The following is a 141,250-nucleotide window of genomic DNA, read 5'->3' as shown; positions in this document are numbered from 1 at the left end:
TGAATAATCATAAATTAAAAATTACAAAATAAATTCTAAAATTCAAAATTTTCTTTGCTATTGAAAAAATTATTAAATGAACAATTAGTCAAAAAATTAAAAATTTAAAAATGAAAGATGAAAATATATATAAAGATATATTTAAAAATTTTGAGAGAGTGATAGAGATAGATGAGAGGAGAGAAGATAAGAAGAAGATGATGTGAATCGACAAAGATATAAATAAATAGTTTGTCTATGAGTTGTAAGTTTTAAAAATTCATCCAATCTTTGGATTGAATTTTTAACAATTTATAGTTGTACATTAGGCTTTAGTGTTTGTATATTAATGAATTTCATTAAGTTATTAAAATTCTATTGAAAATTTGAATAGCTCTAGGCTTTTATAGAGTTTTTAAAAGTCAACGTTGAATACCACTTGACTCTTTAAAACTCCATGGAAGTCTATTTTGAATACCACTAGACTTCTATAGACTATGTAAAAGTCTTAATCGAATACATTTAGACTTTTAAAATCTATCAAAATCATTAAAATTCAATTAATTTCTTACATTGAATACACCCTTGGTGTGGATGTTACTAAATATAAATTTTCAAAAATTTAAACTGTCGATTCGGAAAACAAAGATAATGTAAAGAGACATGAGCCGTTTGTGAATGGAAGAGTGAAAAATATGCCTCTATGATTCTTGAAATTATATCGTAGTTGAAGTCTTCAAGATAAACTCGGCAAGTTGCATTCGCTCCAAGCACCATAAAGGGGGATATAATAAATCGGTCCACATTCCATCCTTATTTATACTCCCCGCACTAAGTTGCAAGCCGTGTGGAATAAATTAAGCTCTTGTTATTATTTATTGTAAAAGTATAATTTAATACGAATAAAAAAATTAAAAATAAATAATATATCCATTTTCTTTGAAAAATTAGGAAGCATTAGATTATTAGCCAAATTTTTTTAAAAATTTACTGACGAAATAAATCAATATGACTTGTTCATTCGTGAAGCACTACAGCTAGCTAAATATGTACCAACATGGCCATCACGCCTAAAAATCAGGTTATTGTCCTAGGAGTGGTGGGTATGCCTTATATGGAGTATGAGAAATGTCTCTTTTTTGTTGGTAATAAACATCCTTGGTTCTCAATTAAATCTTTAAATTTTTTAATGTACAATATCCACATGATTTTGTTGCACACCCTATTTAATTTTTTCTCTTGGAAGCAAAGGTATTTGATGCCTATGCTGTATAGTTCGGGTCTCACTTGTTCCTCACTCAAAGGTGTTTCATTCAAGAATATATATATTTAATTACTAAATTCAAATGCATTATCATTTCTACCCAACACTGACGAGCTTCAAACAAGAACGCATACACGATTAATGGTATTCTTTCTTCTATAAACACCGTGACAACAAAATCAATCCAACGAAATGAAATTTGTTGATGCTCCCACTTAAAGAAAAAGAATAATGAATGCATCTATGCGAGCACACGTGTTTCTTTTTTCTTGAAAAGGAGTACACGTGACTTCAATATTATGTAAATTGTTTATGTTAATTTTCTTTTATCGCACGGAATTTCTGCCTTATATTACTTGGCACGACTTAAAACATGTGCTCACACATCGGAACAAGATGGGATAAAATAACAGTAGGCGACTCACAAATGTATGGGCATTTTGTCATGTTTTGAATTTTACTGCGACATAACAACAATTTGGCCCAACTCTTTTGGTGCTTTATGTACTTTTCTTACGAACACACGTTATTTCTGTTGTCTATGGTAGTGATCATGCCAATATGTGAACTATCTACTCCTTTCGGGATTTAGGATGATTAAATTTGAATTTTAATAAAATTATATATATAATTTTTTATCTTTTATTTTGCTAAGAGATCACTCCTCTTGCTATCATCTTTTGGATCCTTTATGTTATTACTTTTCCCCTTTTCTCATGTCATTATTGTTACATCGAGGTATGAGTAAATTTTACTTCGAAATAAATAGGTAGTTTAATAATAATAATAATAATAATAATAATAATATATCACTATAAATAAATATGTCATTTTAATAATAATAAAAATATATCACTATTTTCTTTCAATATAGTAGCAAATTCTATAACAGGTGCTAAATCCTCAATTGAATTCATCAAATATTAATCGCATCTTACAAAGCATTTCCAAGCCACTAACAGTGTAAATAATTAATATAATAACCCAATAAATTAATAACGACACAACAAATAAAATCAAGGAAGATCCTTTTATAGATGACAAAATTTGAAATATTGTTTACATGATAGTGTTGCTAAATTTATTTGTATCCCTTTAAATAAGACAAATTGGATTATTCTGCAAATAAAATAAGCAATTGATTTGTAATGCTCAGATATGCACGTCATCAAGCCTGGCCTGTCCTAGATTCCGACAGTGTACTTAGGTTGTTCACAGGAATAATATTGATTCAAGTAATCCGTGAAACAATAAACTGAATATTATTATTCCATTTTTTTATAATTATAATTATTATTTTTTTAAAAAAGGAGAGGTAAAAATGAACTCACAGCGGTTACCCGTTCGTCACGATCTTTAAACTGACAGAGAAGCATTATCTGGTGCAATGACCATAAAATCCCTATAATCCAGCTACATCCGTAAGGATATTTCGGTAAATGAACACCTGTTTCTTGGACCGAGTTTTCAGAATCATGATAAGATTCGTCTCTCTCTCTCTCCATCCCCTTTGGTCTCGAGTTCCAACTCTCGCCACTAGCCGGAATCTTTAATCTCGGGCGCCGGAGAATCTGGAACTTTCCCAGAATATGAGTTGTCTTCGAAACTCGTGAGATTTAGAAAATGGGTGGTGGAAATAACAGCGCACTCGCTCAACCAGCCGCAGAAAAGCCAAGATTACAGCAGGCTATTCTGCTAATCTCTTCGTTATTTTCCCTTTCGCATTCGATCAAAGTCTTCGCTGTGAAATGGCAGTCCATCAGAAATAAACTCGAAGAGCTTTTGTCCAGCCTCACTGCCATTGAAAATTGTGAATCCGGCGAAAACTTGTCACTCCATGTTACTGTGGAGTCGATTTTGGCAACCCTCAAGGACTGTGATGAGCTTTCAAAGCAGTGTCTGGAGCTTTCTTACAGCGGGAAGCTTCTCATGCAAAGCGATCTTGATATTCTTTCTGCAAGATTGGATACTCATGTGAAGAGTCTATCTGATATTTATGCTGTGGGATTGCTTAGGCAGAGCTACGCGTTGGTTGTTTCGAGGCCAATTAGTGTCTCGGCTTCAAGGGACGATATAAAGTTTTATATCACTAATTTACTCTCACGGTTCAAAATCGGGAGTAGGGAAATGAAGAAAGAAGCCCTCGTTGAGTTCAATGAAGTTATTCAAGAAGATGAGAGATACGTAAAGATAGCTGTTGAGCTTGATGGTTTTACAAGTTTACTCGTGAATTTTCTTGATTTTCAAGAGCTGGAAATCCAAGAAGAGGCTGCTAAAGCTGTGTCCTTGATTTCAGGGTTCGAGTGTCATAAAGGTGTGTTGATTGTCGTTGGGATAGTTGCTCCATTGATCAGAGTTCTTGTCTCCGGGAGTGAATTGAGTAAAGAATTTGCAGCAAGGTGTTTGATGAAGTTGACAGAAAATTCGGATAATGCGTGGTCTGTTTCTGCTCATGGTGGAGTAACTGCGCTGTTAAAGATTTGCGGTAATAATGCAGGAGGTGGAAATGAATTGGTTGGTTTGGCATGTGGGGTGTTGAAAAATCTCGTCGGGGTTGAAGAAATTAAGAGGTTTATGATTGAGGAAGGGGCAGTCTCTGTTTTTGTTAGGCTACCAAAGTGTAAAGATGAGGTGATTCAGATGCGTTCTCTTGATTTATTGCAGACTATGGCCAAAGGAGATGAATCAATTCGGAAATTGATTATTCAAGAAGGCGGAATTCGTACATTTGTGTGCATATTGGATCCCAAGTCATCGTATTTAACAAAAACAAGAGAGATGGCATTTAGAGGGGTTGTGAACATATACTTTTCATCTGAGGATTCATTGAGTTTGTTAATAAATTATGGTTTCGTGGATCATATTCTTTACTTTCTTCGGTATGGAGAGGTTACAGTGCAAGAATTGGCCTTAAAAGCAGCATTTTGGCTGTGCGGGACATCAGAAGAAGCCAAGAAGGTCATGGGGGATGCAGGGTTCATGCCAGTTCTTGTCAAGTTTCTAGATTCGAAATCATACGAACTTCGTGAAATGGCAACCGAGACACTCTCTAACATGGTAATTCTGCCTCAAAACCGGAAGAAATTCGTGCAGAATGAGCAGAATGTTGGAAAACTGCTGCAAATGCTTGATCCTGGGGAGGTCAATTCAGGTAACAAGAAGGTGCTGCTTTCTATATTGATGCTGTTAACAAGTAGCAACACTGCAAGAAAAAAGATTCTCAATTCAGATTACTTAAAGAACATTGAAAAACTTGCTGAAGCTGAAGTATCAGATGCCAAAAGGATTGTAAAAAAGTTGACTAGTAATAGATTCCGCAGCATCTTAAGTGGAATCTGGCATTCTTGAATCCATCCCCCCCCCCCCCCCCCCCCAATGTTTCGTGTTTTGATGGATTTTTTTCTTGTGTAAATTTACTCAACTTCCTTAACAGCAATCGACTGTGTCTGATTATGTCAGCCTTTAGAACATTACCAAAGGACCATCGATTATTTTTTACACTTTTTGACCTTGTAACCATTGGAATTCAATAAAATCACATCCGAGGTGTCACCAATTTTTTTTTACAGAATTTGGGTGAAATCTATTTATTTTGGGGGACTGTTTGGAGCCCATTTGCACATGGGGATGCATGGCGTGAAATAGAGATGGGCATGTGAGGCGTAGCCATCGATATTTGGACGAGTTTGTTTGCATACAAAAGAAGAGGTGTGATAGCTGATCTAACTTCTGTCCTTGGCTTGTCTTTTCTTTTCGGTTCTCTCTTTGTCATGCGATTTTTTTGTTTTACTCTCCCGTTTTTGGCCTCATCTGCTAATTGCTCACTCAAAATTAAAATCTTCCTTCTGTTCATGGAGTGGAATTAAGGATGTTAAAGGCAAATAATATAATGGATTACTGAAGAATGGAATTTATTTTCGAGTTTTATGTGTATATTGTTGTTAAAATTTGGAGAATATAATGTAAGTCTTGAAACAAATAAAAATCGTGAGGGATTGATTATAGGAGTACTAATTCTTGGTTAATTCCTACTGGATTTGGAGAATAATGTGAGTAAATCTTTGAAGTAAAGACTTTGTTTTTACATCAAACCTGCTGTTAATTATTGAAAATGAGTACTCCATCCCATGAAATTTAAATAAGCGTCTTGAATTTTAATAAATATTGCAAGATTTTTTCTTGCTAATGATATTTTTGGAATATACACCTAGGCTGTAGCTAAAAAAACTATTTTTGAATAATATACGTCAAAATGGTCACGTGATTCCCAACATTGTGCTGAGATTTCCTCTGAAACCATGAAATCTTCAAACAAGATTTTATGATCTCTTGCTCGACCTTATTGCGTGGATCTGGAAAATATATAATTGTGTGGATCTGAAAAATATTATATATTAATATAATGATATTTTTGTACAATCGACATAATATTGTTTAAAAATTAGTTTATTAGTCGCAGTCACGAGCGTGTGTTGAAAAAATTACTTCGACAAAGGTAAATTTTGTAATTTTTATAGAAAATTAAGGGTTGTAACACTAGTAAATTATAATGGAACGTATTTCATATTTTTGATATTTCAAAGAAAATTTTGGTTTAAAAAGGCTCTTGAATTAAAGGAAGGGAATCATCATGGACCACAGGCTTTAATTCAGTGACAGCACAATTATCAATCAAACTGTAGAGGAATGTCTAAGAAGAAGACTCGCATATTATATTGGATAATAAAAAACACAATGTAGCTTTCTGATTAATTAGATGTTATCTATTGCGAATATACTTAACACTCAAAGTGTGTGTATATTTATGACACCCACATGTCTACAGGAAAAATAAAAAATAAAAAAGACAATGTCTAAAGGAAATAAATTCCGGTCAGAGAATAGAATAGAGACGAAGTTTCGAATTTTCGTTAAGCTGTCATTTTCTTTCTTTTGAGAAATTGTAAGGATATAATAAATCGTCGTATTTGATCCGTATATGTTAAAAATTGAGTTTCTTGCAGATCCTTGATTTTCGTATTACACTAGTATATTAATTTCTACTAATTGTCAAAAAAATTTAAATGCAAAATCCTTGTAAAACTACAACTTGGTAAAACCTTAACATAAACATGTATATAATTAATTCCAAGGACTGAGGAAAATGCTCTAACAACACTATTAGAATTTTGGCCTTGCACATCGTTCTTTGCCATGCCTCGTACATTATGTATAAGATATATTACAGCTAAGGATACGACCTATAAATATATTCGAAACCTGAGATAAACTATTAGAATGGTTCACAAGTCACGACCTATTCGAAGGGGGAGGCCGTGCAGTCATACTACGATTCTGGTACTCATCAACTTGACGATAAATTTCATGGTCGGGCCCCATCTTACAAAAAAACAAAGGGTTCAATTCCCTATATACCAACAAACATGATATATATATTCATAGACATGATTGTCATTTTTGTTCCCATTGCATTCTGCCCCGACATGTATGTTTGTCGATTGTGTGATTCTCTTCACTGATCAATGGATCTGCATTTTAAAGAACCTCTGAAAAATTCTTATTCCAGATGGTGTTTCACATGGCTAGAAAGAGTGCAATTTTCGGACGTATATTCTCTTCAACACAGTGCAGATTATGGACAAAGTTTTTTGTCCATGACATTTAAATATATACAATATATTGAAGACCTTGTATTATTCTTCAATTTTATAGCCACTTTGCACGCGAAGAGATTACAAGTACGAAAAGCAGTTATTCCCTACTTCGGTTAATAAATAGTACGAATGAATCCCTAAGGTTATCCTCGTACTCATGTAAGCAACTAATGCACCAATGCCATGTTAAAGAAATAATCAAAATTTACCACGTTAATTAAAAAAAACGCGGCGAATTAAGGATATTTTTATCCGTAATCAGAAGACCAGGCCCAGTGGAAGGTTCATGGAACACTTCGTGGGTTCACCTAGTGCATGCCACGCAAACACGACACTCTTAATTGTATTTCATCACAAATGCCAATGCAGTACATTGATATTATATTTATTTTACGCAGAAATGCCATTCTTCACACATGAAATATGAGATCAAACAATAATTGCAAAAGATCTAGACTACAAAACAAACTCGTGATATATATAATGCGCAAGGACAGTGATTTCTCTCATTCAAAGAAACAAACCCACATATCTACATATATTAATAAGCAATAAGCCTCGTACATATTACCTCAAGCTACATGTTTTGACGCCATCAGTGATAAAGTCAGATGAGTCAGATGTCTAATATTTGCCCTTTGGCAACATACCAGCTGTTAAACAACTAAGGACATCAATCAAAAAGCAAAGCACATTAACATCCAGCAAAAAGAAAATGATTTTCGAGGAAAAAAACTCCACTCATGCAGACTCTGTCCCTTCCACTTGTTGTCGAGCTAGGTATCTTTCTCTTCTTTCTTTCTACATATCAGAATCCAGGAAGAAAAGTGTTAAGATAGAAACCAAAACAAACACATATTACAAAAAGGAAAAATAAGAAGGCTAACCCATTCATCAATGACGAGCCCTTCCCCGATAAACTTTGGACCTGTGTCTTCGGAAGGCTTCTTGCGTACCTCAACTTCAGCCTCAGCTTCAGCCAACTGGCGCTTTAATTTTTCTAAAGCCTTTGATTGAATACAAAGCAAATATTGATCAGTATTTCCAGAGTGAAACATTAGATTAAAAGAAATGTGAGCTAACATAATTCAGTCTACACTGAAACAAACGATATGCCCTTGGTTGCATAGGATTGAGGAGCCAAAATAAAATCTTCACTCACAGGGCTGGGGCGTTCCACATCGAGAAACACAACCCTAAGTATTTGTTCCACAGTCAGTTGATCCTTGTGCTCATCAAACTAAACCAAAACGAAATTAAAAGATATCAGAACACAAAGAAATAAACTTCAAAGAGACATACAGCGACAATATAAGCACTCCGGACTGAAAGTTTTCCATCTGTTGGTCCAAATCCAGTAAGGAATACAATAAAACAATAGGGAACAGCCAATTCATATCCAAATTTATAAACCAAATCTGATGCCATAACCAATCAAACATAAATATAAGAGAGGAATTTGACAAACCAGTTCGGGTACATAGTCCATTGGTTCTTTCACTTTTAGGCTCATGATTTTAAACTTCACTTTGCTTTTCTGGTCCATTGGCTTTTCATTGTTTTCTGGGTGTTCAACAAACTTGAACACTAACAAAAACATTGAAGCCAAAGAAAAATATAAATACATCAGTCAATCATCTTTGCCACAAGTCACGCAGATTTAAAATTGAATAGGTGCAAAAATCCGAGGGTTAAAACTCACCAGTTGCTATGATGCTCTCACCAGGAGCAAGAACGGCTCCAGGAGGACGCATGAAACAGCTTTTTGGTGCAGTTGTTTGGAACTATGATAAAACCAAGTATCCAACAATAAACACCGCTCAGAAGAAAAAAAAAATTGATGACATGCAAGTCTGATATGATATTGAATCTCCAAAAAGGGCCATCGTAAACCATAGACGAATCACAAACTCTATATCAATCTTTAATAAACATAGAGAGAGAATAGATGAAAATAAAGAAATGCTCGACATACCTTAAAAGCTATATGAGACTTGCTTGTATTTTTTATTTTGATCGCACTTCGGACTTGCTTACCAGGTTCATCTGCAAGAGTAAAAGAAACAAAACTAAGAGTTCATGCGCACAAACAAAAGGAATTTGTGTTTCAACAAATAATCTGATATAGGCACGTAGATTATAGACACCAGCAATTGCATCATCGGAGTCTGATAAGCTGGGCAGAACAGGTTTTAATCCGTAGACCACCAATATAAAACTAACATAAATGGATTTCATTTCTCAAACATAAGAGTTAAAGAGAACCGATGTCCAGCTAACATCTCAGTAATTTTTTTGGACATAACCTCTACGCATCACATAATCAACTATCTTCCAACGTAACCAGAGGCGGAGGTACATGCAATGATACCCGGGCTGACCCAATTTTTTTAAAAAAATTCATATGTAAATTTTGTATAATTTTGAAATAATACGATAGTTAGGTAAATCAATTTAAAATATTAAAAGATTGTAGAGTCTAAAATTTTAACATATGGGAAGAGGACTTCGCCACCATATAAATCAGATCAACTATTAATTAAACTACTAAGGCAACATCAAATCAGAAGCTTCAAATTACAACAGAAAGAAAAGCAGATCAAGCTTAATATAATTAGATGAAGCAGAATGTTCACCAATAATTTGCAATCCACCAGATAGTAACAAAAACACTACAATATACTACAAAGAGACGCCATCTAAGCTCAACAATTGAAAAAATCATCTCAGGAGTACAAAGAGAGAAAAAAGAGAAACGACCGTACAAGGAAAATATAGCTTATTTGAGGGATCGAGCTTCAAACGACGTCGTGTGAGAAGCATAGATCTGGCCACAGAAGAAACCGAGCTTCCAGAGTTTCCGTGAGAACCAGATGCCTCCACCTGGGGCTGATTAATGCTGTTTCCATGACCGTAATTCTGCTGATATTGAGCAAAATCGGACGAAGATGAAGTCGTTGTCGACGGCGAATTTCGGAACGGAAGCTTGAACAGCCCCCATACTTTCCCGTCCGTCATCGGGGATTTGTCGTCGGCGATCGCCATGTTGGAGGGCGGAGGAGGAGGGGGTTCGGTTGGGTTTCTGCCTTTGGAGTGGGTGGCTTTTCAAGATTTTTGTTGGTGCCTTGTGGGCTAATCGCTGGTTTCGGAAAGTTTACAACGGCCAATTTATTTTTATAATTATTATTTATGAGATTTGTATTTCACATATTAAATTTCAATAAATAAAATATAAATACCATGATACAATAAACATAAAATTCATATTTCTAACAATTACGAGTTTTCAATAATCTGAAAATTCAAGCAAAAAAATAATATGAAAATAATCTTACACCAACCGGTTCCCGTTGACATCATGATTAGAGAAGGTGGAGCCGATTGTAATTTTTTGAAGTTCATTGAAATCAATTTATCAACTAAAATCTAATTTATTCTTACTAATCCACGCACACAAAAATTATAAATAACTAGTATCTAATCCGTGTGATGGATATTATTAAAAATTAGTGAAAAATAAATAGATATTTAAATTGAAAAAAATAATATAATTATAAAAAATAAAAAATAAAAATTATTTTTTCGTTAATTTTAAAAAACTTTCTTAAATACAACGCACGTCGATTAATTTTTTTGGCTAATAATCACCATCATATATGAAAATTTTAGATTGTGTTAGTCTAAGATAATGACACGATACTTATCGTGTTTAGTTTATTGATGTCGACCACCGACCTTAATATATATTTAATTCTTTAATTTTCGAGAAGCTATATATTATTATTTTTTAACATGTGATAAAAAAAATATTTTTAAATCACATTTAATAAAATTAATGAGAAATACTTTTTTAAAAATTCAGCAATTTCGTCTAAATACACATTCACAAACAATTTTGTAACATTGCACGTGTTTGACACATTTGAATGATAACAATAATTGTTTCATCAATATTTTTATCCAAATGAGTTGTGATTTTATCTACAAAATCTTTTCATAATATCCAAAACAATGTCAATAAATTTTATAAGGTGTCTTCTAATAAGATGCGTACTTTCTTTATAATTGGTTTAATCATTTCTATTACGGGACATTTTATACTATCATGTATCCGTGAACTTTGTAATATAGAAGAAAATTATCACATTAGTAATAGTAATAATTAAAATTTTGTTGTTCTCGTTGTTTCCATATGTAGGTAGTTCATAACAACAAACAAATCTAAATTTAAACGAACATTACATCTTGGAAGGATTCAACTCATATATGGTGCTGAAAAGAGAAGTCATTTCAGAATTCAATTTTGGAGTAGATAACTTTAGTAAGATAAATAGAATAAAATTGGTTTCTAATATAATATGCAGTATTGCATTATTTATAATTTAAAATTCAAATAAGACATCCCAATGGACAAAAATTATACATTGGATTCTTTTGACAGAATTATACAATATATTAACTCTTTCAAATTATAAAAATCTCGAATTGAATGCATTGAGTGTCAAAAATTTCTGATTATTGAGGGTAATATACATGCTTATTGATAGTAATTTAATGTCCATTTGAAACTCTTTTAAATCTATCTATTTTAATTTTCTTGTGTTCTCTTATTTGAATTTTAAGATGATAATTCAAGATATATAATATACATATGGTTTTGGAAGAAAACTACAATGTATTAATTCTTTCAAATTAAGGTAATTTCGAAATAATATGCATTTGAGATAAAAAAAATTATGATTATTAAATGGTAATTTAATGTCCATTGAAAAACCTTGTTGTAGTGATAACTTTTAACACTCAACCAATTCTATTTTTAGAAAATTAGATAAACTAATTAAATATTATATTTTTTTAGTAAGTAATTTGGGCAGAAAATTATTAAAATAGCAAAATGTATTTTTGAATGATTTACCTCATGAGTGATACTGAACATTGTAATCATTTGTATTTTAAATTTATTTAAAATATTTTTAATTAAATTGATTTATATAATCAATGCAAAAATTTTAATGTAGTTTATGCTTTCAATAGAGTTTAGTTTCAATTTTAATAAAAAAAAATTAAAAAATATAATACATAAATTATATTTGAATTAATATAAAAATGAATTAAATTCAAATTTGAACTAAATGAATTGATATAATCAATGCAAACAATAATTGAAGTGGTCATTTATTGCAGTACACATATTTCAATATTCATGATATATCTTTCCTTTTTTAGAAATGACATTTTGGCGGAAAATTACTATTTTTAGTAAAAACTATGTTTTTATATATATAGATATATGTTACATCTAAATTTAAATTAAAATTATTAATTACTTCTATATTGAAAAAATAAATATGATAGATGATGGTTATTATTATTATTTTTACTTTAGTTAAAAATTGATATTCCAAGGTCTAATGCTATTCAAATTGAAATTATGGCAATATCTTGTTGCGTGGATCGAGGTGGCTAGCAAAAAGAGAATCAATCTGGCAAAAAAAAGAAAAGAAAAGAAAAGGAAGAAGTATGCCTACTTTTCAAATCAATTAAAAACTGAGAGGAGACATGCAATCTTTAAGATGATGTACAATATTACTGAATATCATATGCATGATTCTATGTAATATTTCATGCTATCCAAATATTCGGTCTATGATATATATGTATAAAATTTCTTTACATTTCAAAACATATTATACAACAAAATATTACCAATCGCACATGATTCCATCTGCCTATGATTGCAAAAGTATCAAGTGCTGATGCGCTCAAAAAATGCGCATTCATAAAAATACCTTGAAACGATTATCACGAACCAATTTCTTCAATAAACCGAATCAGACCGCTTCAGAAAGATAACTGTGTATCAAAAAAAAAGGGTGAGATGACTCCGTCCAGAGGCGAAGCCACTCCGACGCTCAAGTCAGTATAGTATTTGAGAGAAAAATATAAGACTGATGTAAATGAAAGCGTACCTTGATTAGGGTTAAGAGTCCTTTATTTATAAATGTTGAGTCTTAGATGGTAAAGAATTTTGTAATATATGGTAACTAGATTTGTGCATATCCATATAATATTTTGTAATATCTCTAAAATATAATTAATGATATGATAAGATTTTTACCATATCATCAATAGTATCCCCGCAGAAAAGTGGCGAGGAGTGAAATGATGGAGGAATGTTTATATGAATGAAATTATATTTTAGAGTATTCAAGATAATATTCTAATTGCCTGTAATAATGTCCTTTGAGCGTTTGTTGTGTAGTGTGCTTTCTGATGCGAACCAAATTAAGCTGCCAATGTAGTCATCTGATATTGAATAGATAGTCCAATGATTTTTCCTCTCGAGTTGCTAGAGAGTCAAAAGAGCCAAGAGTGGCTATACTCTCAATAAGAAGTCAGGTCAAGATGTCGAGACCAGCATAAATAAGAAGTTCGAGATACCGACTGCTGAAAGTCGAGCTCAGATGAAGAGCCATAAAGAATATCCTGCTAATAACCGAGCTAAGCTATAAATAAGATCCTGTTAAAAACCGAGCTCAAATGAAGAGCTATAGATAAGATCTTCCTGAAAATCGAGCACAGATAAAGAGCTATAGATCATAGTCTGCTGAAAACCGAGCTCAAATAAAGAGCTATAGATCAAAGTCCGGTGAAATAAATGCAAGAAAACGCACAACTTTGAATGTTAAATGCAATACAATGAACTTGTACCGTATAAAATTAAATTCAGACACAACACATTCCATGCATTTATGTGCTGTCGTTCCCCGTGAAATATAAAATGAAGGGCGACAAGTGAATAAAGATTAGTTGTATCTTCTTTTAATTGCTGCTTTTTCATAGGACTCTGTGACCCATGTCTTGTGATGTCCTGCACTCTTCTATTTGGAATACTTGTTCCACTCCATTAATTTTGAATTTAAAAATCATTTAATGGACATATTGACTTTAGAACAGTTGATTTCTTGATCTGAAAATGGCACGTGCAAACCCTATTGCCAATTGTTTATAGTTACATAGATAATCCACTTAGCCAACAACTCGTGTGCACGAGTGGCGTAGAAACCTGGCTCCATCGTGTGTATAATTAGGGAATTTTAAGTATATCAGAGGCTAACAATAATAATTAAAAAAAAAAAAAACTATCCAATTTGACTTCGTTAAAATAAATGCGCAATCACATACGACTAAATTGAATTAACTAAGAACAATTAAATTGAAAGCTGTATGTTATAATTGAGTTTTACACTTATGAGACCGTCACATTCGTCACATTTAAAGTGGCGACGAGTGAAATGATGGAGGAACGTTTATATGAATGAAATTATATTTTACAGTATTCAAGATAATATTCTAATTGCCTTTAATAATGTCCTTTGAGCGTTTGTTGTGGAGTGTGCTTTCTGATGCGAGCCAAATTAAGCGGCCAATGTAGTCATCTGATATTGAATAGATAGTCCAATGATTTTTCCTCTCGAGTTGCTAGAGAGTCAAAAGAGCCAAGAGTGGCTATACTCTCAATAAGAAGTCAGGTCAAGATGTCGAGACCAGCATAAATAAGAAGTTCGAGATACTGACTGCTGAAAGTCGAGCTCAGATGAAGAGCCATAAAGAATATCCTGCTAATAACCGAGCTAAGCTATAAATAAGATCCTGTTGAAAACCGAGCTCAAATGAAGACCTATAGATAAGATCTTCCTGAAAATCGAGCACTGATAAAGAGCTATAGATCATAGTCTGCTGAAAACCGTGCTCAAATAAAGAGTTATATTTTTCTCTCAAATACTATACTGACTTGAGCGTCGGAGTGGCTTCGCCTCTGGACGGAGTCATCTCACCCTTTTTCTTTGATACACAGTTATCTTTCTGAAGCGGTCTGATTCGGTTTATTGAAGAAATTGGTTCGTGATAATCGTTTCAAGGTATTTTTATGAATGCGCATTTTTTGAGCGCATCAAGTGCAAAACAGAACGATCTTTCATTTACAAGACCAGACAAACCAATATATTTGAACTGGTCATACATTATATTGAGTGTGTATTAAATAAAATACAGCTATATGAAGGTCGTCGAGCTATGCTGATTGTGACCCCAACATCTAAAATACATGATCCTGTGGAGTGAGTCTTCTGTCTGTTTTAACTGGGTCGCAGCCTTGAACACCGTCGAATCGACTGAACCAGAAAACTTGCTCCCCTTCCCTGAAGTTGAACCATATGTAGGAGTATCCTTGAAAGATTTCACAGTGGAATCGCACTTTGAGGGCTGCATCACTCGCATCCCATCCATGGTTCGCTGTCGCGGTCGCGGAGATCGGAACGGATGCTACCGTTCCAGTTACAATGAAATTTCGCGGAACGGTCGCGAAACGGGTATTTTAAAAAAATATTATAAATATATAAAAATTAAAAATTTTTAAAAATATTTAGAAATATGAAAATTAAAATAAATATCATTTAAATACATTATTTGATATAAATAAGAAATTAAAATATTTTTAAAATTTTATTAACAATTTATTGAACACAATTTATATCGTCATTATATTTAAAATATTAACAACCATATCAAAAATTAAATATACTATTAAAAATTATTTGTATTTAATTAATTAAAACTTTAAAATATTTTCGATTGAATATATATAAGTTCGCACAAATTTGAATCAATTTAGAGTGATGGACTAATAATAAGGATCAAATCTTATATAAAGTGATGTTACAAATTATTTAACATCAATTAAAATAGAAATATTTTATAATTAACTTAGTTTTTTTGACACTTTGTAATGAAAATTTCTCAATAGAAATAGTTGACTTGCGGTCTCTTCTTTATTAGTCTTTCATTGATGGATGCAGCGGGAAGAAGACTCAAGATTCACCATCTCACATCAACCGATGTGCTTTGTTTTCCAATGTTCATAGTGAAATTAATATTAAGCTTATTAAATTACTCATATCATATGATAATAAAATAACAATGAGAAATGAAATATAAATTGATGAAAACAAACATTTATATTCAAGCCATCAACCTACAAATCCCTTCCGTTCCGTTCCGCGTGTCCCGTTCCGTTCCACCGTTAAATCCTCTTTTTCGGTATATGAAACGCCGATAAAAGCCATTAACCTACACACCCCGGAACCTCGTCAAGGTTGAATCCGTTCCGGCCGTTCCATTCCGTTCCCGTTCCGGCGAACCATGATCCCATCCTGCTGCCCCAACGACCGGCTCATCAACCTCGACGAGGTCTTTGTAAAGAGTAGTATAAAGGTACAACCTTTGAGAGAATGTATACTACAAATATGACCAAAATGTGAAGTTTATCAATTTGGAAGCATTTTTATGGAGAGAGATCGAGAGAGTAAAAAATGGATCATTTTAAATTAGTTCAAATTGGATTTTAGTACTAGGATTTTGTGAAGGTGAAATGCCCATTTGCTGGACTTTGAAGTCAGATTTTCCAGATTGAAAACTTCTCGCTTATTTCATTCGTTAGTTAATGCATCCAAATCATGCCAACGTGGAGAACAGTACTCCTATAATATTTTAGATATGATACTCCGTGAATTGACCCATCATGATCAAGTTCAAACCAGATTTTGGACCCTCGACCCATCCTTAGCTAAGGTAGTAGGCTCATAATGGAACCCAAATACTCTATTATAAATAACAGGTTTGAGAGTCTAACTATTGATTTCACTATATTGATCTGTAGCAGTACCCTTAATTGCTCTCTCACTCTATTCGCAATATATCTAATTTGAGCGTCGGAGAGGTTATGTCGACACACCCTCTCAGCCCCCCTTCTAACAGTCTCCTTTGTGATTTCAGGCCTAGCCCGAATTCAAACCTCAAATCTGCTCTAAGCTTGAAATCACAAAGGAAACCGTTAGAAGGGGGCTGAGAAGGTGTCCCGGCGAAGCCCTTTCGACGCTCAAGTCAGATACTGCGAATAGAGTGAAAGAGCAACTAAGGGTGCTGCTATAGATTAATATAGTGAAATCAATAGTTAGACTCGGGCCGGGGGTCCAAAATTTGGTTTGGGCCTGATCATGATAGGCCTTAGCCCATCCCTAACCAAGATATGTGTCCGATAACAAACTCAAGTATTCTCCTATAAATACTAAGTTTGAGCGTCAAATTCATTCACTATATTGACTTTTAGCAGCACCCTTAGCTGCTCTCTCATTTCACTCGCAGTATCTGACTTGAGCGTCGGAGGGACTACGCCGGGACATCCTCCCGGCCCCCTTGTAACAGTCTCTTTCGTGATTTCAGACCCAAAGTAAATTCGAGGTCTGCAGTCGGACTAATGTCACCTGCTGGAACAAAATCCTAATTTTTCGGTGAGTATCAAGATATATAATTTACGTCATTAATAAGTCATCGTACGTTCTTTCACCAAAATTTTCAGATCGTTCCCTCCGTCCCATTTTGTGATGCCTACACATAATGGGAAGTTCTTGATTCATAGTACTGTCCAGCAGATGGATATTCCTCCATCTATATATGTATGTACGTATGTGTATATTAGCTCCTCAATTCAATGTGAGTTATATTTGCATATGTATCTAGTGTCGAAGACTCGAAGGCTCATCTTTAAACATAGTTACACACACACACACACACACACTCGTAAGTTATCCTATTAATTATTTCTTTATTCTGGCTCCTCTGCTAATGTGGTAATTTGTGTAACGAAATTAAACTGCCTAAAATCTGCCTTTTTTCCTGGCCTCCATTAACTTACATCATGAGCAAAGTCCAGATGTACTGATCACAGGAAATCGACGGATTAAAACAGATGAACGATACTGTACAGTTGATGGGCTAATAACTAGTACTGGAAGTTCATCCATATATCTTAGTAAAACATGTATAACCTAAACCTACAGATATATTTAAACGCTCCGATGATGTCAAATCGGTATGAGTTTTGAAATTTTGATTAACGTTTGTTAAAAGGCAAGAGGGTTATTTCTTGAATTGAAGGAATAACCGGATTTAGTGCATGCAGTTTAACATATATCATTGATTACGTTAATTTTGACAGTCTACTTACTATTTTTTCCTTATATTATTCAATTGCTGAGGTTGGAGGAACTATATATATTTCCCTGGAAGTATCTTGAATTTCTGTCACCATGCAAATATATTGGATCTTGAATATCTGTCACCATGCAAGTGTCTAATATTTTTTTTAGCAAATCTATACCAAATCTCTGTTATCAAATTAAATATCAATTTGTTGTTCTTTGTGTTGTATGCATATCTGCAAAATATACGTTAGTCATTTTTTTCTGAATAAATAATATGTTCCTTTCTTCAGGTAAGGGCCGCGTAGAGGCGATTCCGACGGTAGTTGATCTTCTTCTTAAATAAGTTTCGCTCGCTAAAATTCTTAACTCCACCAGTCAAAGATCTAGCTAGCTAGGATTTTGAGTCTCTAAAAAATGGATAACAGTCCTGGAAATTAATAAATATTTACACCCTCAAATATTCAAGGTTGGTTGGAGAATACGAACAACAGAACTAACAATAATTTAACGAATATCTACCTAAATTAGATGCTTTCTCTGTGTCAAACTGTTTGTATTTTTCGTAACAAAAGCAAACTTCTGATTTTGGACAAGTAATGTATCTATTCGAGTGTTAGACGTATCCATATTTATTAAATTAATAGTCAACCTACTCAATAGTACTGCTTCACCACAAATACACTACAAGCATGTACGCAGACAGCCAACGAGCGCGAAAAGAAGAATCAACCAAGCTACATGTTAGTTAATCGATTTTGAGATAATTAAATTATCAAAACAATTTAACTTCATTCCGCACATTTCGATGGGTAATTTTATTTTGCGAATTGCGTCGCATGGGACATATGTAGTCTATATTAAGCCGTTTGATCGATCATTCTTCTTTACGGATTCGTTTTCTAGGTTCCGAAATCAGGCATGACGCATATGAACCTAATTCATTAGGTATGATTAATTTTAGTTTTTGAATTTAGATGTGCCGCGAGGAGACTTAATGAACCTAATTCATTAGGTATGATTAATCTTAGTGTATATCTAGAAGTACTAATTAAGTTTTGTCTAAATTACCAAGCATCTAACAAGTTGCCATGTACGAGAATCCTTTTTTATGTGCACAAAAACTTCTATCAGACCATCTGTCGGGTAAATTTTGTGAAACTGATCTCCTATCCGACTCAATAATGAAAAAAATAATATGGTGACGGGTACAAACCCGTCGCCTAATATGGCGACGGACTTCAATATATACGTCGCCAAAGACGACGGTTAAAAAACCCGTCGCACAAAATTGCGACGGTTTAGTCAAACCGTCGCAATATTAGCGACAGTTTAATAAAAGCTGTCGCTACAGTAGCGACGGTTGACGACAAACCGTTGCTAAAATAGCAACGGTTTGGCTTATTTTGTTTAGCGACGGTTTTTTTGTTTAGCGACGGTTTTTAAGGGAAACCGTTGCTATTATAGCGGCGGATTTAGTAAAACCGTCGCTAATCCATCAGTTTTTTTGTAGTTCAGATATTGTTTTTCACTGCATATATGAATTGTGTCAACCCATCAACGAATATAAACACGTGAGAGTGTTTCATAAGAAACCTACTTTTTATGTTATTGACATTGTTACTTGTTAGTACTGTATATTCAAAACAACAAATATAATAATGTTTGACCAAATCTCAACACCCTAACTTGGTGAAAAGGAGAGGCACTTTTACACATTATCATCTCAACCTCCAATATGAATATGTATATATACGTTCACATGCACCAATAATATACAAATAGTGTCAAATTTAATGATAGTACATTTAGATATTCACATATTAACATTGTCTAAAAAACTAAAAGGTCATTGGTGTTTTTATTTAATTTGTATCGAGGAATAACTAAATAACGAATGTTCCCAAATATACTTTATATATAATTTTTTTCTCATAAATTCATGAGGTTAAGGGTATGCATTTTGAGTGATATGTATACATTTATTGTCCCAGTGTAGTTTCTAGTATCATCTCCTACGAGAAAGTTTAACGTTTAATTGACGCTAATTAATGTGTAATTTGCGTAATTTACAATAAAACTTAGGTTATATAACTATCTCTCACTTTAATGATGTTTATGTTTATACTACAATTTAATATAATATTATATATTACGCTTCATTTGAAGCATAATGACATTGAATTGATTTATTTTCTGTCAAACTAAATTCGAAATGAATTTTGATGAAAAAGAATATTTGAGGGAAAAATAATTTTATAATTAATAAATAAAAATAAACTAATTATTATAGAAGTTCCTTATTTATTTGGATTTGGATTTGATCAACAAATTTTTTAAGGAAAACAAAAGGTTATATCTATTGTCAATGCGTAATCGTGTTGGCTAATCTATTTACCTACTGAAATAGGCATGTAGAGTTATATATATATGTCAGAAAAATAATGGACAGTGCTTATCTTCAGTCATTATCTTTGTTAATCAAATATTTGACCAAATCAATATGTTGTAAATTTGCTGGCCCTTTTTTTTGTTCTTTTCCTTTTATCAAAAGCTGCGATTTTGACAATGATATTGGAGGCATTGTCAAAAATAGTTCGGTCACGTTACAAAGTATGATATGATGCATACATTTTGTTTTAAATTTTACATCTCACACGCGTTTTAAATTGTGATGATAATTTAAATTGAAGTTAAAAATAAAAATTCTATTAATTAAAATAAAAAAGGATATATATAATTTTTGTTTGTATATTTAAAAACACCAAAGCTAGTTATATATTTAACTAGGTCGATGCTTAATAATACAAGTTATAACTATTAATTATGTGGTAATTATGAATTAGTATTTTTACAATTACAAAATGAGAAAAGTGTGCTACAACCCTTTTCGTCCCGCCTTTTGTTTCCCAATTTCTAAGAATTGTGAACCACAAGGACTTAAATTTCTTTTAGGCAGTTTACTTTGTGCTCGCCCCAAAAATTCAAAGTAGATACATGTAGAGTAGACTGGACTTGGCTCCACGACTCTGCCTAAGTTGTGTTGAGGAATTTACTTACTCATGGAGAGATTATATATATATCTTTTCGATTCATCTCAACATTCTATATAAATAGAGATTTTATTTTATGTACTTATTAGTATATTTAAAATATCTCATCAATAATTATCCACATTTATTTGGCAAACACCTTAAACTCTATTTAATCATCATTTAAATACATAAAATTATATTTAGAACAAATATTTGAAAAGTAAACATATATTATACATAAACAAATGATCATATTTTACATATATGTAGCGTGTGTGTCCAACATATGATTTGTAGCTCTCTCTATTATAGACATATACTTATAAACCATTTACCATCCAATTAACGATTTTTTTTTTTTTTTGCATATATCTTATATTTACCTAAAGTTGAAGGGTAAATTAGTTGTAGGAGATTAGTTAATGGTACACGAAAGTGAATAATTATTGGTACTACGAGAGATTTGAGTGAAGGAGGAAAAAGATACAGCGAATTGACAATTTATACAGCCTACAAATAGAAGAGAAGGGACACGTTGCATAAGTTTGTAACAAGGACGGTAACGATTCACTTGGACGAAAATTTTATATGACCTTAAGCCTCAATTCTTCCCCCACTATATATACTACATCACAAATCCAATGACTTACTATATTAATATACGGATCCTACGTACTTTATTTTCCCTCCACAATCATTGGAGCTTATTAATCTTAATTATTACAACTCTAAATTTAGGATACAGAGACATCTATTGGAATGGGGAGAAGTCCTTGTTGTGACAAAAATGGACTCAAGAAAGGGCCGTGGACGCCGGAAGAAGATCAGAAGCTCGTTGATTATATCAACATGAACGGCTGTGGAAACTGGAGAACTCTTCCGAAGAATGCTGGTTTGTTTCTTGATGTTTTTTTTTTTGTTTCTTGATGTGTCAGCCAAACTCAGAAGTTTAATTGATTTTGTTTGATACATGTATAGGATTGCAAAGGTGTGGAAAGAGTTGCCGGTTGAGGTGGACGAATTACCTCCGGCCCGATATCAAGAGGGGACGATTTTCATTTGAAGAAGAAGAGACAATCATTCAACTTCACAGCATCTTGGGAAACAAGTATGTAAACATTTTCAATTTCCCCACCTTTTCCAAATATTTGGTGGGCTCAAAAAGTTACAAGTGTTGTTCTTTTGACTTGATAGGTGGTCCGCAATTGCTGCTCGACTCCCGGGACGAACTGATAATGAGATCAAGAATTACTGGAACACGCATATTCGAAAAAGGCTTCTCCGGATGGGAATAGACCCCGTGACCCACAGTCCTCGACTTGATCTTCTGGACCTTTCCACAATCCTGCGCTCATCTTTCTACGACAATTCGACACCCCCCCAAATGAATTTTTCGAGGTTATTAGGATTGCAACCTTTTATCAATCCTCAGTTGATAAGATTAGCCACTTCCCTTTTATCCACTCAGCGCCAAAACCATGAGTTTCTAATACCCACAGCTTCACCAATCAATTATTCTTCCCAAATGCAAAACCCGATTCAAGATTTGCAAAACTCTGATCCTTGTTTGGATTCTACACCTTCTGCTGCTCTGTTCGAGCATGATCAGGCTTACCAGTTCACTCAATACGGCGGCCACGTTGAAAAACTCCCACATATTCATTCCGGGTTCAGGCCAACCGAAGAAGTCCAAGAGTTTATTAATGAATGGCAGGATAACAATGGAATGTCCACAAATTTGACAGAAGATTATGCACCATTAATGAACTATGGCTGTAACGGGTCCGACCAACACGTCCTGGATCCGATAAATTCATCCTCAGAGACTCCTACCTTTCACTCTAATAGCAGCCATGATTTTGGTTTCCAGTCCGTTCTGTCGAATATATCGACCCCTTCCTCGAGTCCGGCCCCGTTGCATTCTAATTCGAACTATATCTACAGTATAAGCAGCACTGATCAAGATGAACCAAAGGAAAGCTGCAGCGACATTTTGCAGTTTGAAATTTCAGATATTTTTAATGATTTCATGTAGTTTATGAATTTCTTGAGCACGTAATATATATGTTATTATAAGTTCATTTTTTAAATAATTATGTTCCTATTAATGAACTCAATCCGATCTTCTAGCACTTGCTACGTACATTGCGAGACGTCACAGTAATTTGTTATTGTTCATTCAACGATATTTCATTGATAAAGAATATATTACCATGATCTTGATTTGATTCTTCTTTGGATCTCTTCTAATTATTTATGAATTTTTATTGCTGACTAAAATAGTGACCACCATTTAAAAACAATCAGATGAAAACGGTAACAGGCAGAGTCCTACTTCCTATTTCATTTATTTGATCATAAAATATAACACGGCTTGGTTCGGAAAATAAGACAGCTAGTAATTATATATTTTTATTTTATTCAATCTTTGACTTAAATTATATAAAAAATATATCAATCTCTAAATATATTAATTAATAATTATCATTCTTTTAGATTATGCGTCATGATAAATCATCACATCAACGAATCAACCGGTGTTATAATCATCATATCTGTGTGTGATATCTTCGGTAAACCAGCTACCTGTCTCCTTTCTGCAGTTATTATTTAAAAATATTTAATGAAAATATTTAATTCAATAACATTAAGTTATAAACTGAAACTAAAACCGAAAAGGGTTTCAACTAAACTTGGTTTCCTCGATCCCAACAGTTCTATGCTGGCGGAGACAGTCATCGGATGGTGGCCGGAGACGTGAAGGAAGGCAGCGGGTCGTTGCGTAGCAAGTGTCAATTCACGTAATTATTATATGTATTTCCGTATTGACTTTGGAGGAGGAACGTGTCCAAGTAATAGAAGGCGAATAAATAGGTAGGGACCACTTTCGAAATTTTTTTATTAATAAAAAGGGAAATAATGGCATGAGTCTTGTGTTGTTTATTTTGGTTTTGGTAAGAATTAATGAGGCGTTCGTCAAAGAAGGAGACACGTATACACAGTGGTCCCACCTGAGTTGTCAAAACACCAGATCTTATCCTATTGTCACTGTGCGGCCACGGTCAGTTCCTCTCATGCATGCATAATCAAAACTTGTACTGTTTTTTATTTAATGCTTGAAATTCTGACCAAAGGTCAAACTAAATCCAGTGGAGGTGAGAATTAATCTTAATTAATTTTTTTTACAATCTCAATTCTCAATTCATATCTGATATGCTCTCTCTATATTAATTCAAAATGCGTAGAAATATGCACATTTTGATTTTCGTAACATTGATGCTGGATCACTATCATTTTCCCATGCCGTGATTTGTTGAATATTTGCTCTTGGCCAAATAGGGAGTGGCTCGAATCTCTTTCAAAAACAAAGAAAAATTTGTATTTTTGTCTTTTTAAGTCCCTCTGCCAGTTTACTCCTTTATGTTTTTTTTTTTCAATTTTATTATTTTATATGACATGACATTGATATACATAATTGACGCGATACTAATATATGTACCTCTATTAGAAAAAATGGCTTAAATTATCAAATAAGAATATATATATATATGATTAATATTGAAATATGATAAATATAGATTACTAAAATCGTAAAAATACAAGACTAAAACAAATTTTCCAAAAAAAAAAAAACACCGGAATTTGTATTGATGAGCCATAGAATGTCAAGAAAATATAAAAATTAAAGACAAAAATTTGTGTGAAACGATCTCACGGATCGTATTTCGTGAGACATATCTCTTATTTGGGTCATCCATGAAAAAATATTACTTTTTCTGCTAAGAGTATTATTTTTTATTGTGAATATTGGTAGGGTTAACTCATCTATAAAGATTCGTGAGACCGTCTTACCAGATACCTACTCAAAATTAAAACACCAACGAATTATTAGGGATTTGCGAAAATGTTTTAGTTTCAACTATCAAATCATCTTCATTTACTAATAATTAACCTCATCGTATGCTTGAAATAATAATAATAAGTCAGTACTAAAGTGAATTTGATCTGGAAAGGAGTGGTCAATAAATGACATAGCGAAGTTCCATATAAAGCAGTAATCTAATCCAATAGCAAGGCGGCATATTTTTTCTATAAGGGGACAATACGGAGCTACAGTCTCATACGTACCAAAGACTTTTCAAAAAAAAAAAAAAAAAAAAGACATGATTGATTGGCTGGCTCCAATTATTAGTGCATAATTTGAAAAACAACAGGGCATAATCGTCATTTTCACTTGATTTTCGAGGCCTCCTAATCAATAATGCTAATTAATTTAACTATTTTATAATAAATTATTTGAAAAAAACGAGGTCAAATTTCCATGTATAGCTGGCTTACACAGATGCCTCATTAATTAAATAATAATAAAATTTAAATACGCATGTCTTTCAGACATTCCTACGTAACAATTACGTCATAAAAATCTGACGAGTTTTGGTTAGAATATTTTTTGGAAAAAGGTTAAAAAATAGCTATAATAAATTTATTTTAAAAAAAATGTAGGACGGAGGCTATAATATGAACAGATAAACAGTAATGTGAAAAAAATAGGATTAATAGATATATAGAATTACGTGTCGAATAACACCACTGTATTTATTTGGTTACGGTAATAAAATAATAACAAAGGTCTCTTTCATTCGAATCCCTTTCTATCTCGACCGCCCAAAGAAAAACGCTCCTCGTTTAAAATTTTTGACCAGTAAAATAATAATTTTTTTCCCTAAAAAAATCCTATCATATGTTTGACCCTAAAATCGTTATATGCTTCATTTCGTGCTGTAATTTGCCATTAATAACACACACACACACACACACACACACACTATATATATATATATATATATATCACCAAAAATCAAATGAACTTCGTTCAGCTGAAATCGGATTTCAGATGCATCTCTTCTTGCTTTCATGCATTAGATTATGGTATGATTTTTGAAGAATAAGATGTGTTAACTTTTACTAATTTGTGTAGGAAGATATAATACCAATTTGAGCACAGGATTTCGTCCCTCGGGTTTATGTGTTTTGGTTGTGTTTCACATTGTCTTATGCCGTTCTATTTTTTTAAAAAAAAATTGCTTAATTTTCGTTTGATTGGGTTCTCGATCTTGTCATTGAAGAAAAAGGAAGCTTGAAGCTATTTGAAACTTTTGGAATAAAAGGAAACAAGACTTGGAAAATGTAATTTGCATAATTATTCGATTCACACGACGTAATCAATTTTTTTTAGTGATCGTAAAGATTCATTCAACTATATCATGCTTTATCGATCACAAATATATTTAATAATACTCTCGATCTTACAAATTACCAAATACAACAAACTGATGAAAGAACACAACATATACATAATCGGCTTAAAGAGTCATGATAATAAATAGGGATAAACTGAAAAACTCAAATGGTGCTGATTAAAGCTTTTATATTTCGGGATTGCATTTTTAAGGGGAAAAATCAGTTATTAAATTATTTTTAATTTTAAAACATAAACTTGAGTGGGTATCTTATGTTCTTAGTGGGGCCTAACATATAATATTTATTATTCCTGATCTCTGTTTTTTGGTCCAATCACGTTGATAATTTGTATGTGGCTAGATTGACTTGTATTGTGTCGCACGTGAAGATGTTGATTCCCATACATACGACCGATTCATTTATATTAATTAATTATTTTAATATTTATGGAGTACTGGTCTTACAAGTTAAAATAAAGTATGACATTTTTGGTCTCGTAATTTATTTATTTTTTATTTTTGGTTTTATTATCACTCAATTTTCAATCTTAATGAAATTACTTGAATTTTTTTCACTTTTAGTCAGTTTTCACTTGAATGCTAACATAGAGCCGAGAAATATTTATAACACACAGAAAAATATGAATATTACGTATATGATCTTACATCAATACTTCAATATAAAAAAATGAAAAAAGCGATGGATTTTTTTGATGGGAATGACACAAAATACTTTATAATTTTGCTAGGTTAGTTTAAATTAAAACGTGTAAATAATTCATGTGTTTTCTTTGGAATTAATCCTTTTCACTGGCTAGATATAATAACTTTTAAAATAGATGAATAAATTTTAAAATAGCTTAGACATATAGGTAATTGATATCCCCGTAAGTGTACGAGTCAACTTAGAGCTCTGACTCTAGTGAAATTGGAAGGCTAAGGAAGCATCAGCCAAGTACATCCCCGCATTCACGAGAACAAGGAAAATAGATCAAACCACCACATGTCTAGATGAGCCCAGGCTCTTAGCTGAGCCCGAGCAGTATTGTGAGATTTAGAGTACAGAGATTCACACCATGATCATCTACCAGAGTACATTGGTACAAATGTAATTCCCAGATCCATATATATTCGAGGCCGTGATTCGATATCATTGGCATGTCTTTGAGTGCATATAAAGATGAGTGATTAAACCAAAAATAGTATGAGTTGCCAGATTTGGTAGTATCAGAGAAGATTACATGAGCAACCATCTTGTAATGATTAACAACCAAGCACTGAAAACAAGGTCATCATTGACTTCTTTTTTATAAATACTAGGTTTTTTTATATTAATTGTAAGAATATATTGTTCGACAGTTATGGGTATATATAATCAGCAATAAAAATAGTAAATTTTTGTTTTATCAGAATTAAATGTTGTGCCAGATGTTACAATATCTCGGACAACATGCAGCAGAATATTATATTTTGTAACACAAATTGACTTTAAATGAATAGATGCACAAGATTAAATTTGCACAAGTATTTATACTTGTGCGATGCCTTATGGCAAAATTAATCACTAGAAAATCAAATCGTTTACACAAAAAACCTATCACTAATGATTATAACAAAAATCAATTTCTCAACAAGTTGAGAAAATAAATGCTTTCGTTAAACAAATGACCAGAATAAAACTTTAAAAAGAAAGCAAAAAACGTGATGCCAAAAGGGAATCCACGAAAACGATCTTCAGTCAACTTTTTCACGAATGTTGGCTGCAGATGTTCCCAACATTCAAGGCAACACGCGATCACCACTCCTCAAAAACAGCAACATCTTATTGAATTTGTTTCTCTGAAAAACTTCACACCGTGCGCAAGTGCGTGTATGTATATATTATCGAGAGAGAAGAGAGAAGAGGTCGCGATGAAGTCCTTGGACTCTTATTTATAGATGTAGACTTTTATCTCCACAAGGAAACCTATTTCACAAGAAAAATAGAGTTTTATTAGGAATAAACTCTTTTTAAACACTACTACCATATCTCACCAATTCATTAATTATCACAAATAACATATCTTCGAATATATTTGAATGATTATCTCATTATCTAAGAAAGGCAAAATAATATTAAATATGAAACTCAATTAGATCAACAAGGAAACATAATATTAGAGAAATAATTTAAATCAATAAGATATATTAATTAAAAACAGAAATAATATTTCCCTTCATTAATACATGTGGATATTTTTTAACTATAAAGCATATTCTATATTTATTTTTATTTGCATAAACACTTGGCTTATTTAAGAGTAGGAATGACCACGCCGACGTTTTTGCTCTTTTAAGTGTACAGATTTTTTAGCTCTCCAGTTAAGCTCAATCTGATTTAATCAGTCGATATCAATAACTTTTCGAGTTAATTATATCTATGCTATTTTATTATAGTAGAGTACCAATAAAAATTGTTTTAAATTAATTTGGGTGAATCCTTCATTAAATTTACAAATGTGCCATCTATGAAAAAAAAAAAAAAATTAAAACTTTATAGCCCTCCTTAACAGAATATTTTCCAGTTCTTGTTTCTTGCCCAAAATATCATATCATCATCAGCTTGCCAATTTAATGGAATATGAAGAATTGGTTGATCAGCTCCATAAGATGAAAAGAACTTCTTTACTGTTGCCTCATCCCATCCCCTAGCATCCGAAATCACTCACTTTAGTGCTATCATTAATGGTCAGATCGTTAACACGACTTTTAAAAGCAGAAAATACTCCTCTGAATCCACATACCAGATGTGGCCAAAATATTCTGACCATTATCTGCTCTCGATCGAGCATAATACTTTCTTGATAAGCTTCCTACTCCCAATATAAAGATCGCCAAACATACGATGGATTGTTCCTCAATCTAGCCTGCATGATATCTACATATTTGAAATAACTGGATTTAAGGGTTATCGCCATCATTTTTCAATCTGAAGTTCACAACTAAATTACTATTTTTATATGTTAAATTAAAATGAAAATTAAGGATCATCCAAGGACCAAGAATAGTTCATGCGTGGGAACAAAACATGATTACTTTTTAAGACGATTCATTACTTCTTTTTTAGGGAGATTATTGATCTTACTATATCGATTACTACTATTAAATCTCAAAACATTATCCGGACACTATGTTTCGTTTAGTATGGGCCGTATGGCCTCCCACCAAATTACTGCTCGTCCCTCATCAAATCTATTACTACAAGGCTGAAGGCCTTGGACCAACATTATGGTCCGTTTGGTAGGACCACACACCAAATTGGGGGTTGGCTCCCCCATCAAATTATAGTATAATCTTTGTACATTTTTATATGATATTATTCATATTTTAATATAAATAAAATTAATTAAAAAATTATTAAGCTCCAAATTATTTTTTCAAAGAACACAAGATTGTTGGAGCACGTAGTGTATGGGACGAGCACTAATTTATACATATATTTGTTGCTATTTATTAAAAATGAGATAAAAATGATGTCATATTCAGATATTTTGTCTTTCCTTTTTTATTTCATTATTTTTAATTATACCTTAGTTTTTCTGTCTTTTTTTGTTTTTAAATTTCACTGTTTTAAATTAATTTAATCACTCGTTAATTTTTAGAATTAATATAAATTGAACTAATTATAAAAAAAATTTATTTATATAAATCAAATTAATTATAAAAATGATGAGATAAATATGAACACGCACACTGGCTGGAAAACGCAAGTCCTAACCAAGTGACACATTTCAACCAGCTGAGTTTTAGTTTAGTTAGCGATTCCCACGCGTCCATGCATTATCAAACCTTTTCTCTCTACGTGTCTTCTTCTTTGTCTTGATCCCATATATATGTATATGTAAAGATGTTCTCCGATCACTTCATCGATAGCTAGCTGGTTCAGTACATTGACGAATACCAAGTGTCTAGATTTCTTGGATTTGTAGTTTATTTAAAAATCAGTTGGGCATAATTAAAATGGCTCAAATGCCTAGGTCAGCCGTTGATTCCCTGGTGCTCGGAAGAGTAATCGGAGACGTGGTAGACATGTTCGTCCCGTTGGCAGAACTGGTGGTACGATACGGAGCAACACAGATAAGTAACGGGTGTGAAATCAAGCCACCCATGGGGGATGAGAGGCCTACGGTTCATATCAGGGGATCCTCCAATTATTACTCACTTGTTAGTAATCATACTAATCAAATCTCTAATTAAATTGATGAATTAATTAGGGGTTAATTCTTATCATGGGTTTTGTTTTATTTAGGTCATGGTTGATCCTGATGCTCCAAATCCAAGTGAACCAACTTTCAGAGAGTGGTTGCATTGGCAAGCCCTTTTACTTTTGATTGTGATCTAATTTATACTAAATTTTATGGATAGTGGGTATACGAGTAAGATTTTGACTTAGGCGTTTCTGGCTGTTTGGAACCTTTTAATGCATTTCTATGTTTTTTATTTAGAATCTACGCTAGGTAGGAAACACATCTCGGGGATGAGAATCCAGGAGTGTTTGTAACGGCTTTAAATTTATATAGATAATGGATAAATATAAAAAATTGATTTTTAACTAAAACCAATAATCACTTTTATTTCAGCGATAACGAAGACTTAAATCACTTCAAAATGTTTTATGAAGGCCAACAATAATTAGTTGAAGTGGTAGCTAGCCAAGAATAAGTTCTTCCTATATGTTGTATTGATCAAGTTAGATGATCTGTGCTTTTTTTCTTTAGTGCAGGCTAGTAGTAGATATACCGGGAGGATCAGATGCCAGTAAAGGTGTATCCCATTTTTTTACAATTGACAAATAGCAAGAATTAGTGGGAATGCAATTTCACTTTCAAGAGTGCAGTAACGAATAAGTTTTTTTTTTTATATATTATATATAAATGGTTGAAATGGTTGACAATATTTAAATGTGGAGTTGGAATATGCAGGGAAGGAGGTGATGCCATACATGGGACCTCAGCCACCAGTGGGGACTCACCGTTACGTCTTTGCTGCGTTTCAGCAGCATGGGCAGATGGAAGCCGTGACGGCAAAGCCGGTGGAGCGGCCCCATTTTAGCACACGGCGGTTTTTGGCTGAGAATGAACTCGGGCTTCCTGCAGCTGCCTTGTATTTCGAGTCATCAAAGATATGACGGCAAGGATGGAAGTTATATAACACCACGTTTAGCTGGCTAACCAGCTGTATTATAAATAAATAAATATATATATATATATATATGATCATCGTTGTGTATATTGTGTATGTGCTTTAGAGTGTGCCAAGCTGCAGTATATATAATATTGGGTTATTTATTTTTGTATTTATTATTGCTTCAAGCAGTGTGATATTTTTGATTGTATCACAAAAACATATATCTTTGTTAATTAAGTAAATGTTTTAAAGTAATATATACCTTTACATTTTACTGCATAATTAGATTACTGTATGACCATTTATTAGTTTTTTTAGGTATTTGAGTAAGGCGGTTTCGATTACTAAGATATATCATCTTATATGTCATATGAAGTCAATCACTCGAAAAATTTAATAGCTTCTTGAATATCCATAAAGGTAGAAAAAACATAATAGTAAAATTATAATTTACACAGTTGTTATCTTTATTTCATATTAATCTATATTTATATCATTTGTTTTTTAAAATTCAAGTAATATTTTGTTTTCTTTCACCTTTATTGTCGGCGCCTATTCTTATATTTTTTAAAATCATTAAAATATTTTAAAATATATATATTCGAACGATAACAACATTATAATTTTGAAATAATGTTATTAATCTTTTTTTTTTGCTAGATTCATGGTTGGCTGTTTTATAAAAATAAAACCTAAAAATCTTCATGAATATGGAAAAAAAAGAGATGCACAAATTAATTTTGATATTAGTATATTTGCATAAAGTGGCTAGAGTTCAAAAGAATTTTAGTTTTGAACAAAGTTATCAGTAATGCCTGTTTATCTTTTTTAATCATTATTTATTTATTTATTAATATGTGGTAAGGTTATGGGTGCTTGTTGTCTCCATCTCGTCCTCTAACGTAACTACGTGCATAGTCACATTTAAATATCAAATCAAAGATGAAAAGGGTAAACAACTGCAAATAAATATATATATAAAAAAAAGAAGGAAATTGAATCGGCTATTGGCTCTTTGGATCCGAACCTTGGGTGTTCTTCTTTTTGCTCGTCGTCCATTAATCGCTTGCTGTTGAGTTGAATCTGTGAAAAGTGAGGTACTTATGGTTGAATCTTCATCATTCTTTAAGCAATGTTTGTCGGAGAGATACTCACGTTAGCCTCTACCCTTTTGTGTCGACCCCAGTTTCATCATGTCAAGGTCTGCTTTCTCTGTTTTCCACTTTTCCTTGATATCCCTGTGATCTACTTGGTTGCCTTTTTAGCTCTTTTGTATTTAGAATCATTTTGTGATTAGAATTATTCGATCTTTCTTGTGTACTGAATGGAATCATGTGTTTGTTTTATTCATTTAACCAACGGATCATGCATGATCTAGCCCTTGCATTCTTTTTTTAAGTGCAAAAAATACATGGAAATTGGTCACTTTTAGTATGTGTACGGAGTCGATGTTTTTCGAATGCATGAAAGGCAGTTTTGTTTGTACAAATGTTTTTTGTTTTTTGATCAAACAGTCTTAGTAGCGGTGGGGTTTTGACCTTCAGAACTGTTGCAGATTCTTGACTGATAGAAACATCTTGAGAGTGTCACGGTCTTCACTGATAAACCGAGTTAGCATTTATTCGGAAAGTTCAAAACATGCTTCTTTTAATAGAGCAGGTTTCAACTGTTCTGGCCGATATAGGCTCTACCTGCAGTATTCTTTTCCCAGCAGAAGACATGCTTGGAATGCGACACCCGATATCGGAAAAGGTTTCTGTAACGGTTATTTTCGGCAGTATTCAGTTTTTCCATTGAGTAGTACTATAGCTCATCATGCCGGAGTTGCTTGGAAGAGGTTGGCACAAATGTGTGCGCATAATGGCTGGACTTGTCTCCCCTTTCACAGGATGGCTCAGGCTGTCATCTTGGCATTGAGCAATTCTTACATGGTTGTTCCTGGCATATTTGCTTTAGTCTGTGGAACACACGTGGCATGGGCTCAATCGGTTGAAGACAAAATTGTCTTTCAGCCAAGAAATACTTTATACATGAGTTCAGAAGACAGCCATCTCTTCTTGACTAGATTGATCCTATACATATTCGATGGCTTTTTGTTGTTATTAAGAGGAATATTTTTGGTTGTTCTTTTTACACCAAGCATTGGCATGGCTCCATTTGCAGATACTTTTGGATCTCAATTCAGGGAATTGTGGCTTCAGGTTGTTCGTCAAACTCTAGAAAGAGCAGGACCTGCATTCATAAAATGGGGCCAGTGGGCTGCCACACGACCCGATCTCTTTCCTAAAGATTTGTGCAGCGAATTGTCAAAGCTTCACACAAAAGCCCCGGAACATAGTTTTGCCTACACGAAGAAGGCTATTGAGAAAGCTTTTGGCCGTAAGATTTCTGAAATTTTCAATGACTTTGAGGTAGAACCTGTGGCATCTGGAAGTATTGCTCAAATACATAGGGCTTCTCTGCGGTCTCGATATCCTGGTCGTCAGATGAAACCATTGCTGGTTGCAGTAAAGGTGAGACATCCAGGAGTTGGCGAATCTATAAAACGGGATTTTGAGATAATTAATCTTGTGGCAAAAATCTCAAACTTAATTCCTGCTTTGAATTGGTTGAGATTGGGTGAAAGTGTACAGCAGTTCGCAGTTTTTATGATGTCTCAAGTTGATCTTTCTCGAGAAGCTGCTCACTTGAGCCGCTTCATATATAATTTTCGGAGATGGACGGATGTTTCCTTCCCCAAACCTGTATATCCTTTAGTACATCCAGCTGTTTTGGTGGAAACTTTTGAGCACGGAGAAAGTGTTTCTTACTTTGTTGATGAGCTCGAAGGGAATGAGCGGCTAAAAAGTTCTCTTGCCCATATTGGAACGCATGCTTTGCTTAAGATGCTTCTGGTAACAAATATGTCTTATTTTCCTTCTTTCAAGTAACATCCTCATACATTATATGCTGGTATTTCAAATTGAAGAACTTTTCCCTTCTGTTTCCAACTCCCTTGGCTATGAAAATAATTATATTCTTATTGTTCGCAATTATGGTCAGCTACTTGTACTTTTATTATCCGAGATTTTTTTCCTTGGTCTTTGTCAGGTAGACAACTTTGTTCATGCTGACATGCATCCTGGAAACATCCTGGTTCGTGTAGGTAGAAACAAATCTTCCCGGAAAAAGCTGTTCAAAACCAAGCCTCATGTCATATTCATCGATGTGGGAATGACTGCAGAACTTTCTAATTATGATCGCTCAAATTTAGTTGAGTTCTTTACTGCTGTTGCTCGTAGAGATGGCCGAACTGCAGCACAGTGCACTCTGAGATTTTCAAAAAAACAGAACTGCCCAAGCCCTGAGGCCTTCACTCAGGTGAATCTTGAACACTGAATGATATTAAATGCAGAATCTTAGACATTGCCTTTATGGATTTGGACACCACATTGCAATGCAGTACCTTGCCCTTTTGGTACTTAGTTTTTAGCTTGGTAGATACTGGACAAAAGGAGCTAAAGAAACAATGATGGTCATTAGAATAATTACACTAGTTTTTAGCTTGGTAGATACTGGACAAAAGGAGCTAAAGAAACAATGATGGTCATTAGAATAATTACACTAGTTTTTAGCTTGGTAGATACTGGACAAAAGGAGCTAAAGAAACAATGATGGTCATTAGAATAATTACACTTAAAATATGGGTGAGAAAATGTTAGAGATGTGATCCTTCTAGGGCAGTTTTGCCTTGCCGAGAAACCACATAAAAGAGCATCTTCTCTATTTTATTAATTTTTTTCCTCGAGCACCACTGTTTCTCAATAAAGTTTTTTGTTGCCATATCGTGTGTGATTTGTAGAAAATTTTATTTTTATTTTATCTTGTAAGCTCTTCAATTACGTTGCTTGACAGGAAGTGAAAGAATCATTTGATTTTTGGGGTACCCCAGAAGGAGATCTGATTCATCCCGCTGAATGCATGCTACAAGTTCTTGAGCAAGTCCGGCGTCATAAAGTCAATGTTGATGGCAGTGTTTGCGCTGTGATGGTCACAATTTTGGTCCTTGAGGTACTCTTGCTTAATTTTTCTTTTTCATAGTTATAGTTTGAAGGAGGCAAAATTATTCTTGATCCAGGAAAATGCAACCTTTGATGTTTATCAACTTTCATCGAGAATTCTTGGTATCCTTTGGTCAGTCTGTTCTATAATAGTTGGTAACTCTCATTTTTATTTACAGGGCTGGCAGCGGAAGCTCGATCCAGATTATGATGTGATGCATACATTACAAACACTGCTTCTTAAAGTCGACTGGGCGAAATCACTTTCTTACACAATTGAAGGACTCATGGCCCCATGAATGTAGACCAATTCATTTAAATAGTATGTTCTGCATCTACATCATGCAAAATTTCATCAAGTTTGGTTCCTAAAAGGTTTATCCCTATATTTATTTTGGCAGAGAGAAAATGTGAAGAATAACATTAAAAACAACATAGCAGGGTCTACACAAATGTTCTGATTCTTGTTGATAGCTACGCATTTTGATGGTTATTAGAATATTTAGTACATTATATTCACAACATCAGTCACAAGTTCCGCAAGATTGGAAAACTTGTACAAAATACATGAAAGCTGATATCAATATTCAATAGGTTCATTTGAGGGGTCATTAAAATATATAGAATTCCCCACCAATTCATTTCAATTGGAGGAAATTTGATTTTTTAAATTTGGTCAAATTGTGTGACTTAAAGAACAATATAATCTTACATATTTATGTCAAGATAAAATAAAAAAATATCACATTTAAAGAGTGTAGTGTGTAGAAGGCAGTTTGCATAAATATACAAAATCAGACGTCAAATGCCTTCAACAAAATATATGAACACTTCGTAGACTTGAGCTACTCGAATTCGAGTTTTAACCGAACTTGAGTCGAGCCTGTCAGCTCTTGTTTGCACCTTCATGTCAACCAAGGAATGCAATGGATTGAGTATGGGTCTAAATCACTAGATCTGCCCGGTTAAAATCTAAACTTAAATAGACCGAGTCATGTCCAATCAATTCAAATTTTTTTATATCTCTATTTTTAACAAACAAAAGTTATGCATAAATTAAACAAAATAGTTCAAATATGGGAAGGGGGATACAATTTAGAGATTAGAGAAATGCAATATCCGTTGAGCTAGACTCTCACCGAAAAAATCTATTTCAAATTTATCTGTAACACTTTCAATTAATGAGTTGTAACTTTTCAAAGAAGGTTGACCAAAGTGATACAAAATCTTTAACCGACGACGAGAAATGATCAATCTCATCAAAACCATGTCATAAAATGCAATAATCAGATGACAACTAAAGAGATGATTGGTCTAGATGATCTACAAAACCTTGCATTGTATTTTGTAAATCTTAAAGTTGTAGATCTAAAATGAACATAACTAGGGGTGGTGAACAACCCTTAGTTAGTATAATACAAGAAACACCAAGGGAAAGTGTGGAACCCTATGACACAAATATAGAAGGACCCCGAAATGATTTCCAGGTTGGTTGAGAAGCATACCCAGCGGGAACCAGGTTAAGGAGAAGTCAAACTCCCTTCCACCGAACATCATATAATAAATCTGTTTTGGAACCATTACATCTTTATGAGATTATATTTAACCTTGATGTAGTGGAATTCAAAAACATAGATCTCATAGAGAAATGAGTTTATGAGATCAATTAAAATTTTTTGTGAATGACTTCGTTAGAACCCAAAGAGTTAATCCTGACTAGAAAATCTCTTAGCTAGATAGAAGGAAAGATGACTATCCTATTGAAAACACAATTTATAGGAGTATATTAATTCAACATTAAAGATACAAAGAATAAAAATAAATATACTCAAGCTCTATATAGTCTTGAATTACATAATATATGTTTAATGGATGAATACCTTATGTTATTCAATAAATATAAATGAAATTCAAATGTCAAAGAAAATATAGCATTGCAACTTTATTCGCTAAAATACCAAATCTCTGGAGAGAAATGCTAATAAGGAAATATGTTCATAGCAATCCATATACTCTTGCTAGATGAGTCTCTTTTCTTAAAGAAAAATTGACAGAATGATGTCATATGACACTATTACAAAAAAATACATAATATTAAAATGTATTAATAAACGTGCTTTTTTATGTTGTAAATAAATGATCTTCCAACGATCAATTGAAGTAATCCACAAAGACAAAAAAGAAAAAACTTTAGATCTCATCTTTGTGTAGAGATGGCAATGAGATGTGGTTGGGGCAGGTTTTCCATCCCCATCCCGAGTTTCTGAATTCCATCTCTACCCATACCAATCCCGAGCCCCGTTTTTTCGGTTTCAGTGATTCCCCAAACCTGAATCGCGGGGATCAAGTCCCCATATCTGCCCAATCATCGTTTCAAAAATATTAATGGGACAAGATGGAAGCAATATTTAAATCAAAACTTATTATTATCTATTATTAAAGATAAAATTAATATTAATATCAATATATATAATAATATTATTATTTTTATTATTAATGTTATTTTCGGACGTATTCGGGAATTTGGGTTCAGGGATTTTAAAAAATCTCCGAACACAAACCCAAAAAAATCGAAGATCCCCATCTTTGTTTCGAGCTTCTCTTGTGGGGACCCGAATCCATGAAGAAAATTTTCATCCCTATCTTTATGTCATAAGTGAAAGACGTAGAGGCAGTTCTTGGAAACGAATGACAATATGGTCTAGAAAATAAGATATCGTCCCAAGCTTCGAACTCATCTCGATTCACGTGACGTACACCTACAAAAAAAATTTAAGAACATCTCACACCCTAGCTAATGAAATTTTTAAAGATTGTAATTACTGACATGTGGAGCAAGAGTTCACATTTCAACCTACTGTTCAGAAACTGATAGGAATGGAATAACACTTTGAACCAACTCTGGCAATTGAAAAAACAGTTTATTACCAAGATTTTGTTCAAGTATACTAATTTGAGATATCACCTGAGGTGGAATTATGTACGTAGAAGAAGAAATCCAGAGTCAGGGAAGAATCTTATGGAACATAAACAAAACCAGAATATGATACAAGACAAGGTGTTTCAACACAAAAATATGAAGATTTTTCTGGTTTATTTGGCCAGACAACTATATCTGATAACATGGTCCAAAAGATAATGGGAGAAAATTCCAGTCTTTAGAAATATCAAAGATTTTCCGTAGGACATGTAGGAAAGTTATTTGGAAATGTTGGCCTAAGAAACATAAAACATAGTCTAATATATAATGTTTCCAGAAGGGAAATGTCAATCCTAATGGAACTTATGGGAAGCCGAATGGAGATGCAATTAATTTCTTCCGAAAAAATAATGGAAGAATTACAAAAACTCAAGATAGAAGTAACACAAACTATGTCTTGATTTCACATAGGTGCAATTCAGATTATGATACTAACTACTTTTAAAGAAGGGATAGATTCACTCATCGACATTGCCATATGCGATAAACAAATGTGTAATTTTCAAAATTTAACGCTGGGTGCAGGAAAAATTGTGGAAATAATTTATTCAAGAATTGCCTATAACCTACCAGGTCGAGATTTTATTGAGCTTTGACGTTGCATCAAAAATTCAAAGAAAAAAGCTAATGAAAGAAGATAATAGATCATCTTTATTACTTATAAAATCTCACACTGTCTAATAGACACCATTTAGAATTATTTATCATAAATGAGCTTACTGAAATACCAAAAATTAAACTTATTTGTTGTACACCCTGATTTTATAAATGATACAGGGTTGTGCTAAGTGATGTTGAAGGGATCTACTTTAGGAACTATCTGTTGCAATTGCGTGGTTAGACTGTGAGGATCAATATGTAAAACAAGGTAGATACAACCCGACGACACTCCGATCAAAAAGGTAAAATGTTTAATTTATTATACGGAAGCATGATGAGTCATAAAAAGATCTATGATATATAGACTGAAAATCTTTGTAGTGTTATGCTTTTTGGCAGGTTCGATAAGTATAACAATATCACATACTCATATTATATATTAAAAAAAGGAAAAGTAAATAATAAAATAGAAAACATGGGTAAAATGAGAATAAAGACTGAATAAGGAAAATTTTGTAAACAAAGGAGATTAAATAACGACACTGAAAAGAAAAGGAACTAAATTGAGAATTATTTAAACGTAATGGACCAAGAGGGAATTATTCCAGTGGAAACTACTTGCCCACAATGAGCTTAGCCCTATCATTGCCCTCGTTGATTTGAAACTGATCTCCCAAACCAAAATGAATCATCAAAAACCAAACAATGGTGATGAGCTCTCCACCTTTGCTCAGCTGCTGCGCATGTGTGTGTGCGCTGCAATTTATAGCAGCATAAGACATCATCTCAACCCAAACTTTGCTCATTATTAACCATTTACTTCTCCCCGGATTCTTCTCCTCCCAAGCTTTCAGTTCTTTGGCCAGAATGCATCCATCAAACAACACTGACTTGCTCCTATCTCCCTTTATTGCAACGGGCTTAACTTCTGTGTAAACACCAAGAATTGCATCGCAAGCATTTCTTTGATTTTCATCGTTAACATCCACGCGGCGGCCTTTTCCATTTTTTGAAGCTTGACTACTATCCCCGACGACGACGTTTTCATTTCTTGGAGCTTGACTACTATCCCCGACGACCATTTCATTTCTTGAAGTTTGATTATTGCCGACTTTCCAGAAAGAGAAGTGCGTCTTACAATCTAAAAAACACTTGGAGGCTTGTGTCGTTATCTTCCTACACGCTTCTTTCAGGTCGCAGCCATTCATCACAAGGGATATTATAAAAGTCAATGGTAGAATGAACAAGGCAACCAAACCTGCGATAAGAATAACGATGGACGCCACAAACTTTTTTCAAGAAACCAGCTCCCATTGTTTCTTTCTTTTTCCTGTACACAGATCGACTGGCAAAAAAGTTTTTGGCCTCTGCACATGTGTCTCGGAATCTGATTTGTCCGATGCCTGCGACTTCAGACATCATTTGAGGTTGCATAATCAAGAGATATAACATGTAGTCAGAAAGCAGCTTAGAGAACTTCTTGTAATTCTCGCCATCTTCGCCTGATGAAGCCTTCTCCCCATCTTTGCCAAATGAAGTCTTCTCTCCAGCTTTGCCTGATGAAGATTTAGCTTCATCGTTGTAGCAGAGTTCGGTGGCAATATGCCATACCAGAAGGCTCTGGTCATAATCCACGTCAACAATATGAGGAAGGAACTCGGTGCAGCTCTCAACTCGCAGGGTCCAATCACCTTTTGCTGCACTTATCTCCTTGGCAGTGTATAAATCATCCGCCATCTTAGATTTCATATGCAGCTCATCGAATATGTGTTGTCTCAGTTCTTCGGTAAATCGTCCGTGTTTCCTATATTTGCGGCTGTCTAAAAATGTTGTTAGATTAAAAAGGTTGGTAATCTTCTCCTTCAAGAGTGGACGAGGATTCAGACAATAAAATATCAAGTTGTAACATGACACAGACTCGGACCAATGGCGGATCAGAGGATGCAAAAACTGCCGAAGAAGTTGCAAATAGCGCCGAAAGTAGCCATCAGAGCTTTTCCCACCACCAGGTCCGTACTCTGTTGGGTCCTTGAGGTCTACATCTGGCAGCTTTTTTATGGTAACAGTAAGCCAATCAGAGGTAATGAGCTTGATGAAAGCTATTACATCTAAAGCCATGGCTCCGATAAGCAAGGTATAACTGAGGGCAACATCACGAGAATCTGTAAAGTCGGTTTTGTCCACACAATAGAAGAGACCAAGTGAAGTTACAACTAAAGCAAAAGAGAAGAATCGGAACCAGTATCCGTATGAAGAGTACACAACCACCACCTTGCTAAAGAGGGACTCGTATATGAAACTAAGTTCCACCTCTATCACTCTAAAAGCATCTTCCGCATTTCTCTCGAGGAAAAATTCTCTACTTTGATTACGTTCACGGGAGCTGAAAATGAGGTCGACTATTAAGCCCTTGAAAGTCTCAAAGAAGCGATATGCATAAAGCACCACTTCTGTATCGTTCAACTTCCCTTTTTTCACCCTATCCACAGATTTTTTTCCTCGTTCAGGTTCGCGAATCATTTCAATACGTGTTGGTAGATTTGCGTCTTTCATCGAACGGTACTCATCCATGAGCTGGGCATAGTTGGCGCCAGGATCAGGAGCCTTAAGCATGGACTCCTTGAAGCGATTGAAGCTGGCACGATAGAGTGACATTGTCCTTTCTGCATACTTTATGAGTCCATCAATAAAAATGAAAACTGTTGGCATCCATACCCGGTTCTGGGGCAGGGACTGAAGGAATACATATACTGCAGCCATGGATTGGAATACGAGCCCTGCTAAATGCCTGAGCCATAGCTCATTATCCTCCAGAGAAAATGCAGATATCGTATCGGGGCCACCGAGATGTACCAGAAGGAACGGAGCCCAGAATGCCAGAAGATCAGAATCAAAGTCGCCCTTCTTGTTACTGCAGTCTTTTATATTGCCTTGGCTGTTGGATATTATTCCAACTGCAAAATTAGCTGCCCAATCAGCCAGCAAGTATGCAGACCATAGAATAACGAATACAAAATCATTCTTGGTTCGCTTCCTCAAAGGGGAAATTAAAATTAGAACAGCTTGCAGGGATAGGCTTAGGATGAGGAAGGATCGAAGTTCCCATAACTCCCATAGCTTCTTTAAGTTCTTCGGTACAGGAATCTCCATATTGGCCTTACTCAAACCTGTGGAAAACATCACGTTATACACGCAGAAAGACAGCAAGTAAACAGATTCTCGACAAATGCCAGACGAGAAACAAAAAAACAGAAAATATGTAAGTACATTGAAGAATGTTTAGAAGACAAATGAGACTGAAGCAGCGACCATGTTACCAAATGAACTGAAGTGGGAACTCACACAGTGCAGGAGATTCGGAGTCTGTGCTGGTGTACGAGAGAATAATTGATATTTATAGCTAGAAATTTGACGCTCTGCATGCGTTACACGTGAATCTAACACTTGGACTTGAAGCAATTCCAAGAATATTGGAGTCTTTAGACATTCCAAAAAGAAAAAGAAGCTGTAACATGACACACTGTAAAGAAATGCTGAGTGAACCTAGTTCAGAAGAAGAATATACAGCCTTCTTTGTCCCATAATTATATTATTACTCTATTTTTACACTCCAAGAATAAACGACTAGCTCCATCAAAGAATATCTTTACTTTAATTTTATTTTCCTCTTTAAGAAAGCGATAAGAATAACAATTAAAGTAAAATTCTTTTGGGGGCCGTTTGAATGGAAATGAGAATACATGGTTAAACAACGTTAATTCTTTTGAAGTTCATCTTAAGAAAAGAATATGCATGCATGTTTCACGCGACTCTCTAAACATGATTAAGTGTTTAATTTAATATGTAGACTAATGTTTTGTTTATTTTAAAATTGATTACATAAGATTAGATAAAGACTGAAATAAAAAAGATCAGTAATCTTCCAAAATATGGACAACAATGTTATTTCAAACTTTAATAAATATACTGCCAATTACATTCATATTTTTTTAACTACTTCTCATAATATTTTTTAGTACCCTAATTCTATAATTAATAGTTAATTACTAATACTTATTTATGATTTGTAATAGTAGAAGTGACCAATGAATAACTAATTATGCTATGAAATGAGAGAACAATTCGAATTGTTTTGTAAATAAAATCTATTTGGCAACATTTTTAAAGTATTCTCAGTGTTGCATGCTTATTTTAGGGCATCCCCAACTTTGGCATTAGGGTTGGCACTCCAACCCTGCTATGTTGGGGGATGGTGAACAGCGCCATTCCTGGCATAGCAGTATTAAATATTTTTTTGTTTGTTTTAATTTTCTTTCTTTTATATATTTTTTAAACTTATATATTCTACAATTATCTATTAAATTAAATAGGTTAAGCATATTTATTATTTAATATTAATAAAATTATGATATGAATTAATATTTTAATAAAATATATAATTTAATAATATTTTTTTAGAGTTAATGGATCAGAAAACAACTTTATATTTGATACAGAAATTGTTTTAAAATTATAACGGCACTGAAATAATAAAATAGGTCGATGTCTTATCGGAAATAACTTTTCGATTTATGGAAGAAGGTGAGTAGCAATGGGTTAAGGCCCAGTCCCACAACAAATATGTATAACATGAATATAGTGCATTCTCAACTTAGCCAGTTTTTTCCCCTTAAAAACTGTATTTTTTGTTATATATAATTGTTTGTTTGCGATTTTGATAATCTTTATTATCAAATTTTAGTCTTATCATCTATTTTCGTTAATTTTAGTTTTGGTCATCGGGATTGTTGATGTACGTACAACAGTGTCATACATGTAACACATCAGTGTCATATAGGAAAAAAATAAAATTGCCAAAAAAAAATTATTGCAATACTAAAATTTGACAACACAGAAAACTAAATTTACAAGGAGGTAAATATATAGGACCAAAAATATATATATTTTTTCTTTTGTTTGATCTTGTCCGTCTATTGTTGGTATTTGTTCGTTGTTAAAAATTTTGTTCATAATCACTTTTATGAAGAATTTCGAACGTTTATCAAATTCCCAATACGTAGTAATCTTAAAAATAATTTCGAATTTATCGAATTTTGACGTTATAAATTTTATGGAAAAATTCAAAATTTTATTAACCTTGTCCAAGAATTAATCTAAAAAAAAAAAAATCAATAGTAGCATATTATTATAGAATCATTGTAAGTTTAATGGAATCCCTCCATACCTAATAAAGTGTAAAAATACAAAATGAACTTCAGATTTCAGCTTAAGAAAATAAACCCATTACGAGAAGGTGTATGAGCATGAGCCCATATATCTGTGTATATGAGTTCAAAGGGTTCCGAATATACTATTTGATACAGGGAAAACGAGAGTTTACCACATTTACCAAGTTCACAAGCGGAGCAAAAAGACGTAATTTCATAGCAAGGAATAGACATTACATCGCACTAAGATATTCTTGACAATTGCAAGGGAGGGATGTCCTAATCTAGAGTGCCATTGAGTTAACACTTGGGAGGAAGCTGTGTGTGAGTTGGCTTGAGGAGAGGACTTAGCAGAAATGCTTTCTAGAAAACTAGATGAACTTAGATAGGTAGCTGAAATAGTTGAATTTAAGCAGGGATAGGCGACCCAAGGCTGAATCGATACAGCACATCATGCAAAGCCCTTTTGAGAAGAATGGCTTGGGTAGGAGGTCATTCACAAGACAAATGCTAGGATGAAATTCAAAGAAAACATTATTGTCTTGTGCAAATTTACCCATGCTAAGAAGGTTTTTGAGGATTTGAGGAAGCCGTAGTAAGTTATTCAAAACAAATGTTTGTGAGGAAGAACTGAAATGAAATTTAGAGTGACCGATGTGAGAAATAGGCAGACCTGCACCGTCGCCCAAGTGAACCTTACCACTTCCAGAATATTCGGAGCCAAGGCTAAGGTTGCTAAGATCACTTGTAACATGATCGATGAGGAGCCCCAGAATCAGGAAACCACCAATCATCTCCTGTGGATGGAGCAAGGGTGGTTGTATGTAGCGTAGCTGGATGATAGGAGGCTGAACTTTGATTAGGGCCTTGGTTTTGAGGAACGTGCTGGTTCTTTTGAATAAACTCTTTAACGATATAAACATATATTCGCAACATGACTCTGAATACCACAAATTTGACACATTGGTCTATTGAGCTTTTGTTGACAGCCTTTTCGACCACCTCCTCGAAAATATCTGCCACGGCCACACCCTTTTGGAGGGAACATAGATAATTGTTAGGAGTTTTTATTTTGAGTCTTTTGTTGTGGTGCTGTGGTGACCATAGGTGTTTTAGTTTCAGTAGGAGAATTGAAGGGCTCCAGCCGGCCTTCATGGGACAAGAGAAGGGCCCCAACCTCAGGAAAGCACAGTGTGTCCACTCGGGAGGTAACATGGACAACCACCGAGTCATATTCGAGACCCACACCTCCAAGAAGATATAGAACTGTGTACCAGGGTGACCACATGCCTCAAGCACATCCATGTAGCTTTTCATTTTGCTGAATGAACCATGGAATCACAGTTCCAACACAAGCTAGCTTGATCGGAACAACAATACAATCTTGCGGCGGACTCACACAACTCGCATTTCTTCATTGTCCTGTATGCTTATGTACAGTAAATATATGATTTCAGTCAATGTTTTATAGGGGCGTTTCGACTCCTGATGTCCAGGGTGAAAATTGAATATTTTAATGATAGAGAAACATTGGAGCAAATGGCCTAGAGGTTCCTTCATTCTTGATCCGTATGAAAATTAGAATCAAGTATTAACACTTAGTCAGACAAGTCTGTAGCTCAGATTTTGCTCTAGAGTGATTTACAAGCCAGTGCATTAGACATTTAGCGCACGCTTATGGGTAGGAGCTGACTTCCACACCATAAAAAAATAATAATAATTAACTTCAATTAAGTCTTTGGAAAGCACTGATGAAACTGGTTCTTTGCGTGAGCTTCTGGTCCTTTTGATGCAACCCATGTTTGCATTTAAAATTAATAATCAAACTTCGTATAATTTTCTTGAAAACATAATTTATCCCTCAAATGATATTAATTTGTTTGACCCTACCACCCCAACCCTCTTGACCCAAATTAATTACAGGTATGTTCCTTCCTCTTATGCAACAAGTGCAGCGTTATCTTTTGAATTATGAACTAAAATAATTATGGTATACCAAGTTTAGAACTTTAGAGTATTAACATTTAAAACTCTTGCTTATTTATTTTTGGATCATTTTTATTTTATTTAATAATGGGCCAATGTTCTAGTTACGTTTACATCCAAAGTTAATATTTTACTGAATCTTGGGCCTCCATTCTGTTGGGCGAGACAATATTGATATGTTATATTATTTTTATTATAAAAAGGATGGGTTTCTTTATAGGCCCTGTGCAACTAATGGATATATATGCGTAGAAGGTATATTCATATATACGATAGAGGTACAAAAAGGAACAATATATTTTTGGTTGATATACGTGTCAAAATTAAAAGGGTATCTTTGGCATCCATTGGAAAAAAAAAAATTATAAAATTGAGGGCAAAGAAAGAAAAAGAAAGAGAAAGGAATCAATCAATTAATAAATTAATTGAATGATTTTTTTATTTTTTTTTTAAAAAAAAAAGAGAAGAGAAAGGTAATTAAAGAGAAAATATGAAGAAAAGGTGTGGATTGGAGTCTTGTACGAGAAGGCTTAATTTAGAAAACGATCAACCTTCTATCATTGCATTCTCACACCCAAAGAATTCGATTCCTTTCTCTTTTCATGTAAATTAAACCCCTTTCTTCTTGCTCCATCCAACCGGGTTTAGAACCGGACCTTGATTGATTAATTCAAACTAGATTAATTCAATTTACAGAGGCATACTGGATATATATAGCTGTCTCAATTTTGTTCAAGTTTTAAGATAATGCAAATTTAGTATCTCATGCAATATATTTACGCATATTTTGACTTATAAATTTTTTGGATTAAATTGGATAAAAAATTTCGAGTTGTATACGTAGGAAATCTCGACCGAGTCGGGGGCGCACATGAGAGTCAAGTTGCATGAGTTTGTATGGATATCACCATGACGACTCGAACTCTCAAAACAAATCGCTTGAATTGTCTTTTAAGATATATAAACATAACTAAGTTCTTAAAATTGGAGATTATTAAGTATAAAAACAAGTTTATGTGCCCATATTAGTTGAAGAAACATTACCAATCTAACATCATACCATATATTAACATATTGATGCAATGCAATATGAATAGATTTGTGAGCGCGTGTGACAGATTTTAGAAGCAATTCATATTAATTTTGTTTGCGGAGATCCTAACCCACAGTGGGTGATCGAGCTACAATCTACGCACTCGATCACGAGGTGGCTATAGGTACCCAAGGCAAGGCCAAGGGACTTGGTTCACCCCCTGTGGCCGTACGTACTAATTAATCTTTGGTTCCTTCCTGCCCACTTGAGTAAAGCTAGCTGGTAGCAAAAGAAGATTCCCATACCTTGATCCGCTCCTTTAATTTGGTATTCTTTTACGAGAACATGTTTTGGTCCTTTAAACTAGATTCGTCATTCTTGGATTTGTGTGCTCTTAATTTAATTAGAATCGTGGAATTTGCGCTAAGATATTCCCTTTTTATATTTTATTCTTTCGCACTTGAACAAATATTCCCTTTTTCTCTCTTAATCCACTTTAGTGTAGAGGAATTATGCAACTTTTTAAAGTTGCATAATTTAAAAAGAAGGTTTGGATTGATGCTTAACTCCATCTTGAATATCTCCTTGCTCATTTATGGCATTTAACGGATTTATTTATTTTTCACTGTCGGTGAAAAAATTATATATATTAATGAAATATATACTTATTTTTAAAATAAAAAATAAAAGAACCGAATTTAAGATTTGAATTTGCTTCCGTATCCCATTCCATTTGTCTGAAATCCCGCTGAGCTGTGACAAAGTTTGAACCATTTCTAATCGCTTAAAGAATGTACGCGCATATGCTCCATACATATGAACTCCTAGCTAATGAATTTGAGTATTTCTAAGTAACTTTTTTAAAAAAGTTCAGTCTTGCTAAATGATATTATTAATTTTATCTTATATATTGCTTTACGTACAAAAAAATATTTCGCAAAAATAACGAGATCGACACAATTACCATACATATATATATATATATATATATCAGAAGGCTTAATCAATAAAGTAGCAGTGAAATGTAAAGAGTCAAAAAATTTGAAAAGAAGAAGAAGGCAAAAAAAGAAGGAAGTTTAAGAGTTTAAAATTGAGGTGCTAAAGCAATGAAATAAGAGAGTTAAGGTTCTTTTCCGGACCCCTGAGATTCTCTTAGTCTTTTGCCTTTGCTCTTTGCAACAGGTTTTCTCTTTTATGCTTTTTTTTTCTCTTTTTTCTAATTTCATTCTGTTGTTTCCAAAACTCTGCTTTATTCTCCCTCCAACTCAAACCCTATATTTTTAAAAGCACCATTCCCATTTGCTCTGATATCCTTCTTTCTCCAATTCACTTCCTTCCTTTCCCATATTCGTTTCTGTTGAATTTTCACAAGCAAAAGATTTTCATGTTACATGCAGCACCAGAAATGATGACACCATCTTCAGAACTAAGCTTTGACTACAAACCCTACATGCAGCCAACTCAAAAACTTGAAGAGTTTTTGGCTCGTCTAGAAGAAGAAAGGCTCAAGATCGATGCTTTCAAGCGGGAGCTTCCTCTTTGCATGCAACTACTCAACAATGGTATATGGTTTTTTTTTTTAATCACGAATCTGTGTTTTTAATATAATTCAAGTTCTATATTTGATTTGTTTTGGAGTAAAATGGGTTTATATAAAATGATTCAGCTATGGAGGCGTCGAGGCAACAGTTACAGTTGCAGAGATCAATGAATGAAGGAGGAAGACCGGTGTTGGAAGAATTCATTCCACTGAAGAATACAAGTTCGGAAATTACAACTGATCAGAATAATAATTCCGCGGATAAGGCAAACTGGATGACATCTGCACAGCTTTGGAATCAAGAAAGTGAAACCAGGACTCCGTCTCCCAAAGAAAATAATGATCATATGAAGATAGCTTTGAATGGGAAGCAAAGGGTCATTAATGGAGGAGCTTTTGTTCCTTTTTCAACCAAAGATAGAAATTTCACGCCATTTCCAGAATTAGCCCTTGCTTCCTCCGTATCACAGAAAGAAGAGATGGAGTTAGATGCTACAAAGAATTCATTAGAATCAAATTCCAGGAGAGAGAACGTAAATAATATTTCAGGTGCGGAGAAAGATCAAGTTCATGAGGCAGCAAATTCAACGAGCCAAGCTCAGAGAAAGGCTAGGAGATGCTGGTCGCCAGACTTGCACAGGCGTTTTGTCAATGCACTTCAGATGTTGGGTGGTTCACAATGTACTGTTCAATTGTTTTTCATGCTTTCATCCACTTCAAATGAAACTTACTCAAAATTTCAGATGAATAACAACGAAGATGAAACGTGTGTATGGCTTAAAATATGTTGATCATAATTTCACTGTCAAATATTATACAGCAATCATTACACCGCATTTGCATGCGTCAGCTTTAAATCTCTTATATATATTGTCATTATTCACCTTTCTAATTTATTGTCTTCTCTGTTGTCACAGTGGCTACTCCTAAACAAATAAGAGAACTGATGAAGGTTGATGGTTTGACCAATGATGAAGTTAAAAGTCATTTGCAGGCAAATCTTTGTCTCCTTAATCTCTCTCTATCACTCACGCACACAAAAACATGAAAAACCTCATTTAGGAATTTCTCAATCACCCAAGCACGAATGTCACTTGATTATGCCATGGAAAGTAACATAATATATTTAATCTTTATGGTCTCTGCTTATCCTTATCGATCTATTTGAAATCAGAAATATAGACTACACACAAGAAGACCGAGTCCTAACTCGCACTCCACCCCGGCGACACCGCAAGTGGTGGTCCTAGGCGGCATATGGGTCCCACCGGAATACGCAGCAGCGGCAGCAGCACACGGGGCCCAACAAGCCAACGCCTTGTATGGGACACACACGAACACTGCACATCACGTATCTCCTGTTTTCTGTTCCGCCGCACCACAAGTGGCGCATGAAATCTACCCCGCGATAGCAGCACCCCCTCAGCCGCCTAACCACCAGATCCACCATCACCACCAGTTACACCTCTACAACAAGCCTCCAGGAAACAACTCCCCAGATTCAGACGTCCAGGGTGGCGCCGGAGACCAATCCGAGAGCATAGAAGATGGTAAGTCAGAGAGCGGCAGCTGGAAGGCTGACAGCGGCGGGGAAAACGGTGGAGATATCAGGAAAAGGCCGGAAGTTGAAGAAAGCAACGCGAGTGTTGTGATGAGTCTGAAATTCTGAAATTTTTATTGATGTTATAATAGACAGAAGGGATTGAAATTTAGCGTAGGTTTGTATTTGTATTTGTTGAGGTTCATAAAATTGGAGTACGTGAATTGTGTCTCTTTGAAACATGCACACGCGTGCAACCCTGCTTTTAATTCATAAAAAAGAAGTTGTTTGTCTCAGTCTTACTCTCCAACTCAAAATTTTCTAGTAATCTCTACTACTAATAATTTGTTGCGAAATTCCATTCTAATTTGTTCGTTTTTGTGTTTTGATACATTAATTAAGTTGTCATTGTTTTGTAACACTTATTTTTTATTTGCTGTTATTTTGGTTAAATTGTTGATATGACATCAATTATCACATTGAAGATGGGACCAAAAAAGTCGAAAAAAATCAGTGTACCAAAAATAAAATTTGAAAAATCAATTAACCAAATCCAAAATTGAGAAAATTAGCAAGAAGGAAAAATTATTTTCCGTTATTGGTTTGACCATTAATCTGTTGAAAAATATATTTAAAATGTGTGTATTGAATATTTGAATGTTGAATATTTGAATGTTGAAAATAAGAGTTGTAAATATTGAAAATTAGTGTGTGATGATGTAGGTAATGATGTATTTTATTTTTGGATTATTTGTAAAGATTTTCTATAAATAGATCTCTCATTTGTGAAGAAAATCACAATTGAGTAGAGAGAAAAATATTATAAAGTGTGTAGTTTGGTAAATTTTGAGAGTTTGAGATTTTTACTTTTTACCATAAATTTTTACTTTTTCACAACACGTTATCAGCACGAAGCTCTAAAAGTCCTCCATCCTTTTCCAAGCTCCAAACAGAAGAAAAATGTAACAAAAGTAATAATATTTATTTTACTGTTATTTATTTATTGTGTATATATTTAATATATAATATAATGTTATTATTAATAATAAAAATAAATTTTTCAAAAACTTGTTATAAATCCTGGGAGGATGTTAAGACGACATCCCACACTCCCGGTAAGGGATACGACAAGTATAAAAGCATATAAGATTTTTAAATAAAATATCTTATGACACATCATTATAATAATATGATATGATATACATAATTATTTAAATATGTCTAATATTATATACACCATATTATTACCATAAAATTATACAAATACATACCTTTATTTTTTATACACCAACGGTCATAAACGGTAACAAAACGACTAGTTTTTGCCCTATAAATATGATCTCATAAACACATTCAATCACTCCAACTTTCTCTTCTTCTCTAAAAATTATTCTTCACTAAATTTTCGAAGAAAAAAGAAGATGGCTTTTTCAAGGTTATTTTTAATTATTTTGGTTATCATACTCACGAGTCTTTTATTTATCGGATAATATCCTCCTCGTGTGTTTTCTTTATTTTTACAAATGCTTGTACTTGTTGTTTATCCATTACTTTGTATTGCAATATTCATTAACTAATAAAATGCATCGTAATTTTTTTTAGTACCACCATGTCAAATTTGAAAAAGCTCGAATTTGTTGCGCTCGACATCACGGGAAAAAATTATATGCCATGGACTCTCGATGTAGAAATGCATCTTGAGTCATTGGGTCTAAGTGAGACAGTAAAAGAAAATGGCATATCGACATCACAAGAAAAGGCAATAGCCATTATATTTTTGTGTCGACATCTCGACGAGGGATTGAAATGTGAATATTTAATTGAAAAAGATCTCATGGCTTTGTGGAAAGGATTGAAAGAAAGATTTGAACATATAAGGGAAGTTATACTTCCGATCGCCCGTGATGAATGGAATATGTTAAGATTCCAAGATTTTAAGAAAGTCAGCGATTATAATTCAGCGATGTATCGAATAATCTCGCAGCTAAAATTTTGTGGACATGAGGTCACAGAATCGGAAATGCTTGAAAAAAAAATTTTCAGGTTTCATGCATCAAATATTACTCTACAGCAACAATATATAGTACGTGGATTTGCGAGATATTCTGAACTCATCGCCTGTCTTCTTGTGGCGGAAAAAAACAACGAGCTATTAATGAGAAATCATCAGTCTCGACCCACTGGATCAACAGCATTTCCAGAAGTAAATACTGTAAGTAAAAATGAATTTAAACCTGGAAACCAAAATCAAATTCAAAGACAAGGTTTTGGTCGAGGTCGAGGTCGAGGTCGTGGACGTGGACGTGGACGTGGAATTGGCCGTGGTCGTGGTCGAGGCCGTGGTTTTGAAAATAATAGAGATAGTTATTTTTATAATTCATCTCAAAAGAGCGTCCCAAACCATCCACAGAAAAGGCATCATGAGAATACAAGTGTTAATGAGAATCACTCAAAAAGATATGAAAGTTCTTGTTTCAGATGTGGTACTCCAGGACATTGGTCCAAAATTTGTCGAGCCCCTGAACACCTTTGTAAACTTTATAAAGAATCATTAAAGGGGAAAGAAAAGGAGACCAACTTCACTGAACGCAGTGACCATTTGAGTGATTCAACTCATTTTGATGCTGGTGATTTTATGAATGATTTCTCTGGAAATGATCATTATGTTGGTGGGATAAAAATGAACAATATTGATGCTGCAGATTTTCTCAATGATTTCTCTGAAAATGAACAATATAATGGTAGAATATAAATGTACAATAATTTATTTTTCATGTATCCATATAATGTTTTATTGTATAATTATGATATGTGTTATATTTAAATATATATTGCCAGTAATTTTATTTCATTGCATATTTTTTTGAAGTTCAAAAAATGGAAAAATGCTATGAGCAAAGCTGAAGTTTGCATACCCGATAGTGGTACAACGCACACTATCCTCCGAGATAAAAGATATTTCTTGGAACTAAAACCAACAAAAACAACGGTGAATACAATATCAGGTCTTGTAGACTTGATTAAAGGATGTGGTAAAGCACAATTTTTGTTACCTAATGGTACAAAATTTTTGATCAATGATGCTTTAGATTCACCACAATCGAAAAGAAATTTGTTGAGTTTTAATGATATATATTCTCATGGGTATGATACTCAAACAATGAATGAACGGAATGAGAAGTATATGTGTCTTATCACATATAAATCAGGAAAGAAATATGTTGAAAAACTACCAATGCTCCCTACTGGATTGCATTATACACATATAAGTCCGATTGAATCAAACATGGTAGTTGATAATTCTTCAATATTAACCAATTGGCATGATCGATTGGGACATCCTGGTTCAACAATGATGCGAAGAATTATAGAAAATACACATGGTCATCCGCTGAAAGACCAGAAGATCTTTCAGAATAATAAGTTTCAATGTAAATCATGTTCTCTTGGAAAACTTATTATAAGACCATCACCAGCCAAAATCCAAACTGAATCACCAATGTTTCTTGAACGTATTCAAGGTGATATTTGTGGACCAATTCATCCACTATGTGGACCATTTAGATACTTTATGGTATTGATTGATGTCTCCAGCAGATGGTCACATGTATGTTTATTGTCAACTCGAAATGTTGCATTTGCAAGATTACTTGCTCAAATAATAAAATTGAGGAATCAATTTCTCGATTATACAATCAAGAAAATTAGACTTGATAATGCTGGTGAATTTACTTCCCAAACTTTCAATGATTATTGTATGTCTATGGGAATCATTGTTGAGCATCCTGTTGCTCATGTACATACACAGAATGGATTGGCTGAATCATTGATTAAACGTCTGCAAATGATTGCTAGACCAATGATTATGAAAACAAAGCTCCCTATTTCTATATGGGGACATGCAATTTTACATGCTGCTTCATTAATTCGCATCAGACCAAGTGCATATCACAAATACTCCCCATTGCAGCTTGCATTTGGTAAAGAACCTGACATTTCTCATCTGAGAATTTTTGGATGTATGGTGTATGTGCCTATTGCACCACCGCAACGAAAGAAAATGGAACCTCAAAGAAAGGTTGGAATTTATATCGGTTATGATAATCCATCAATCATTCGATATCTTGAACCTCAGACAGGCGACGTGTTCACAGCACGTTTGGCTGATTGTCATTTTAATGAAGAAATCTTCCCAATGTTAGGGGGAGAACAGAAACATACCGAAAAAAAAATTACATGATATGTATCATCATTGTTACATCTGGATCCAAGAACAAAACAATGTGAAAAAGATGTACAGCAAATTGTGCACTTGCAAAGAATAGCAAATCAAATACCAGATGCATTTGCAGACACAAAAGGGGTAACTAAATCATATATACATGCTGCAAATGCCCCTGCTCGAATTGAAATTCCGAAGAAACAAATTGAAGATACTCATGATTTCATTAAACCCCTGAAGCGTGGAAGGCCAGTCGGTTCCAAAGATAAAAATCCTTAAAAAAGAAAATTCATAGAGAAACACGATGATCACAAAATAAAGAATGATGTTCCTGAAGAAACACATGATGATCACAAAATAAAGAATGGTGTTCCTGAAAAAACACTTGATTATGAAAATGTTCTGTCAGAACCACAAACTGACGAGAATTATGAAATCTCTATCAATTATATTAATACTGGAAAAATATGGAACCGAAAAGATATAGAAGAAATTGATGATATATTTTCTTATAATGTGGCAATCGACATCATAAATAATAATGAAGATCATGAACCAAAATCTTTTGGTGAATGTAAAAATCGGCAGGATTGGATAAAATGGAAATAAACCATCCAGGTTGAATTGGATTCGCTAAATAAACGTAATATTTTTGGACCTATAGTCCTTACACTTGAAGGTGTAAAACCTGTTGGATACAAATGGGTTTTTATTCGAAAGCGAAATGAGAAAAATGAAATAGTGAGATATAAAGCTCGACTTGTTGCACAAGGTTTTTCTCAAAGGCCTGGAATTGATTATGAAGAAACGTATTCTCCCGTGATGGATGCAATTACGTTTCGATATTTGATTAGCTTGGCGGTATCTGAAAATTTAGAAATGCGTCTTATGGATGTTGTTACAGCTTACTTATATGGATCACTTGATAGTAATATATATATGAAAATCCCTGAAGGATTTAAGATGCCTGAAGCACAAAGTTCAAAACCCAGAGAATGTTATTCTGTGAAATTACAAAGATCATTATATGGGTTAAAGCAATCTGGTCGAATGTGGTATAATCGACTAAGTGATCACTTGATGAAAAAGGGATATGTAAATAATTCAATATGCCCTTGTGTTTTCATTAAGAAAACAACATCCGGATGCGTAATTATTGCTGTATATGTTGATGATTTAAACATCATTGGAACGAATAAGGAAATTCAAGAAGTTGTGTCATACTTGAAAGAAGAATTTGAAATGAAGGATCTTGGAAAAACCAAGTATTGTCTGAGTTTACAAATTGAACAAAAAGAATGTGGAATGTTTGTTCACCAGACAAATTATACAGAAAAGATCCTTAAACTTTTTAATATGGATAAATCAAATCCTTTAAGTACTCCAATGGTTGTTAGATCATTAAACATAGAAAAGGATCCATTCCGACCATGTGAAGAAGATGAAGATATTCTTGGTCCAGAAGTACCATATCTAAGTGCTATCGGTGCCCTTATGTATCTTACAAATTGTACAAGGCCTGATATATCTTTTGCCGTAAATTTGTTGGCAAGATTTAGCACATATCCAACAAAGAGACACTGGAACGGAATTAAACATATATTCTGTTATCTACGAGGAACGACAGACTTGGGACTTTTGTATTCAAAAGATGCTAATCCAAGTATAATTGGTTATGCCGATGCTGGATACTTATCTGATCCACACAAGGCACGTTCCCAAACTGGATATGTTTTTACTCGTGGAGGCACTGCAATTTCTTGGCGTTCACAGAAACAAACGCTCGTAACAACTTCATCAAATCATGCCGAGATTATTGCACTACATGAAGCAAGTCGTGAATGTGTGTGGTTAAAATCAATGACCCAACATATCCAAATCTCATGCGGATTATCATTTGACGAGAAGCCTGTGATACTATATGAAGATAATGCTGCATGTGTTGCTCAAATGAAAGAAGGATACATAAAAAGCGACAGAACTAAACATATTCCTCCTAAGTTCTTCGCATTCACCAAAGAGCTTGAAGCTATATGAAGATAATACTGCATGTGTTGCTCAAATGAAAGAAGGATACATAAAAAGCGACAGAACTAAACATATTCCTCCTAAGTTCTTCGCATTCACCAAGGAGCTTGAGAAGAATAAATGTATTGATGTTCGTCACATTCAATCAAGTGAAAATTCATCAGATCTCTTCACAAAGGCGCTTCCTACGTCAATATTCAGAAAGCATATATATAATATTGGGATGCGCAATCTACGAAATTTGTGAAGAATTGTTCGTGTCAACATGAGGGGGAGTTTACGTGACTGCACTCTTTTTCCCTTACTATGGTTTTTATTCCACTGGGTTTTTCCTAGTAAGGTTTTTAACGAGGCAGTATAAAAACACGTAATGAAGACAATCATTATGATCATCATCATAAGGGGGAGTGTTGAAAAATATATTTAAAATGTGTGTATTGAATATTTGAATGTTGAAAATAAGAGTTGTAAATATTGAAAATTAATGTGTGATGATGTAGATAACGATGTATTTTATTTTTGGATTATTTGTAAAGATTTCCTATAAATAGATCTCTCATTTGTGAAGAAAATCACAATTGAGTAGAGGGAAAAATATTATAAAGTGTGTAGTTTGGTAAATTTTGAGAGTTTGAGATTTTTACTTTTTACCATAAATTTTTACTTTTTCGCAACATAATCATGATTTTTGGTTTCAATCTTAAATTCTTGAAAGCATAATTAACTACTTATTATGAGTCCACCCATTAGCCTATACAATACAATAAGGCCTCAAAGCCCAAACTTATCCATTTTTGAATGGAAAAACCCGTTTAGTTTCATGAATCATACATATATATATTCTTGTATTGGGTACAATCACTTGGCTAGAAAAGAAGATGTTGCCATAGATCAAGCATTAATGCAACATGACATATTCACTTGTGAATAGTAACAAAATCTTCATCATCTCGTAAAATTTGGGACCAACTGGATCAATAGATCACATCAAATTTATGAACAAAGGTCACATGATTCATAGAATCCTTTAATTCTGAACTGGGTTTCTTCTTTCAACCATACAATATTAATGTACCTAGTCTGCCCGACTTAGATGCATCCGCATTTTCCAAAGTCAGATTAAAAATAGTCAATAACTGAGCACATACATATATAGTGGGCACTACTTACTATGATAAGTACTTCGATTTTGCACCTCCTTGAAGCTAAGACATGTCGCAAACTTCGAATACACATATACGTACGTGTCGTGAGCATAATATTAAATGTGAAAATATCCAACAAATATGTTAAATATTAGATAATTTGTATAGAAGAAAATTTTTGAATAGAGAAAATCAGAGATAATGAAAGTGATGAGGATATTTATAGAAGGTTTCATCAATACACCACTGTGGAGTTTAATTTTAATATAATACAAGATTTTATGGCGCACACATTGCCTCTGTTTAAATTAATAGTATGTGTTGAGTTTATGTAATGTATTTTTATTCAAAAGTATTTTTTTAGTGATGGTATTGTCAACATTTATTTAATTACTTATAATTCTAATATCACAAAAATTCTTGTGAGACGGTCGCACAGATCAATTTTGTGGGTCGAATACCTTATTTGAGTCATCCATGAAAAATTATTACTTTTTATGCTAAGAGTATTACTTTTTATTATGGATATCGGTAGGTTTGACTCGTCTCACAGATAAAGATTCGTGAGACCGTCTCACAAGAGACTTACGCTTAAGATAGATATATTAAAAAATTTGAGAAAGATGATAATTTTTTTTTAAAAAAATTGATCAAGATACCGATTAAATAATTATTATCTTTGTATCCTAGATCGATTAGGCGCAAATTTTATATAATCGAATTCATTACTTATCTACGACTCATTTACTACGAAAATAAATCTCTATTTTTAAATTATTACATTTATTTTTAATTAAATGATATCGTTGACGATGCAAATGGAATTCAAAAATAAAAAATGATTATTATGTTAAAACTTTTCCCAAATCAGAAATTTTATAAATATTACAAGAATTCATCCACTTTTGATATTGAGATATAGAACTTGTGGATCGAATTCAGGTCAAGCTCCCAACAACTGATTTCATTATGCTTGGAGCCTTCTCACTTGTTTCTTGCCTAAAAACGTTCTTTAATTGAATCGATAGATAAATTTTTTTTTTTAAATAAATCGATAGATAATTGAGACTAAGACATCCAACCAATTAATATTTGTCCATTATAAGTCAAAAGAAATTTAAAAGAGACTGAGAGTGGACCAGCCCCGTCACCCTCCTCAGTCTTCTTCGAGTTATCTCTTGTAAAAGCTAGGGTGATGCTCTTCTTCTATTGATAAAGAATTTCGATTTTCTGGGAAGTTTCATCGTCTATTATCTCAATTTTTAGGTAAATATATTTTTTAAACTTATTGATTAATATATCTATAAATTTTTATATTAAATATTTTTTCCAAAATAAAATTTAAGAGTGAAAATCCTAAGTTATAAAATTCATTTCAAGTTCAAGTCCATTACACATTTTTTGTCACTCAACCGTTATTATTTACCCTAGTTTCGAGTATTGATTGCCACTGTCTGGAATAGGGTGTGATCAAAGGGATTGGAAGAAAAGAAAAAAATGATAAATCATTTTGATGCTAAAAATAATTTCTACTGTAATTTAATTTAAATTTACTATGAACTCAATCCACTCGAATATAAATAAAATATATAAAAAAAAGACACTAAAATTTCAACCTTCCATACCTAACCCCGATAAAAACAATCGTACGACCATTTATGTATTTATTACAAACCCTTTAACGAAACAGTTATCCTATTTGATTTATTATTTTATCATATCTCTTGTAAATAAAATTTGATAAATATGTAATATTTTAAATTTATTTTGATAAATGCTTAATTTTGAGTCCACTTGACACCATATGTGGGACCCATAATTTGAAAATCCAGCGAATGTGACCCATTTTGTACGTATGTACTCATCAGTTGCCGACGACTTCAGTTGACTGATCATCTTCTCCCACTTGCCTTAAATGTGGCTTTCCCACAAGCTTCCTCCATTCCAACATAAATTTAAATTTAAATCTTATAATATATATAACTCCCGGGCCAATTCATCAAGAAACTATCAGTAAAATACCATGATGAACACCACAACTTTGAATCTATTGCTTCCGTGTGTTTTCTTGATTCTATGCCTTCCTTTTCAAGGATTTTGCTTGGAAACAGATACAATACCAGCTGGTGTTTCCATCAAAGATCCTGGTACCATTGTATCTGCTGGCAAGGTCTTCAAATTGGGATTCTTCACCCCTCCCAACTCCAATAATCGATACCTGGCAGTTTTCTACACTGTCTCTGAAGAAACCACGATATGGATCGCCAACAGAGATAATCCTCTCAAAGATTCTTCCGGCTCTGTATCCATGGCCAAAGATGGGAATCTTCTACTCACCAATGGCGCCAATGAGACAATCTGGTCAACCAATGTCACGACTCCTATGAATACCAGTGCTCAAATTCAGGACACTGGGAATCTTGTTCTAAAAGAAATTCTTACTGGAAACATAATATGGGAATCTTTTTCGTATCCTTCAGACGTTTTCCTGCCGACGTTGAAGATAATTGACAACACGATTACTGGAAATAAGGTGGTCGTATCGTCCTGGAAAAGTGGGTCCGACCCTCAGGTGGGGAACTTCACGGCGGGGCTGGAAGCTTTAAACATCCCACAGATTTTCACCTGGAATAACGGCCGCCCCCACTGGAGGAGTGGCCCCTGGAACGGGCAAATTCTTATAGGAGTGCAGGATATGTATTCTCCGTACCTCGACGGATTCAGTGTGGTGGATAATCATTCAGGGCTCTTCTACTTCACGGCGCCTCTTCAGGCAAATATATTGATGAAAATCGACCTGAATTCTTCTGGGAGTCTGGTGCAGAGACTGTGGGATGATCAGAAGAAGAGCTGGGATATAACATGGTTGGCTCCACAAAATGTATGTGATGTTTATGGAACATGTGGTCCTTTTGGTAGCTGCAACGTTAAAAAATCTCCTATCTGTTCTTGTTTGAGAGGGTTTGAGCCCAAGATCAAGGACGAATGGGCGAGAGGGAATTGGACGAATGGTTGTGTAAGAATCAGTCAATTACAGTGTGATCAAAGCAATAATTCCACTGTCAAGGGAGGAAATGCAGACGGGTTTTTGATGCTTCAGTTTATGAAGGTACCAGATTTTGCTGTAAAATTTTCATCGAGCCAGGTGGATGAATGTCGGGTTAGATGCTTGAGTGAGTGTTCATGCATCGCATATGCGCACGATCCGAGTCCGACTATCGGTTGCATGTTTTGGAGTGAGAATTTGGTCGATATTCAGGAGTTTGCTGGTGTTGGTGTTGATCTTTACATTCGTCTAGCGAAATCAGAATTAGGTATACTCGGAACCAATTTGCCTCTCATTTTTCACATGAAGTTGTTCTAGTTTCACCAGCATGTTTCGAATTGTTAGTTTCACTTGATTGAGCAGTTTTTCCTTATTTCCTGCAGATCACAAGAAAAAGAAGAATATGTTGATAATAATTCCGATAGTTGTGGCAGTAGTAATCATATCCATTATGATTTTCATCGCTTGGTTCTGTATATTCAAGAAAAAAGGTAGCAAAGAAACAAGTATACACGTGTATTGATATTTTTGCGTTCACTTGCATAATGCGCTTGTGCATAAACATCATCAGGAGAGAAGACGAAAGACCCAAAGATATTTGAGGCGGTGCAAGCATTTCCATCAGATCCTGCATCAATCGTGCTCAAAGATGAATCAGAAAAAGTCAATATCGAAGAGCTGCCACTTTTCACATTTGAGACACTGGCCAACGCAACAGATCAATTCCAAGAGGACAATGCGCTAGGAAAGGGTGGTTTTGGTACCGTTTACAAGGTAGAAGCTTTCTTACTTCTCGCTACTGTTGTTGCTTGCTTGAATTACATAAAGTAACAAGCGCTGAAATTGTGATTTTTTCTCAGGGAAAACTGGAAAATGGGAAAGAAATAGCAGTTAAGAGACTTTCTGCAGCCTCGGGACAGGGAATGGAAGAATTCATGAATGAAGTAGTCGTGATTTCTAAACTACAACATAGAAATCTTGTGAGGTTGGTGGGATGTTGTGTGGAGAAAGAAGAGAAGATGTTGATATACGAATACATGCCTAATAAAAGCTTGGATGTGTGTCTCTTTGGTCTGTTTCAAGTTCAAAAGCAAACTGGTTTTTATTTTCTTCATTTGAAAAGAATTTTCATTTTAGCATGAAGTTGATTTTTATGTCATGTTTTTTGTATAGATCCTAAGCATCCATCGCAACAGATTCTAAATTGGAAGAAGCGTTTTGATATCATCGAAGGTATTGGTCGAGGTATCCTGTATCTTCACAGGGACTCTAGACTCAGGATTATCCACCGAGATCTTAAGCCCAGTAACGTGTTGCTTGATGAGGATTGGAATCCGAAAATTTCAGACTTTGGCATGGCAAGAATTTTCGGAGGCAACCAGGATCAAGCCAACACAGCAAGAGTTGTAGGGACATAGTGAGTGAATTTTCCAATCAACTCGTTTTTATTCACTTATATAGTGTCTTTACGCGATACAATATGATATATTATAATTATTTTGCAGTGGATACATGGCACCTGAGTATGCAATGGAAGGCAGATTTTCTGAGAAATCTGATGTCTACAGCTTTGGTGTGCTGATGTTAGAGATTATAAGCGGAAAAAAGAACACACACTATTACAATGAAGAATGGTCTTTGAGCCTTTTGGGATGCGTAAGCCATTTCTCAATTTATCAAGAAATATGTGTAAAAACAGGATCGATCGCATTTTTAATCTGTCCATCATGACATTTCAGGCCTGGAAATTGTGGAGTGAAGATAATGGTCTGGCATTTGCGGAACAAACTATAGTGAGTTCAAATTTCCAGGGAGATATCGTTAGATCCATTCACATCGCCCTATTGTGTGTTCAAGAATTTCCTACAGACAGGCCTACAATTCAAACTGTTCTGGCAATGCTCAGCCGGGAAATCGTGGACCTGCCGGCGCCGGAGCAGCCAGTTTTTGCAGAGAAATGGAACCGTTTCCATGTCGGTACAACTCAACCGACGATTCAAACCGGATACTCGGGCAACGAGGTCACACTCACAGTGCTGGACGGTCGATGAATTACGTGAAAATATTTTGACTAGTCTTCCACATGGTTATGGTATACTACGCTTTTCTCATAAATAGTGTGATGTGTTGGCGAAAATGTATTGTTGCAAATTATTATTATTAATATATAAATGAGTTTATGTTTTCTGAAATTTCACAAAATCTAGACCTCTATTCCTACTAATTTGTTAAATGAAACATGAAACCATGCTTGATTTTTATTATTTATTTTTTTGGATCAAAACCATGTTGATTTTGACCTGATATATTAGCATGGAACGATTTCACGATCCAATTATATGAGATATATATTCTATATGATTTAGTTATAAATAAAAATTAAAAAAACTTTGGCCTTGTTACCCAACTAGCAAGACTTCTCCAAGTCCCTGTCTGCTCACAGAGCCTACCCCACCAATGATTGCAAAAATAGAAAAAAGAGAGAAATTGACTATAAACAATAGAATTCAACAACTTTAAAAAAGTATTATTTGAGTTTAATCACACAAGATTGAATTTAGTTCAATACAATCAAAATCATATTTGAAATATCCAGATCATCCTGAAGAACACTGACATGTTAAACGTTTTGATCGATTTTCCAACAAAATTTACTATTTTCAATAGTTGGGGTATATCTATAATTCAACAGCTTAATCAAAATATCAGCCTTTATTTACCGTTGGTTACGAAACTATTTTTAATGCACGTGTTTGGTAAGATGTATGATTAATGGTGTTTTTTTTATTCAAAATGTTATTTACTTCGTCTGAATAAAATGAATAGAAGTACGAGTTTAATGGAAAATAAATAAATAATTCGTCCAAAAATTAATATAATAATATAATTCAATTAAACTTAAGGGGCAATTAGTGACTTTTCGAAACTAAAAGGGTGGAATTTAGATTTTCCCATAAACTCAAGTGGCCGATCGTTTTCTCTTGAAAATTATGGGAGTCCAACCTGATGGCTGGTGGCTCAAACTTGTTACTTTTTTGCGTCATCGTTTGTTCTCATTAACATTTTACAACTACTCGCATACTATTTTGTCTTTTTAAAAAAAAAAAATTCCTTCAGGTTTTCAATTATTTTCCCCTGAGAAAATTGCTGCAAATGTACGTGAAATTCAATCCAACTACGGCTAATGAACGGCGATTTTCTAAGCAACTGACAACTGATTTATTGAGGCAAACAGACAATCGAATTCTTACTGGCAATAGCCATTTTTCATCACTCGATTATGATCTGGGCAAAAAGTTTTAAACCTTTTATTCTATTATGTACGGCTACAGTTCTTTGTTCCATCTTTCCAAGATTTTGCGCTGGGCAACGAAGCAATTCATCCACCACTAGTTGCTCAACTTTTGGCAGTTGTGGATCGTTTGGGTTCTGTAATTCACAAAGCTCGCCTATCTGCAGTTGCTTGCAAGGTTTTGTGCCGAGTAATACCGAAGAATGGGATGCTGGGAATTGGACAAATGGGTGCATGAGACGGATCCATCTCAAATGTGAAGAGAGTAATAGCACAAGTAATGGGATGAGAGAAGATGGGTTTTTGAAGCTTCAAAGGCTGAAAATTCCGGGATATTCAGACCGATGGTTTGGCCCAGAAAATGAGTGTGGAGGTCGATGCTTGAGCAATTGTTCTTGTATAGCCTATGGGTTTGATGCTGGTATTGGCTGTATGTTCTGGAGAGGAACCTTGATGGATATCCAGAAATTCCCAACTGGGTCAGCCTCCTCGGGTTCGGATCTTTATATCCGCCTGGCAATTTCAGAACTAGGTAAACATTTATGGGTTTCTTTGATAATGTCCTTTTTGTGTCTCGCGTGTATTTTATCTGCTAATATGAAAGTTTTTATTGACGCTTCTTTATGTCCTATTATGAGTCTTGTTCTTGCCCCCTGGTTTCTATCTCAAAATAAGTTGGTTCTTCTCTACGGGAATGCGTATTTCTAGATTAAGCTTGAAAGTTCTGTTTCCACAGTGTATGTGTGAGTTGAGAGTGAGTGTTGTGTGTATCAGAATGTAGGTGTTGTGCGTAGTTGTTGTAACACCCACGACAACATGCAGCGGAAATTATGATTTTAACACACCTACACGTAGCTGGAATAATGATAATAATACGAGATACGAGATGTAAATTATGCACAAGTATAAAATACTTGTGCGGTGCCTCAGGGCAAAATAATTCACTAGAAAAACTTGTAAGTTTACAAAAACCAATAATAGTGAAAGAATAAAACAACTCCCTTATTAAGGCAGAGTAACAAATTGCATCCTAAACCTCTAACAAACCGTATAACCAAAATACATAGGATGCATCAACTGAGAAGGAAAAAAAATCTTCAAAACTCCACACACTAATCAACACGGTGATTAGGTGTTGTCTTCGGATGTTGGCAGCACTTCACAGCAACAAGTTATCAATCACGAGATGGCTTCAATCAGAAAACCTTTTCTTCGTACAAATGCATCTCTGTCTCTCCGAAAGTTTTTGCTCTGTATCGTCACTCTCTCACCCTTTCGTTTCTTCTCCTTTGAGTCCTATTTAACATAGAAAAACCAATTTCATTAGGAAACAAACTCTTTTTAAAACAAGGATAATATCTTAAAGATATTGTGATATCATATCTTAAAGATATTACGAGTCATATCAAAATATAGTCTTATATCACATATTGAATTTATAAGAGATCATATCATCAATTTCGAGATTATCCTCATGTCTAGAAAGGCAAAATATTAAAGATAAAAAAGGAAAATATATCAAGGAATAAAATTCCTTTCAATCTCCCCTTTTTTGCCTTTCTGGACAAAACAACCCAAAAATGGTTGTACATCTCAGCTCCCCCTGAGTTAGCAAATCAGTGACTCAGCCAACTTTAGTTGACTCCCCCTGAATTCTACCGTTAAGCCTTCCCCTGATGAAAAATACAGTTCACACAGGTGTTGTATGTTAGATGTTGCAACATTCAGATCATAACACCGAAATAGTTCATTAATCAGGAGGGACAAAGATCAGAGAGAATAAAAGGACAACTAAAATACTAAAACCATCAAGAGAGAAAAAAAACTCAAAATCTCATTATCCTTCATTACTGCCATCATCATCAGCCATTTTTGCTCCACTGGTTCCAGCTATATCTGTATCTACTCCCCTTTTTTGTCCACAATGGGCACTTTCACATAGCAGAAGCTCATAGTCAGCCACTTGATTTTCATAATGTTCAATGGTTTTCTTGGCATTTTCAATCTGTTGTCGACCATAGGCAATCTGAGCTTGAATGTAGGAGATAGACAGTGTGACATAACCAGTAGGAGGAACATCTGTAGGTGGCTGTTCAGCTGTCTCAGGCACATGTTCAGATGTTGTATCATCAGTGTTGCCAACATCCGGAGCAACACTGGAAGTCACCCACGGCAGATCAATCTGTCTGTTGTCTTTAAAATACACAGGAGAAATCTTCAGGGAGTCTCTAACAAGACAGAGATCTTCATCAATGTCCCTAATGAACCCTTGAGACTCCAAGATCCCATAGATCAGTGAGGGATATGGTAGCTTAGTCTTCTTGAAGTCCCCTTCAGCATATTGTAATGCTGTCCTGAACACCAACCTCCCAAAATTAAAGGCCCTTCCAGTGCCAATATTAAACAAAACCAGGGCTTGAGATCTGGTCACAGTGGTGGAATTTGTTGACGGGGTCCAATTCCAAATGGAGGTCTTATGTAGGACAGAGTAGAAGGACGTGAGATTAGCAGCGCTCAGCTTCTTGGGATAGTCGGGGAATACTTGGATCACATCTCCAGTGAGCACAGAGGTGACAGCATGTATGTCAAGATCCTCGTCAGCTTCCTCAAGATCCGGAGTGTTGTAGAATTCATTGATCACCGACGGGAAGAACTTGTTGATATGATCCCGAACAAATACTCTCCCATACTTCACCGATTCCTCATGTCCAACACTGCGCAGAAGATTACAGTAGAATGCTAACACCATACTGCGACAGTAGGGCATAACAGTGGTGACTGTGGATAGCAACTTTCTGTTTTTGAGAAACTCAACCAGGTTGTATTTCCCATAGGCAGTGACATCAATATTTTTCTCCTGAACCAACTCTCTCTGAACAAACAGCGGCCATGATGCCAAGGCATCATCAGAATAAAATTTGGGGGAAAAAGACTTACTCACATCATAGTCAGCAGAGTCAATGTTGTGCTCGGTGTTGTCAACATCCACCTCAACACCGGCAGCAACATCAGTAGCATCATCTTCAGAAGACTCGCTAGATTCAGAGTCAATGTCCTCAGATGCATCATCACCTTGTTCCTCAGATTCAAAGTCAGATACAGACGATGAGGAGGAGTCATCAGAGGCACCAGGCAGGTTTTGCTCGAATTCCTTCATCATTTCTGAGTCAGGTTCATTCTCCTTAGCCATTTGTTTTCGGGCGGCCTTATCTTCTTTGAGCTGAGCAAGAAACTCTGCCAAAGATTGTTCATTAGCTTCAGGTTCACCAGGAGATTGTTCTTCTGCAGCTTCATGAGAATCCGTGAATGGGTTTGGCTTTTGACTACCAGAAGTAGAACCAGATTCCTTAGCAGCAACAGTTGGTTTGGGGCGAGCCACCAACTCAAAATCATCATCATTGGAGTCGTCTCCAGATGAGAAATCAGGGTCCAGAATAAATGGGACGGTGGATGCCCTTGGTTTCTTGGTAGGGACAAAGTCAGGATCGAACCCTGCTTGTCTCTTTGACTTACGGCGCATAGGAGCAGGGGGAAAAGCTCTATTCACGGCCTCAAAATTTGGGGGATTCTCGACAGTGATTTCGTTCCCAGGTTCACCAGGAGCGATCATTTCCAGCGGGATTGATTCTTCTGGTACACCCACAATTTCCATGCCCACAACATCGGTTGCGGCTGTGGGTGTTGTGTCAGGTGATTTGTCGCCCATGCTCGCAGCCATTTCACTCCTAATGTCTTGAGGATCAAAGCCAGCCATCTGCGAAATAGAGAATAGCAAAGTAGGGAAGTTCGAAGAAGACAGAAATTTACGAAGAACACAGATACTTTTGCGCGAAAAAGAAAACAAATAGTTAGGGTAGGAGAGATTTTAGAATATGAGGGAAAATAGTAAGCCGTAAAGTTGTTCCTTATTTATCCCTAAATATTTAAGCACACCCCTCCAACGGTAACATTCTGATGAGCCGCAACTCCGGCATTTTTCCAAATCCGTTTTTACTCCAACGGTAACTTTCTGAACCAGTGTACTTATTATTTCAAGTAACCAGTCAGCAATAGATCGAATTAACCCCACAAACAATTAGCAATCAAGATATTTCAAAATTACGTTGGTTAGGGTGTTCTTCGAATTTCATGAATCAAAAACTGGTAGCCCATTGGACATGATGAATTCACAAAACAACAGTATGAATGACTTAAATTTATGCCTAAAGTATGATCAAAAATGAAATGCACACGCATGTGATCAAACTGTGATCAGTCTGTACCACTCACAAGTTGGACTCAAACTTTCTTGAACATTTTTAATTCAGACATGGTAGCTCCCACTCTAGAAGAACGGTCTTCATAGGACTCCTCTAGATAGCTTTTTCCATCTGTATTTTGACTTAGAAGTGGTAGCTCCCACACTAGAAGAACGGTCTTCATTGGACTCCTCTAGGTAGCTTTTTCCATTTTCTTCTAAACATTTTTTTGTTCTATTTTATTCTCTTTTCTATTTTTCACCATATTGCTCAAGAATTTTCTAAGTCATTATCTACATTGGACAAGATCATGTGGTACACGATCATCCTCAACAGCTTTATGACTTAGATTGAGCACACACCATTCTTTGGAGAATATTGATGGAAAGTTTGATTCACAACTGAGAGCACGCCATTCAGTATCCTACACTTGTACAGGCTTCACACAAAGCAGGATGTATGCAATATGTCTAGCATCCTAAAAATAAAATGCACATGCATGCTGGGTGTTGTCCACAGGTGTGGTAACACCGAGGACAACATCCGTGAGTGATCATTGTGCACACAAGCTGAGAGACTTCCTGAGATTGGAAAATCTCTCAAAATCCAATGGTTTTGTAAAAATATCAGCCAGTTGGTTCTCAGTTCTAACAAATTCCATTCGAATTGTACCCTTATCAACCAAATCTCGAATAAAATGATGTCTAATGTCTATGTGTTTCGTTCGAGAGTGTTGTACTGGATTTTTTGAAATATCAATTGCACTTGAATTGTCACAGTATACAATTAAGGTGTCACTGTTGAAACCATAGTCTTTAATCATTTGATTCATCCACAAAAGTTGTGAACAACAGCTAGCAGCTGCAACATATTCAGATTCAGCAGTGGACAGAGATACACAATTTTGCTTTTTATTGTACCATGACACCAAATTGTTACCAAGATAAAAACACCCACCCGTGGTACTTTTCCTATCATCTAAGTTTTCAGCCCAGTCAGCATCACTAAAGCCCACTAAATTGGTGTTTGTTTCTTTGGTGTACCATAAACCTAAGTCAACTGTTCCAGATATATATCGCAAAATTCTTTTGACAGCCTTTATATGAGTGACTTTAGGATCAGCCTGGTACCTAGCACACAAACAAACACTAAACATGATGTCGGGACGACTTGCACTTAAGTAAAGAAGACTGCCTATGATGCTGCGATACTGGGTGTTGTCAACACCTGCCGCAACATCGTCTTTGGACAATTTTTCAGTCGACCCCATTGGTGTTTTCATGTGCTTAGTGTTCTCAGTAGAGAATTTCTTCACCAAATTCTTGGCATACTTGGATTGACATGGAAAGATACCATCATGCATTTGTTTAATTTGCAATCCAAGAAAGAAACTTAATTCTCCTACCATGCTCATTTCAAATGTGGTAGACATGCATTTAACAAATTCATCAACATGCTTTTGAGAAGAAGCACCAAAAATGATGTCATCCACATAAATTTGACACACAAGAATATCATGCTTCGATTTTTGAATAAAAAGGGTTTTATCAACCTCACCTCTTTTGAAGCCTAAGTCAAGCAGATATTCAGTAAGCCTTCCATACCATGCTCTTGGAGCTTGTTTAAGTCCATAGAGTGCTTTCTTCAACTTGTAGACATGGTTCGGGTGGTGTGGATCTTCAAATCCTTTAGGTTGGCTTACATAAGCTTCTTCTTTCAAGATGCCATTCAAAAAGGCACTTTTCACATCCATTTGATATAATTTTATGTCCATATAACATGCAATAGCAAGTAAAAGTCTAACCGATTCAATCCGGGCAACAGGGGCAAACGTTTCATCAAAATCAATTCCTTCAATTTGAGTATACCCTTGAGCCACTAGCCTAGCTTTATTTCTCACAACAATTCCAGATTCATCAGTTTTGTTTTTAAAGATCCATTTGGTTCCAATAACATTCACATTATCGGGTCTGAGAACCAAATCCCACACATCATTCCTAACAAATTGTTCAAGTTCCTCATGCATTGCATCAACCCAAAATTCATCTTTTAAGGCTTCATTTATATTTTTGGGTTCCATGAGTGAAACAAAACAAGAGTGACTTACTTGAGAGTATACGGAAGTCATGCATACTAGTCCCATCATTTTGCGATAGTCTACCTTATCCTTTCTTCTCGTTTGCATTTCTCCAAATGTTTCTCCAATGATCTGAGATGATGGATGATTTTTCTGAACCTTGCTGGGAATATCAATCTCTTCATTGGTTACACTGTCATCATTCTCAGTATACTTTCCTAGTTCATCATTTGATTCTGCCAGTGCAGGTGTTGTCTCCGGTGTTACAACACCGGGTGCAACATCTGTGTTAGGCAGTGTCTCACTTTCGTTCAGCAGCCCATCAATATCATCCTCGATTGTTTTTCCCGTTAGATCTGCAAGATCATCAAAAACAACGTTAATAGACTCCATAGTCGTTCTTGTTCTCAGATTATACACGCGATAGGCACGACTATTAGATGAATAACCAACGAATAAACATTTGTCACTTTTAGAGTCAAACTTTGCAAGATGGTCTCGGTCATTCAAAACATAACATACACACCCAAAGACATGAAAATACTTAAGGTTCGGCCTCTTTCCCATGATGATTTCATAGGATGTCATAGTAGAACCACTCCTTAAGTACACACGATTTGAAATATGACATGCTGTGTTCAAGACCTCGGCCCAAAATCTCTTTGAAATATTCTTTGAACTTAACATGACCCTAGCCATTTCGTGCAGTGTCCTATTCTTCCTTTCGGCTATTCCATTTTGTTGAGGAGTCTTAGGGGCCGAAAATTCATGAGTTATCCCTCTCTTTTCACAAAATGATATAAAGTGTGAGTTTTCAAATTCTTTACCATGGTCAGTCCTTATCTTACCAACCCTCAGATTATGTAGATTAGTAATCTTAGCATGTAATTTCTTGAAAACATCAAATGTATCGGATTTTTCTCTAAGAAATCTTACCCAAGTAAAGCGAGAGAAATCATCCACACAAACGCATGAATACTTCTTACCTCCAAGACTTTCCACTTCCATTGGACCCATAAGATCCATGTGCAAGAGTTCAAGACAGCGTGTTGTCCCAAAGTGTTGCAACACTTGATGGGGAACACGTGTTTGCTTACCCTTTTGACATGCACCACAAACATACGGAATTCCAGAGGATAAATTAGGCATACCTCTCACAGCATCGTACTTACCAAGGTTCTTTAATGTCTTGAAGTTTGCATGACCCAATTTTTGATGCCACAAGTTTAGTTCACTTACTTTTGAATGATTGCATACTAAGTCTTCTCCAAGTTGATAGCAATTATCAGCAGACCTTGTACCTGTCAAAATACGAGTATTAGAATTATCAAACACTTCACAATTGTCTTTATCAAACTTAACGTTGCAAACCGTCATCACAAAGTTGACTTATGCTTATTAAGTTTGAGTTAAGTCCTTCGACATAAAGCACATTGTGTAGATTAGGCAGTTCATCAACATTCAAGGTTCCTTTGCCAGCAATTCTTCCTTTAGCCTCACCACCATATGTCACATGACCACTCCTCAGTTCAACATAGTCAATCAAATGGTCTTTAGAACCTGTCATGTGGCGCGAACAGCCACTGTCAAAGTACCATATTCCTGCAATGTTAGTCTTTAATGTAGTATAAATAACGGAACATTGAATCTTAGCCTTTGGTACCCAAACCCTTTTTACCGTCGGTTTTCTGTTGGCAGTGTTGCGTCGGGTGTTATACAACACCTGTGGCAACACCTGTTCTGATTCCCATCTCTTGTAATCATCTTTCAGTTTAAAGCAGTAGGGTTTGATATGACCAGGTCTAAAACAATAGTGGCAGATAAAGTGGCGTTTTCTGGATTTGGACTTCTTGGTAGATATTTGCCTTTTAGATTGAGCACCTTTTTCAGTTTGTGTAACATTTGAGGTTTCAACACTTCCTTTGACAAAAACAGTTGGTTTTTTCTCAGTATTGGAAGATTCTCCAATTTCGAACAGACTGTTCGGATAACCAAGTCCAGCTTTGTCATTTTGTCCAATCATCAAAAGTGAATCAAGTTTGGATGAACTTGAATTCATCTTGGCAAGAATCTGAGTTGCTTCTCCAAGTTCCTCTTTGACTTTGCATAATTCCAAATCTTTCTTGCTTAAGATTACTTCAAGTCGTGAAATTTGTGACTTTAACTCAGCATTCTCTTTGGAGAGAATTGCATTTCCTTTAGTTCTTTTGATCCAGTCTTCATATAATTCTTCGTACATCGTCTGCACACTTTCTAGAGTGACTTCATCATCATCTACCTCTTGAGTTTCAGACTGACTTGCCTCCGCAAGAGTTGTAGATTTAAGACATACTGAATTCGAAGAGGTGTTGCGGCCAGGTATTGCAACACCTGTGGCAACACCCGAAGGATTGATTTGCATTGAGCGTTTTTCCTTGATCACAGAAGATAACGATGTGTGATTTTCATATTCACTTGATCCTTGATCATCATCAGACTCTTCATCACTCAAAGTGACAGCCATGCCTTTGTTTCTTCGAAGTCGATTGGCACACTCATTGGCATAGTGTCCAAATCCAGAACACTCTCTGCATTGTACTGAGTCCAAATTTCTGACATTTGATTGGATTTGCAATTCAGTTTTTGGTCGAAATTGTCCTTTCATAGGAGTAAACTTTTGAGCTTTTGCAGAAGTGGTGATATTGGGCAACACAGATTTTTGTCCAATTTTCTTCTTCTCTCTCATTTTCTTCAAGTAATCACCGAATTTTTTAGTAATTAGAGAGATAGAATCTTCACCTAAATCAGATTCATTCACTTCTTTAGATATTTGAAGGATTTCATCATAAGAGTCAGTTGAAACTTCAAGGGCTATTGTCTTCCCTTTATCCTTCTTTTGTAAATCAAGATTCATCTCAAAAGTTCTGAGGGAACTCATTAATTCATCCAAGTTGATCGTTGAAGTGTCTTTAGATTCTTCAATAGCGCAAACTTTGACATTGAATCTCTCAGGAAGAGATTTTAGAACCTTGTTCACCAATCTTTCATTTGGTATGGGATCTCCTAGGCCATGTGATTCATTTGAGAGTTGTCTCAACCGGCAGTCATACTCAAGAATAGACTCCTTGTCCTCCATTCTCAAACTTTCGAACTTTGATGTCACCATCCTTAGCCTAGTTTTACGCACACTTGCGGATCCTTCACAGTGCTTCTGGAGTATCTCCCAAGCATCTTTGGCGCATACACAAGTGGTGATTAAATTAAACATCCTTGTGTCAACAGATGAAAATATAGCATTGAGAGCTTTGGAATTAAAGTTTGAAGTTTGCACTTCATCGACAGTCCATGTACTTTCAGGTTTGAGCCGTGTGTCTCCATCAAAATCCTCGAGTTTTGGTGGACTCCAACCATCAAGTACACGTTGCCAAGCTCTTTCTTCAATGGATTTAATAAAAACCCTCATCTTTACTTTCCACAATGCATAGTTTGATCCATCCAACACGGGAGGCCTAAAAACAGTATTTGTTGATCCTTCCATAATTCCTTTTCACTCTGAAAACGAAACAAAACAGGATCTCACTTAGTAGCGTCAAGTGGAAGCTCTGATACCAATTGAAAGTTCTGTTTCCACAGTGTATGTGTGAGTTGAGAGTGAGTGTTGTGTGTATCAGAATGTAGGCGTTGTGCGTAGGTGTTGTAACACCAACGACAACATGCAGCGGAAATTATGATTTTAACACACCTACACGTAGCTAGAATAATGATAATAATACGAGATACGAGATGTAAATTATGCACAAGTATAAAATACTTGTGCGGTGCCTCAGGGCAAAATAATTCACTAGAAAAACTTGTAAGTTTACAAAAATCAATACTATTGAAAGAATAAAACAACTCCCTTATTAAGGCGAGTAACAAATTGCATCCTAAACCTCTAACAAACCGTATAACCAAAATACATCGGATGCATCAACTGAGAAGGAAAAAAAATCTTCAAAACCCCACACACTAATCAACACGGTGATTGGGTGTTGTCTTCGGATGTTGGTAGCACTTCACAGCAACAAGTTATCAATCACGAGATGGCTTCAATCAGAAAACCTTTTCTTCGTACAAATGCATCTCTGTCTCTCCGAATTTTTTTGCTCTGTATCGTCACTCTCTCACCCTTTCGTTTCTTCTCCTTTGAGTCCTATTTAACATAGAAAAACCAATTTCATTAGGAAACAAACTCTTTTTAAAACAAGGATAATATCTTAAAGATATTGTGATATCATATCTTAAAGATATTATGATATCATATCTTAAAGATATTACGAGTCATATCAAAATATAGTCTTATATCACATATTGAATTTATAAGAGATCATATCATCAATTTCGAGATTATCTTCATGTCTAGAAAGACAAAATATTAAAGATAAAAAAGGAAAATATATCAAGGAATAAAATTCCTTTCAAAGCTCTTATCTGTACTTTGTTAAAGCTCGCCCCTTATTCATTTGTTGGCCTATCGCGTTTGTGATTTCATGGATTTTGTGTTGCAGATCAGAAGAAAGACAATAAAAAAAATTTCAAAATCATAATAGTTTTCGTTGTGGTTGGCTCGATAATCATGGCCATTTGCGCATACTTCTCTTGGAAATGGATGGCTAAGAAAAAAGGTAATTTTAGGACTACTGACCCGTGAATTAGGCATTATATTCCGCTTTCACTTGATTTTTTCCTTGTGAAATAGGCAAGAAAACAAAACTTGAACTTGGGGAATCAAGCACATCGAATACAATTCAGTCTTCTATTAAAGACTACAGTGGATAAAGTTAATCTTGAAGAGTTACCATTGCTTAAGTTTGAGGTGCTTGTAATTGCCACCGACAATTTCTCAGAGGCTAACAAGCTTGGGAAGGGTGGTTTTGGCCCTGTTTACAAGGTAACATTGTGGGCTTATCCATGTTATTTATCACATTTGTTGAATACCGCATTCTGAAACTTGTTGCAACTCTAGGGAAATTTGAATGATGGACGAGAAATCGCAGTTAAGAGACTATCAAAAACATCTGGACAGGGAATGCAAGAATTTATGAATGAAGTGGTCTTGATTTCTAGACTTCAACATAGGAATCTTGTTCGACTGCTGGGATGCTGTGTGGAGAATAAAGAAACCATGCTTGTATATGAATACATGCCTAATAAAAGCTTGGACTTTTTCCTATTTGGTCAGTTGAATTTCTACCTTGTTTTCTGGTAGAGTTGTTGTCCTTCAAATTGTGATCTGATAATGAGAACTGGATTTGTGGAAGTTGAGATTTTAGTTCGAAGGGGTGTTTTGAAATTGAAATAATTATTCTCTCTGAAAATTATTTGTATAGATGCATCACTTGATATCCTAGATTGGAGAAAACGTTTCAACATAATTGAAGGTATCGGTCGAGGTCTCCTTTATCTTCACAGGGATTCTAGATTGAAAATAATCCATAGAGACCTCAAGCCAAGTAACATATTGCTTGACCATGATTGGAATCCAAAGATTTCAGACTTCGGTATGGCCAGAATATTCGGCACTGCACAAGATCATGTCAGCACCATAAGAGTTGTGGGAACTTAGTGAGTACATATTTATTCGACCCCTCCACAATTGAAGCATAAGCATCATGTAATTTTCTCTTAAGTAGTAATCCAATGCTACAAATAACCAAAAATGTCCAACCGACGTCATTTTCTTGCAGTGGCTATATGGCTCCCGAGTACGCATTGGAGGGAAGATTTTCTGAAAAATCTGATGTTTTCAGCTTAGGAGTTCTGATACTAGAGATTGCTACTGGGAGGAGGAACTCAAGTTTCTACCATAACGAAGGCTCTTCGAACCTTTTGGGACATGTATGCCTTCTTAAAATTCTCCTATTCTATTAATTTGCTTGATATGGCGCTCCAAATGATCATTCTAATTATCAAATTTCCAGGTTTGGAAACATTGGAATGAAGATAATGCAGTGACTCTTATAGATCCAAGAATATCAAATCCAAGCTACCAGTCTGAGGTCATGAGATGTGTTCATATTGGATTGTTGTGTGTCCAAGAGCTTCCTAAAGATAGGCCATCTGTTTCATCTGTACTCTCATTTCTTAGCAGTGAAATTGTAAAGCTTCCTGAACCAAAGCAAATCGCATTTGCGATTAAGTGGAAGCCTTCTTATGCGGGTACGAGTTCTTCTCAACAAAGCCAAAGGAGTAGTTGCTCCTTGAATAATGTTACTCTTACCATGGTTGATGGTAGATAACAGATCATCATGACGTTGATGAGGCTTGCTCATCAATGTAACATGGTGAATGCAATGTGAAATTTTTTGTCATAATTTAATTGTAAAAGTGATTTGTTTTTTGTGTAAGACCACATATATGGTAGTTATTCCCAAGTTTTGGAGAGTATTGGAGAGTAAACGTGACGTTATTTATCATTGAATAATAAAAATTAAATGTGCAAATCCAATGTTAACTGATAAAGAGTTTGGCACATGCATACCATCAACATCAAGAAACTTGTACCAGTCAATACACACATACACATATATGAACTAGCTAGATTCAAAGTAAAGAGCCAAGATCAGGTGCACGAGTAAATGTAGTCAGAACTGAGGGGGATAAATACATGAGCTGCATTAGTTTCTATCATCTTCAACTGCTCTTCCAACAGGTGCATGTAAATAATCCAGTCCCCATTCCCTTTTGGACTCGGCATCGGCATGACATATCCTGATTTCCCTCCCCAAGGAAAATGGTACGAACCAAACAAGGGTGTTCCCCACCCAAAGTCTATCTTTCTCACAGGAAAATGCAGCCCCGATGAAACCACAACAGCCGGCTCTTCCTCTGTGGCCCTAGCAGCGTATATCCTGGACAATGCTGGGTGAGGGCGGCGCTCCTCCACCCAATCTATCAGCCCCAAGAAATGTTCTTTACTCAGAGCACTTTTCAGAAAGCTGTGCACTTCATCGGCCACCCAGCTCAATGATTTTTCCTGCAACTCTTTAATTTTCTTCTCCCCGTATGGGATGGATAAAACGTTGCCAAAATACGAAGCAATCAATTTTTCTTGACTTTCTTCACCGTCGATCAATCGTTTCCTCCCGTCCACCACAATTCCCAGCTTGCAGTAGCCATCACCGGCAGAAACTTTACTGGAAACAATCATTTTCCAGAGGAAGGCGCTGAATCCCTCCAGCTTAGTCCTCCTGTTCCTTTTTCCAAAACATTTTTCATCATTTGCCAATGCCTGAATCTTGTCAATTTGATCAGCTTTGACGTAATAGATTCGGCTCAAAGCTGTTCGCTTGTCATCCTCTGCAGCCGGTTCCTGATTCTCCGGCGATGTAAAAGCTGAAATTGTGGCGTACATGCTGTCAACTGAGAGGTGGTAGGCAGTTGGGCGCCGGGGTAGAAGGAGTGAGCGGCGGAAGGATGGTGGCTGCGAGATTGGCCTCGACTGTGTTATCTCCGCCCATGAAACGACAAACATGTTGGCGGAGTAGGCGTCCGCCACCTGGTGGGCGAATGTGCATGAAACGACCATTCCTCCGCATTTTAGTTGAGTCGCCTGTTATCAAAAGCATATAATATTCTTCCGGACATTTTATTTAAGATAGATTAAAGATGCACTCTTCTGCTTTTGGTAGTATTAAATTAAATGTAATGCAAATTCAAGGAAAATTTATCGCTTTTTTGAAAATAAAATAAAATAATTAGATCATGACCGCTAGAGTGAGGCAGAATTCATTTGCTGACTAAATGCCAATGTAAGAGCTAGTCAATGTTACGTAGAATCCTACCAGGTTTTAGCTATTTTCAACATCCACATGCAAAAAACATCAATTTCCGAACAATCGATAATCTCCAGAAAGAGTCTCCGACAATCACCTGTACAGCAAGAACGCCATGCTTTCTCTCCGGCACCAGCTTCCTTTCAACAGTTTCGTCAGGATTGTACAGATCAAGATCCATCAGTTCAGCGTCCGCAAAAGCTTCCACGAAATCCACTCCACGGTTGTTACATAGAAGCTCTGGCTCCCCGGCTGTGTTCGTCACCAGCTGGCCGGAAAAAGCATAGTATGCGATCAAACACTGGGCTAATGACTTCTTGAGAGCACCGACCATAGTTTCAAAAGATAGTTCCTTGGTTTTTCGGTAGCAAAAGAAAATGCCGACGTCCACCGGCGGCAACAGCAGGTCGAGGTTGGAGAGTGGCAGCCAGTGCTCTTGAATCGGCAGAGCCGCTGCGACAACCTCTGTTTTGCTTACCTTCACCTCAAGTTCTCTTTTCAGCGGCATTTTTCTCTTACCTTTTTTTATTTTTGTAATTGAGAGTAGAAGTACAAGAACGAAATATTCGGTGGAAAGAGTAAGGTGAAAGATGGAGTATGGTTTCCTTTCGAAAATATAACTTTGTTTTATAAGATGTAGCTGGTATGTTGGGACTAATTGGGCTTTCAGCAATTAAATTAAGTAAATGTTATAAATAAAAGTCTCAATAGCAATGAAGGTTGTATTTTTCTAATGTCTATGTATAATATAGGTAAAAATTTGTGTGAGACGGTTTCACGGTTCGTAATTTGTGAGACGGATCCCTTATTTGCGTTATCCATGAAAATATATTACTTTTTATGCTAAAATTATTACTTTTTATTGTGAATATTGGTAGGTTGACCCGTCTCACCAGAGACCTACTCCTATATATATCATCTTAATTTCTTTATAACATGAAATATTATAAATGAATGATTTTTCGATTAATACAGGCCATAAAAAACTCGAACCCTCTCATTTATTTCAAAGAACTTCATCATTATTGAACTAAGATTGTATATATACCACTGATATCTATTTTGTGTGTCCATTTGGTTTATATTTTAAATGGATCCGTAGTGGCTCTGGTCAAAACATGCATGATTTAATTCTTGTGTGTGTATGTGTGTGTGTGATTCCACACTCATTTTTTTAATCACTGGCTAAATTAAGTAACAAATTTCCTATTTTTATTATACATGCAATACGACATTAATGGCTTGTAGGTATGAATCTTGTGTGTTTTAAAATTTTAGCAAATGAAAAACAAAGTCAAACCTAACATTGCCTAACTCGTAAAAACTATTTAAAATCAAAATAAAGTTAAATTGTCTGGCAAGAGTTGGGATTTCTCAACAGTAGGCATGCACCTTTACATATGACACATCAAATTCATATAAAAATTATTTGTTAGTTGAATAATGTGAATTCTGAAGTTGAAGAGTGGTTACAGTCAGTAACAGACGCTCATCTCTAAATTGGTTGAACCAATCCTCTTGTTTCAAGAAACTTTCACAAACTGCTACGTACGAAACTTGAAAAATAATTAAGCAAGTACTGTGTTAAACTGCTATGACAAATAATAAACATTCCTAATACATATGATGTGATAGAACTGGGCTAGTGTTATTCAGGAATGTGTATTGGATCGGAAAACAATTTCCATTCTTGTGGAAAACTTTTCAGTTGGATTGAGAGGGTGGTTAAAGCAAATTTGGAAAAAAGAATTCTTTAGTCTTTAATTTTCGCGGTGGGTTTTAGTGGCCAGACGAAATTTTTGCAGTTCTCAGGTCTAATACTTATATTTTTTTTAGCTAGTCTAATTTTTATATTGCAAAATATTAAATATTTATTTGGGTCTCTCTCGAAAATTGGGTCTGAGTCAGTTTCTTTTGAGCCACAACTCCCTCGAGCCCTCGACTGATCAGATCGAGTTATCATGATGGTTCACCATCCACATGAAATGGCTTAAAATCAGTCTTTTTGGTTGGAGAAGCCAAAAAACTAAAAACATTATTATTATTATTATTATTTAAAAAAAAAAGTGTATTTCTGAAGAAGTATATTGTTTTGTTGCAAAAGATGTTTTAAACACAAACTTAAAAAAGTGTCTTTTTAAAATCGAATTTCTGGTTTTTGGACTTCTGCTTCTACTTTTATTTAAAAACTAAAACGAAGACATTTTTTTCAACATTTATCCAAACCAATTTTTCTTTTTTAAAAATAAAAACACTTTAAAAAGCTAGACTTATTTAAGCGTTTTTTTAAGATACAACTTCTGTATCCAAACTCGTCTTAAACGAAAGGAGATTTCTAATGATAAAATAGTTTTTTTGGTCTATTGGCTTTTTCAATTTCAACTTTTACTCCAATAAATTTTCAGAGTTTGGTTTTGGTTCACTAACTTTTAAATTTCAACTATTTTGATCTAATTGCTGACGTGACATCGGAAAATATTGACATTGCATAAAAATGCTAACATGACATCGGAAATTGATACTCGTCAGATGTAACGTTATCAAATAGACCAAAAATTAAAAGTTAATGTACTAAAATCAATCCTTTAAAAAACCAAATTCAAAAAATTGAATAACTTAATAGGCTAAAAAAATCATTTTCCCATTACATATAAGAAGACTTGTATCTCGAGGGTGATTTTGTGAATTCCGATTAACCGGTTTTGGGCCTCGTGATATCTTTTATTTGTTGCCTCTAATCAGAGTAAAACAAAAAAAAAAAAAAAAACCTTAGACTTAATCAAGAAAAGTGAGCAAAAGTTACCACGGATACAGGGCATTCCATAATAGAAAAATCAAATAAATTTATATGTTCACATATACGCATCGCATTTATTAATTATGGTAATATTGCAAAATCAAATAAAATTGAAATGATAACTAGCTAGCTTCCACATTCTCGATTTTAATCTTCTCCACAAATCTGTTTCTTGATAGCTTGCTCTCGCCTCTCTCGTCGCGTCAATATTCCGGCCACTAATAAATTACAATCGCATTTGATGTTGTGAATATGGGCTGAGAATTATTTATAATTTCAATATTTTTTATCGAGTGTATTGATATGTTAAATACAACGTACTAAAATTGAAATTTAATAAAAAGACGAATAAATAATTATTAAAACGATAAATATGTGGGTTATTATTATTAATATATATATTAAAAGTACGAAATTTCTGGAGAAGAAATCAAATCCTGCATGTTCTTGCTTGATCCATGAGATCAGGACTCAACCTGAACATCAAAACGCAAAACTCCATCTGATTGAGGCTCCCATCTCCATCCAGATCTCCTTCCTTCAACATACTCCTCAATTCATCGTCGCTCATATTCTGCAGACCTAAAGCTGCCGAATTATTCTTCAAGCTTTCCAATGTGATGACTCCCTTTTCATTGTCCATCAGCAGGCGGAACCCATTGCAGAGCTCATTCAAGAACCCGTCCGCTCCCAGCTTCTCCACCATCGACGGGAAGAAATCCTCGAAAACGACGTGTTTATTGATGTTATTCATCTGACCCATTATTTTTGCTGGAATACGATGAATGCGGGCCGAAGGTGGAACGTATATATGACAAGTATTAATAGATATAGAGTGGGAAGAGGGAAATTTCTGCGTGGAAGGAGTCGACAAAGAAGGACAGCGAGGGTACAGTTCAGATTTGCGGCCTAATAAATATGATCGTTGGGGTTTCTGTATTCCAGGAAGTTGCATGGAAATTTACTTCTCAAACTGCCGCGGATATTTATTTATCATCACAATTCACAAAGAATATGTCTTTATGTGTGAGACGATCACACGAATCTTTATCTGTGAGAGAAGTCAACCCTATCGATATTTTTCACAATAAAAAGTAATACTCTTAGCATAAAAAGTAATATTTTTTTATGGAATAAGAGATCTGTCTCACAAAATACGACACGTAAGACCGTCTAATACAAGTTTTTGACATTCACAAGCAATAATGCATGGGAATGGATCTCTATTTTCCTAGCAATTCAATTATATATATATATATATATATATATATATTGATTTCTCATTTAAAGATAAAATAAATTGAGTAAGTGTTTTGTGACGATCTCAGATATCATTATTCGTGAGACATATCAACTATATTCATATTTATAATAAAAAATAATATATATTTTTATTGGTAACTCATAAAAAATATCCGTCTTTCCAAATTAACTGGTGAGATTAGATGTCACTTCAGTTTGGGGGAAGATAACGAGTTTACTTTCCATACTTTTTTTAAAAAAACTTGTGAATGTGGTGAAACGTGGACAATTCATGAGATTGCAAATATATGGTACGTATTATAGAAGCCATGATCGCAAGTTTTTACCATTATTTTGATGTATTATAAAGAAACAAGGAAAACGGTGATAGCATATTTTCCAAAAATATTTGTTATATTTGCTAGGAAAAAAAAAGCTAAAAAAAGAGGTCGAACTCTTATTCTTATTATTATTTAATTAAAAAAATGACTACATAGTATGAATTACTTTTTCATTTAAAATTATTTAATATATATTTGGTTATCATAGTGAGACGTCAAAATATACTATCTCATAACTATTTTTTCAATACATTTTTCGCTAAAATCATCTTCAAATCACTCCTAAAAAAAACTTTTTATACAAAACTTATCTTCAACTCTATTAAATTAAAAAATAAATCGTGTTAATTGCTTAGTATCATTTAATCCACATATAAAAATAATAACATAGAAAACACATATAATATATATAATGCAAGAGCATTTATTGGTAATTTAAGGACACCAAATTTTTTCCCCTTAAATACCCATTTCCCGTAATATCATTGTTTTTCGAATGAAACAAAATACGATACAATAAAATAAAACATCAAATATTAAGTTTTAAAATTACTTTAACATCATAATATTTTACACAAAAATTGATTATATATAAATAAATATTTATATTAACATTTAATTATATGCACGTAATTACGTGCAAAAGTTTGCTAGTGATTCATAATGTCTTAGACTAACCAATTTTGGTATGTCCGACACATCAAATTTTTGTTCTCAATTTTGTCTCAACCTCTTATTTAACACTTAGATTTCATTCCATTTATATATTAGTAATTTCAAATTTTCATTAATTTTCAACCACTCCATTTTTTTATATACAACAAATTTTAACTAAGTCAATTAAAATTATTTATTTTAAAAAAAAAACTAGAGAAATTATTTGAAAATTAAATATTATATATATATTCACATGTAAACTTATGCTAATATTATATTACATCACCGTCCTACTTGTTATTTATACGTTATTTTGTTAGAAAATTTTATGATTTATAATGCGTGGGTCGAGGCATATCCCCGACTCTTTAAATCCCCTCCACCTATAAATGACAAGAAAATAAATTTCCAAATCTCGTGATAATCAAGAAATATCCATCCCAAGGATTTCAATGGCAATCGCTGGTTTGTTCCAGAATCCGTATTCGGCTAACTATATATAATTTTTTCAAAAGATCGATTTCATAAAAATATTTGTACGTTGGGTTTGTTTCCATGAACGTGTAGTTTGAATCGAATCAAATTACTATTACGATGGATAAAAGGGTTGCACATAAATCCATACCGAATATCATATAATTCTTTAATTTGGTACAACAAAATAGTTTATTCAAAAAAAAAATATCTCGGTTTTTAAGATTTCCATGGATGTTGTCTGGTCTACGAACAAGACGGTCGGCAGGAAAAACAGCCCCCTTCAGCGTATTCTTGACACTGGAAATCTTGTGTTAAGAAATCAAGAAGATGATGAAAGCGACTATGCTTGGCAGAGCTTTGATTACATATCGGATACTTTGTTGCCAGGCATGAAACTTGGTTGGAAGCTGAGAACTCGAACAAAATATGTTTATGCGATCGTGGAGAAGCAGTGAGGATCCATCGGACTGAGGTTATACTCACAGCTTGGGTCCTCCTGAATTATACATACAAATGATCCCTTTTGCCGGTGTTTAGAAGTTTTTACTCCCTGATCACCTCATGATTGGCAATTGATTGATTGGTCAGGTGGTTGGGGAAGGAAACACGAGCTGAATTGCAGCGAAGGAGGTTTCATTAAGTATGATCGGTTAAAGTTTCCAGACAATGCAGTTGTGTGGGAAAGTATCAAAAGAGTTGAGAAATGTGGAGAAGAATGCTCGAAGAAATGTGATTGTATGGCTTATTGATGTGATTCCGGTTAATCGGGTGAGTTGGGTCGGGACAATCCACCGAATCAGGGTAAGAGTTTTGTGTCAAAGAAAAAATGAGCAAGAAGGTATATCTTGAGATAAGGATATATCACCGTGGTATAGCTGCAATCGTGTCGTGCAAATGTCTATGGGAACGGCCGCCGATGTTTAGTCTGGCAAACTGATTTGGTTGATCTAAGAAATTTTCCCATGGGCGGTGAAGTGATTTACATACGTATGGCTCGCGCAGAATTAGGAATGATACAACTCTTGATAATGATTTAGACTTCTGGACCTTTCAGTTTGTATCAGGCTGCGCACTCACTTTGATCATATTGCAACTGCTAGAATCATTAGCTGCTGCAAAGAGGAAAAGACGTGTGATTCGATGTATAATTATCATATCATCATTTCTGGCTGTTCTTCTCACGGCTCTGGTATTCAGGTATCTGTGTCAACTAAATAGGCAGAGTGGAGAAGCTAAAGCCAGTAAGCAAAGTTTACCCATAATTATTTTTGCAGACAAAAAATAGAAAATATTATTGTTGTCAGCTGTTATTTATACGACACACGGTATGCAGATAGCATAGAAGAAGACCAAGAACTACATCTATTTCCATTTAAATGTATTCTTGCCGCCACAAACAATTTCTCTTTGCATAAAAAAATAGGACAAGGAGGATTTGAACCTTTGTACTAGGTAAGACTGTTGCCAGTGCTTCTTTTGTGTTGGTCGTTCAACCACATTCAGAGAATTTAAGATTGAAGTCATTTTGATTGCCAAGCTACAACATCGTAACCATGTAAGGATCTTGGGATGCTGCATTCATGGAGATGAGAGAATGCTAGTCTACGAGTAAAAATAAGCTATTGCCATGGAGTAAACGTTTTACCATCATTCTCGGGATAGCGAGAGGATTTCTTCACCTCCATCGAGATTCCAGGCTAAGAATTATCCACCGTGATCTGAAAACAAGTAGCGTACTTCTAGACAAAGAAATGAATCCCAAAATTGAAACTCAGCGGTTGCATGTCTCCTGAATATGCAACGAGTGGTCAGTTCTCTGTTAAATCCGATGTATTCAACTACGGAGTTATAGTGCTGGAGACGATCACTGGCAAGAAAAACTGGGGATTTTATCACCCTGATCATGACTACAACCTCATAGGGCATGTGAACAAATCATTCCAAAGATTTACTCTCCAGTTTTTGTGTTCAAGATTCTTGTTGTTTCATCATTCTGATATATATAATTGGCAAACACTCTCAGAACTGGAAATTGTGGAACGAAATGAATTATTCTGAACTACTTGATACAATACACCTTGAGGACTCTGTTTCAGTGGAAAGATGCATCCAAGTGGCTCTTCTATGTGTCCAGCAGCAGCATGAAGATCGGCCCACCACGAGTTCTGTGGTGTTTATGCCGAATAATGAAAGTGCAGAGGTGCCACAACCAAAACATCCCGGGTTTCTTTATCGAGGTTTCTCAAAATACACCTGGTTTGGCTTCCTTCGGGTTCGGGTTTGGGTTCGGATTCGGGTTCTTATTCTATGAACGATATGAGTGGAAGATGGGCGATAAATAGTCTCCCACGGAGTTGGAGTTGCCAAGATTCTGAAACTCGCAACATGGTGATATTTAGCTCGAAAAAAAACAGAGGATGTTCATTGGCTCAACCCAAATTAGCTTTCGATAATTTTGCTATAATAATGATTTATCATGTTTAATTAATATTTTTAACACGTGATAATCATAGATTTGGTTATTCGAACTGAACATCAATAAATAAAAGATCACGTCACAAACTAGTGGCCCAACAACACAATATATGATGTGTCTTGAAAAAAGACAAGATCTAGAATTCAAAACTTTTAAACCTCTAGGCTAAACAAACAAGAGATCGCATATATAGCATGAAGGACGTTGCAGGGTGAATCAAATAAATACTGGTACCAATTATTGAGCAAGATAAGTTTGGTGCAGAAAGACGACAACCTGTTACATCAATTTTTTCAAATATATTTATTAATAAGATTGACATTTTGAGTTTGAGTTGTCTGTGCCACTGCCCACTAGTCATGGACAACGACTTCCGAGGGGGAAATTTTGAGGCATTGCGTCGCGTGCGCAAATTTTCTCGTGGGTTAGGTTCATTTGTCAATGGGAATAACAATTAATTAATTCAATTAAAAGAAAAATATCCTACAAATTCCAAGCCTTGCTTGCTTTGAGTTGTGCCACGTCAGCTTGTTTGAATTTCCTCGTGGTCCTGATCGATTGATAGCCCCTGAATAAATTATCATATGAAAAAAAAAAAAATTATATGAGATGGTGTCACAGATCATATTTTATAAAATAGATCTCTTATTTGGTTCATCCATGAAAAAATATTACTTTTTATTGCGAATATGGTAGGATTGACTCGTCTCACATATAAAGATTTGTGAGACCGTCTCACAAGAGACATACTCACGAAAGAAAAAAAAAATTTATTTGACAAAGACTTGGGGATTAAGTTAAAATTTTAACATTATAACTAATCTTACTCGTAATCGTAATATTTGTCGCAAAACTATGATTAACTTGGAGTCAAAGATAGCAAACTGTGTCTGGTCATTTCGGAAAATATTTTTAGAAAAATTTCCCCAAAATTAATTATTATTCTTATAAAAATATATGGGTAGATAGAAGGCGCGTCGAGAGACCAGAGACTTATAAAGTCAATAAATAAACAGTAGGAAATAGATTATATTAAAATAAAATGGAAAAATGAACAAAGGACAAGATTGTCATTTCACGGTACCTTGGTCCTTTCAGTTCCACCGCACTCATTAATCCTCCTCCCTCCTCCGGAGTAACAGACGCCGCACTCCAAACTCCTTACACACCTAAAACTGAAACTTCTGCCAAAACCAGGAACAAAGAAAGTATGGCCACCCATTTTCCTGACGATTTCAAATGCCCTATTTCTCTTGAGATAATGTCCGACCCGGTTATACTCTCGTCCGGCCACACCTTCGATCGTGCTTCAATTCAACGGTGGTTGGACGCTGGCCACCGAACATGTCCGATTTCCAAGCTGCCCTTGGCTGAACCGCCTTCCCTCATCCCAAACCACGCTCTCCGCAGCCTCATTTCCAACTATTCCAGCGTTACCTTTCCTAAACCACAAGCCCACCCTTCGAGCCCGCAAACTCTTTCTCATGTTTTGATTTCCCCTTCGTCAACGTGGGAGGATAAGCTTCGCTCCCTCGAACAGCTTACCCGGATTTTTAAAACTGACTCGTCGATTCGGCGGAGATTTTCCGAGTCGGGTTTGGTGTCGGCTGTCTTAAGCTGCGTCGATTCGGGGGAGTCGAGGCTCCAGGAGAAGGCTCTTCATGTGTTGCTTAACTTGAGTTTGGATGACGACAGTAAGGTGGGCCTGGTAGCGGAGGGGATTGTGGGAAAGGTTGTGCCTGCGCTTCGCGATGGAGCTGGTGACTCGCGCGCGGTGGCGGCTACGGTGTTGACCAGCCTCGCGATGCTTGAAGTCAACAAGGTCACGATCGGGTCTTACCCGGATGCAATTCCGGGTTTGGTAGCGCTCCTTCAGTTTGGGAATTCGAGGGAGAGGAAAGAAGCAGCCACCGCGTTATTCACCCTTTGTTCTTTCCCTGATAACCGGGTGCGGATAAGTCAAAATCGGGCCGTCCCCGTGCTAATCCAAAACGCTAATTCGGGCCTGGAACGGGCCATTGAGGTTTTGGGCCTTCTGGCAAAATGCAGGGTCGCCCGGGATGAAATGATGAGGTGTACTGAGTTGTTTGATATTTTGATTGCAGTGTTGACAAATGGGAGCTCAAGAGGCGTGCAGTATGCACTCTTAACTCTGAGTTCTTTGTGTTGTTATAGTGAGAAGATGGGTTTGCAGGCTTTAAAAGTAGGGCTACCCGAGATTTGTGTTGGACTATTGGAGGATGACAATGAGAAAGTGAGACGAAATGCGAAAACTTTAATGCAGGTTTTACAAGGGAAGAGGAAAAATGTTTAATTTTGTCCATGATTGAATGTGATTTTGAATCGTTCGAGCTTAAAAGAGAGATTAGAGCTTTGAAGAAAATTGCATCTGTTATCGAGGTGAGTAAGTCCATTCAACAAAAAACCGTAGTTTTTGCAATTTATGCTGTTGTTGCATATCTTTTTGTACAAAAGAATGTAAACATTTCTTGAATTCTTATTCCTTTCATTGTACATACATTCATACTATACATACGAGTTCCTGTCCTAGTGGTTCTTTTCCTATCCTATCAGATACTGAACTTCTGATGTATTGTTTATGTACCTTGTTTGGTATTTTTTACTGTAAAGTGCATGTGAACTCATGTAATGTGAGTGCCAATAATCTAAAGTTAGGAGAACAATCAGGAAGACCTTTTTGTTTTAATTTTGTTCCAGTGCCCTCCTTATTTTGATGGCTTGGGCTTAGGAACGGAACCAAGCAAGGGACAGGTGGAGACGATCAGCTTATGTTCAATATGTACCATTCTGAAAAATTCGATATTTCGACTCCTAATCCTATGTACATTATGTCTCCCCCCTATGAAATGTTATTTTTCCTGTAACTCTTTATCTAACTCCTGAATCGCAGGAGTCCATTTTATTTATGTCTTAGATTCTCACAAATTGCTTCCCCTTTTTGTTCTACATGGAATAGATTTTTTCGAGACTTGGGAATATTACATGTAACTGAATATAATATATTGAGATTATGTGGTCTGTGCTTTTTCTTCTTGTATTAATATTGGAGTTTGTGTTTTTTATATGCTTGACAATGTTAATCTTGAGCATTTTAAATAATCCCCATTTGCCACGGACTGAGATTTGTGTAATTGGACGGAGGAATAGAAAATCCTTCGCCGCAAAAACATTTTAACTTATAGAGAGAGTACAATTTAAGTCTAGGAAAGTTTAAAAATCATTCTATTAGATGATATGCAGATTCAGGAACGTTTTGTTCTTTGTTTTTGTTCTTTTTAAGGTTTGCAAGTCCCACCGCAGCGATAGCTCAATTTCTTGTGATATCGATGTTAGGCTCGTATCACATCGTAAATGAGAACACTGATTTAATTTTCTTTTGATCTCAATCTCTCAACTAAGTTCATCCCCGGGTTGCACCTGATTACCTAAATCCTAATATTTAGTTAGCTCGCCATACACTTTGATGGAGTTGGGTATGATAATGGTATATCCACATCCATTTAAGAATGTAAGGTAAGTTGATTTGATATATTGGGGCAACGGAGGAATATTTCCTGTGGTTGACTTCGGATTCCTGTTCTGTCTTTTAAAATTATATTTAAGTTTACCAGTAGTAGGCCGGCTATACGATTTTGGTGTGCCTTTCGAGGACAACTTATAATATATCAAATACTTGTAACTTAATTATCTAAGATTATGGCCTTTTTCATCTGTGGAAAATTTGTCCATCAGGCAGCTTCATGGAAATAGCCTGGATAAAGTTCGTTGGCTTGACTGTGTTGTATATATTCCTAACGGGAGCCGCGACTTTTAATTTATTTATTTACTCTTTTTAGTCTTTTTTTTTTTAAAAAAAAAAAAAAGTGGTAAGAAACCCAATATGTAGATTGTGTCTTGATGTATGAGTGAGTTGGGCCTGGAGTTTGTATACTGAGACCTTGTTGGATTTTTTCTGACCCAAAAGTTGAATCAGAGTCCAAACTAGGTTCATGTCTTCATTGCATGGGACTAGATTTCAACTTGTTGGAAAAGGGTGTAGAAATGAACCAATGAATGAAGAAGGCAAGAATGAGAAAGCGTACGTTTAAAGATTAAATTCTTGAATTAATTATTCTATGCTCTTTAAAAGCGAATAAAGCAAAAGGCCTTTTGATTTTGTACTACTTCACCGACCATACAAATAAAAGAAATTCACCATAAGTAGGACAAGCGTGCATAAAGCCAAAATTGGATGTTTTCTTGCTTTCGCTAACAGAAATTATTTGTAACGAATCACGCCCTTGTTTTGTTTATTTTTCCTGTACATTTGATATTGCCCTTACTTTTTCGCATTCTTTGATTTTTAGTTGCTACTGATTAAATGGTTAGACAGGGAATGGGTGCAATCAAAAACTAAAAGGGGAAATAATTATGGGGAGGCTACATCATATAATAAAAAATATATATATTAAAATTTTATATAAAGAGATTTGTGTAATTTAACCATATATATCAGATTGAAATTCAAATTGTATCCACCTCGAAATTCTTGGACGATCCAGCTCCACGATTTCAACTCATTAGACGTAAGTGTGTGGCTGTAGATACCATCAGCTAAAAAAGTTTGAAAAATAGTCAAAAGTGGTACCTTTTTCTTTTTCTTTAGTGAATTGTCCCCTTGTCACAACAATTCTTCTCGTTTAAGCTTCAACGATAATCATTGAGGTTGTATTGAAAACATTCAGGGACGTTTGAGTTTGGACTTTTTTTTTTAAATTATTTCAATAATTAAAGAATTTTAAATGATTTATTTCGGTTAAAAAGATTATATAGAAATTAATAGATTGAAATCTATAGATTTTACACAAAAGCTATCTATAATGATGAAGGGATTGTTTGATAGAGATTTTGCTTATTTTAAAGTGATTTTTCTAGAAATTTTTTTAAAGTAGGTGGTATTCAAAATTAGGGAATTTATGAAAATAAAATTCTAAAGTTAATAGAAACTAAAATCTGAGTGTTTGGAAAAAGATTGCTTTCACCTTCTTTTTTTTTAAAAAAAAATAAAAATTGCAAGAATATCCTTATTCTACGTACATTTGTCTTTTTAATTATCTAAATTTTGGTACTTACGTCATCAACAATATATTTATAATAATTATTAAATTTTTAATATTTGTATCAAAATTAATTTATCTTTTTATGACATAAATATTTTACAAATTCATATAAGATTTAATAAATTAAAAAAAATAAAAAAATTGTATAAATACAGAAAATATGTAAAAATAAAAAATAAATAAAAATGTAAAAATGTAAATTATAAAAAAAAATGATTTTTAAATAAAATGCTTGTGATAAAATATGATTTTGAAATTTATCAATTTCATTCTAAATTCTTAAAAATCATATATAAATAAAATTTAATGTTTTAAAAAATCTCCAAAAATATTTATAAAAATTGAGAATAATTGTAAAATACGAAGAATTCAAAATATCAAGTTGTAACTTTAAATCATTAATAAAAAAACAAAAACAGAAACAGAAAAAGCATCAGTCGTTACTTATAGATTAATTTGGCTAAAAGTTATAGAAATTGTAGTAGAAATTGGTTTTCACGATTCATCCGGCTAGAATCCAAGAAGTGCTTTTTAGACACTCTCTCAAACACTCTCGAAACAACTTTTTGATAGAGCTTTTCTGTTAGAAGCTGCTGCACTGTTTATATATGCTTATTTCATTCTTATGTGGGATTGATTCACCAATGGGTTTGAAATTTGACTGAAAGAAGTTAATAGATTGTTTATCGAGACAGTCTTTAGATAAATGTAATCTATGTCAGCTTAATTTATCAAAACGATTAGCTGCTGAATGGAATTTAATACATAAATAGTGATAGTTAAACTAAAAATGCTTACCGGAGTTTACCAGAGCAACTCGCGCGGAGTACAATATAAATCAATATAAGAATGCACCCTAACATGATACTCTAAAGATGAACATTTATCAATACATAGATGATGTTAACGAAAGTCCACACTTTTTGGACACCACGTATAAGAATAAATAATCGTGAAATTCTTAATGGTAGCGTCAAAATGGTAACTTAGACACAGTTCATGCAGTTATATTTTAGGGGGATGAATTAATTGTACGTCAGGTCGATTGTGTCAGAAACATTAGTCGTTATGCCCAGGGCGGAGACACATGCTTGTTTATCTGGGCTGACCCAATTGTTTTTTTTTTTAAAAATGTACATGTAGATTTTGTATAATTTTGGAATAATATGATATTAGCCCGGGTATATCAATTTTAAATATTAAAAGATTCTACAGTTTAAAATTCCAGCTCGGACAGAGCCATATTTCTGGCTTGATCGTTGCTTATACCTTGAAATTAAGTTGAATTGACGAGAATTGCGAATAGTACCGTGTCTATTTGGGCAATATTGTTTAAACAAGTAGTGGGCTAGCTCAAACACATAAATTATATATATGTCATTCTGCCGAAATATGATCGTGATAACTAGTTGAAAGGACATAATAAATTTACCAATTAATCAAATAGTAAAACGTACGTCATCTTTATATCGACCGAATGCAACCTTGTGAAGGGAAATGATCGAAAGATTGAATTTCTTGCAAGGTAGTCGCTTTAGAACTAGAAATGCCAGAAAACTTTTTCGCAGTAGTGTGTGAAATATTATGATTCTGAGGCTTCGCCAGTTACTCTCTATAAAGCGTTCAGCATCATGGAGTAAAATAGGAAATGTTCTTTAAGGATAAGATTCATTCAACAATAGGTCTCAGAGGCTGGGGAATTCATATTGCTACAAAAAAAAAAAAAAAAAAAAAAAAAGTGGCCATTAAATAATAATAATTTCCTTTTTATTAATACTGGAAAATATGTTTTATTAATTTTTTAAAAGAGATGCATGTTTGTTGGTATCATCAATATTATAAAAATATATATATTTTTTCAGGTGGAATTTTATTTTGTCCTAGAAATATTTTAGATAAAAATTTATATAAATATATTAAAAAATTATATGTGAAATTAACCCTGCGAATTGCCGAGAATATCTAATTGTTAATTGGTAAATGGACCCATGCACATACACAACCTACCCTACGTACCCACATGAAGAATAAGAAACCCTAAAACTAAGTATGCTCGAACTAGAGAAACGATGTCTGATTTGCAAACTAAATCCATTACATAAAATATATAGAAACAGGAACAATTCTGCTATTCATGTATTCTGCTAAATTCAGCTGATCAAACCGATAATGCACATCGATCGCATCATCAAAACTAATCAAAATAAAGCTAAATTTAGCACTTGTTCCTGTTCCTTAGCCACCCCTTCAGTTTAAACACATAATTTGCAACATATTTATCAGAATTATTGGTTTAATATATAATCTGTTCCTTAATCGTTCGTTATATGGGCCAGGACTGGCTGTCTTTATTAGTTCCCTTCGATCTCTTTTTATCTGTCTACCTTTCCTGAATTCTTGCAACCCCAACAACTTGGCTTCTATTTTCGCAATATCTTATCTCTATCCAGCTTTCTTTCGGATAGATAAAATTTTGCTAGTGGTAGTTATCAGTTGTTCCCCCACCCAATTATTTCGAGTACTTTTTATTAATTAAAGCCTAAGTGTAATTAGCTACCTGAAGCTTCTTCCAAAACTTGGAGTCCAGAAATCTGAAGTATTCTCAGCAGCAACAGGGAAGGTGCTTGAAATCGGCACAAGGGAAAGACCTCTGCTGCTTAAATCTTTTTTTAGGTCTTCTTGGTCCTGCATATAATATTATATCTACAAATTATGAGCAATATATATCAATGTTATAAATTATTTAGCAATGCATTACTATCCAAGATGCATGAGTGCAAATTCTTTCGTTCTCCAGCTCTGATACCATGTTAAAATCGCTTGTTCCAAAAACTCACAAATTTAATGCATCCTCCTAAAATGAACAAAAAAAGTTGCTCGTTTTGCGGTGAAAAATGGCAGTCTCACCACTGGGCAGATTCCTTGTTAAGCCTCATAGCGCTAGCTTAGGGATTAATCATGGTTACATGTATCGACTTATTTTGAGAATTTAAACGAGATGGGATATTCAAAAGTCGGAGAAGTCAACTATTTCAAGCATTTTGTTGTTTTTGTACATGATGCCGAGAAGCTGAGTGGAAACGTAAGAGGAAATCAAATATTCTTGTTTAGGTTAATCTACCAGCGACTTCTACCTGTTGGCGTTGCAATGGGGGAGACCCATTTTGCAAATATGGAGTACTTAATACCTGAAACCAAAAAAAACATATAATAAAACATTACAAGTACGCAACAGTTATGATAATAATATAGTATAGTTACTATGGACATATATACATTGACTTGATCGTGGAGAAACTTGATATATTCAATTGCTTCATGTAGAACAGATGCAGTATCAGTCTGAAAGAACAATAAAATTCTCAGTTAAACACAGATTAAGAGTACTGATTTCTAAAAACTGAGAGGAAAGATCCAATTTTTTTTACCTTTCCGAAAGGTGAAACCAACTGTTGGAGGGCAGTTATTCGATCCCCAAGTTTCTCTTTTCGGACCTGGGAAAAAAATTACATATGAAAGCTGTAAGATTCCATTTTCTTGAAAAAAACATGATCTTTACTTACAAAAGAGAACGGGCCAAAGTTCGCTTTAAAACTTTGTCAAAAAGCTGAATTCGATTAAAATCAAGTACTCTATTTATTGTACCTTAAAGGTTGGTAATGGTGATGGAGTTTCTAATCGAGGATGCTTGAGTGCATGTTCGTTGCTGCTTGATTTCTTTGCCACTGAGGCAACGTTCTCGGGTTCTTCCTTACGACGCTGAAATTTTTCAAATATTTCTCTAAGTTCAAGACAAATCTCAAGAAACCTACATGCAATATAAGCAAACATGAAGTTCGAATATTCTTTATACATACCACCTTTTGATCACTTGCGGTGGGCAAATTGTTAAGACCTGATGTAAGGTACTGGGAAGGTGTTGATGGGATAAAATCTGGCCGAGCCGTGGCGTCCCAAAATAGTGTGTTATTGCTGAACTGCAAACGATTAGCAGGATGTTGCTTTGCTACAGAGGGCTTAATTTCCATGGGTGTAGCTTTAGGAAAACCAGACATTAATTCATTTGAAAAATTTGTGGCCGATAAATAACCCATTTCTTGATGATCAAACAAAGCTTGATGGGAATTATCAGAATCAGTGTCGAACAACGTTCGCAACAAGGACGAAGTGTAGCCATATGAAGATGAATTCAGTGGAAAATTGGTCGATAGCCCTTGACAAGTTTCATTGCATTCGGTAATGGAAGCTAATGACTGTTGCTGTAAAGAAAAACTGATCTGGTTGTCTCGTTTGAATGCGTTGACAGAAAAATCTCCGCAGAAATTAATCTTGGAATTCCAGTTGTCGATTTCATTGCAGTCGACCCCCCTTGTTTGGTGCCGATAATTCATGCTTGAATTCAGGGCTCCAGATGCTTGTACGATTTGAGAATAATTTTCTTCTGATCTTCCAGTATCATGGCTGCAAGATGACAAGAAGAAAAAATAAGCATCGTAGATGATTGATATACTTTTTCATATTATTACAACGAAAACAAGACCAAAAAACTCAGCTTTTTTGTGGGGATATTACTTCGGTTTTGGACCAGAAGTAAGCTGGTCAATGGGACAAAAGAAGTTCAATAATCACAACCAACTCGACTCGATCTTGATCAAACAAAAAAATGAAAAAAAAATTCGAAGAACTGAATACGGATATCATATTACAAGAAATCTTACTGAAAATCCTGATTCCAATTACCAGCAGTGGGCTGCTGCTGAAATTTTTGTACATGACGAAGTATTGTAGGACTTCCATCGGAAACTGAACCGGCCGAGTTCTCGCTTGACCTTGTTGTGTTCACGTCCATATTCAGTTCATGGCTACTCCGCCACCCGAAGCTTCCTGTTTCGTTGGTTGCGGATGAACAAGGAGAGGAACTGAAGAGATTTCTCGACGAATTCCACCAGTTTCCGCCACAATCTCCTCCGTGATCAAATAATTCTTCTGCCATTTCTTGAAAACTTGTGTCTGCGATTTCCTTTGTCGATGAATTAAATGTATTTAGCTAGTAATAAACCTGAAATCTGACGTCTGGTGAGATGGGTTCATATTAAAGTGGATTCATTTGGCAGATGATGTACTTATACTGGTGTACATGATTGGGGTACCGAGCCACCGGAAATTTGCTAACATTTGGAGGATATATATTAACTTAGATTAGACAAATATAACGAGTACAAAGAATCTGTCATCTAAAAATTACATATATTTTTGTTTCCAAAATTGTCTTTATTCAAATATTTTTTAATGATAACTTATTTTCAATATTACTTCTTCAAATTGCACTTTGACCTCTAACTAATTTACGTCAATTATTATTAAATTAAATATAAAATTAAGTATTTAATAAAATTTAAAAAATCTTATATAAATTTAGATTATAATTTTACACTAGTAACATGTGTGCATAATTTACTACTGTATATTAACATTCGGAACGAATTATTGAGTAGGTCTTTTGTGAAACGGTCTCACGAATCTTTATCTGTGAGACGGGTCAACCCTACCGATATTCACAATAAAAAGTAATACTCTTAACATAAAAAAGTAATATTTTTTCATTGATGACCCAAATAAGAGATATGACTCACAAAATACGACTCGTGAAACCGTCTCACACAAGTTTTTGCCCGAATTATTTACTATATTATTTATTAAAGGTAAATTTAAAGAATAACAAATTTTGTCATGGTGTGATTTTTTTTTTTTTTTTTATCTCTCCAACAGTATCATATCTTCATCCAATTTCATATTTTCATGTTTCTCTTTTCATCTTCATTCTAAATTTTTTTCCTGACCACACACATCACTTTTGACACATCCTGCTAGTTATTATAAAAGATATATAGTAGACAAAACGTGAGAAAGGGGTAGGTGAAAATTGAATAATCGCTACATTTTTTTATCCTTGCCTATAATGAATTTAGATATTCAATTCCATGGTCTAAAATTTGAGCAAATAATTTATTTTTTTGATAAGCCACGCTTAAGTGTTATTCTCATTTAGTTTATAATTTTTAAAAATTATAATTTATTTTTTTATATATAAACTAAATTAGATAATTATATCAGAACTAAAATTTAATTCATTAAATACTTAAATATCTCAGATGGAAAAAATTAAATTCAATATTTCGTGAATCGGTAATGTTATTGGATCATGCGCGTATTACGCACATATCATACATATATTTATCTTATATTATACTTTGATTCTTCTTGACCAATATATATAATCGAAAAAAAGAAAGAAGAAGATTGATTATGTAGAAAGCAGATTGATCTCTAACCCAAAAGCCTCATTTTTGTGTCGGATTCGTAATAGCCAATGTGATTATGTAACTTGTTAAATCATATTTAATACTCCATGACTTTCTTATTAACCAAATCATTAATTAAATAATAGCTAAATTGACCCTTTGGAGAGTCAGATATTCCATCCTAATATATGTGTTAAAAAACAAAAAGACATGGTCAATTTGGATTGTTGCGAGGAGGAGTTAGGTCACAGTCATCCACTCCCTGGATTTTCTTTTTGTCCTAGAATGTTTTAGTCTTTTATTGTCAAAATAGAAATTTATTGACCACCACATTCATACAACAAAAATTAATAATTTCTTCAAGATTTTTAACTTTTTAACTCCTCTAATTAACGTAGACATAAAATACATTAATTTTACGTAGTTCATACAAATTTCTTTGTAATATGATTTAAGCTGTAAGGTCAACATAATAACATGAATGTACCAGGTTGCATTCGTAGTATGTGATATGATGTCACTGGTTCAGGTTGGTTATGAGATAAATCGTTGTTCGTCCACACTCAAAAATAAATATTAACTATTTTGGATAATAAGATAGGTGAATTTAGTGGACAACGTAACAAAATCGATATATAATTTTGTTATGTTGCCCAACAATCATGTCCACCGATAAAGTGATATTCATCTATTGAAAGTGATAAAACATATCAACTGTATATCCAATAGGTTAGAATCAAGACAATGGTGGAAATCCAGACCAACATTTGTTAACTTCAGGTTGTTTGTTATTGTTTATTCATAAGTATTAATGGAAACCACCATTAATTGAGATTTAAAAAATGTAGAATTATACAAGAGGGAGAGAAACAGTTAATCTTTTCGGTTGATGAAAAATAAGTAAAATCCCACATCAACTTAAAATTTTTCAAAGACATCATACCAAATTTTATTCATTAACAATTATTTAAATTAAGCTATCTCATGTTTACAAGGGGTTTTTTTTATAATTAATGTAAAAATAAAAAAAAAAATTGCAAAACTACTTTAATTCGTGCTTACAAAGCGCGGACGCTCCACGTGGACAAGTTAATTTAATTCGAATATATTATTATTATTATTATTATTATTATTATTATTATTATTATTATTATTATTATTAATAATTAATTTAATTCGAATGAAAAATAAAAAATATAAATATTTATAATATATGTTAATTATTAAATATTTTGTATTATATGGTTGAGTGATTGAAAAATTAGAGATATTAGATTTATTGAATTTAATTAATAAATAATAGGACGTTGCCACTCGTCCATTTAGGAAGGTATCACTAGAATACTTTGATTTATACAAATCTTGCACACTCATTTCAAGGGTTTTTTTTATTATTAATTTAAAAATTAAAAAAAATTCAAAAATAATTCAAAATTTTTTTTTTCCAAAAATACCTCAATCCGGGCCTACAAGGCGCGGACAAAGCACGGACGCTCGTCCACGTAATATTATATTATTATTATTATTATATTATTATTATTATTTATTATAATTTTTAATAATTAATTTAATTTGAAACAATATATAATATTTAAGTTATATTATTATTATTATTTATAATTTTGAATAATTAATTTAATTTAATAATATTACTATAATTTTGAATAATTAATTTAATTTGAATAAAAAATATAATATTTAAGTTTTATTATTATTATTATTATTTATAATTTGGAATAATTAATTTAATTCGAATGAAAAATATAAAATATAAATATTTATAATATATGTTAATTATTAAATATTTTGTATTATTTGGTTGGGTGATTGAAAAATTAGAGATATGAGAGAATTGAAAGAAAACGTACATAAAATCAACATTTTAAAAATATGAGATGATTGAAAAAATATTTATTTTTCTATTTTAAATTATTGTTCTATTTTAAAAATATGAGAGGATTGAAAAAATATTTATTGTTCCATTTTAAAAATACAAGAGGATTAAAAATATGAAAGATGTGATAGGATTGAAAAATATTTTTTATTTTTAAATTATTGTTCAAAGAAAACATAAATAAAATCAACTGTCAAAAGGATATTTTAGGAAGACTCATTTCGAATTCTCTCAAAATTATATAAACACATATTTCATTAAAAAAATTAATTGTAAAACATATAATTATATATAATGAGTTTATTATTATTATAATCCTCTCATATTTTTAATTGAAAAAATATTTTTTCAATCCTCTCATATTTTTAAAATAGAACAATAATTTAAAATAGAACAATAAATATTTTTTCAATCATATCATATTATAAAAGATTTTATGTACGTTTTCCCTTCAATCTTCTCAGTATCTCTAATTTTTCAATCACTCAATCAAATAATACAAAATATTTAATAATTAACATATATTATAAATATTTATATTTTATATTTTTCATTCGAATTAAATTAATTATTCAAAATTATAAATAATAATAATAATAATAATAATAACTTAAATATTATATTTTTTATTCAAATTAAATTAATTATTCAAAATTATAGGTAATATTATTAAATTAAATTAATTATTCATAATTATAAATAATAATAATAATAAAAATAAAACTTAAATATTATATTTTTTTCGAATTAAATTAATTATTAAAAATTATAATAATAATAATAATAATAATAATAATACTACTACTAATAATAATAATATTATTATTATTATTACGTGGACGATCGTCCGCGCTTTGTAAGCACGGACGCTCGTCCACGTAGACGAGCGTCCGCGCTGAGTGTCCGCGCCTTTTAGTCGTGGATTGAAGTATTTTTGCAAAAAAAAAAAAATTGAATTATTTTTGAATTTTTTTTAATTTTTAAATTAATAATAAAAAAACCCTTCATTTCAACTTAAAACTTATCTCTTGCCTAATAGAAATTTCTAACACGTTCGATTGTATGTCGCAACCTCACAATCCGTATAATGTTTAACTTCTATTATTCCAAGACCACAATCACAATCTTTAATGTATTTGTTTGAAGACTCACTTATATAAATTTTGAAGCTCAATGCTCATATATATGTTTGGGTGATTGTTTAATACTTTATAGTGTATATATATCTCAAATGTATCCCACGCTTGGCTTACTCTCTTTGTAGCTAATTTGTTAATGTAGGCTGCTCATGCTTTGATTCATCTTCAAAAGCTTGTATTTAATCTTCAAGTTGTTGTATTTATAGTTTCCAAAAATTATATGAATGTTTGAAACAATAATATGATCAGTTTGGAAAATTTATGTACTATTTCTGATATTGAAACGGTCATATTCGCGTTGCTGGCTATTTGCTGAATTTGACAACTATTAAATTTTTATGTGTTGAATTCAATCTACTAATTTTGGGCTCTACTGGATGCAACAGCTACAGGTTGTCTACTGATTGCAGCAGCTACTGGTTTTCACTAGGCCATCTTTACTGGTTTGGGATTTGCTGCATTCCAAGGACATCTGCTTTTCAACACTCATGATTTCAGTAGTCATTTTTATTTCTTATAACTCTTGATTTATTTCTTTCTGGGCAAAATGTTGAAATGAAAGTTATAACCTTTTTTCTTATATTTCTATATAATTAAGAATCACTCAATTTAGAGATCGGATAAGAGAGTTATGCTCAAAAACTAACTTGCACCAGAGATTCGGCTCTACTTAATTTGAGTGCAGAACCAGTAAATTCAATGTCATTTTTGTCCTCGTAGGACTCTGATTCAAACATTGACTTCTAGATATGATTTGCAGCTTTTGAGTTGGCTGTTTAATATTTTTGGCGGCTTTTCATTCGAATCATCGAACTATAAGATATCATTAAAAAAACATTTTCTCGCTGGATTTCAACTTTGTTGATTTTGGAATTCTGCCTCCAAAACTTCCAGCTTGAACAAACAATTATACAGTTAAGTAAATTTGTTAAAACATAATAACAAATTTTGTTACCATCAAAATCAAAGCTCTTAATATTCCAAAACCCAACAAAGTTTGTCAAAATCTCTCCCTATATTGAATTTAAAATATCATGATATAATTATTATAAATATCTATCGTAGCAATATATTTATTGTACTTTTAACATTATTTTTATAATATACAACACGTTAATTCCTGCATGATTTTTATTCAAAAGGTGATATTAACATGACGTCACGCTAAGGTGTACAAATAAAATTTGCCAATTGGGATGCCAAAATGTCACGTGGAAATCACGTGAGGAATGACAATAGGACCCCCAATTTCCAAAGAATGATTGCGATAGTAAAATAATATGGTACTAATTATTATCGAAGAAGAAGAAAGATAAAAAAAAAGCTTTGCATAAAAATATGAAAAAGCAACTCTCGAAATTAAATTAAAGTAATGGACACAGCCCGCAGCTGCCCCATCTCCTTCTCCAAAATCAATCCACCAATTATTTTTCAAGATACTGGCGACCACATATATATTTTGTTGTACGTTAATAGTTCTAAAATGAATAAAAAATATTAGATTATTGTAGTTGTATTTCTTTCCTTCATAAAAAAATTCAAGTCATAATGTCTATTTTTTAGATGATTTCCAACAAAACATCAAGAATATTAATCCATAATATTCACAATAATTTTTCATGCAATTATCAGAAAAATTACACATCCTCTTCCTTTTCTTTTGGGTTTGTTTTATTAAAAAAAAAAAAGGAGCAATATAATGTATTTAAACTAATGAAATGGCGTTTTCGTGTAATAAATTAAGATAGGACATGTGTAAGGTTTAATATTTTGTGAAATATCACCCAATATCGTGTTTCTGCCATCGATATCTATTTTCATTGACTTCAACGACCAGACCTATATTTCCACCTAAAAAGAAACTCTTTTTGTACACTAATATTAAATCATTTACTAATGAGACTTCGTTGACGTGTGCACTTGATGTGTTTATACCAATTAAGTTGACCTTCAAAGTTGACTCCAAATAAATTGTTTTTTCATATAAAAATATATATAGTCATACATACATACGTTTATGTAGTATCTATATTTGTGTTTGCGAATGATATAATATCTACAAGAGTATTTTTATATAAATTTTTATATGAGAAAAAAGGTAAAATAGGATTTTGGAGTTGAATTTTAATTTGTTTTTGTGTTTTAGGTTCGAGTGTGGAATATGATGGAGTTGAGAGATGAGTTGGACCTACTCTTTTATTCATTTTCGCGTCCTTTCATCATTGCTAACGGAATATTTGTCCAATTACTCAATTTTCTTGCACCTTCGTATCACATTTCCATACATTTAGGGTAGAAACTTACCAGTTACCTAGGTCTACGCACAACTCTAATTATTATTTTATTACTACAATTTTGAAAAAATATCCGATACTCATTACACTACACTTTACTCGATTTTGCTGCCTTTTTTTCTAATTCATGACATGATTTTTCCGCCAACGATAGATACATGCCCCTTTTATTATTTTTGTCATCTATTTTTTTTATATATATGTATATATGTATGTATACGATAGATGAAATGATAATTATGATGAATTTGAAAGACCATATTAGATATCATTTTAAATTCATCATTACACTCCTCCTAAAATCAAATCCTCTAATCCAAACGAGACATAGAATCGACTGTATTTTTGCTCAAACCATTTTTTTTGTGGGCAACAGTTCTGTTGAACTACTGATGATCTCGTGTCTAAATTTTTTTTTTTTTAAAAAAAGGAAAATTATTCATGACTTTTAGAAAGAGTAGTTTACGCGTTTGGTGCAAGTTAAATAACATCTCATGTATGTTAATTATCCTTCTCTTAATTTTCACCTAATCTCTATTATTTTCTTAGTTAATTAAAAAAGGCCCTCAAATCTTTTATTAAGGAAGCTTTTGTGTCGAGCTTCTAATGAGCTGAATTGGGCCCTACTGTTCAAATTGTAGTCTTTTTCTAATTCTGAGATTAATACCAAGTAATGGGCCTTTAATCTCAAACAACTGGGCCATTTCAAGCCCCTTTTTGGTAAGCCCAACATTCGTACGCAGATTTTTCCGCTTTATCTGCTCACCTCCTTCACTACAGTCACCGTAGAAATGGCGAGTGTAAACCTCTGCCTCCCTCATAAAACCCTAGCTCCAAATCCGAGAACCCAGATCCATTTTTTTTCGATTCCATCCACTCCCAACCTGTCATTTGTTCCTCGCTATCCGGCCCGAATTCAGTCGAGAAGTGCCGCTTTACCGGCGGTGAGAGCCTTGAAGGATGGGGAATACTCTACCAGAAGAAGCAGTGGCGGTGAGGAGAGGGAGACGATAATGTTACCGGGCTGTGACTACAATCACTGGCTTATTGTCATGGAGTTTCCAAAAGACCCCGCCCCCACCAGAGAGCAGATGATTGACACGTATCTCGACACTCTTGCCACCGTCCTTGGCAGGTTTTTCGATTCTTTATGACTTTGTTTCGTTTATTTTAAGATTATTGATGTCATCCTGCTGAAATGGGTGAGCCGTCTAGGTAGCTCCAACGGATCAAATCAACGATATGTAATGTTTTGGAATTTCGAGGGAAGATAATAGCTTAGATTAGCACCTGCAAACAAAAAAATAACTCGTGAATGTGCGTCAAGTAATATTTTAGAGAAAAGATGTATGGATATTTAAGTGACATTAATACCTGTTATTTATAGTAGAGGAATGGGTATTTATCTCGATTTCCGTGACATCTACTAAGTTGGTTTGCCAAACTAGCTTCTGATGACTTCTCGGACACTCCACACCCAAGTTGCTCTGACAGATTGGATGACATGTATCAATCATACTTGAGTATGATTCATTTCTCGAGGTTGCCCAAGTGGTGATGTATGCGGGAACTCTGCCCGAGAAGGCGAGAAGCGTCCAGATGGCTTTGTGAGGGCCCGGGATGCTTTGCGAAGAGCTCGGGTAAAACAAAATGCCCGGGAAGAGAAAACTTGCCCGGGTCTTTAGGAAATCTATCACGTATATGGGTCATAATCTCGGCTATCCAAGTAACAAATCGGGTTAATGCTTACCCGGATTCTAATGGGTGTATCAATTATTATTGGATTATCGTCTTTCGTTTTTTCTGTATATCCTCTGTTTAGCCGCTGGCTTAAAATTTTCACTAGGTGAATTGGGGCTGAAAGTCTAAATCTTTCTACATTATACACGCTGGCTCAGTTTATCTTTCCGTAGTTATTACCATGCACAGTTGTTCATTTTCATTTTGTTACATGTACTCCTAATAGATTACTAGATCAAAATTTTTCCAGCACTGTTTGATAAAGAGGATACTGTAATGGTTTCTACGCGATCTGGTGAAATTTTGGTCGTGCAATTTTTTTTCTTTTTTTGCCTCCTTTAGTTTTATTGATACTTATTTAGGTATGTTTGTTAAAGGCATATTTTTTGGTAATTGTTACTTTTATTGTTTGTGCATTCAGTGCTGATCACTGTGTTTTATAGAAGCTAGTAGCTTTGAATAGAATAATATTCTTGCAAGGTCGAGTGAATACTTGATATCTGTGTATGGTAGAGTAAACTTTTTCGGAGAGAACATTATATAAGAATTCGCTATCTTACATCTGATTTGCTATAAAATATATGGACCAGCATGGAAGAAGCAAAGAAGAACATGTATGCATTTAGTACCACTACATACACTGGGTTTCAGTGCACCATATCAGAAGAAATCTCAGAAAAATTTAAGGGTATGTGCACTCCGTCGAAAGCTTAAATCTTTCTTTTCCAATTATTGCCGTATTTCATGTGATTCCTTTGGTTAGTTGTCATATATCAAGTCTCGATAAAAAAATTTCCCTCTTGCTTGCAGGTCTCCCTGGTGTTTTGTGGGTCCTTCCAGATTCATACATAGATGTTAAGAACAAGGATTATGGAGGTGATAGATCATAATATAAGTTGTGAATCCTGAGTTTGAAAGTGGATTTCATTCAGTTCCGTAAATTCATTTGTTGTTTCTCTTAATTTTGTCTTCCTGCAGGAGATAAGTATATTAACGGAGAAATTATTCCATGTCAGTACCCTACTTATCAACCAAAGCAGTCTAGAACCTCAAAATACAAGAGCAAAGCCTACGTAAGACAGAGAGACGGCCCTCCTACTGAGCGGAGAAAGCCAAGACAGGAATCTGACTCCTGAATCCGGCTCTTCAAGAACAGCGACAAGGGTTTTAAATTTGTTACATCTGATAATGTGGCACACTTTATTCTTGCAGGTTTTGATATTATTGATGCACTTTATGGATTTACTCATAACAATTTTAAAGTCAGAAGGTGTGTTATATGTAAAGCGAGGTCTAGAGAATGAGATGTTTTAGTTATCAGTTGTATGGCCTGGTCTGCTGTTGTACGAGGAACAAGAATCAGTGCTCTACTTACTTTCTATCACAATTCTGGCATGTTATTAGTTGAATCTATGGATTCAACGAAGTTTAAGGTAAGGCGCGTTGTCTGGAAAATAATATGCATGATCGAATGCCTCTATATCATCAAAATGCCTATAAATTATCAACTTCAAGCGGCCAAGCACATGTGTTGTGTCTAACATTATATATATGTGCGTGTGTATATTTTGTTTTGAAAGTTTCAGTTGTATTTGTGATATGTTCAACTAAATTAAATATGACATGATATTTGATAAGAAGATGTTTTTCACAGTGTAGATATATTGTTGTTTCTCCGTTCTTGCATACATATGTCTAAACAGAGGCAATACCTGCTTCCGTTTTTTTTTAAATTATTTTAAATTACAATTAGAGGAGGTCGGAACCCTGGCCTCTCTCCCGACCAGTACTAAATTGAGCTCAAATTTGTGTGATAAGTTTTTTTTAATATTTCCATCAGACTTCAACTTGATTCGTAGATGGAAATGAACAGTAAGAGGTCAAACATAGAACAGGCAAAAAAACATTTACAAACAAAGCAACGTACGAAAATGTCAAAAAACAAAAAAAAAACAAAACAAAAAGCTCCAAAAGTCGTAAAGTGAAAGTAAGTGCTTCTACGAAATATAAATATGCTGACTAATATCCCTTAATCAAAGTGATTTGCTTGCCCATACTTTTAAAATTGGTCTAAAAACCGCATTTTTTTGTCCGAGTTCCCACAATTTACAACTAACGTATGCCTCTGTCTGAAATGTTGGTATGCAATTTTTTACCTTAAGAATCTCTTGCAAAGCACAAAAGGTATCCTATTCCATGGTTTTAATATTTTGGATTCTAACTAACAAGCAATTACTTAGCTATTTTATGAAATTTAATAATCCTAAACAAGTGAGTCGATCTGTTCATTATCATTTGAATATTAATTTTGTTAGAGAACGACTATAAAAGGGACAAAGGTCAGTGTTATAGTTTACTATATAAATCCATATCGAACTTTTTCGATTAATACGGTGGACTATGTTGCTGTTTAGATTTATGTTTAAGAATTTTAGAAAGATCCAACCGCATTTTCTTGAAATTATACACATTCAATGGGACTCTAATGTGAATTATAAAATAAGATGATATATCTCTTATGACACATATCTAATATATTTGTAATATTGATTGACCTAATACGTATTTATAATGGAAATTGTTATTTTGACTTATAAATTAATTTTTTTTAATAAATTCACAGAGTTGAAAATCACTTTCACAAAATTAATGGGTGAGACGATTTCGTATAAGTTTATGTGACATATATATAAATATAAAAAGAGAGGTGAAAGTTAATGAAATGGAAAAGAAATGAGATAGGTGAAGGAGAACGATGAAAAGGTGGTTGAACCTCGTATTTTCCGTCGTCGTATTGGATGAAAAGAAATGTGAAGTTTGTTCAAATCAATGATTCTTTTTAGCATGATTTCATTTGTCGCCCAAACCTTTAGCCTTAAGCCAATTGTCTACCGTTTAGTTCACTTACAAGATTTTACCAACACTATCCCTTTACTTCTCAATCTTTTTTTTTTTTTATCGAACACAAATATATTTTATTTCGTTTATTTCTTAATCTTAGAATTTGCTTTTAACTTTTTCTTAATTTAATCTAAATCTCAAAAATAGTTTCATGTTGATTTTGTTTTTTTTAAAAGTGATATACTAATTTTGAAGAGAAATCTAATACCTTATTAAAAATTTAATATTAAAATCACTTATTTATCTATCATAAAAATAAATAACTTATTTATCAAATAATCTTATAATTCTCAAATTTATTTTTAATATATTTAATTACTTATCTAAAAATATAATATTTTGCAAACGCTGGAAATGGCTACAACAAAAACATCAAATACGGGTCAATTTAAATTTTAGGTGAGTTTAGTAAATAAATAGATTAAATTAAGAGTATGTCTCAGATGAGATAGATGGTCTCACGAATCTTTATTTGTGAGACGGGTCAATCCTACCGATATTCACAATAAATAATTGTACTCTTAGCCATAAAAAATATTACTTTCATGGATGATTCAAATAAGAGATATGTCTTACAAAATACGACTTATAAAATCGTCTCATGTAAATTTTTATCTTAAATTAAATAGATCCCTTGCCAGCCAACTAATGAATGACCTTCACCGTAACATCAGGAAAAAAGGTTTAAATAATATGTAATTAAAATGAGGCTAATTTGGGAAATAAGGATATGATAATTAATACGTAGCCCCCACAGTTCACACCAGAACACTTCCTTTTTAATCCACTCTTCTTCTCTGCCCAATACCAACAAGCAAGCTCGGTTATCAATGGCTGCCCCGCACATTGCTATTCTCGTTTACTTCTTTCTCTTCTCGTTAGCATCAGCTTCAAGCAGCATCCACGACTTGCTCAAAAGCAAAGGTTTGCCCGCAGGGCTTTTCCCCAAGAACGGCGTGAAATCCTACGAGCTCGGTGAAGACGGGCTTCTGCAAGTGTATTTTGACAGGCCCTGCGTTGCCAAATTTGAGACCAGGGTTTCGTTCGAAAGTGTTGTCAGAGCTAATCTCAGCTACGGCGGGCTCATCGGAGTGGAGGGTCTCTCTCAAGAAGAGCTGTTTCTATGGTTGCCGGTGAAGGATATCATTGTTTATGATCCTTCATCTGGGATTATTTTGTTTGACATTGGAGTTGCGCATAAACAGATGTCTCTTTCTCTGTTTGAAGATCCTCCAGTCTGCGATCCTCAAGGTTTGTGAGAATCTTTTCTGCTGATGATTGGGGAATGAACTCTGAACTTTAAATTTTTTTTTTTTTGGAAATGCAGGTGAGTTGGTGGAGAAGATTCCGAGGAAGGACTTTGGGGTTAAAATGCAAAAATGAAAATGCTGTTTTCTTGATTTCTAATGCGACATGGCTCATTTAATGTTGTTTGATTCGATTCTCCTAATCTAATTAATGTAGAAACTTGTAGGAGACTAACTACAAAATTTGGGGAGAACAAAGAATTTGTTCTTAGATTTTTGTTGTGTTCTTGGTTTATAATTTTGCAGCTTTGTCTGTGATTATAATTTTTGAACCATGTGGAATTGTGGGTCGAAGTCAATCTTGAAGTTGCTGGCGTGGGAAGATTTTTCAACGAAGTCAGTCAAAAATATGGAATATATAATAAATTAACAAAAAGCTATCATGCCTAATTTTAGTATAAACTATATATTAATCGAATGCTAATATCTTAAAAACACTCAAACTAAATAGTTTATTCAGAAGGTTGAGCAGTAGTCTAACTGACTCAATACATATGATAATTGATTTTATCTTTTTTTCTTTTTTGATTTTAAAAAATCATTCAACTGAGTACCTGAACTAGAAAAGAAGTTTGTTGAGGTAGAGGAGTCAATTTACCATCTCGAAGTACGTGAAAATGGAAAAAAAAAATAAAAAAGGAATCAATGTACCAAAATCTACACACTTTGTTTTTGACAACCTTGAAATTTGAAGAAAATTTTAAGCATACAATTTGACAAGGCATAGGACAAAAACATTGATAAGATGGATGGCAGAATCACAAGCTACTAAATATTGAAATCTAACTATTTGGATGTTATTAAAAAAAAAAACACCCTGTATGCAAAGGAAACAGCTTTAATGTTTAGGCTGGCAGACTCAGATTCAATTAGTCTTGAGACATATCTTATTTTTTTTGTTTTATACTAAAAGTTACCACCCTTGGTTTTTTTTTTTTAATGCACGACCGAGCTAACTCGGTTCAAAATATGCAAAAATTAGTAGCTTCAGCGTTCAGCGGAGCCATAGGTTTTTGGATAGATGATCGGGCTTGTCGTTGGTTCTACAAAATAATTAAGCCATTCAAACATATAAGTCGATGAGATGGAGACTTTACAAAATTGAACCAATTTTCAAGTAGATGATATCTTTATCTACAAATTGGGAACATGTTCAGAAAACATCTTCAAAACGTAATATTCAAGGATATCAAATTGTCACGTTGTACACTATGACATAGTTTGGTACACATGATAGGATAAACATGTGATATATAATATAGGGATAAGTTAAGGATAAATAAGATATAGGATATTATATTTAATGTATGGTATGATTTTAATAAGAGTGATTAAATTTATATATTAGATTTTAATGACAAAATTAACCTTAACATAATAAATTTTATAATTTCAAAATTGTTGCTTGAGTTCATATTTCTTATCTGTTCATGTGCCGACAATGCTTGCATGATTTATTTATTTTTACCTGATTTTATATATTATATAATATAATAATTGAGCCCTTGATTTTGCGAGTCAAGTTAAATATCAATTTTTAATGTTAATCGAGTAATACTAATAATTTTATTGAAATTTATAAAAATCATTTATATAATTATTTCGAGTTCATTTATGTAATTATCATATTATATAATTTATAAAAATAAATAAAAATATTTATTTGATTTTAATTTCTACCTACTAACAGAGATTTATAAAAATCATTTATATAATTATCATCTAATGATACTAATTTAGAACTTAATCATATATATGGTTTAAAATTTTTATATATGGAGGACAATTAATTCATTTGTGGTGTTTTTATAATTAAGTTAAAATTATCACATCTCATAAAAGAGATACTTTATTCTTGTATAAAATTATTTATCACGGGCTCATGATATTATCATGGGGTTTTTAAAAAGATATCAAACGTAAATAAATAAAGAATATTATTTATCAATCTCTTTTATACAATGTACCAAACTATACCTACAGATGTTCAACACGGACTAAGTAGTGAGTTCGTTGAAGTAAATATTCTCGAAGTCAAACTGTAATTCCATATTATTCAGTTACAGAAGATTAATATGGTAACTCCAATTGGACTATTCTTCTAAGTTATATAAATGACTGCAAAACAAGGAGAAGCAGCCCTGGAATTGGGTAGATACAGCTCTTTCATAGAAGTCCACTTTTCTATGAAATCAAACCAGACTGATCAACTTCTAGTGCATTCTCTGGTGGTCTATGAATCAAATCCTCATATTTATTAAGACCTTCTTGGTATGGATTATCATCAAATGGATTTTGATGTTGCTGAATTCGGGATAGTAGTTGAGAGGTCGGATCTCACTCGGGAAGATCGAATCGAACTTTCGAAATCTAGAAACAAAAACATTAGAAAGAGGCAGGAAAATTGTTCCAGCATAGCCCTCCGATGCTCAAGTCAGATAATAATGTGTGTAGAGTGAATGAGTATATGTTATTTATAGGAGAAGTTAGACGAGATTAAATTAAATCTTCGCGAGTTTTATCTTTTCGGGCCTTATTTCTTTGAGCTACTCGTTAATGTTCGAGTAAGAGCTCTCCTAATTAGGAGCCCTTCTATAACTGGATCCTGTAAGAGCTCGACTAGATAGCTCGGCCGAACCATTACGAATCAACTCGATACCATAAGCGTGGAGGTCGGCAAGGGAGGTAGGCCACATCGAGATTACGGACATATGGGAGGTCGGCCGAGATGACCTCCCACCAGCTTCGTGTGAATGAGGTGATCTCCTGCCGGACTCTATCACGAAGGTGAACTTCCGGATTTTTCTGAATACTTGGCCCAAATCTACCTGGGTTACCGAGAGAGAGCCGAACCCATCTCCCAAGGTATCACATTTGTATCAGTTTTTGCCAGTATGAATCAGTAAATACTCCAATTCCATACCAAAAGTCCATTTTAATCTGAAACCAGCGTTGTCGAATTCAACATACTTGGGATTCATTTCAACCTGATGCATTTCAGATGCATCCCAGCGCACAGAAAGAAGCCTCTCAACTAAGGTAGCATGACGAGAACAACCTAGAATTATGACTCCTTTGTCACATTAATTTTTCTTTTTATTTCCTTTATCTTTTTCAAGCCATGCACCCTCTACAATAAAACAATAATTATGACCCTGCACTCGTACATCTCCAGTGCGTAAGGTAGGTGAGAAGTTACTACGATTTCAAGCATCATCATCTCTATAACCCCAACTCAAATTGAGATACTGATATATTCCCAACAGAATTTATCATCAAGATTCAAGTACAAAGGGTGGAAATTTTTCCGAACACAGCTGGTCTCTAATACTCGTGAACAACTATCAGGGTAAGAAAAATATCAGTCATACATCCATCTTTTCAGTTGTACACAAATGCACCCCAATCAAGGGAAAAAGTCGGACTTCACCCACAACATACATTTATTGCAAAATAATTATCCAACGAGACATAATTAATTCATACTAAACTTTATTTTCCAACTCAGAAGAAGACTTTCCTAAAACACGGACTAGAACAGAAAGTATGAGGAACCAAGAACAGATGTGTGATCTTTACCCAGGTTACGACCGCGAAGGCACTCCAGATCCATTACTTGAGAATGATCCACAAAAAGATTTACCTGGAACCACCGTAACAAAAGGAGAGGTTAATTCCTGATTAAAAAAACAGACATCACTGAAAATTGATGATTTTTACAGAAAATCGGAGAAGTACCCTTGGACCATATTGCTTAATGAACCACTCTGATGTCTTGAAATCCGATGTTTCAAACATTGTCTTCTCAAGCCCTAACCGGACCGATGATTTTTGCTATGATGTCAGCCCTCAATGAATCAGCTTGTCTACAGACATCATCTGCATCTATCATTATCATGTCTGCTCCAGCTTCAAGGCATCTCTCTGCCCTTCTAATTAAAAGATTAACATCCTCCACAAGTTCTGAAGGGCATGGAAACAAAGTTAGCAAAGAAGAGGAGATATACGTTTTCGCAGCATGCTTTTGCATTGTATAATAAATACGAGCTACCATGGCTCACAATGCCCTTGCATATATACTTTTCCAGCGATTGAAGATTCGAAGAGAGTGGCAGAACACTCGTTAACAGGGACACCGAATAAAAAATTATTTCAACTTTTGGCTCCAAAATGGTGAAAACGATTTTTGTTTTTTTGAGAAAACAAATTTTAAGTGCAAAAGGATGATGATGAGACTTTTTTCTCATCAGAGTTTAAATGAGGATGCAAGGAATTGGTGGATTCCTCGATAAGGTAGAATATATCTTCCTTCCTTCCTTCAAGCTTTTAGAAGCTGAATATACAATATTTTTCCTTTCTTCCCATCTAAAAAGGTCTTTTCTGCGAACTAAATCTACAAATTCAGATAAATATGCAAAGGACTAAAATTGGATCCCAGCAACAAAAGTATAGCCTAAGAACTCAACAAAAATAAGCCCTCCACCTTTGCAGCATTAAATTAAGCGAGTAATTAATTATAAATCCTGTTGAATTGATTCCCTACCTGATGTTCGAGGTGCTGGGATCACATAAGAACCAAATGCTCTATCGGTGTTCGTCGGGATATCAGACTTAATAAACTTCACAGAAAACAAAGGCTTAGCTCTAAGTCCACCACTCTTAACCAACCTCACATATCTCAAGAGAGTCTCTTCAGGTACTCCGAGTGATCCAGAATCAATTTCAATGGTATCAAAGCCCAATTGCTTGCATTCCTAACAAAAACCTCAAGAATAATATTACTCCCTAGGACAATAGCAGAATTTAAAATTAGAAAAATGAATTGCACAAGGAGAAATCAATCATTTAGCTTACATCAATATATTCTTTAAAAGCAGATGGACCTTTCCGCCGTAGATGGTCTGCCCAGTCACCAGTGCTTACATATATGTTGTGTTCACGTGCCATGTTCGTTACTTCTTTAATGTAACTTCTTGACATCAAACTATGAGATCCTCCTGCAAACTTCAAACCATCGACAAATTGTCCGGAAGACTCGAAAATATCCTGCAAACAAAAAATTTGTGTTACCAGAATTCATATCAACAATGCTTCCAGTAAACCAACTGGGGGCACCATCAAGATATTACGATCATCAAAAACAATTTTGGAAGCAGACTGTTATATATTTGTAGCATGTAATTTAACCACGCGACTTACAATTGCATACTAAGGGAACGACAACTTAAACGACCGAATAAGTCTACCAAAAAAACACAGAGTAAATCCAAACAAGCTACGGATTCAACATTTCAGATATTATTGGCACATCAAATCAGCTTAATGCCCATCATGAAGGATTTTATTTATTAGTTTCCTTGAAACGAATTTCATACATGACTCGGTGAAATAAACCAAAGAACACGCCGATCTGTATTTTCCTTCTCTGAAGCCTGAAGAAAAAGAACCGGGACGGACGAAATTTTTTTAATCCTTTAATTACTGTCGTCTTCCCTTCCAAGTCCAAATTTACTCGATTTATAATTATAATAAATTATAAAAAACACTAGCACGATTCAATTACACGGGGATCGGAAAAAGAGTACCTGGAGCAAGTTTTGAGAAAAGAGGGAGAAATAGGGTCCTCTCATTTCGGTGACACCATATCTCCGTGGCTTCTCCGGACGGTCCTCCTCCTCAAAGAAGGTCTTCCACCGGCACCCCGCCATTTCTTCCTTTCTTCACGTCCGCAGACAGAGAATCAAGGATGATAACGGAAATTACATCAAATCTATAAAATGCGAGATCGATCTCCAGATGAGCAAAGGCAGCTGAATTATTGGTATATATAAAGTGAAATCAACTTCACTTTTTTAGGATTCTACTCTCGGTGGGAAGAAGTTTGAAGCGGTTTCTAGAATTCTACTCTGTTCTGGAATTTCGACAAATAATTGCAAGTAATATCCTATTATTATTATTATTATTGAAGTAAGTGTTATTTTTTCTTGAGAAAATTTAAAAATAACTATAAAGATTGATATTATGAAATTAAAGTAAGTGACGTATTAAAAACAAAAATTGAAATTAGATATTTCAATTTCTACAGTTAGACTTATAAGAAATTGTTTTGAAATAAAAAAAAAATGTCCGAAAAAAATGATTTCCGTTGCAAAAAATACATGGTATAATTTTTTAAAAACATAACCCAAAAAAGAAGCAAATTAAATAATTTAACCCAAACTTTTCAAATATCTTACAGGGGAAAAAAAGAAGATAAGGTTCAAACATCTTATTTTCTAGACCTCTTTTTCAGTAAAACCAATGCTTAAATACTTATAATTTTCAGATTCATCTATTGAATTAAATATCTGACCTAAACTTTTTTTACTTTTTAAATAGTGATTTAATAAAATGAAATTATTAAATAATTAACGATTTTAAAAAAAAAACATAACATATCTTAGTCATATAAAATATAAAATTTTGAATTTTGGAAATTTTGATCGTTTAACTGGTGTAAATAGATATATCAATTTTAAAAATATTAAATATTATATAATATTTTATTTTATTTTATTAATATAATATTTTAATTTATTTTATTTTATTAATATAATATTTTATTTTATTAATATAATATGATATTTTTTTTTAAAAAAAAAAGATAAAGTTGAAACTTCTAACGATGAATTGTGTAAGCTTAGATACAGACAGAGTTTTGATTTTTTTTCCTCATCTTGAGATTTATCAGTGTTTTAATCGGAGAACCAATTTCAATTCTAGGATCTTTGATATGAGATATTCAATTTGAGATATAAATTTTGTATTTTCGATGATATTTGAAATTCATCGATTTTCGGAATAAATTCGATAAATTGTTAAATTATACAGAAATTGAAGATTTTTGGATAATGTCTGATTTTAACGAAGAAGAGAGTACTATAGTGTTGTTATTTTGAATTATTGTCAATTTATTATAATTAAGGATTTTAATCGTTAAATTGAATATGAGAAGTTGTGTATCAGTTGTTATTAATTTTGATTATATATTCGAAGTCTACGAAGTATATGCTACCTATTGATATGAAATTTTTGTAATTTAGCAAGTGTTTTTATATAGCTTATTAATTGAATTTAATTTATTAGGGTGTATTTTAATATTATTATCGAATATTGATTGTTGAACGATGAAGATGTATAATCGAGTTTTATATTTTTGTTGAATTAATTGTTGTTGGGTATTTAATGTTATATGTTGATGCTACTATAAATGTGTTGTTACGGTAACAATGATCTGATAATTGTTGAATTATTTAGATACATAACAAGCCCCGAGATCAAATAAATAGCCATTTTATATATACTCGATTAGCAAGTACGTGTTGACGTACGAGCATATGTTGCTATTATTTAGTATTGATAAATATTATTGTGTTGGACGATTACAAATCACCGGAAATGAATTATTTGATATTATATTTGATGTTGTTATTATTATTGATATTGTTGGTTGCAGATGACTGAACAACGATTTGATGTCGTTGTCGCGGTAGTTGGGGAGCGACGTCTTGACGATATTGCTGTCGCCTGAGTTGGGGTGCGACGTATCGATCATGTTGTTTGTCGCAGTAGTAGGGGGAGTGACGTATTGACAATATTGTTATCGCCGGAGTCGGGGTGTGACCTATCGTTGATGATGTAGTGATGATATTGTTGTCGCCAGATTAGGGGTGTGACATATCGTTGCTGTTGGTTTTTGCGTGGAATGGGAGTGGTGTTTGTTAATATTATTGTTGGATTGGTTGTCCAGAAACATCGAATGAAGTATTCCTGTTATGATATCAATTATATCTTATGTTGTTGTTAATATAATTGTTATGGATTACGATGATAATTGTTGTACATGCTAATCTTTCGGGGTCTGTTTCTGTTGGACATATTACAAGACTATATAGTGAGATACAATAGAGGTGAAAGACTATATATGTCTAGTCAAAGAAGTTATGTAGTTGATAAGAGATAGATAAAGTATATCTCATTTGTCTTATTTGAGTTATATGTGTATACTTATTATACTGTTTCTGCTACACTGATGTAAGTAGTGTGATGATTGCACTATTTTGTCGTATATGCATTATATTATTTTGTCGTCGAAAATAAATTTTTTTATGCATATGACGTTACATATTATATGATTACGTGACGAGGTTTGGGGAGCCACACAAAATAAACATATTTTTATATTATTATTTTCAAATGATAAAAATAGATATTATTTATCAACATAAGCATATCAACTCAAAAAAAATCGTGAATGCAATCACATTATTTACATAAGCATATAAAACATGCGACAACTCATTACAAAATATTAACGTCATCCAACATCATTATAGACGTCATAATAAAACAGTACATGCGTACCTCCACTTATACTTAATTTACCAATGAAATTTTCTAAGGATTTTCTTGAAGAATCCAATCATGTGGCAAATAATTTATTTCAAATCAAATTTTATTTATTTTTCAATATTCAACAATTTAGTCTAAAATTATAAAATTCCATAACTTAAGTTTTAATATTTCTAAAATTAATATACAACAATTCTATAGTATCTAAATATCTAATTATCGAATACTAAAATTCGAAAATCCAATTAAATAAATCTGAATTTTCGAAATTATACTCAATTAAATTCTGAAATTTTATTAATACCTCCAATCAGATTAGATATAACACATACAAGCAACAAATATAGCATATATTAATTGTTGGATTTCAAATGAATAAAAATATCTAAAATTCGAAACTCTAAAATTTAAAATATACATATGAAAGTTTTGAATCCTGTTCTAAGCTTCGAATTCAATTTTCAAACAACCTAAACCAAGATTTTCTCCCAATTTTTCGACGAAAGCAGGTGTGGGGGCCCGTGCTCCTGATTAATATTTAATGACCAAACAACCAGGATTTATTAATGTAAACAGCGAAAGCGATTAAAAATTTTCTTTTTGGGCCAATAGAAATTTCGGCATGACCTATTCGTAAATAGGACATCCCAAAAAAAATCAAAACAACACAAACAACATTTATATACTCGAAATAAAGTCATAACATCAATTCACAACCTTTAGCCCCACCTGGCCAGGACTAACCACATATAGAGCCGGCAAGGCTCGATCACACAACTATCAATTCAAAATATTGTAAAAATAACAGTACAGCTACACGGGGCATCTCCCCGGTAAATGTATGACTCCATAATATAGTATATATATGGGAACTCTCAATCACGATCCAACTACTGGGCACCGCTACCTGACGCTCCAGCAGACGCGTCAAATTCTCCTGGATAACCTGCTATGGCATCAAAAACAACCACAGCATAAAAAGAAACGAGGGGTCGGGCCCCAGTACGACGAACGAGTAATATTACGACAAATATAACTGACATGAAATAAAATCAAGTAAAATGCAATGCAATGCGTGTCGGTAACAACAAAATAATGGATACTAAAGCGGAGTCCAAATGAAACGCATCAGCAACAGTAACAGTGGCCACCCGTGCCAGGACTGCAGCAACGTAATATCATGCCGCCGCTCATCCATGCACGTAGCATCGAGGGTACGGGAGCGATCCGCTCAGTCCTCATGCAAGTCATCAGGAGTGCTAATCCTATCCACCCGCTCCATCGATGACGCAACAACTCGATAAATCAATATCAATAGCAATCAAAGGAGTCAAGTCTCGAAATGCTATGCACTAATAGTATCAACTCAAATAAATGCATGAATGCAATCACGTATTCACAGAAGCACATAAGACACGCCACAACTCATTACAAAGTACTTAACGTCATTTCATATCATATAGACATCATAATAAAACAGTTCATGCGTACCTCAACTGACTTTAATTTACCACAAAATATCTTAAATATTTCTCGAAACTCCAATCCTGTGGCAAAATTATTTTTTGCACATCAATTCCTATCTTAGTTAAATAATCAAGGAATTTATCGAAAGTAATTCCAAAATTCACATTAAATTTCCAGAACTTATAATTTCAATTTACAACATCTTAACGGTGTCCGACTAGCGCATGTACAGCTCAAAAGTCGAAACATCCCAATTTATAAATCTGAAAATTCAAAACTCAGCAAACTAAATTCTGAAAAAGTCGATAAATACCTCGAATCGACTCAATAATTCACCTACAATCAATAATACAACAAATATCAATATTGGTACCAAATTTAACCCAAAAATACAACAACCTTGCTAGAATCATGATTTGTACCTCAATATATATACCAAAATGAAACCTACGACATAGGGAACAAAACCTCTCAATCAATTTCCGAATTCCGGCGACGTACGAGCGGCAATTTGACGGAGAAATGGAAGAGGGGTTTTCGAAAAGTGTCGAGAAACACTTCAATATGGGTACCAAAACGTAGCTCTCGTCGAAAGGATTCCAAAACTATGCTTACTTTCGAAAATCGCTGACCGACGGTGGAGTTACGAGCGGTCAAAGGCAGAAGAAATCGTTTGACTTTTATTACGGGAGAGAGAGAACGAGATTCTCATTTCTTCTTTTCTTTTTTTTTTAAAAATTATTTAATTAATTAATAAAAGAAGTGGGCTGGGCTTTAGGGAAAATTTGGGTTGGGCTCTCACAGCAGGCGACGGTCTCTGATTGGTTTTCCGAAAATCGTGAGTTTTCCTAGAAAAAAAGAGTATCAATAGAAAGCTGATATCGATGATTTCTCACATATATATTTAATTAAATTTTTGAGCAATCAGAGTGGCCATAATCGAAGACGAAGCTTCGAAGTTTGTTGAAGTTTTTTTTAAGAGAATTATAGTAAGATACGGATGAGGAAGAGAAAATTACTACTATTATTATTATTATTGTTATTATTTACTAAAATGGGCTGGGCTTGGAACATGGGTTGGGCGCTCACACAAAATGTCTATAAATTGTTCTCACCCTCGCGGCCGTTCAACCGACATCATCGAACCCTACTTTCAGACAACTCCTTTGTACGTGTTCATCTAGATTCTTTTTCCGAAACTTAGTTCGAGTGTTTGATTTAATTACGTTTTTGTTTGTGTTTCCTACTTAAAAAATTATATGTTTTTGTTGGGATATTAACTTGTGATATTCTGTACTTTATTTTAGCTGGTCTATCTCGTTTATGCTTGAGAATTATTGCAGACGAATGAAATCAAAGAGGCAAAGAGTGGCGACAAACGCAGCAAATTCAAAGAGGAGAAGAACGGCAGACTCTGAAGAAGACAGGAAAAAAATATGCCTACCACATGAATTAATCTTCGAAATCTTGAGCAATTTACCTGTTATATCGTTGCTGAGATTCAAAGCCGTGTGCAAATTGTGGCGCGATATGATTCGAGATCCAATATTCATAGAGAAACACAGGAAGATGCAGACTTGCCTTGCTATCGCCTGTCACGGTGATGAAACACCTACTTCAGATACGGATGCAGCTGCAGAATCATCCACCACTTTATGTTTCCTCCATGGATTACAGTTGGAAAAATGCAACTCGACTCATACATACAGCATAAAGAACCCATCAACGAAACAGGTTCTTATTCTACCTAGTCCGAAGGATTTTGTCTTAATCATGACAATGTGTTTCATATCAACCAGCCAAGAATACAAGTTGGTGTATCTGTATCTTGATAAACTCACCCAGGACCGGTTAGGCTGCGAAGTTCTAACGATTGGGGCCGATTCTTCATGGCGATCCATTGACATCCCTGATATATCGTATGACCCAAATATTTACAAACTGAGAGACTGCATACTCATCGATGGGGTCTTCTACATAATGAAGGATTCTGAATACGGTGACTCCACGTTAATTTGCATAGAAATGGAGACAGAACAATTTGTACAAGTCAACATCCCACCCAACTTGTTATCGGATTGGAACACAATCTGGCCTATAAGGTGGGACCGCACAACGTTATCGGTTGTTAACATCGTGAAACAAAGACTTCATGTCTTGAAATTGGAAGACTACAGTAAGAATAGATGGAGTAAGAACAAAATAGATATACCATTAAATTTCTTGAAAGAATTTCCAGATTTGGACGAGGATCCTTACATTCGTGCAATTACAGATGATATATTGCTTTTCATTCTAAAAGCAGAACATGCTATATTTTACAGTATAAAATCTGCTAGCGTCAGATATAAAGCATCGGCCCCTCCGGGGCAAAAATTGTTCTTCGTTAGTAGGTCTACGCTGGTATCTTTGAGAGGGATGCAGCCAGTTTCGTATATTAATTGAAGAGTAATGCTAGATCAACACTTTAGTTTATATTTTTTTTTATCAATCAAAAACTATTTTCATTAAAAATATATTGATTTTTTTTTCACGGGTAGTTTATATAGCATTTTTTGTTAATTGAAAGCGGTGTGCCATGCAATCTGTATTTATTTTTTCTTTTTTCCTTTTTTAATGCAAACTATAAGTGAATCATTAAATAATTCATACGTACATACAAAATTATATAGAAATTGCTTCCAAATTGCGAGTTTGTGTACATAAATGGGAACTTAAATAAGTCAAGATTTTAAAGTTTTATTAAAGAAAAAATAAGTGTTTTCACGTTTGGATAAATGTTAAAATGTGCTTTTGTTTTTATTTTTAATAGAAGTAGAAACCAAAAATTATCACTTCTAAACAAATACTTAGATGAGTATTTATTTAGAACAATTTTTCGAATTGTAGTACTCGGAGACTTATCACATGTATTATGTTTGCTTTATCGAGTTATACGGAAACACGCTACAATCATGTGGGAATATAATGCATCTCAACTGATCTCGTGCAATTTTCTTCTGCGAGATGTGTCTGAATATGGTTGTATTATCTAAACAATGGATAACATCGAAACAAAACTTGAATCACGTACGCAGTTGTATTCTGACTAAAACGTTAAATTAATATTTGAAGTTGCTTTAATTTCGACGCCAGCCGGAGCGGGCGCCTGTGCTTCCCCTGACTCATGCTCGGCCTCAACATGGAAAATTGATTTGTAGTCTATCTGATGCAACTTGGTCTTCCATCTCATTATCCGAAACCTGACATATGTTTGCACCCCAACTATGTAGTCTATATTTCCTCCGTTCGTCTCTGCTTTCGATCCTTCTTGAGTGGGATGGATCAGAATGTCGAGTGAAGTAGTGTTCTTGTACCCCTGGTAGAACGCTGGTGTAGAGTTTGTCCCAACAATACAACAGCCGGGCTCGTACAAATTTAATGTGATGCCGCTGTAAAAGATCCCCATACGCTTGTTTGGATTCAAGATTTTGAGGTTAAACATCAAGTACTTGTCAGTACGATAGGCCGACTGATTGTTGTTGGAATCAAAAGCAAGAACCCGCGTATCTGAAATCTGGAAACGTGGATTTTTCGGGGTCAGGCTTAGCCATGAAAGCACACAGGCCACACTCAGCACAATAAAAACACAGAGTAAAAAGCAATAGAAACGGAAACGATCGTCATCGAGTATCCGGAAAAACATCGGTATGTAGAGTCCTTGAATTTTTTGATGAAACGAAATATGAAGAAATTTGATCGAGAGATAAAGGGAAATAGAAGCGGCATGCAAAAAGAAGATGAAAAGACATATATATATGCCTTCTGAATTCTGATAAAAATCATATAGATTCCGCACAAGCCAAGGATTTTCGATAAGCTTATCTTTTACAGTAGTTTTATTGTACTAGAAAACCATTTGCATAAAAAAAGGAAAAATTGTATTTCTTATCTATATATTTGTCGCTTAGCAAAACTTTGTGTGAGGCGATCTCACGGATCGTATTTTGTGAAACGGATCTCTTATTTTGGTCATCCGTGAAAAAGTATTACTTTATATGCTAAGAGTATTAATTTTTATTGTGAATATCGGTAGGGTTGAACCATCTCACGGATAAAGATTCGTGAGACCGTTTCACGAGAGATCTACTCTGGTCACTTTGATATTTTGATTGTATCCGATTTTTATCAATTTAAATAATTTTTGATAAAGAAAGTTGATGTCCCAAAAATAGCTACACACACATATGTACCGATCACAATTACTTTCGCAGATTTTGGGTTTATACGGTTTATCTTAATCTGCACAATTAATGGGCCTTCGTAATATTGGGCTTGACACAATACAGTCCAGTAATCAAATTGATAATTTAAGTGATCAATTCGCTGAAACAAACAAATGGTTTTGTTATTAAATATTTCAAATTTATTTATCCAAATACAACTTAAATGAAATATATTACACTAAGTATATTGAGCCACTTATAAGTTATAAGAAAGAATTTGTAGACATAATTTAAATGACAACTAAAAAAGTATTGATTATTCATTCTACTGTGTCAACTCAAATTGTTTGTCTTCCGCTTCATGATATTCCGCCGTTTAAACATACAGACCGTCTTTTAATAAATACAGACATAAATATAATTAAGCCCTCAACTTCAATTTAATATTCTACAATATTTATACTTACCCATCAATTCGAGGCGTTATTTATATTATTAATAATATTTTCTTAGCCAAGTCAAAACTAAACAATACAAATAGAACGCGAAAACACTCATAAAATTTTTTTAAAAAAATAAATAAAATAAACTTAACAAAATTGACACTTTTTTTTTTGGGGAAATATATTAATTGAAAAAGCATGTTGCCATGAGTTGACTTCGGCTTTCGGTTGCATGTGGTACAATCTTTTAGCTTATATTATAAGTAAAAATTCAACCATTAGACTCGGCCACTAGCCCAAAAAACAAAATTCTAATTTGATAAAATTGCCAAATATTTAGTATATATAATATGTTTATTGTGTGATGATCTTATATTCGTGATATGGATTGACATGGTCCATATTTATACAAACAAGTAATACTTTTGGCATTTTTTAGGAGATATATCGGATCAAAAGTATGTTTCACAAAATTGATATGTACGACGATCTCGCACGAGCTTTCGTTATATATACATTTGCACCCCCTGTATAAGAGAGACAGGAGGGAGACCTAGAGAATTTGATGACATGAGGGGGAATTATCTTTGTTTTTGTATAATAATAAATATGGTTTTTAAAATAAACTAAAAATTCTTGTGACGCCAGCTAACCCTTTTATTTTAATTTGGAAAATTCTATATCCTAATACTTATTTTATCGACTGATGTATCATAAATTTAATATTTCTTGAGATTCTAGACCTATAAATAGTATATTTTCAAAAAACAAAAATTTTAATTGATTCATATGGATGATATACCATTATTTACGTGAACTACTATAATTTTTATTACTTCTTTTTATGATCCTAATAAGTTATGATTTGAGTGTCTGTGTAGCTAGCTTCCTCACTTTCTTAACATATTTTTAAACAGTTTTTTGGATGCTTGATTTTCCTGGAGTTGGTTCGTTTATTGTCGTTCGAAATGTCAGAAAATACGACATTTTCGCCCTAAATTTCTTTAATATATATTTGTTAATTTACATTTATTTTGCCAAATTTGCAATATAAATCAGGTTATGGAACCGTTCTGGAAGATTTTTAATCTTACTAAAAGATACCTATATATATTGAAAAAATGTGATGAAAAGGAAATAATTTAACGATAGAAAACTCAAATTTATATGAATACAATTTACTCAAGAATATTTAATTAAATAAAGATACTACATACATAAAATTATTCTGTGGCGATTCAGAAAGATACCTGGGCTATTGGAGGCGTGGAAGAGAAGTGGTCCGGACCCGTGGTCCACATCCGAGAGATGCTCAAATTTTGTATTTTTTAAATATTATTACTAATATTATTCTTCTTCTTTTGCCAAAAATATATACCAAGGAAAATTAACTCGTTCCTATCTACTAATTCTCCGATCGATTCTTTCAACTTAACACCACAAATTATTTCATTTTGCCTCGGATTCTCTCTAGTTTTTTTTATTTATTTACCATTTTTTTATTATTATATAATAATAAAGAAGAAATTTATATTTTCGTCATTGCCCGATCACATATATTTTATTGGAAGTTCCTTCCTTTGTAGAACTGTTTTTCCCCCTAGCCGGGAACTAAACTTCAGGAGTGGAGCGTTATTGTCACCACACCCAAAAAATAATGATAATAGATTATAAAATTAAAACATAAAAATAAATCACACTGGACAAACATATGTAACAAGCTCGTCTGATAACATGTTGATAGGTAGGTCCGTAGTTATCATTGACATCAAACTTTGTTTTGGTAATAATTATTTGATGAGTGATGTTATTTTCAGTTTGTTTGCAAAATCACCTTTAAAAAAGTCTGCTTATTTTCGATTTGGCGAGGAAATTAATCTTGTATAAGTATTCTTCACATAAAACATTTACTTAACATAAAATAATATATATCATTCATGTAGGTTAGGAATGCCAAGATTAACTAGAATAGGTACATGCATGTGCGCCTTGCCTAAGACAAATAGAGGATTTATGCCTAATCTTGAACCAAAGTATTTCAACATTTTTACGCTACACGCATTCTAAATACATGTCATTCGAAAAAGAAAATTTCAAGATAAGCCCCAATTATATATCATTGTAGAAAAGTTAGATGATGAAGTAGTTTTTTTTTTTTAAAAAAAAATCAAAATAAAAGTTATTAATTTTTAAAATTGAGATGTATGAGAGAAAATAAATTGTAAAGAAAATTATGGTTTATGTTATTGGATGGTTAAATGGTGCTTTGAGAATTATTAAAAAGCTTCACTGTCATACTAAAATTAGTTAGCAAATTGGGGTTTAATTTTAATAAATCCATTTTACATATTTAGTGTTATTTTTCCTACTCTTTTACCAATTTACCCTTATTAAATTAATATCATTAACTATTTGTATAATTTTTTATCATATTAAAATATTCATTGAATAAGGGTAAAAGAAAATTTGTTTTTTTTTTTTTTGTATAAAATTTAATTTTCTAAACACTTTCTTACTCTGTGTGGAAACACACACAAACATAAATAAAAAAATATTAAAATTAATTTTTAAAATAATAAATTATTTAAAAATATAATTTCAAAAATAATTACTTATCTTATCTACTTAATTACAGAGTGATTAAAGATTAAAATAGAAGTTACTCTAGGAAAATAAAATCAATAAAACAATACAATGATGTTTATATATAAATTTACTTTTGTGTCGTAAAGTCACATAAAATTTGGTTAGCAAAAGAGTCTATGCTTAATATAATAGTATAGACAGTGTAGATATATGGAATATATATATGGATGCTAAGAAATTTTGTTGTCAACTAATGAATGATTTAGTCAAATAAACAATGAATAATTGAATTCATTTATACTAAACAACAATTGATTAATTATCCATATCAGTTATATAAAGATGTATCATTCCCAATCATTCTTGAAATTTACTCCTTGCCAACTCTCTCTTCTCTGTCCAGAGATATATATTAACATTATTTGAGTTGTAAACGCTAGAGAAGATGAAATAATAAAGAACAGTCGGTGAGTTTATCACACTAACTCAGAAGATTTAATCAAGGTACGTTAGAATTCTTCGGAGTTTTCGTTAATTAGATATTAATTCTTGTGATTAATTTGGTAGCAGTTGGTTCAATTTTCTTGTGCAAATGAAGCTTCTGTCTACCTTATCATTCACGAGAGGCTTACTACAATAAACCAAACTCGTGATTTCTTTTCATGTGTTTGGGCAAACAAAAGTTGACCCAGTCACCCTGCAAGATTAATTAATTTGGTATTATTAGATCAGTGGAATAATTCCCTGGTTTAATTTTCTTGATTTTTGGCGAAATCAAGAAAATCTGATGCTGGTAAGCTTTAACTATTTCTTATTCCCGATTGCTTTTTATGAGAATAGATTACATATATGACTGTTTCATTGTTCTTCCCGTAATTGACATTTTTGTTTTTTGTCAGTACAAATACATATATTTGTATAAGCTGCATAAAATTCATCGCTAGCTCCTTATTATTGTTTTCAGTTGGCCGGAGATGAGTTCAGAAAACCAGAGCTCAGTTAGGCCCGGAGAATTCGAATTCGGAATCGACGGAGGTCGAAAATCTTCATCTGTTTCTGGTGGATCACAAACAGGCTCGGGCAATATGAAGTCCGATAGCTTTGTGGTGGAGGTGGACAGATTCTGCCTTCCCACTGAGAAAGACATCAACGGAAATTCAAGAATTACGGTAAGTTTTTCACTTTTATATTTATTATGTATATAAATATTATCTGCTCCGATCTCAAGAAAGTGTTCTGCATCTTGATTAAATAATTATCTATTATTTGTTCCGACTTTTCGAAAGCTCTTAATTAAATGATGTAAAATATGGAGGATTATCAGGCGTGACAACAAGCTTGATTGATACTTTACTTTATCTTCTTGTTTTCAAAGAAAAGTGGTCTGATTAATTATATACAATTATACATACATACACAATTATATATATAGTTTTTGTGATATATATATCCTTGGTGGATGCGATTAAAGTTGCAGAGAAACCTTTCAAGAAAAGGATCCGGAAAATGTGGAGAGAAGAAAACTAATTCGATTCTTGGAGCTATAGAGAGAGACGCTTGCATGCTGTCAACTTCACCTAGAGGTATGTTTAGTTTTTCCTTTTTTTTTTAACTTTAAACTTCGATTATATTTTGTTCTCAATTTTTACCCAAATACAGAAGAATGATATATATGGGTTTTTCCTATTTTTTAAAAATTACACTTCACGTTAATTAGGTCATCAACATGACAACTAAAAATTGGTACCATAAGATATTTCTTTTGAGTAAATAGAAAATGAATTTAATAGTGAATAACCTCTTTTTAATAAAAAAAATTAGCAAAATTTTGAGAGTTTATAAGCTCTCAAGCAACTTATACAGCTTATAAGTTGAGCCAACACCCCCTCTAAAAAGCGTGCAAAGTTAGTCAAAACAAATATTTGAAAATTGATTTGATAATATAAAACGAACTTGATGTTTCTTGCCCCCTATGCTGCCAAGATATGAGTATCTTTAAAAGGCCACATTTTTTCTGCATTTACTCGTCTTTGAGTTCATTTTGTACACATGCACGCCTTTTGTTTCGAGGGTTTTTTTTGTCCATAATCGATCGCTAGAGGCCAAATGCCATTCTTAAAACACATTTGGTCACCCATTTAAAACCTGTCTTGTGGGGAATTACCTCTTTTTTCACATGGTGAGATTTAATATATCAACTTTGAATTGTTGGTGCGATTTTGTAAGGATTGAAGCTAGTCATATATTTTAATAATACTCCCATAATCCTAGTGCTCATAAAAATACTCATGTTCTTTATAATCAATTAACACTTGGTTGTACATAAATATGCGACACGTTATGTTGAGACTTAATGATCAAAAACTCACATCACCTTTAATTTTTGAAACTAATACGCAATTAGAACATGATTTTCCAAGTTCAAGCTGGTTAGGCTTCATCTATGATATATTGGATGTGTTACAATTCATATGAGTTAATACAAGATATTCATATGATTAACTTCTTGATATATATATATATATATATATATATATATATTTAATTTACATAATCATATGGACGTCTTGGTAATGATGTGGTGCTTGACACATATAAGTGACATGAGGATGCTACAATAGCGTCACGTAGGCAAAAATATTAAAATTGTAAAAAAAAAAATCGAATTAAGATTTAAATTTAAGAACATGGATAACAAAAATCACAAAAATTAAATATGTATATAACTAATAATGCAATTCTCGCTTTCAATCAATGTGGCAAGAAAATATGGTGGGTACAAGGAGAAGACTTTCAGGAAGGTTTTATTCTTAAATCAGACGCATCAACGTTACACAGTCATTCTGCCTGCACAATTTTACGAATGTCGAAATTGGGTACCAGAAACACAACATTAGTACTACATTCTACAATTTAGCAGCAGAACTTTTCCATGCAGCAACTTTACATGGAAGCAGCACGCCTGAAAAGCCAACTGTGGTAGTGGCATTGGGGGCCACCGATCACTCCACCATTCCCCAACCCCATCATCAGATTACCATCAATGGCAGCGTGAGCAACACAGCTACGGAAAGTAAATGTGGGAGCAAAAGGTTTAGTTTCCGACGTTATCCACCTTCCTTGACAGTTGATCCCCGAAGGATACTTTTCCTCTTCGCAACTCTGTAAGTTTAAACTAAACAAAATTATTTTTGCTTACTATCTCTACACGCATCGGTCAGGAAGCTAATCAAATGTAATTATCTCGTATCTGTTACAGGTCAAGCATTGGAACTATAATATTGATCTATTTCACCTTATCCATGACCAAGATCAATGGGGATGAGAATGCTCTTAATTAATAACATCGACAAAAAATTGCGCATAACCGAACACCACATATTTCAGGATTTCATACTCAACTTAGTTATGTTCCTGTTTCTTTTGTGCCAGAAAGCTGGCTTAATCTGCTAAGAGGGACGGGACGAGATGCAATACAAAAAGATCAAGCAGAGAAAAAGAAACTTGTTGAATCGAGGGGTATTATCAGTTGGATCTTCCATTGGATTTGACCGTATTTTCCGTAGACAGCTTTTTTCACAAACAAATCATTAAACGAGAGGCACTAGCATAAAGCATGAAGAATCTTTCAATTTGTATAAGATAGAAGAAAAAAAGAAAAGAAGGACGAGGTGCATACCGTTTTCTATATTTGTTTAGTCTATCTTTTTTTCCCTATTGGAACTCACTACCACTAAATTTGGTGCGTTCTGGACAAATGCAAAGAGAAATTGTGTCATTTTGCCACTTTTTATTTTTTTACCAACAAATTAATTTATGTTTGCTCCTGCTGCAACACACAGCAAACTACTCCTTTATATTGCTTGTGGCTTTCATGAAGATAAGCATCGAAAACATATCATGTAACATAAAGAAACGCGCAGAGTAATTTTTGCATACACAACTCATAGCAATATGCGGAATTAGAGAGTTGTGCAAATGGTCAAAATGAATTTGATGATTTGAATATTTTGAAGTAGTAACACAGCCATCAAATGTAGGAGAGAACTGAGTCAAGGACCAAATCAAAAGTAAAGAATTGATAAATGTTGGTTAAAATACGCATACTCTAGTATAATGTGTTTTTAGTCAAATAAATGTCATTTTTTGAAATTTCAGTTTCGACCAGATCAGTGAACCAAATGCCCCGGATGGCCGGAACATAGGTTCTGGAACGATGTTTGACCAGAAGATCCAAATTATTAAGAACTGCCAAGTGCTGTATTCAACCATGCTTGATGCTACACGAAGATACATAAGAGATCAAATTAGTAAATTTGGCTTCATGGCATCGTTCTTAGATAGATCAAAGTATTATACACCCATTACATGACAACAATATTTAGGTCGAGGTCTATTTAAAATTTCAGCTGAGTATACAATAAGCATATTGTCAACCTTTTTCTTCAATAGAAATCTTGGCACGTCAAATACCGATTTCTTTATCCAAATGAGAATCATATTCACTCCTGTTTCAGAACAGAGTTCTCACATCTTAGTACCGCTTAGAAATCCTCGGCATTGAGCATCTATTTTTCCTGTCATGATATAGTCTCAGCACAATTGCTGCTGTTTCTTCTATTGCTTTTCCCGAAACCTCTGAAATCAAAGCAAGAGACAGATTTGAATCAACGAATATCAGAACTATAAATTCACATTTCTCTTTGGCCTTAACACATTGACAGTGATTCATATATCAGTTACTAGCTGAACCTTGAAAGTATTATATGTATTTACCAATAACCGGCCAAATGGGATTTTGTTGAAAAATATTTCTGGAAAACTCCAGCTCGGCTTTAACATGGTCCATTTCAGAATAGCTGCTCCAGTTCTCATCCTCAAAGCCCAAGCTCTTCGCTCTTGCTTTCCTAATTGTTTGCAGCACGACAGGATTAATAGTCAGGGCAAACACCTTCTCTGGATCAACCTCAAAAAGACTCCTTGGCAATTTGACATCCATTACAATTGGCACATTGGCCACCTTGTATCCTTTTTGTGATAGATATATAGACAGTGGAGTCTTCCCAGTACGAGATACACCAGTAAGAATTATATCTGCCTTGGTCAAATTTTGAGGCAAGGCTCCATCATCTTGCTTTATGGTGAACTCAATAGCCTCTATCCTTCGAAAATACTCTTCGCTGAGTGAGTTCTCACGGCCTGGAGCCCAGCGAGGAAGGCCAGAGGGCGAGACACCAAGATGGGATGCGATTGCCTCCGTTACAGGGCTAAGCGCATCAGTACACGTTACACCCCAAAGCTCACATGCTTGTCTAGCTGTTTCAGCAATTGATGGATCGGCTAAAGTGTATACAAGCATTGCCCCCTCCTTGGCTGCTTGCTTGATGATTTCCATCAAGGGTTCCACATCATCAATCTCAACAAATCACAAACATAAATACAAAAAATAAGTTCAACTACATATTAATACCATATCCTCAGGGAGAGCAAAAGCACAAAGTCTAAACCAAATAATTTCTATATTAATCACAACATGTGGAGATGGAGATTGCTGAAATACGGATAACCGACTCTATATGCATCATCACGTTAACTAATAATTGATGCAAACGAATATTCAGACTGGAAAAGATGAAAATATTCATCGTCAATTTAGGAAAAGAACGAACTTCAACGAGAAACGACCAACGTACCCCGGAAAATAAGTGGGTATTGACGGGGCAAACCCGGTCCACTAAGCAATAATCGAACTGCCCCAACGCCGCCTGAACTAAATGCTCCGCCGTCCATCCAGTCCCATCAGATACCATATAAATGGCCTTCCCTCCCGCCGCCACATCCGTCACAAACCTTCCATTACTCCCGCCTTCCTTTCTAGGAGAAGATGTTTGGAATTCAGTTCCATCGGTATTGTCATCTTTAACAATAATCCCCAAAGCTGAATTAGCAGAATTCTGAACTTCAGCTGATAATTGCTGAATAGGACGGTCCAATTTGCGACCTGAGCGTATGGCCCGAGCCCTGGACCATCGATTCAACTGAGGACTGGTTTTGATTCTGTCAGCCTTCGGCTCACGAGGCGATGAAGGCTGTGAGACGAGCGGCGAAGATGGGATAGGTTTCGATTGGTTAGGAGAAGAGATGCTCGGTGCCGGGCTGTGTCGTTGGATGATTGATAAGGAAATCATCGTTCAAATTTTCAATTTGTTTTTTTTTTTTTAAAAAAAATTGTTATTTAATCTCAGCAAACTGTTATGATTAAAACTAATCATATTTTACTTTATATAATATAATTATATAAAATGTAATTATATCATCTTAAAAAAATGTAAGAGGCATTACAGAAAGAATTCATGATTAAATTTTTTTAAAATTGAATAATATTATTGATAAAGAAAAATCAATGCATCAAAATCAAAATAAAAACACTTCAATCAGATTCACAAATAAATAAGATAAAAAAATTAAAATATATGTGATGATATTAATATATTAAGGCAAAGTCAAAAAAATACTATATTTTAGTCTACTAGAAGTCTTGTCAAATGCTCTCATTATGGATTTGACACTGCTTAATGAACAACAATTGACATTAAAATAGAAAATATGTACAAATACAATCAATAACTTCATGTCCATTCTTAAAAACAATCAGACTAACCAACCATAAATATTAACTGTTATAACTAAACTTTATACAAACATTGACACCATCTCCACTTAATGCATTGCACTATATACATAAAGTGGGAAAATATTTCAGTATATATATAAATATAAACTAGCTATGCTCCACAGTTTACTAGAAAATTAGGAAGTCCTATTTTGTAACCCAAACGCTTAACATCTTCTTGCACCCGTTCTCTATATTCCCCGAACCTAAAACTTCTGTAAACACGAGGCTCTATGTTACTTTCTATGATCGTGTCGTAAGACGGACAGAAGAAGTAGGCAGTCGAAAACCTCTCCTTTTCCGCATTTGTCACCACTCTGTGTTCGACGCTTTTGTACTCATTGTTACTCCAAGCCTGCAAATTATTACACGCTTTTATAAGATCTACCTACTTTATCAATCGGGCACAATGGATAAAATACAATTTACCAACTATATATTTACCTGGAACAGATCACCGATGTTGATTATTAGGGCCTCGGGATTTGGTCTAACGGCGATCCATTTTCCATCTTTTACCAACTGAAGACCTCCGATGTGATCTTGGTGCAGTACGGTGAGGAAATCGCTGTCCGTATGTGGCATTATTCCGAACATATGAGGGTAACTCGGGCACCTCGGGTACCGGTTCAACCGAAGGTAGCAAGTGCTGGGAAGACAGGTTTCTTTGAAATGATCAGACTCGCAGCCCAATTCCTCGGCCAGTATGTCTACCAAATCTTGTGCTAGTTCAGACACCATTGTCGCGTATTGCTCCATTGTTGAGCTAAAAATTTCATCCCGGAAAATAAAATTAGTATATCTAGTTCAATTAAATAATGAAGCATGAATGAATACTGTATTGTGTTGCCATGTCAAATGAATCATACACGATAATTTGTGAGGCAAGGATTTGCATTTAGATGGAAAGAAAGGAATGAAGATATAAAAGAGATAGATAGATAGGCGCCCCAAAAGGATATGTATGGAGTATATAAACTTTTTCGAGTAAATATCAAATTGCAAATGAAAGGGACTGGTTCGGTATATTTACCTGAGATTGTTGTATCCACCTGAACCCAATATATCACTCAATAACACATGAAAAGCCTCCGACCAAGATAGCTGCTTCAAGCAGGTAGCGGAAGGCGTCCCCCACCGATAACTTCCGGTCGAGAAATTCAAATCTTTGCTGTTTGTTTTCTCATGGAATGGCTTCTTGAAAAGCTTGATTTGTTCATGTCTCATTCTTTGGAGTATCTCCGCGGGAATCCCGTGGTTTATTACTTGAAAGAAACCCCACTCTTTCGACGCCAGAGATATGTTTTTCTTGCATGCCTGCTTCTCAAAATCTCCAAGATTTAACTGGTTGAGGTCGATTAACGGCAGCTGGCATTCTCCCACGACCGGAGGATCGGTAGGAATATTCTTCTCATTCAAGTTGCTCTTGAAGAGATTCCCATAAGTTTGCTCGAATGGCGGATCAGGTGATTCTTCCATTCTCACAATCTGAAACACGCAATATTGATCAGTAGCACATGTACATAATAACATATGCTACAATAGCTAAGCTGATCAGCATGAATTTAGAGAATCGTCAGAGGAATGGAAAATAAAGATTTGTCAAGGCGCTTCGATTCGATTAGTTCGAGTACTCTAAGGTTCGACTATAACGATCGGGACGTATAGGATTAGAGTATGCAGATTGGACTAAAAACAAGGCGAGCCTCGGGCGAGAGCATTGTTTCATAGAAACTTGAGGTCATGTGGTGGATGGTTCCAAAAGACAAGGGAAAGATAATAAAAATCATATTTTGACTATGTTTCTTGTTTTGCCCTCGATGAAAACGTTGCGTTATGTCCCTCCATCTGCACGCCTTTGATGAATTTGAAGACAAGGTCAGTCAACGCCGTCATTTAACACGTTTGGGGGAGAGGGGCGTTTGTTTTGGGGAAATAATTGACGATATATCTTCACCTTAATAGCGAAGCAGGACCCATTACCGAGTGTACCTTTAATACACGCGAAACTAACTCGGAAAATACAACTTTCTTCACTCATCTTTTGATCAAAGTTTTTAATCGCAAAAAGCTAACTGTAGATGAGAAAAGATCAATCGGTAGATGTGTGTACTTACGTTGTTGAGATATTTTGACTGGTTCAAAGACAACAGTACCATGTTGATTCTTTTCCCACTTATATTTGATATCCTGCAAATATTAATCATAAAGTCAATAATGGCAACTTAATTAGAAAAAGAATCAATGCATGGTCTCCATCGTTTTGCACCAAACCCATAGGAGGATGTGGTTAAATATTTGCATGGTGATGTGCACACACCACATATTTAAATATAACTACGTTCATCGAGAATGTTTGAATTCTCAGGTGCTGCAATATTTAGTGCATATGTACATCCAGAAACCGTAGTTACATGCTAATGCAAATGTAATACTCAACATGAACTTCACGCGTACGTGCTGTGGAAAGAAAGCGACTATATATCCCTGCCGGTCACTCTCACTGAGATATTTCTAGCTAGTCGAGTAACAACTTGAAGAACATCAATAATTTGTTAGAAGAGATGCGGGGAATGGCACAAGGAATAGCTTTCTGGGCTAGGGAGGGGGCGGATAGGAGGAAAGGTGGAAAGAGAGATATGGAATGGTGGAAGCACTATGGAATTAGTTGTCCTAAAAGATTGGAGTGGGATAGATAGATATTTATACGAGAATTGAAAAGGGGGCCATATGCAATAATTTTGAATTGAAAATATTTCATTCACAGGGATATGGTACAATTGAGGATTGATGATCTATGTTAAAGAGACGAACACGCAGCTTGTAATACAACCATTCACTAATCCGACAATGTGTACGTTCTACCTTTTAAGGTATTAAAACTCGATTCCTTTTTTTCCCCCTGAAAATGGAAAGATAATTGCATCGGATCGATGCTGTTTGTTCAAGTGGATCGAGGATTGGAGTCTTCATATGGGGACTAGCTTGGGTATGACAAGGAATGGAAAAAATTCAAATCAGACTCGAATCGGATCTAATTTGTTTGGATTCGATCTCAAAGATTTAGTTGACTATTATAACCATTTTATATCTCTCGGAGGTTAATGCAACAAAGAAAGAAATTACGAAAGTAATCAAGTCAAAAATTAACATAAAGTATTAGGTAAAAGACACTGTTGCAGGGTTTCAGAAATTATTAAAGCATGTGGTTCTTCAGATATCACAAACTTAACCAATTCGCTCTTTTTGTGTCGCACAGTGAATATATATCTATGTACGATGATATCTGAATAATTGACCCGATCAATATCTGAGCCTATTTACAAAAAAGATGGGCCCATGTTTTATGCAATTAAGCCGGAGTAAGAGTAATCCGAACCAATCTCAACTCGGAAAGGCCTGAATAGCTGACTCCATATCTCAACCCGAGCCGAGCTGAGCCAAGCCGACCCGGCCCGAACTACATAAATAGTTCATTGCTATCACTCAATATTATTTTTATTGCACGCCTTAAGTTACGGTGGAAATATCTTTAGCATCCTCCTGCACCAAATCAATAAAAAATATTTGACTCACCAAACCGAACCAACGTGACATTCTTGTTGGAGTAGATGTTGTGGCTACCAGATTTGGAATATTTTTAGGAAAAGTTTTTTTTTTTACCTATTTATACATACACTATATAACTTGTATCTAAGAAATCGTGACTCGAGATCGCTAGATAATTGTTCTACATTGCCCATGATATACTATATATTCTCGTGATACCGTTTGGTTCATAGAATGAGACAAATAGTATGTATATAAGTAATATTTTTTAATAATCAAATATATAAAAATGATATTTAATATAATGTTTGATTTGATTGATTAACTTGATTAAATTTGAGATAATGTGATATTACAGTTTGGTCCTTTTGATATTAATAAAATATCTATAATATTATTTATTAAGGATAATATTGTAATTTCTATTCAATTATTTGATTGATGTGAGATAAATGATTGATAATTTGATTGATATAAGATAAATGATTGGTACATATATAAATAAAATAATATGGTACACCAAATATTATATTAGATTGGATAAAAATATGAATAAAAATATGGATAAATAATATAGCGAACCAAACAGTACCACAAGCTATAAAATCTTAATGCACACTGAATTTTAAAATTTTTTGGTCAGCCCAAAAGCCCTAGAACCAGCCATCCCTCACCTTGAGAAACATGTCCCTCCGACGGATTTTTCTCGTGGCTGAATTCTTGTTTTTAATGTTAATCAATTGGTGTAGTTCCTTTGATTATTTTGGTGGATGAAATTCATCGACAATGTTTTACAACTTCAGCCCGATGTGAGATATACAGACACGACAGACGTTTTATCTTCGAATATGCGATACATAGATTACTTCTATGATATAATATTAAGTGCCATGAACATATGAATACAATTTTATTAGAAAAATTTATTATTTGATTGATTAAATATGTATATATATTGGGGAATGCGGACATATAATAATAAACAATAGACTGTGTGCCTGCTGGGGTACATCCAAGGGCCGAAATTTTTTTTGGCCCAATTTTTTTTTTTTTTAAATTTTTTTTTTCCCATGAAGTGGAATCCCAACCATTCATATGGGGTGTGGGCACTGTCCCCACACCCAGGATCAAACGAACCCGAAAGACTGTGATCATTTTACTGTCAAATAGTACAACACAAGACTTTTGAAATGACTTGCAAGACAATTTTGAAGTTCAAATTTGATTTAGTCACGAAAATATTCGCTGTCAAATAGTACAACACAAGACTTTTGAAATGACTTGCAAGACAATTTTGAAGTTCAAATTTGATTTAGTCACGAAAATATTCGATGAACATATCGATTTATATATATCTTTTAGATCAACTATATAAAATTATACATAATTCGATATGCCAATTTCATCTTCTTCGAACTTTTGACCATGTCTCGATTCCGACATCATAACATCCATATTATCCTTCTTTTTAAGTTTTCAAAGTACGAGCCTTCCCTCCTATTCTCCGGTAACAAATTCAGTTTCCAGAAATGCTAGGATCAATTATTTTTTATTACCACAGCGGTTGTATTTCCGATAAACACTAGATAAACTCCTAAACTAACACAATAACATATAAACTACACTAATCAAGTAAATACCACTAGGCAAACCATGCGTTGATAGGAAAAATCTAACTCCTGATCGGTAGTCAAATGTTCAACTACTGCTACTGTGATAGATTAACTAATGTTATTTCATTCTACAGTGTAACAAGGTAGAGTTTGTGCAATCGAAGATATTTAATGTAAAGGTTACTTGATGCAGTAGTTTTGCAAGATTATTTATTGCCATACACGAATAATATGGCACTAGCTTAGATTTATTAACCGATGGTGCCGACAAGCTTATGTAAAAATTATTTTAAAAAAATTCACCGGAGGACTTTAAGTTAAACTCATAGACGACTCGGCGTCATTCATCAGCATTCCTAATTTATATCATATCTTCGCACACGATGTGCTCAAATTTCCAAATCAAACCTTAGAATAATTTAAAAAGCGGCAGATCTAATCATGGGTTGTGGGCCAAAACAATGATACGAAATATGCAATTTTGACTCACTCTAAAACGTGCGATTCATTTATCATATTAATAATAATAATTAAAATTTTAAAACAGCTAGATTTAATCGTTTTAACAATGATTAAAAGTCAAAATTAATTTTCAAAAACACCCCAAGTTCTTTATCAAACATTGCTAAAAAAAACTTTCTTGCTTCACATTCATATAACTAAAAGATGACCTTCCTCGTGCCACCCCGATGACGAGCTTCCATTATAGAGCTAGCACATATGGCTCTCCAGTTTCCACGATTTCCTAAAATCCAAAATGACAAATATCTAGTCTAGTATATAAATGATAAACAGAATAAAATGGGGTCAGCTGACATTTAATTTCCTGGCCAGTCGAAATCTGCAACATCATCTAACTTAAGAATAATTAATAAAGGGACCCAAAGAACAACCGATAATAATTATTATTAAATAATAATTGTAAAAAATGTGATTCAGCCAGTGTAATTCAGCCGACATCCGTGTACAATTCGGGTACACATGATGTGATGTCATGTGGCGGAGGTCTTCTTTTTAGTGTCGAACTGGAACATATAACATATTTAATTCTGGATAAGAGAGAGAACCCAAACGCGGGGTATGCAGACATGTACACCCGACAAAAGTTTTATCGGAACATTTTTTTTAATTTATTTTGGAATAATATGGTACCACAATAATACCACAAAAATATCTATGGCACGAGACTAAAATTTCTGACGATAGATATCTATTGTTTGCTACACCTTTCATGTTCCTGCTTTTAATTATTTTAAATAGACATGAGACGATGACCTGTATTGTCTCAATCGTCAAATTACCAAGTTCAGAAGGAGATATCTTGTTATGGTCCAACTCACTTGTGATATTGTCCGTTTTGGCCCGAGACCTCACAGCTTTAAAACGCGTCACAAGGGGTGCTACACGCTCTCGTGCTTTAACGATGTGGGATTTCGCCTAAGGGCCTTCTCATCCCTCTTTCAGGACTCAGCGTCCTCGCTTAAGTTTGCTCCAACATCCGAAACTCACGCGGAGTCGCTCCGATACCAAATGTCACGGTCCAGCCCACTTATGATATTGTTCGCATTGGCCCGAGGCCCCACGGCTTTAAAACGCGTCACAAGGGTTGTTACACGCTCATTTAGCAGACAATATCACAAGTGGGTTGGGCCTTGATATATCTGATCGAGTTGAAATTGTAGTAAATATCTTTTATGTTCGAAAAACAAACTATGCGAGATTTAGTTGGAAATATTTTGGCTAACTAAAACTAACTGGTATCTAGTCTTAGTGTTGTAATTGTTTAGAATCAATTGGTTTCCCGTGATTTTTACTGTGGGCGACTTTGGGAGTAGTTCTAATTTTGTTCTAAAATAAATTATAATTATGTTTATTATAATAATAACAAATAAACGAACGAAAATAAATATTGGAATGAGATTGACGATAGAGGACTCTGTGTCGAGGGTTGCAATCAGGTGTCAGTCGGACCATAAATCTGGGTGCATGAATCAAAATCGCAATTTTTATGATCATGGCTGCAGTTGATTTAGGGGTCATTTGCTTTCCCCTGTTTGGGGGAACTGCAGGGAAATCTGATTTAATGAGATGACTTTGGAGATTTTTCAAATTCTTAAATAAATCGGGAACGGGTACATGAATATGAGTTAGGAGATTTTAGTCTAGTATACAAGATTTGTCAAAAATTTTGAAAAATATAATCTTGAATATTCTTAAAGAACATCGATCTTAAATGTTCTCCAAGAATATTGATTTTGTTTAATTTAGAAGCATAAATATTTATATCTTTATGTTGTTCTCTCAAATATCGCATATTATAACAAATATTATATTTAATATATATTCCTTTATGCTCCAGAAGCAGCATAATTCATAAAATTCATATAGATATGAGATATATCAATATTCATGAATAATATTAATTTAAGATCAAAAATTATATGTTACCATGTATGATAGATATTGATTTTAGATATATCAAAAATATTGTAGAATATTGATATAAAATACAAGACATGTCAATATTTTGAAGAATATTGTTCAAAATATAAAATTATTGATATTTGTGCAAAATATTGATATAAGGTATATAATTTATCAATATTCCCGAAGAAAATTGACGCAAGATATAAGATTCATCAATATCCTCGAAAATCTTGATCTAAAATAAAAGATTTGTCTGAAAAACATTGATCAACTTCTTGAAGAATGTGAACTAGATTATCATATCTGTTAATTTTCGCAAAAAATATTGATCTTAATATTTCTTAAAGATATTGATCTAAAATCAACGATATGATCTATCGATATTCTGAAAAACACTGATATGAACTTAAGTTTAATTAAGCTTTTCGATAAATATTGATAGTTCAGATGAATATTGATAAAAAAAACTAAGACTTGTTGATATCTTTGATAAATGTTGATCTTAAATATTATTGAATATTATACATTTAAGATTTTTCAATGTTCAAGAAATATACTGATTTAATATATAAAATATTTCAATATTCTCAAAGAATATTCAAAATATTTTTTGATTAAATATGTTATAATATTTTCCAATATTCTTAAATAATATCGGTCTGATATCAAATTAGAATAATATATTTATTGTTAATTATCTTGAAGAAACATGATATATTATTTATTAATAATCTAGATAAAATTAATTTGATTTGTTTTCGGTTGAAAAATTTATTGAGATATGACAAAGGATAAATTTTGTAAACTTTGTTGAGGGAATTCAATCATCAGATTTAATCTTAAATTTTTTGCAATTCTTATTATTTTATGTTGCATTAAAATTTCAAATTCCATAATATTTTTCAGCATTTTCATTGCTCAAGTGCGAGATCAGGGTAAGGACGTCTAGCTCGTATATATTGTTTCTAGTACATATCACTATTTATCTTAATTGATTCATTCGTTATAACTTATATTTCAAGTAGAAGACACTGGAAAAAAAATGTATGTCTAAAATTTCAATTA

The 141,250-nt window shown here is 34.0% G+C and overlaps 20 protein-coding genes and 2 pseudogenes across 27 annotated transcripts; 13 read left to right on the top strand and 9 right to left on the bottom strand.

Moving 5' to 3' along the window:
• Positions 1-2,567: 2,567 nt before the first annotated feature.
• Positions 2,568-4,799, top strand: LOC142526870 (uncharacterized). Its single transcript, XM_075631505.1, has one exon. It carries the CDS (start codon positions 2,867-2,869, stop codon positions 4,589-4,591), a length of 1,725 nt encoding a protein of 574 aa, XP_075487620.1. The 5' UTR covers positions 2,568-2,866; the 3' UTR covers positions 4,592-4,799.
• Positions 4,800-6,450: 1,651 nt separating this feature from the next.
• LOC142527360 (vesicle-associated protein 4-2) lies at positions 6,451-10,060 on the bottom strand. 2 transcript variants are annotated; one of them, XR_012815453.1, is made up of 8 exons: positions 9,663-10,060; positions 8,873-8,943; positions 8,600-8,681; positions 8,366-8,484; positions 8,060-8,137; positions 7,785-7,904; positions 7,469-7,698; positions 6,451-6,771 (listed from the first exon to the last, which is right to left on the bottom strand). XR_012815453.1 is itself a non-coding variant. In XM_075632138.1 (7 exons), the coding sequence occupies exons 1-7, from the start codon at positions 9,940-9,942 to the stop codon at positions 7,639-7,641; spliced, it is 810 nt and encodes a 269-aa protein (XP_075488253.1). In that variant the 5' UTR covers positions 9,943-10,060; the 3' UTR covers positions 7,350-7,638. The 2 variants fall into 2 exon arrangements, 1 of the variants encoding a protein (XP_075488253.1); XM_075632138.1 differs by lacking the exon at positions 6,451-6,771 and having other exon boundaries at positions 7,350-7,698.
• Positions 10,061-21,573: 11,513 nt separating this feature from the next.
• Positions 21,574-23,122, top strand: LOC142527936 (transcription factor MYB41-like). The gene is made up of 3 exons (XM_075632937.1): positions 21,574-21,863; positions 21,950-22,079; positions 22,166-23,122. The coding sequence occupies exons 1-3, from the start codon at positions 21,731-21,733 to the stop codon at positions 23,004-23,006; spliced, it is 1,104 nt and encodes a 367-aa protein (XP_075489052.1). The 5' UTR covers positions 21,574-21,730; the 3' UTR covers positions 23,007-23,122.
• Positions 23,123-30,003: 6,881 nt separating this feature from the next.
• Positions 30,004-31,651, top strand: LOC142527290 (protein MOTHER of FT and TFL1-like). The gene is made up of 4 exons (XM_075632056.1): positions 30,004-30,414; positions 30,500-30,561; positions 30,974-31,014; positions 31,173-31,651. Exons 1-4 carry the CDS (start codon positions 30,211-30,213, stop codon positions 31,376-31,378), a joined length of 513 nt encoding a protein of 170 aa, XP_075488171.1. The 5' UTR covers positions 30,004-30,210; the 3' UTR covers positions 31,379-31,651.
• A 674-nt stretch (positions 31,652-32,325) lies between these two features.
• Positions 32,326-35,890, top strand: LOC142527289 (uncharacterized). Its single transcript, XM_075632055.1, has 5 exons — positions 32,326-32,578; positions 32,933-34,271; positions 34,468-34,737; positions 35,272-35,427; positions 35,597-35,890. The coding sequence occupies exons 1-5, from the start codon at positions 32,571-32,573 to the stop codon at positions 35,714-35,716; spliced, it is 1,893 nt and encodes a 630-aa protein (XP_075488170.1). The 5' UTR covers positions 32,326-32,570; the 3' UTR covers positions 35,717-35,890.
• Positions 35,891-39,910: 4,020 nt separating this feature from the next.
• Positions 39,911-42,531, bottom strand: LOC142527806 (uncharacterized). Of its 2 annotated transcripts, none has more exons than XM_075632748.1 (2): positions 42,265-42,531; positions 39,911-42,164 (listed from the first exon to the last, which is right to left on the bottom strand). In XM_075632748.1, the coding sequence occupies exon 2, from the start codon at positions 42,145-42,147 to the stop codon at positions 40,174-40,176; it is 1,974 nt and encodes a 657-aa protein (XP_075488863.1). In that variant the 5' UTR covers positions 42,148-42,164; positions 42,265-42,531; the 3' UTR covers positions 39,911-40,173. The 2 variants fall into 2 exon arrangements, with proteins under 2 accessions (XP_075488863.1, XP_075488864.1); XM_075632749.1 differs by having other exon boundaries at positions 42,340-42,531.
• Positions 42,532-48,471: 5,940 nt separating this feature from the next.
• Positions 48,472-50,593, top strand: LOC142527930 (transcription factor NIGTH1-like). The gene is made up of 4 exons (XM_075632930.1): positions 48,472-48,785; positions 48,890-49,444; positions 49,681-49,757; positions 49,938-50,593. The coding sequence occupies exons 1-4, from the start codon at positions 48,608-48,610 to the stop codon at positions 50,430-50,432; spliced, it is 1,305 nt and encodes a 434-aa protein (XP_075489045.1). The 5' UTR covers positions 48,472-48,607; the 3' UTR covers positions 50,433-50,593.
• Positions 50,594-59,664: 9,071 nt separating this feature from the next.
• LOC142526210 (G-type lectin S-receptor-like serine/threonine-protein kinase At1g11300) lies at positions 59,665-62,852 on the top strand. Its single transcript, XM_075630461.1, has 7 exons — positions 59,665-61,012; positions 61,128-61,235; positions 61,316-61,518; positions 61,605-61,815; positions 61,918-62,161; positions 62,250-62,400; positions 62,484-62,852. Exons 1-7 carry the CDS (start codon positions 59,722-59,724, stop codon positions 62,793-62,795), a joined length of 2,520 nt encoding a protein of 839 aa, XP_075486576.1. The 5' UTR covers positions 59,665-59,721; the 3' UTR covers positions 62,796-62,852.
• An 899-nt stretch (positions 62,853-63,751) lies between these two features.
• On the top strand, positions 63,752-76,756 carry LOC142526211 (G-type lectin S-receptor-like serine/threonine-protein kinase At1g11330; annotated as a pseudogene).
• Positions 76,757-78,751, bottom strand: LOC142526213 (coniferyl alcohol acyltransferase-like). Its single transcript, XM_075630462.1, has 2 exons — positions 78,242-78,751; positions 76,757-77,921 (listed from the first exon to the last, which is right to left on the bottom strand). The coding sequence occupies exons 1-2, from the start codon at positions 78,650-78,652 to the stop codon at positions 76,932-76,934; spliced, it is 1,401 nt and encodes a 466-aa protein (XP_075486577.1). The 5' UTR covers positions 78,653-78,751; the 3' UTR covers positions 76,757-76,931.
• Positions 78,752-81,371: 2,620 nt separating this feature from the next.
• On the bottom strand, positions 81,372-81,704 carry LOC142526164 (calcium-binding protein KRP1-like). Its single transcript, XM_075630418.1, has one exon. The coding sequence runs from the start codon at positions 81,702-81,704 to the stop codon at positions 81,372-81,374; it is 333 nt and encodes a 110-aa protein (XP_075486533.1).
• Positions 81,705-84,324: 2,620 nt separating this feature from the next.
• On the top strand, positions 84,325-85,911 carry LOC142526163 (G-type lectin S-receptor-like serine/threonine-protein kinase SD1-1; annotated as a pseudogene).
• A 1,307-nt stretch (positions 85,912-87,218) lies between these two features.
• LOC142526736 (U-box domain-containing protein 8-like) lies at positions 87,219-88,663 on the top strand. Its single transcript, XM_075631295.1, has one exon. It carries the CDS (start codon positions 87,345-87,347, stop codon positions 88,446-88,448), a length of 1,104 nt encoding a protein of 367 aa, XP_075487410.1. The 5' UTR covers positions 87,219-87,344; the 3' UTR covers positions 88,449-88,663.
• A 4,650-nt stretch (positions 88,664-93,313) lies between these two features.
• Positions 93,314-96,457, bottom strand: LOC142526635 (transcription factor bHLH123-like). Its single transcript, XM_075631156.1, has 7 exons — positions 95,973-96,457; positions 95,115-95,715; positions 94,900-95,013; positions 94,683-94,748; positions 94,531-94,596; positions 94,389-94,442; positions 93,314-93,939 (listed from the first exon to the last, which is right to left on the bottom strand). Exons 1-7 carry the CDS (start codon positions 96,245-96,247, stop codon positions 93,808-93,810), a joined length of 1,308 nt encoding a protein of 435 aa, XP_075487271.1. The 5' UTR covers positions 96,248-96,457; the 3' UTR covers positions 93,314-93,807.
• A 7,175-nt stretch (positions 96,458-103,632) lies between these two features.
• LOC142526636 (DAG protein, chloroplastic-like) lies at positions 103,633-106,060 on the top strand. The gene is made up of 4 exons (XM_075631157.1): positions 103,633-104,018; positions 105,214-105,311; positions 105,434-105,499; positions 105,602-106,060. The coding sequence occupies exons 1-4, from the start codon at positions 103,675-103,677 to the stop codon at positions 105,757-105,759; spliced, it is 666 nt and encodes a 221-aa protein (XP_075487272.1). The 5' UTR covers positions 103,633-103,674; the 3' UTR covers positions 105,760-106,060.
• Positions 106,061-108,302: 2,242 nt separating this feature from the next.
• Positions 108,303-109,167, top strand: LOC142527309 (uncharacterized). Its single transcript, XM_075632074.1, has 2 exons — positions 108,303-108,775; positions 108,852-109,167. The coding sequence occupies exons 1-2, from the start codon at positions 108,355-108,357 to the stop codon at positions 108,905-108,907; spliced, it is 477 nt and encodes a 158-aa protein (XP_075488189.1). The 5' UTR covers positions 108,303-108,354; the 3' UTR covers positions 108,908-109,167.
• A 2,883-nt stretch (positions 109,168-112,050) lies between these two features.
• LOC142527401 (protein HEAT-STRESS-ASSOCIATED 32) lies at positions 112,051-114,758 on the bottom strand. The gene is given in 6 exon segments (XM_075632187.1): positions 112,051-112,474; positions 112,570-112,650; positions 112,652-112,794; positions 113,375-113,585; positions 113,686-113,877; positions 114,417-114,758. Coding segments are annotated over 6 exon segments (861 nt in total). The 5' UTR covers positions 114,540-114,758; the 3' UTR covers positions 112,051-112,363.
• Positions 114,759-120,036: 5,278 nt separating this feature from the next.
• On the top strand, positions 120,037-121,134 carry LOC142526161 (putative F-box protein At1g32420). The gene has a single exon (XM_075630417.1). It carries the CDS (start codon positions 120,037-120,039, stop codon positions 121,132-121,134), a length of 1,098 nt encoding a protein of 365 aa, XP_075486532.1.
• A 643-nt stretch (positions 121,135-121,777) lies between these two features.
• Positions 121,778-122,374, bottom strand: LOC142526160 (NDR1/HIN1-like protein 10). The gene has a single exon (XM_075630415.1). The coding sequence runs from the start codon at positions 122,372-122,374 to the stop codon at positions 121,778-121,780; it is 597 nt and encodes a 198-aa protein (XP_075486530.1).
• A 3,910-nt stretch (positions 122,375-126,284) lies between these two features.
• Positions 126,285-129,701, top strand: LOC142526581 (uncharacterized). Of its 3 annotated transcripts, none has more exons than XM_075631073.1 (5): positions 126,285-126,427; positions 126,888-127,092; positions 127,401-127,506; positions 128,862-129,087; positions 129,183-129,701. In XM_075631073.1, exons 2-5 carry the CDS (start codon positions 126,898-126,900, stop codon positions 129,262-129,264), a joined length of 609 nt encoding a protein of 202 aa, XP_075487188.1. In that variant the 5' UTR covers positions 126,285-126,427; positions 126,888-126,897; the 3' UTR covers positions 129,265-129,701. The 3 variants fall into 3 exon arrangements, with proteins under 3 accessions (XP_075487188.1, XP_075487186.1, XP_075487187.1); XM_075631071.1 differs by having other exon boundaries at positions 127,395-127,506; XM_075631072.1 differs by lacking the exon at positions 126,285-126,427 and adding an exon at positions 126,477-126,716 and having other exon boundaries at positions 127,395-127,506.
• On the bottom strand, positions 129,398-132,146 carry LOC142526580 (pyruvate, phosphate dikinase regulatory protein 1, chloroplastic). 2 transcript variants are annotated; one of them, XR_012815288.1, is made up of 4 exons: positions 131,617-132,146; positions 130,700-131,339; positions 130,361-130,561; positions 129,398-130,203 (listed from the first exon to the last, which is right to left on the bottom strand). XR_012815288.1 is itself a non-coding variant. In XM_075631070.1 (3 exons), the coding sequence occupies exons 1-3, from the start codon at positions 132,109-132,111 to the stop codon at positions 130,458-130,460; spliced, it is 1,239 nt and encodes a 412-aa protein (XP_075487185.1). In that variant the 5' UTR covers positions 132,112-132,146; the 3' UTR covers positions 130,219-130,457. The 2 variants fall into 2 exon arrangements, 1 of the variants encoding a protein (XP_075487185.1); XM_075631070.1 differs by lacking the exon at positions 129,398-130,203 and having other exon boundaries at positions 130,219-130,561.
• A 384-nt stretch (positions 132,147-132,530) lies between these two features.
• Positions 132,531-135,323, bottom strand: LOC142527946 (gibberellin 2-beta-dioxygenase 8-like). Of its 3 annotated transcripts, XM_075632950.1 has the most exons (5): positions 135,054-135,323; positions 134,714-134,786; positions 133,630-134,084; positions 133,041-133,362; positions 132,531-132,951 (listed from the first exon to the last, which is right to left on the bottom strand). In XM_075632950.1, the coding sequence occupies exons 2-5, from the start codon at positions 134,753-134,755 to the stop codon at positions 132,709-132,711; spliced, it is 1,062 nt and encodes a 353-aa protein (XP_075489065.1). In that variant the 5' UTR covers positions 134,756-134,786; positions 135,054-135,323; the 3' UTR covers positions 132,531-132,708. The 3 variants fall into 3 exon arrangements, with proteins under 3 accessions (XP_075489065.1, XP_075489062.1, XP_075489063.1); XM_075632947.1 differs by having other exon boundaries at positions 134,714-135,323; XM_075632948.1 differs by lacking the exons at positions 134,714-134,786; positions 135,054-135,323 and having other exon boundaries at positions 133,630-134,701.
• Positions 135,324-141,250: the final 5,927 nt, after the last annotated feature.

Source organism: Primulina tabacum, chromosome 15 (genome assembly GCF_025594145.1).
Source record: "Primulina tabacum isolate GXHZ01 chromosome 15, ASM2559414v2, whole genome shotgun sequence".
In the NCBI taxonomy this organism is placed as follows: domain Eukaryota; kingdom Viridiplantae; phylum Streptophyta; class Magnoliopsida; order Lamiales; family Gesneriaceae; genus Primulina; species Primulina tabacum.
This window is presented reverse-complemented; position numbering and strand designations above follow the sequence as displayed.

Bases quoted from the DNA above. Each gene is read 5' to 3' on its own strand.
- LOC142526870 (XM_075631505.1), top strand. From the start codon at position 2,867: ATGGGTGGTGGAAATAACAGCGCACTCGCTCAACCAGCCGCAGAAAAG.
- LOC142526581 (XM_075631071.1), top strand. From the start codon at position 126,898: ATGAGTTCAGAAAACCAGAGCTCAGTTAGGCCCGGAGAATTCGAATTC. The intron at 127,093-127,394 runs GTAAGTTTTTCA...ATGCGATTAAAG, and splicing joins ACGGAAATTCAAGAATTACG to TTGCAGAGAAACCTTTCAAG. The intron at 127,507-128,861 runs GTATGTTTAGTT...TTTTCCATGCAG, and splicing joins GCTGTCAACTTCACCTAGAG to CAACTTTACATGGAAGCAGC.
- LOC142527309 (XM_075632074.1), top strand. From the start codon at position 108,355: ATGGCTGCCCCGCACATTGCTATTCTCGTTTACTTCTTTCTCTTCTCG. The intron at 108,776-108,851 runs GTTTGTGAGAAT...TTGGAAATGCAG, and splicing joins TCCAGTCTGCGATCCTCAAG to GTGAGTTGGTGGAGAAGATT.
- LOC142526160 (XM_075630415.1), bottom strand. From the start codon at position 122,374: ATGTTTTTCCGGATACTCGATGACGATCGTTTCCGTTTCTATTGCTTT.
- LOC142527946 (XM_075632947.1), bottom strand. From the start codon at position 134,803: ATGATTAATATTTGCAGGATATCAAATATAAGTGGGAAAAGAATCAAC. The intron at 134,085-134,713 runs GTAAGTACACAC...TGCGTGTTTCAG, and splicing joins AGTCAAAATATCTCAACAAC to ATTGTGAGAATGGAAGAATC. The intron at 133,363-133,629 runs GTAAATATACCG...TGAAATTTTTAG, and splicing joins GGTGGATACAACAATCTCAG to CTCAACAATGGAGCAATACG.
- LOC142526210 (XM_075630461.1), top strand. From the start codon at position 59,722: ATGATGAACACCACAACTTTGAATCTATTGCTTCCGTGTGTTTTCTTG. The intron at 61,013-61,127 runs GTATACTCGGAA...TATTTCCTGCAG, and splicing joins TCTAGCGAAATCAGAATTAG to ATCACAAGAAAAAGAAGAAT. The intron at 62,401-62,483 runs GTAAGCCATTTC...ATGACATTTCAG, and splicing joins CTTTGAGCCTTTTGGGATGC to GCCTGGAAATTGTGGAGTGA.
- LOC142526636 (XM_075631157.1), top strand. From the start codon at position 103,675: ATGGCGAGTGTAAACCTCTGCCTCCCTCATAAAACCCTAGCTCCAAAT. The intron at 105,312-105,433 runs GTATGTGCACTC...TCTTGCTTGCAG, and splicing joins AATCTCAGAAAAATTTAAGG to GTCTCCCTGGTGTTTTGTGG. The intron at 105,500-105,601 runs GTGATAGATCAT...GTCTTCCTGCAG, and splicing joins TAAGAACAAGGATTATGGAG to GAGATAAGTATATTAACGGA.
- LOC142527806 (XM_075632748.1), bottom strand. From the start codon at position 42,147: ATGGAGATTCCTGTACCGAAGAACTTAAAGAAGCTATGGGAGTTATGG.
- LOC142526580 (XM_075631070.1), bottom strand. From the start codon at position 132,111: ATGATTTCCTTATCAATCATCCAACGACACAGCCCGGCACCGAGCATC. The intron at 131,340-131,616 runs GTACGTTGGTCG...TGATTTGTTGAG, and splicing joins ATACCCACTTATTTTCCGGG to ATTGATGATGTGGAACCCTT. The intron at 130,562-130,699 runs GTAAATACATAT...CTTTGATTTCAG, and splicing joins TCCCATTTGGCCGGTTATTG to AGGTTTCGGGAAAAGCAATA.
- LOC142526736 (XM_075631295.1), top strand. From the start codon at position 87,345: ATGGCCACCCATTTTCCTGACGATTTCAAATGCCCTATTTCTCTTGAG.
- LOC142527360 (XM_075632138.1), bottom strand. From the start codon at position 9,942: ATGGCGATCGCCGACGACAAATCCCCGATGACGGACGGGAAAGTATGG. The intron at 8,944-9,662 runs GTACGGTCGTTT...TTACTCTTGCAG, and splicing joins AAATAAGCTATATTTTCCTT to ATGAACCTGGTAAGCAAGTC. The intron at 8,682-8,872 runs GTATGTCGAGCA...GTTTTATCATAG, and splicing joins AGTCTCATATAGCTTTTAAG to TTCCAAACAACTGCACCAAA.
- LOC142527290 (XM_075632056.1), top strand. From the start codon at position 30,211: ATGGCTCAAATGCCTAGGTCAGCCGTTGATTCCCTGGTGCTCGGAAGA. The intron at 30,415-30,499 runs GTTAGTAATCAT...TGTTTTATTTAG, and splicing joins CCTCCAATTATTACTCACTT to GTCATGGTTGATCCTGATGC. The intron at 31,015-31,172 runs GTGTATCCCATT...TGGAATATGCAG, and splicing joins AGGATCAGATGCCAGTAAAG to GGAAGGAGGTGATGCCATAC.
- LOC142526161 (XM_075630417.1), top strand. From the start codon at position 120,037: ATGAAATCAAAGAGGCAAAGAGTGGCGACAAACGCAGCAAATTCAAAG.
- LOC142526213 (XM_075630462.1), bottom strand. From the start codon at position 78,652: ATGCCGCTGAAAAGAGAACTTGAGGTGAAGGTAAGCAAAACAGAGGTT. The intron at 77,922-78,241 runs GTGATTGTCGGA...TTTTGATAACAG, and splicing joins ATGGCGTTCTTGCTGTACAG to GCGACTCAACTAAAATGCGG.
- LOC142526164 (XM_075630418.1), bottom strand. From the start codon at position 81,704: ATGGGTCAGATGAATAACATCAATAAACACGTCGTTTTCGAGGATTTC.
- LOC142527930 (XM_075632930.1), top strand. From the start codon at position 48,608: ATGTTACATGCAGCACCAGAAATGATGACACCATCTTCAGAACTAAGC. The intron at 49,445-49,680 runs GTACTGTTCAAT...CTGTTGTCACAG, and splicing joins GATGTTGGGTGGTTCACAAT to TGGCTACTCCTAAACAAATA. The intron at 49,758-49,937 runs GCAAATCTTTGT...ATTTGAAATCAG, and splicing joins AAGTTAAAAGTCATTTGCAG to AAATATAGACTACACACAAG.
- LOC142527289 (XM_075632055.1), top strand. The intron at 34,272-34,467 runs GTAACAAATATG...GGTCTTTGTCAG, and splicing joins CTTTGCTTAAGATGCTTCTG to GTAGACAACTTTGTTCATGC. The intron at 34,738-35,271 runs GTGAATCTTGAA...GTTGCTTGACAG, and splicing joins GCCCTGAGGCCTTCACTCAG to GAAGTGAAAGAATCATTTGA.
- LOC142526635 (XM_075631156.1), bottom strand. From the start codon at position 96,247: ATGGCAGAAGAATTATTTGATCACGGAGGAGATTGTGGCGGAAACTGG. The intron at 95,716-95,972 runs GTAAGATTTCTT...GTCATCTTGCAG, and splicing joins AATTGGAATCAGGATTTTCA to CCATGATACTGGAAGATCAG. The intron at 94,597-94,682 runs GTAAAAAAAATT...TTGTTCTTTCAG, and splicing joins TGGTTTCACCTTTCGGAAAG to ACTGATACTGCATCTGTTCT.
- LOC142527936 (XM_075632937.1), top strand. From the start codon at position 21,731: ATGGGGAGAAGTCCTTGTTGTGACAAAAATGGACTCAAGAAAGGGCCG. The intron at 21,864-21,949 runs GTTTGTTTCTTG...ATACATGTATAG, and splicing joins AACTCTTCCGAAGAATGCTG to GATTGCAAAGGTGTGGAAAG. The intron at 22,080-22,165 runs GTATGTAAACAT...TTGACTTGATAG, and splicing joins CACAGCATCTTGGGAAACAA to GTGGTCCGCAATTGCTGCTC.